The sequence below is a fragment of the Microtus pennsylvanicus genome, chromosome 4 (genome assembly GCF_037038515.1).
Source record: "Microtus pennsylvanicus isolate mMicPen1 chromosome 4, mMicPen1.hap1, whole genome shotgun sequence".
NCBI lineage: Eukaryota > Metazoa > Chordata > Mammalia > Rodentia > Cricetidae > Microtus > Microtus pennsylvanicus.
Genome location: NC_134582.1, coordinates 71,278,317 through 71,416,052, shown reverse-complemented (window position 1 = coordinate 71,416,052; position 137,736 = coordinate 71,278,317). Strand labels below are relative to the sequence as shown.

The window sequence follows — 137,736 nt, the reverse complement described above, 5'->3', positions numbered from 1 at the left end:
AAAGACATCCACAGGCCCGCCTGGCACCAAAGGCTCTGGGTGGACAGACACCATTATGATGAGCAAATATAAGGTGGAGAAATGGGAGAGAAAAGCAGACCGGTTGATGTTCTGTGGAAAGAGGTGGAATTGAAGAAGCAAAGGGGGTGAGGAACAGGCTCATGTGGATGGCTTGCTTGCCTCCTGGGGCCCTGGTGATGGTGTCTGGGCCAAGAGTCATGCTAAAGATAAACCAGACATTCAGGCCTAGAGAAAGCTCTCAGCTAATGTCCTCTGTGCCCAGGGACATTCTCCAGATAAGGGCAGGTAGAGAGCAGGAAATCTCTCTGGGGAAAGAGTTCTCATGTTTCTGAGCTTTGGAAAAAGCTGCCAGGCCATGATGGACTTTGACCTCTGACTAGTGAGGCCTTCCAACACGCAACTGTGTGCCCTACTGAAGAAGGGGTAATGACTTCCATCTCTTGTCTCCCTGCTCACTATGCCCTAGTCCTAGAGGTCGATGTAGATTGAAAAGACTTGAAACTACCTAGAGCACAGGTCCGACTGCTGTTGGTGTATTTGAGAACTTGGTCGTCATGCTGTGACAGAAAACACCCTACTCTGGCTCTGATGGCTTCCTGACCTTCATTTCTCAGTTGCTATGAAATCTGTTAATAGTGTTGTTGAGTTACATCCTATTTTTTAATTTTTATTGTTTGTTTGTTTGTTTTGAGACCGGTTTTTGCCACGTAACTCTGGCTGGCCTAGAAATTGTTATATAGACAAGGTTGGCCTTGAGCTCACAAGGATCTGCCTGCATCTACTTCCCCAGTGCTGGGATTAAAGGTGTACACCACCACACCCATCTAAGTCTCAGTTTTAAATCAAGAGATTAAAGACAAACTATAAGGGAAACTAGTTACATGGTGAGTTTACTAGCTCATGGTTAGAGATCTCTCCTCTTGCTTTCCCCTCCACCCTTCCAGATTTTAACTCCAACAATGGTCTAACGAAATAAATATTTGATGCAAGTATCTAAAACTATAATTTTATAAGGAAAAAGAGCATCATCAGGAATGGTTGTATGAAACTGTTTTCATTAGTGTTCATTAGTGTCTCTCACTTGAAAACATGCTAACTACTATTACTGTTGTGCCTGCTTTAACGTAAGAGAGAGAGCGTAGTTATACCTGGAGGTTCCCATTTCTTTCTTCACTTTCGTAATTACTTTTCACCTTCCTTTGAGGATGAAGATATGTTTCTTGCATATCTAGAATCTTCTAGCGTGGCATTGACTCAATCCACATCTTTATGGCTGCAGGGGTGACTCATTAGCTCCTTTGGTGAACTGAACTTTACTGAGATACATCCCTAATTGACACTTTATCACAATGTAGTTTTCATTGTTGAGACCAAGCAAGTATGGCCTAGCAGTCTTTGTAATTGCAATGCAATCCAGAAACACAAATTTTGACACTCAGAACTCATGGTCACAGAAAATAAGATTAATATATTTCAACGTATACATACCTTATGTTTTGTTTTAGGAATGTATACTGAGAGTATAACTAAAAGGTTTTCAAGTATACAGTCAACTATGTTAGCATAAAATGCCATGTAGGTAATGAAATAAAAACACAACTTGAGAAAATGACTAGAATTGGTACCCTAATTGTTAAAGAGCTTTCTCCTGCCCCCTTAATACATTAAGTTAGATATGGATTCCAACCAGTATTTATATTTTACTGAATATGTTGAAAGGATTGTATAATAGTTCTTTCTTTGTTACCAAATTCAAAGAAGAAACTCACAGAAAAGGTATAAGCTGTATAAGGTTGAGAGACATATAAGCTTAAATTGTTTATCTAAGGAAAACTAAATAGATAGTTTTAAGATAATACAAGTTATGATAAAAATGGTTCAGGCATAAAACTTTAAATTCATCAATGTAAGTTAGATAATAGAGTATTTTCTCTGTATATGCCAAATACAAATGGACTGAACATTGTGAATATGACTCTTACCTAAAAATTGTTCTTATAATTTATAGCTTTGCTATGTTAGAGTTAAACCTTTACTTTTTATTTAGACAAGAAGGGGGAATGTAGTGGAATAATCTTTTTGTACACTGTATAGATATGTCACTCTAATTGCTTTAAAGCTGAATGGCCAATAGCTAGGTGGGACTTTGGGTGCAGATAGAGCTGGGAATTAAAAGGACAGAGATACCAGGAGATTCAGAGCAAGCAGCAAGAGCTTTACAAAGTAAAGGTAACTAAGTCATGTAAAAGAATGTAGATGAAAAGATATGGGTTAAGTTATAATAGCTAGATAGAAACTAACCTAGGTTATTGGCCAAATTTTCATAATTAGTAATAAATTTCTGTGTTGTAATTTGGGAGCTGGCTGACTGAGGGGACAAAGAAAAACTTACTACATTGAACTTAGAGATAACTAAAACAAAAAATTATAGAAATACAACATATCAAAACTTAAATAATGTTGGAGGAAGCTGCTTGTTGGCTCCCAGCTATCCAGACTCCCGAAATAATCACACAGAAACTGTATTAATTAAATCACTGCTTGGCCCATTAGCTCTAGCTTCTTCTTGGCTAACTCTTACATATTAATTTAATCCATTTATATTAATCTGTGCATCACCATGAGGTCTTGGCCTACCAACAATGTTTCAGCATGTCTGTCTCCGACAGCCACTCCATGGTTTCTCCCTGATTCTGCCTCCTTCTCCCAGAATTCAGTTTAGTTTTCCTCACCTACCTAAGTTCTAACCTATCATGGACTCAAGATAGTTTCTTTATTAACTAATGATATTCCTACCATACAGAGGGGAATCTCATAACACCAGAATGTAGCAAAAGCAACTCTAAGGGGTAAATGTACAGAGATAAAATGTCTGTGTGAGAAAAAAAAGACTCAAGAATCCAAAAATTCCTTATATCTCAAAGAAATAGAACAATGTGAATTAAACCCCAAATAACCAAAAAGAAGAAAAAATTTTTAAGGTTAGATGGCTTTAATGGGGAATTCTACTGAACATTGAAGTGAGTTTTTAATTAATGATTTATTTTATTTTTATTTATGCATATTCATGTGTCTTTGTATTTGTACTAACATATATGTAGGTTTTTGAGGAGGCCAAAGAGAGTTTTAAGTACCAGGTATTTAGGAACAACCAATGTGAATGCTAGGAAGTGGAATATATTCTTCTCTGAGACCAAGTACTTTTATTTGCTAACCATTTCTCTATCCTTTTACCAAACATTTAAAGGAAACTTGAAATACTTCACAAATGTTGGATAGACCCTCTAGCTGCCTTTTCTCTCTCTCAGAACTTGAATTAACCTTGGCTTCTTAGCCTGGTAGCCTCTTTCCTTTAAAAGAGTTGATAAAATACACTGCAACTTCACAGAGTTTAAAGAATTCAGTATCTCCCTCCCACCTGCAGCTGTGAGCAAGCCCTGCTCTCTGATAATCCTAGACCAAGGATGATTCTGAGTTAAAATTTTTTTTTTGTGCTTTCCTGATTTCTTAGGACTCCTGTCACATAGGCTGGGCAGGTACAGCTAGGTCCTATAGTATGAAATTTGCCTACCTCCTTGAAAATATGTAGGAATCAAAAACTCTCCTGTTCTTCAGATTTGAAAGGAAGTTTCTTTCTCCCTGTAAGGGTGAATAATGGCTGTAAATGGACATGATGCCATGTATATTCTGACATTACAACAACAAAGTATCTGTCTTTTTTCCTTAGGACCAAGCAATACATGCTAGCTATCCTCCCTAATGGTTTCCAATTTCAAATCCCCATCATAATTTCACATGGTGTCAGATTCTCTCCCTGCTCCCCTCCTCTCTCTTATTAATGCTCACTAGAGGGTAATTTTTGTGAGCTTCTTTCTAGGAACAGACTTTCTTTTGTAATTTTGAGCAAGTGTTTCTAAAATTTGAAGACAAAAGAACACTTTCAAACTTCTCTAATGGAAGTCATCATTATTACCCTGATAAGAAACCCAAATAAGTGTGTTACAAAATAAAAGATGGTGTGGGAGGTCCTTTTGTATTTGTGTTGCTTTCATTGGTTAATAAAGAAACTGATTTGGTCCTGGTGATAGGGCAGAAATTAGGTAGGTGGGGAGACAGAACTGAATTCTGGAAGAAAGGAAGTAGAGGGAGAACCGCCATGGAGCTGTCAGAGTCAAACATGTTGAATCTTTCCCGGTAAGCCACGACCCCGTGGTGAAATACAGATTATTAGAAATGGGTTGAATCAAGATGTGAGAGTTAGCCAATAAGAGGCTAGAACTAATGGGCCAGGCAGTGTTTAAATAAATACAGTTTCTGTGTGATTATTTTGGGTGTAAACTAGCAGGGAGGGACAAAGAAAGGGCCTACGCTCCTTTCAACAAAAAGATTTTATTGACATGTATTAGTTGTACATATTAATTTAACTCAGTGTTATATTTCAATACATGTTTATAGCAGGCACAATCAAAAGCAGCCTCCTTTTTTACCACTCAGTTCTGTCTCAGCCTCTAATAGTCACTATTATACACTCTAGCAAGTGCTCTCCTCTGTCTACTCCCCTTTGAGATGGGATTATAAGAAGTGACAGAGAGGCCTAGCTTGTTATGTGGCCACTAGTATCTGAACTCAAATCTTCAAGATTGAACAAGCACTCTTAGCCTTGAGCTATCTCTCCAACCCCCAATCTAAGATACTGTAAGGATGATAATACTGATCTTAAGTGTGGTAGCGGTAAGCCTTTAATTTCAGCACTAGGGAGGCTGAGGGAGGCCGATTTTTGTGAGTTCAAGGCTAGCCTGTTCAACAGAGCTAGTTTAAGGACAGCCAAGGCTGTTACATTGTATAACCCTGTCTTGAAAAAGAAAAAAATAAAATAAAATACAAACAAAAACCCTGACTTTAAAAGACCTCAAATTAAGAACTGCAGACAAGAAAAGAAACTAGGTAATATATGAATTCCTTGGATGAGGGAGCTGATAATTGTAAATTTAAAAAAATAGAGTAGGTGGAATTGAAAGGAAGTACACAAAAGACTGAGGAGGGAGAATTCATCTATTTGCATTGCCCCTCCCCCACTCTCAGAAGCCCTTTGTGATGTGGAGTTCCCAGTTCTATGAGGAAGTGGGCGTGGGTTATCCTTCACTCCTCAGGGAGAGCCCGATCAGTTCAGATGGAGAATCTTCCCTCTCTTCTGGAAAGCATATACGCCACATGGCTGAGCCTCAGCTCCACAATGGACACAATGGATGTGATATTTGCCATTGTGTGTGGACTGGGGCTCTACCTTCTGTTACTTCCCTTCATTGATCGTCATCTGTCTCTACCGCTACCCAATATAAAGTTCACCAGGAAGGTAAGAAACTCTCAATCTATCTAACAGAGAATACCTCTCTCTCTCTCTCTCTCTCTCTCTCTCTCTCTCTCTCTCTCTCTCTTCCTCCCTCCCCCCTCCTTCCCTCCCTGTCTCCCTCTCTCTTCCTCTTTCTCTTCCTTCCCCCACTCCATCCTTCTCTGCATCTCTTTCTTGATTTTTAAATTAGCATAAAAAGTACTGGGTTTAATGATGGGATCTTCAAACAAACTTCATTTTTTGTTGATTGCTGTCTTCCATCCCCCTCTCCTCTCTCATCTCCCTCCCTACTTGTGCTCCTCCACTACCCACAAGCCCCTTTTTGGCTTTCATGTGACATGGATCCTTTTACCGGTCCCTTCTGCCCCGACGCCACATTTTACTACAAATTTCCACATAGCCAAATCAAGTAGAGAAATGGCTGGTGAGACATCTCCAGAAGGAGCAGAAATCTATTCTCCTGGGAACTGGTGGAGCAGAGTTGAGAACAGTCACCAGGGCATTTATCTGGAGCTCACAGTATGTCTGTGAGGTATGCTGGTGTGCCAGGGTGAACTTGAATGCCATGGTTTCATGGATAGGACCTGCATTCTTCATATAAATTGGGGGCCTCTGTATCAGGGATAAGACAAGCATTGAGCACCGGTTCATATGTTCTCTTCTCCTGTACAATCCTTTCCTCTGTGATGCTTTGTCTGAGGACTGTGCTGAGCCTCAAAAGGTATTAGACCAGAGGCCAGAGTGACTTCTGGCTTCAAGCAGCAGAATTCAACCTGGCAACTATGAAGCAACTACAGAGATTTGACTCTTGAGCAGAACAGTTACTGTAGACATCCAAGGTTGGCCTCACAGTGCAAATGCCTGTGCATCAATCAGGAGACTAAAGAAGAATGGAAGATGTTCTGTTCTATAACCCTCTCCTTAATTTTGTTACACAGAGACCTTGAAAACCCACTTCCATGGTAGGCAGCGACAGGAAAGGGTCTCTGGAAGTTGGTGTCTCGTAGCCTAACTCCAGGTTCAGATTCTCAACTATGTCTGCCTCCCATAACACTGGGGTTACAAGCACATGTGCAACTATGTGGCTTTTTACATGAGTGATGGGGACCTGAACTTAGGTTCTCATGCAGCAATGTTCTTACCCACTAGGCCATCTCCACATCTCCCTTCTTATATTTCTTAAAGAAAACTGGTTGACAAAAGTGTTCAGTAGGTAAGTGCTTGTTTTGCAAGCATGAAGACCTGGGTTTATATACTCAACACCCAATATTAGAAAGCTGGGCATAGTGATGTGTGCCTATAGTCTTGGTGCTAAGGAAACAAAGACAGAAGGACCCATGAAGTTTCCTGGACAACCAGTCTAACTGCATCAGTAAGTTCCAGGTTTAGTAAAGGACTCTGTCATTAAAAAATAAAGTGACAGAAAGAGTACTGACAGGGATCCCTGGTCTCCCATATTCATACACACTTGAATACATATGGGAGAGAGAAGAGAGAGAGAGAGAGAGAGAGAGAGAGAGAGAGAGAGAGAGAGAGAGAGAGAGAGAGAGATTTTTCACTCACTTCTTTAAACCCAGTACTTGGAAGACAGAGGTAAGTAGATGTCTGTGAGTTCAAGACTAACCTGATTTATATAGTTAATTCCAGGCCAGCCAGGGCTGGAGAGATGTCTTAGCATTTAAGAACACTTGCTATTCTTCCAGAGGAACCAAGTTTGCTTCCCAGACAGAACACATAGTTCACAACCACCTATACTCTAGTTCTAAGAGATCCAATATACTAATACACTATTCTGGTCTATGCTAGTGGCTAGGCACACAGCACAACACACACACACACACACACACATCCCATACAACCACAAACACATACCACACCACACAACCACACACACACATACCACACACAGAAATGGCATTAATTCCATATCAAATTAAAAAAATTCATGAGTATCTGCAGCTTCTCTAGAGGATAATGAGAACATTTATCATCTATCTATCTATCATCTATCTATCTATCTATCTATCTATCTATCTATCTATCTATCTATCTATCTATCTATCCCTACCAATCATCTCTTTCTCTCTTAGCCTCAAAGGCAGATGACTTGGCAGAGTCGGTACAGGAAAAAGTTTGGGACTCATTCTAGGAAAGATCTCAAAGGTAAGTCAGTCTCTGCCATTAGCTTGCCTGTGAGGAGCTAGCACCATGTTTCCCAGGTGAGTTGCAGAGGCCTAAGAGGGAGGTTCCTGGGAAGGAAACAAGAATACTCTACTCAGGCTCTTGTGTTAGAAGAAAGCTGTGATGAGCCACCTAACAGGTGTTCCTAACAGGGAGGGCTCTGGACTATTTGGAGCAATGTTACCAGGATTTGGAGGTGGGACCTGGAGTAAAGCTGATTCTTTTCTGAGGTGACCCCATCCTTTCTCCCAGAGGTCAGTTAGAAGGATCATGGGGGGAGGGTGACAGCTATGGGATCTGCTTATGAATGATTAAATGCTGTCCATCCATCTATCTTGAGAACACTATTGAACATGGATTACATGACTTTGGATGTTAATGAGCAGGCTCTATAGTCTAATCTCATAATCTTTTCTAATGTGACACCCACCCATTTAGCTTACTATAAAAACCTTATGCCTTACCTTACACCATCATAACCCAGTCTCCTGATTTCCAGCTTGGAGAGAAAGCCTGAAAAAGCTGAAAGAAAAAGAAAAAGATGAATCATTTCTAGAAGAAATTAGCCCAGGATACCATTTGAATTATTTAGGGAACATGTTTAAGTCACCAAGTACTAAGCAAGACAGAACTATCCTGCCACCCTTCTGGAACCTGAAAGAAAAATCAGAACAGCAAATGACCACTCAGAAACTATCAAGTCCCACCATCTTGGGGGACAATTTTCAAGAGAAATACAACCAGCTCTTTTGGGGTCTCCCTTCTCTGCACAGTGAATCTCTAATGGCCACTGCCTGGATCCCTCAGGCTTCTTCTACTCTCCCTTCTCCCTTTTTCTTATTCAATGTCATCTCAAGAGCTTATCCAGTTCAAATGCGGGAGAAGATGTCTCCAGAGCATTCCTGTACACGTCCTCTGTCCTACCTGGACCTCCAATCTCCACCCTTAATTCTGTCTCCACCCCAATTCCAGGCCCCAGCTCCGAATCAAGTCCATCCTCAGTCCCCTCTCCCAGCCCAACTACCCTCTTCTCTACCCTGCACAAGTGATTATGGAGATTATGGACCATCTTGTTCTCAGTCACAAAGTCAGTCACAGTGTCTCCCTACTGAAATACAACACACAGAAGGGCACTCGCTGACAAAACTAGAAAGTAGGCTGCCTTTACCTTTGATGGTCCAGAGACCTCAAGAAGTCTATGATGTCTTGGCCCCCAACCTTTCCCAAGACTGGGCAGTCTCTATCCTTCCTGACAATTTTCCTATCAGCTGTGAGCTCCGAGAGAAACTGGAGCAACACATTCAAAAGTGGCTCATTCAACACCGATGGGACCTTCCTTGTAAGATCCAAGAGTCTCTGGAAGTGATGCAGCTTCAGAACACAGTAACAGGACCTTGTCAAATCAGAGACAAACCAGGCCCCTCACGATCCTCTGTGTCTATGGGCAACCATAGCAAGGATGACCACAAGGTGAGATTCCAAATAAAAAAGGAATCTGGAAAAAATTTGGGACCAATTCTTGGAAACATCTCAAAAGATCCAAACAGGTACTTGGAAAAAGCTCCAGTAACATTACAAGGGGCAAATCTTTTGAAGTCAGAAAGAAATCCAGTGAAGAACTTGAAGAGAAACTCCAAAACTGACTCAACGGAACAATTTAATTTAAACAAATTAAAAAGCACCCTGAAAGCTCATGTGGGCACAAAGTCAGAGCAAATCAATCAAGGTCTGATCCCTCTGAGTGTGCGTCGATCCTGGCTTGCTATGAAAGATGGTTTTTTCATGTCTGATATCCAAATGGAAACTAAGAAATTAGCATCCTCTAAGACATCAGAAAAATCCGTGAACTCTTCACAGAAGCTTGCCTTTCTTGATCCAGGCACTCACCAGGCCCTGGAGGAACATATTGTAAGGTTTTGGGTGAAGCACAGGTGGGGTCTACCCCTCAAGATGCTCAAACCCATAAATCTTCTTAAGTTTAAAAAAGTTAAGTCCTTGCCTGTTGCACTGTGTGACTTGCCCTCCTCAACCACCTCTGTATCTGGGACCAGTTCAGCAGTTGAGATAGTCGGGTTCCTAGGAAAACCATGCCAGACATATTTGAGAGAGGTTGTAATTGAGGATTCTTCTCCATCACTAGGGAGTCTTCTCCTTGTTGCCTCTCCTTCCTGTAAGGGCATCAAGAGAACCCTGAGAGCATTTCCATCTGGTGCTGACCATGAGCCTTCACAGGTCCTGCCAAACAAATCAGAGAGCAAGCATCATTCTGAAACTCTCAAACATAAAGTCATGGATACACCATCTCAGAGTGGGACTGTCTTAGAGAAAGAGAGAGAGACCCAAGTAGTCCTTTTACTGCCTACAAGAACCAGTGTCCAAAACCCAGGGGCACACAGTCACCAGGCAAAAACAGTTAGCGAGTTTCCACAAAGTGTGGAGACAGAATCAGCCAGCCAGCCACAGGTCTATACCAGTGCTGTGCTCCTTCCTGAATATCCCAGGAGCGCACTGCTTCCTGCAGACACTTTGGCTTCCCTTGGGTTAGGTGACATTGTGATGGTAGGAGGGGGCAATAGCCTGGTGCAGCAGAAGTACAGTACTCCAAACCATCAAGTCTCACCGAAGAGCCAAATAAAAGTGTTGGCATCTACTTACCAAGGTGAGGAAACTAAAAGACCAAGTAAAGGAAATCATGAAGGGCCCAAGCTCACCAGAGTCGAGGAGAAGGAAGATAAATTTATAGGAAAGCATCAGCCCCTTCCAAAACCCACACAGGTGTCTGTAGAAAGTCCCTTCCAAAAACTTGTGAGCCGCTTTCTTCGGTGGATTCACCCCAAGAAAGCAATAAAAGGGCAGGAATCTCCTAAGAAAGGTAAGCCTACAGCAGCTACTGCCCAGAGTCTACGAAACCAAGTAAAGAAACCACGCGTGGACAGCAATGTTGCTGAGGCCCAGGAACTTACAACAGCCATTGGACAGATGCTAGAAAAAAAAATGATACAGCAACGTAAACAATGTGCTTCCAAGTTAAAACAGCACCAGGAAACGCCTCCACCCCCTGCCTCTCAGTCTTCCTATGGCCATAAGCCAGTCTCTGGCTCAGAGCAAAGAAGAGCACCCAGCCACCTAGCCAATTCCTCCTACCAAAGGTATTCTACAGAGGAGAGGCACATCAAAAGCCAACCATCTCAGAAAAATGTACCATTTAGAAATGAACCACAGACCCTTCAGAATCCCAGCCCCTTGCCGTGTAACACAACTTTGAACCTAGTAAGTTCCTGTCCGAATGGAACAATAATGCCAACTGTTTCAAGTTACCATCTCTGCTGTCCTAGGCACTGTGCTGTCCGGAGAAGTATCTATAGCCAACTAGAAAATTCCTCTCTAGTTTTCACTAGTAGAAAAGCATAATCAAAAGAAAAAAAAACTTGGTCCATGTAAAAATTATTTATCTCGTGTTAATACATTCAAGATATTTAATGTAGCCCAAAACACATATTTTCCTCTTAATAAAGAGTGATGGTTTCTCTCTGTTCCATGTTTTCTATGGGCTTTGGTTTCTACCAGAGATAAATGAGGATGGGTGATTGGCAGAGATAGTGAAAACCCACTTCCACAAAAACTCTTGACATCAAAACACTGTTTCCAGTGTTCAGGGAGATGGTTCTCTTGGTAAAATGCTTGATGCAAAAGAATAAAGACCTGAGTTTTGATCTTTAGCATACATGTAAAAACCAAGCACAATGGTATTTTTAATCCCAATGTTGGGGAGAGGAAGACAAGAGGAAGCCTTTTCTCCTGGGGAAAGGTAGAAACAGTACAGCCTTAAGAAAAATTCAGTCATATGCTAGCCACCTCTTTACATTCCTCATGCTCTACAACAGCAGAGGAAAGCACCTTCCAGGTCAGGGCAATGGTATCATTCAGGGATGCCATTGAAGGTCATGTCTACTCCAGAGGAATGACTCCTACAGTTCACTTACCTTAATTTGTCTCACAGCTAACTCCAGTCCAGGGAAGCATTCTGGATTAATGAAGAGGGATATGATTGAGAGTTGGGGATTGTAGACTCAGGGTTGTATAAAAAGAAATTAAAACCTTGGAATCAAAGACAGAAACATGAAGGTGCTATAAACATGTTATCAGTGAGGAACCCTTACTGTTCCCCTGCCATCTGGAAGCCAAGAGGGGGAGGATGTTAGGGGCCAAGTGAATCATCTTGTTCACACTTGTATCCCATCTATGATCCTTGGTCTCAGACCTAGAGAAGCCAACAAACAAACAAACAGCCCAGCACAGACTGGATTGGAATATAAAAAAATTAGGAAAGATAAATTTTTTAATGTTGAATATAATCAAATCTCTAATCCTAGAAAGGATGATTTCACAATAGATCTCAAGACGAAGGATCTTGAGATCTTGTCTGTTGTGTGTATACTACTACCAGTACAGAAATGGAAAATTTAGAAAGGGTGGAGGGGATGATTTGGAATCACATACAAATTTTCCTCAGCTCTTTGTCCTTGTTTAGTTCAGAGACCAATAGGAAAGACACAATCAGAAAGGGTGTGCATTGCCAGTACCTCGTCAAAATGTATCCCCTCCCCTGTGTCGAAGGGTATAGGAGAGGTCTATGCACTACCCTCTGCTTCTAGCATTCCTTCATACTGGGATCTGTTCATACAGAAAATTAGAAGGAGGAGGAACTATTTATGTGGAGAGCATGTTCCAAGCTGTGCTACACACAGAACAGAATAGGCACAGCTTAGAGACCTCATAACCTATGGAGGAGAACCTTGTACCAGACTGATCCTGATGCCAACAGAAATGAGCTCTGACCTCCACAAATGGGATAGTAATCACAGTAATGTAGGGATAGTAATCACAGGCCTCTGGAGTCTAGGTGCTGATGCAACTAGCCTTCTCTTAAAGATGGACAACTAAGTTAGCCTCCAGAGTGGGACCAACAGTGAAAATGGAGCTGGGGCTGACAGAAGGGCCTCAAACTGGAAGCATAGTTGTTATCCAGACTACAAAAACTAAGAAGAGGGTAATATAGACTGGACCTTGACCTCAGAAGAGGTCATATCTGACTGGTCCTGGCTTCTCTCAGGACACCAAGAGGTGAGTTTTCTGAAGTGTGGAGGAGCTGGACCAAGGTCCCATGGTTCTTATCAGGAAAAGGGCAATACATTAGCTACACTGTTGAACCAGACAGGAGACGTCGATTCTCCATCCTCCATAGGATTCAGGAAGGTAATCAAAGAGATCTACAGAAGCCTCCCAGAGAGACCAGACAGCATGGACACCTCTCAGTGCCTCACATTGCTTTGTAATCTGAAAGTTCTCACAGTGACTTTCCATGGGAACCTCACATAGCTGAGTCCTCATGTCAACCTATACATGCCCCATGGAGATTTCTATGAAAGCTCTCATACACAAATCTCACAGACCCCCTTTAGAGGCCTCTACAAAGACCACACACAGACCTTTCAGTCACACAGAGGCCTCAATTTCATAGTTGCACCTCTTCTCACACAGACACATTCCCAGACCCCACACTTAAACTTCCATATAAACCTTATATAGACCTGTCTCAGCCAGCAAATAGGGACCCACAGATACTGCTCACATATACCTTATCTAGAGACCTGTCTCAGCCAGCAAATAGGGACCCACAGATACTGCTCACAAAACACCTAAAGCAACACAACGACCACCCCACAAGACCCAGTGTTCTCCCAAAGACACCCCTAGTCAGCATGCAGAGATTCCAAATCCCAAATTCCCCCAGAAAACCCCAAAGACTACCTCACAGATATAGTCAGAAAAGAGAGACTCCCCAAGTCTCAAAAATCTCTCACAGTGAGTACCCTCCCTCATCTCTACAGATATTTCTTAGATTCCAATCACCACCCTGAGAAAACCAGGTGATGTTTCCCATCTCTCACAGGTCTAATTCAGAGAGCACATTAGAGACTGCCATAGAGACTTCCCATGGAGCTGTTAACAAGAAATTCTTTCTGATACCGTACACAGAGAGAGAGCACCTTATAAACTTCCCACACAACACAGATCTCCCATTGCCTGGGATGTGTCAAAGAACTCACAGAGCAACCTTTCACAGAAGTTTAACTAAAACCTCTTATGGAGACTCCACAGAAACCTCATCCAGGGTTCTCAGTAGAGAACTGGATCAAGGGTCTCATATGGAAAGCTCACACATTCTGGAGTCTGAGCAGCTGATGATGAAACTGCTTAACAAAATGGTACCCTAGATAGGACTGTGTTGTGAGTCATTGAGAAACACAGCCACATTGTCAGCATCATACCAAATGGGATTCTCTTATTGAAGAAACACATTTTTATTATTTTAGTAATATTTCTTTTATCTCTGAAGAAAATCTACATTAAGACCTGCAAAAATATTTTCTTTCACAAGATTTCATTAGTTTAAACTTCGTTTTTACCTGGGGATGGGGTGCTGAGGGAATGAAGAAAGGACCAACAGACAAAGGTATAGTAAAGCTGGGATTAGGTGGAATCTGCTATCACCTCAAATAGGAACCTCAGTGTGTTCATTATGTTCAGCACAAACAAAGGGGCTACCTAGTCTTAATAGAAGGGCTCTGTAGGTGAGGTGTAGCTCAGGCTGTAAACTTCTGGAAAAGGAAGCTGTGGTTGCTAGTTTTGTGCACAATTATCAATTGTTTATAAACACTAATACTTAGACTGCTGAGCAAAATATTGCCATTCTTCTAGAGCCTGGCCAATATAGGTAATGGCTTTGGCAACTTCTCATGGGTCCTAGGGCCACTGAGTCCTCAACATGGCTGGGTGCATGTCAACAACACATATTCACTTGTTGTAGGAGGCTGCTTGCTCCCGGCTACTCAGCCCCGAAATAACCACACAAAACTGCATTAGTTAAATCACTGCTTGACCTATTAGCTCTAACTTCTTATTGGCTAGCTCTTTCATCATAATTTAACCCATTTCCATTAATCTGTATCGCCATGTGGATGTGGCTTACCGGCAAGGTTCTGTCTGGTATCTGTCTCTGGCAGGGCTACAGGGCTTCTCCTTGATTCTACCTTCTTTCTCCCAGAACTCAGTTTAGTTTTTCCTGCCTAGCTCTATTCTGCTAAGCCACTGATCAAAACAACTTCTTTATTCAATAACCAATAAAAGCAACACATATACAGGAGGACCTCCCACACTATTCACTCAGGACTTAACTCACTGGAGGGATTTGCTCTACTCCTTACAGAACTCTAATCCACAATTTAGAGAATCATACATTTTTAAGCAGGGTAAACTATTGTCAACTTCCAGTGAAAGTGTTTTTTCAGTTTGTTACCATTTGCCCAAATTATATCAATGCCACATTTTTTTGTGTCTCATTGGGGGTAGGTTTTGAACTTAGTTTTTTTTTTTGAAAGACCTGAAGCAAAGGAACCAAAAACAACTTAAGGAATGAAAGGGTTTATTTGTCTTACAATTTCAGTTATAGTATGTCCTTAAAGGAAACCGTGGTAAGAACTCAAGCAGGAATTTGAAGCAGAAACCACAGGAGAATGCTTCTTGCTGGCTTCATCAGCTTCATGCTCAGCAGGCTCGCACAAGGTTGCTGCCTTCAGCATTCACCCATCTGCCCACCTCATTCCTTCCTGCATTCCAGGAAAAAGTGACCAGGAACATTACCAGGGTTCTGGAGAGACTGTGTATAACAGCCTGACCTTGCAACATAAGGGGCCAGCCTGTGTATGGGGAGGCACTTTAGCATGTCATCTGTGGAAGTGGAAGGTGGTTTAGTGGGAACATCTCACTGTCTCCAAGAAAGACTATTGTTTCTATGGGATCTAACTGCAGGATTTCAACACAAAGAACATCACAGTACACCAATGCAACAAACTTCAGAAATCAGACATGTAGAAAAAAACACTAGTTTGTTCTCCCTTCTCTGAGAGTTGTGGAATAAGCCCAAGTTCCATCAAGGTATTAAGGAGACAGAGCTATTTATTCCTTTAACTGGCTGGCTTTCTCCTGGTAGGTGTAATGACCCAAGAATGTCCAGCTGTGTCAGTTTTCTCAATATAATGGCATAATTATCCACTGTTAGACCCTTATTTCTGGTTTCCCTACCTGACAATTACAGTTTGAATATGAAGTGTTCCTGTAAAAAGGCTTATCTACTGAAAACTTGGTTTGCAGTTAGAAGGACTATGTAGAAGTGACTGGATCCTGAGAGCACGGCTCTCACTACTCGCAGCTGGCAGGACCTGATAACTGGAGGAGTAGACGTGCCTTTGAGGGCTATTCCTTGTCCTTCCCACTGCTCCACAGTTCAGCTGTGGTGAGATAACCAACTCTTTTCCACCACATGCTCCCTACCATGATGCTCTGCCTCATTACAGCCTGAAAGTAATGAAATTAGCCAAGCATGAAACAACTCCCTAAGTTGTTTATCTTAGGGACAAATACACAGAAAAGTATTCTCCAACGAGGCCTGAAGGCATACTATCATTCTCCCTCATACTATCCCTTCATGCATTCTTTTAAAAAGCGACAGAGGCAGGAAATAAAAATATTAAAAGGGAATTGGAACCTGAAACATTTTTCCAGTCAACTTATTTATTGTCCTTGCTCTAAGTATTAGATTAAACTTTAAGAAAGCAGCACAGCATGTCCAGGATTAAGAGATATTTTATGTGAGCGATTAAAAACCGATTTCATTTTGTTATCCATGTTGAACAAACTTTTGGGCTGAAATGATAACAGATTAACAAAATGTGCTCTTGGCCAAGTCTACACTGCAACATATTTTTCCCTAAATGTGAGTGCTTGGCTTTGAAAAGATGAAGAAGCACTTCTCGTGCCGGTTTCAAAACATGCTGTTTTAGCTGGTTCAGAGAAGAAAGCTGCTGGAATACAGACCAGGCACTGTGACTGAAACTTTAAAACTAGATGAGACAGGCTGTTCAGAAGTCAAAGATATGTCTTGTTTTACATGGGGGGGTGGTGAATGAGGGAGATAGAGATAGAATGATAGATGATAGATACATAGATAATGGTAGATAGACAGATAAATAGATAGGTATACATACGAGAATGCTTGAGATTCTTAGTAATTCTTCAAGGTCTAGGATAAAAAAAGTAAAATTAACATTTAAATAGAGCAAACAGACTAGAATATAAGCATCAAATTAAAAAATACCAAGTAGATAGCAGAACTCACTGGTAATAATGAATCATCAGTTCACAACAGACTCTGACAGTCACCAGATACTATTAACATTTATTGGCATTGTCTACAGAATTCAAGGTACACCTTCATTGTCAATATTTCACATTTTATGGTGAGTTAATTTAGAGATAATTATTTTCTTACTATTTTCTTTAAAATTTTACATAAAAGCATGAGCTTTGGCATATTAGTTCTAGGTGAAGATTTTATTTCACTCTGAAACTCATATATTTCCCCAGGAAAACGTATGTGGATAAACTTAAAATATTTATTGAAAATGTCACCTCCTAAAATACAAAAAAGTTAATAAAATAATAAAATGAGTTTTCATCTTACAATTCTAGGTTACAATTCATGACACAGAAAAGTCAGAGCAGGAACTTAAGTCAGAACTTAAATGGGCATCCTGGGGAAATGTTGCTTACTGGCTTGTTTTAATTTCTCTTTCTTCCATCACTCCTTTTAACACTGTTATTTCTTTCTTGTCCTGCTGATTTAAGGGTATCAGAAGGCCAGTGTAAGTCTTAGCTTCTAGTTCAATAGGATTGAACTGAATTTCCTGACAGACACAGTCTGCATCCTGGCCCTAAAACTTTTAGCAGAACTTAAGATCAGGGGAACAGGAAACAAAAATGTTTCTAGTGGTTTTGGTAGGGATAATATTGAGTAGACCCAGTCCTGTTTCCATCTCTTGACTTCTGGATCCATGAATCCTGGGTATGGCAGAAATATATTGAATGCTCACTCAAAGTAAATATTGCCTTCTGGAGAACTCTGCTCCAGTCCTCCATATTACTGTCACTTAATTGACACTGTATTTGTGACATTGAAAGGTTATTCCACCTTTTTTGAGAACCACTGCCTTCAGAATAATATGAAATGTGGTAAGAAGAGTAAATTCTATGAGTATGGGCCTGCTGTCAAATGAGTTCTTTGGTCTGAAGAGCTTCTGTGTGGAATACTGTGACACTGAATATGGCATCCTTTAAGTTTATGGGTGGTAGTTATGGCAGATGTCTTATGTGAAAGAAAGGAATATCGATATCCAAAAAAAGTATCTTACTATCAGGTTGCTAGAAATATTCTTTCAAAAATTGTGTGTGTGTGTGTGTGTGTGTGCGCGCGCGCGTGTGTGCGCTGATATATGTGCTATTATGTATATGTGGAGGTCAGAGGACAACTTGGTTCTCTCTTTCCTGCTGTGCGATAATGCTCTTATATACTGTAAAAATTTGTCATTCATATTGGCTTAATAAAATGCTGTTTGGCCAGTAAATGAAGTGTTGGGTTGGAACAGTCCAGCAGTTACTGTGTGATGTTTCAGAAAACTTATTTTATCCTTTGATGGCTACGAAAGTTCTAGGAAATTTTGTGTAAAGATGACTATGAAGTGATGAAGTAGAATACAGTAAAAAAAAGACCAACTATTAAACACTGATTTATCAGTTTTTAGATGATTTTGCTACTTGAAACAAAATTACCCAGAGAAATAGTTAAAATGACAAGTCATTACCCTTAACACCTGCTGACAGTCACATAGGCTTGTATAAGGTCTTGCTTTCTCACTCCATTTTATGGTTTTAGAATACAAAACGAGAATACAAACAGGACCCAGCAATAAAGGTTCTCAGGAGCTACTGTGAGTTTGGTCCACTCCCTCCCACTCTCATTGGTACTGTGTCACCGCTTCAGAGGTGGCAGGATATGAACGAATGGAGTTAATAAATGATGCAGATTAAAGTCTCATGCAATAACCAATTTTATTCAGAGTGTCAGACAATTTATACTCTGAGGTTTAAAAAGAGTCACATGAGTAAAATGTTCAATCACCAGGGTAAGCTGCACATGGCAAACAAGTCCCACACGGTGGGCAAGACATGAGAGACAAAACCATGTTTTTCCATGGAGACATAAACAAACAGCAATATCCATTTGTAAAGAATAATAGAAAATAAGCATGCATATATATTACACCTGGGAGGGGCATGAAAGCATAATCCAACAACAATTCCATGTTTTTTGGAGAAACTTGTGTCTTGATTCCTTGGAGCGTTCTCATAAGCACTCAGAAATCTCCTTATATGACTATATTTTGGGGTCATATTCTGACATTTCCCCCTTTTTATTTTTTAAATGTAGGATATCCAGAGTGGTTTTGACTTGATATATTGTAGATAAATATTACTGTCATTTGATGTATGAATGCCCTATAAACAAGAACATTATAAACATAATAAATAACATTAGAATAGTTAAAGCATTATGTGTTATACTCTGTTACCAAGAACACAGGTCAAAATTGTGACCATTACTATTGGTTACATTATTATATTGATCCAAAAAAAATCTAGAGAATAGATTGAAAAGAGACCCAAATGATTAATCCCATGATAGGAGCAGAAATGTTGTGATGTTCGATGCAAATGGGAAGTGACGCAAAACACAATGAAAACTGAAACACAGCCCTTCTTCATAGGAATGAATGAGTCTATTATGGCTCCAAGGTCTAGGAATAAACACAGATTCATTACTAAAGATAACTAGAGGTAGATCCACCCAATATACAGCTTGGGGCAAAGGAAGATGAGGAACAAAAAGCCAAGTAATACCTGTGCTCAGAGGTACTCACCACATATGCACAGGTCAGAGCAGCAAACATCACCAGAAAGAGATTTTCAGGTTGACATAGGGTTCTGTGTGTTGCATAGAATAACTTCTCCCTTGGTGCACAGGGCCTTAACTTTTCCCCAGGTGAGCAGATCTGACTTCTGATGGTATGGTTGCTATCTCCTTTTGTCCTTTGCCTGGAGGTTTACCATCTTTCTAATGAGTTCCACTGTCTCTCTGCCCTACACCATCATCCTTGATCACCTTGGTCCGGAAGAGCTCCATAATATTTCTACAATGACAGATACATATCCCTTCCCACTTTTTCTAGTCAATCAGACTTCTGGGTCTCAATTTGTTTAAACCACACAGGCTTATCTAAAAGCAGTTCAGAATTTTCTGTAGAGAAATGTTTCTGAGTTCTTGAACATAAATCACCTTGAAAATTTGTATAAATAATAAATAAAGTGCAAAAATATTCATTGGTGCTCCCCCTTTTAAAAAATAATTGTTGTTTTAATGATCTTTGTGCTCTTTCAGTTGTTTCCTAACCTTTAAGACTATAATGAATACCAGTAATATAATTAATATTCCATTCTTAACATAAATTCTTAAATTTTATACTATAAGCTTGCCCATTGTCAGTTTTTATAGAAGTAGGCACTCACTCCAATAACAGCAAAAGTTTATTTAAGAGAGGATCAGACTCCAGAAGTGTTCCCTGAGGACTGAGGTACAGGCCAAAGAAATTTAAGCTATGTATTAATACAAAAGTGTAGGTACAGTATCTGAGGTACATGAACAAAGTGAGCATCATCTGTTTGCTATAATTCCTTAGTATTTTTTTTTTTGCTTTGGGGGTTAACTCCAGCTCTGTGGCTATGATACTTTAGGGAGAACAAATAGGGCATTCCTATACCACTTGTCTCACTGTGTAAGACTTTTACATGAAGTCTATCAGCAATAGTATAGCTGTTGATGTTCTTATTTTTGGAAATAAAAATATGGCAGGATAATGCTTCAGATAACTTATTTCCTTCTGCATAAAACCAGGGAAGTTAGAGTATGATTAATAAGAAAGGATGTGTGTGTGTGTGTGTGTTTTAGCCAGATATTGTAGTTCCTTTAGTAATGGAAGCATAATAGAAAGTGAAGATGAAATTAAGCAGTTTCTATTGTTGGAAATAATTCTATAATATAAACAGACTCTGGTATAGTATTCAAGGGTTTATGAATTATTGGTAATAGGTGAATCAAAATAGCCACTTCAGATGAGGAAAAAGAAGTATGACTATACTGATCAGCATCCAGACCATGAATTCCTCCTAGACTCTTAGATGAACCATGAATAAAATAATTATCTACTTGTGGAATGGGAGAATGTTAAACAATTTTTGTAACCATAAATTTGTATGAAAAAAGTTCCATAGCTTGTCATTTGGCCAACGATTTCCTATCCTTCCACAGTAATCCGCAAATGAAATTTGAAAATCCATACAGTTCAGCAACTGTTAGTTGTTAGTTAAGGGTAATATAATACAGCAAGGATCAAATCCATATAAGCTTTGAAATTGGTTCCTCCCCTGATTTACTAATTGAGCAAGAAGGGTAAGATAAGTAGTTAGTATTTTATGACCCTTATGGCATAAATAATTCCATTCTAAAGGTTTACCCTCTTGTGACATAATACCTTTAGGGGACAACTTAGTGAAGAAAATAAATAAGCTTAATAGAACCAAAGGATCCTCATGATATATGAAAGCTTCTTTTAGTCTGGATTAAGACAGCTATAGTTTTCCCTTACCTCTTGGGATAATATTTGAGGACTGTCCAACACCTTCTCTCCGTCTAGAGTTTTAATAGATTGGTTAATGCATAACTAAGTATTCCTAAAGTAGATTGTAGCCAATTAATGTCTTCTAATAGTTTTTGAAAGTTGTTAAGTGTTTTTAAATTGTCTTGTCTAATGGACTTTGTGTGTGTGTGGTTTAACGATTGTTTTGGTAACTAGTTGTCCCAAATATCACAGTGTCTGATCTTTGTACCTTTTCAGGAGCAATAATAATCCCATTTTTATGTAGCATATCCTGACTCACATTATATACGTATTGTAACTTTTCCTCTTTGTAGGTGGCTAACAGGAGATCATCCATATGACAAATATAAGCCTGAGGAAAACCCTGCCTCATAGCTCTAAATACTTTCCTATATAGTATTGACACATAGTAGGGAAGTTTGTCATGTCTTAAGGTAACACATTCCAATGATACCAAAGCTAAGGTTCTTTATGACTGAGGGAACAGAAAAGGTGAAGTGCACCTTATCATCAAGATGAATATGTATACTATAAAAGCAGTCTGTTTTATTTTTCCAAATGTACAGCTGATTGAACCTGTTCATGCATCTTCACCAGCAGCTGGGGCATCTCCACCCTTTGTGTTTCTGGTGTAAATTACTTGGGCTCTGTGCTTTGAAACCAGCTTGATAAGCCCTTTACTAAGGAGCTCCTGAAGAGCTGCCCTGGCCAAGGAACCGCGAATCTTCAGTCTCTCAGAGACCACGGCTGGAGTAATAAGTTTATAGTTGAGAACTTCCTTACAGAGTTTGTCGTATGTAGCCTTGTCAAACAGGACTAGATTGTTGAGCTTGTCCTGAACTTTGCCTTTGGACCACTTCTGAGTGGTCGTCGCCACTCCCCGAACTTCATCTTGCTGCCCAAGGATGACAAGAAGAAAGATGCGGGAAAGTCGGCCAAAAGAGACAAAGACCCAGTAAATAAGTCCGGTGGCAAGGCTAAATCCAAAACTCTTAAAGGCCAATCTTTAGGCAGAGGTAAACTGGGCTGTAAAGCTCCCCTTGGCCACATGGTGGCATTAACATTCCATTAGTCAATCAACAAATTCCAGTTACAAGATTATTTTTAACAAAAGCAGGAGAATTCCAGAGAGAAAAAGAGGGTTCTATGCAAAAATTCTCAAACTGCTCTCTGACTAACTGGTGAAGAGCTTGCAACTTTTCTTTAGAAAGGGGCCGTTTACAGACTTCAGGCCACTGGCAGTGAGACCAGGATTTATCCCTATTGTGTGTACTGGCTTTTCAGAACCCATTCTGTTTGGATGGATACCTTGCTCAGCTTAGATATAGTAGGGAGAGCCTTAGTCCTTCCTTGAAGTAATGTGTCCTACCCTCTCTGAGGAGTGGATGGGGGAGGGGAGGGGGAGAGGGGAGGGAGTGGGAACTGGGATTGATATGTAAAAATTTTAAAATGGATAGTTTGTTTTCTTTTTAAAAAGATGAGAGAGAGAGGAGAGAGAGAAAAAGAGGAGAGAGAGAGGAGAGAGAGAAAAAGAGGAGAGAGAGAGGAGAGAGAGAGAAGAGAGAGAGTGGAGGGAGAGAGAGAGTGGGGGGGGGAGAGAGAGAGAGAGAGAGAGAGAGAGAGAGAGAGAGAGAGAGAGAGAGAGAGAGAGAGAGAGAGAGGCCATTTACGTGTCCATACAGGCTCATTAGTTTTTCGTGTAATTTTTCAGCGTCCCCTATAAAAAACCTGATCCATGTTCATGATTTTGTCTCTGTGGGACTGTAAATTCAATAATTCCTTGCAACTCTTCCTAATCCTTTTTTCCTTTTGATATCCCATTCTTTTCATTAGCCATTGAGCCTGTGAAGAATAGGTAGCATTAGAGGTGAGGATATAGACTTTTGTTTTAGTTTGCTGTAAAAACGTCTCTTCCCCAAAGATTAATGGGAACACGAGTAACTGAAGGCCGTAGAACTGCTCTTATCCCTTTCGGACACGTGCAGTGTAGTTTTGTAACATTTTTGTTTAATCTCCTTAGAGCTCATATGTAGTGAAATTTCATTTGTATTTTAATAAATAAAGCTTGCCTGAAGATCAGAGAGTAAGACAGTCATGCTGTGTGATTTTCTTTGGGGTCAAACAGCTGTGGGAACTGGGCAGGACACAAACCCCAACAAGCCGGCCCCAATCATATTACAGACAGGTCTCTGAGCTTTTTCGATTCATAAATACTTCCCTTCTTGTTCATCCTTTGTGTTTAACACCTTTCTTTCTAGTTTCTAAGACATAAGCATAAATTATCAAGTTGTGACTTTTGTTGTTTTTCCCCAGAGGCTTGCTATTCATTACCCTTCCTCATTAGTTTTTAGCTACACTTCTTAATTTGTTTTTCAACTTTAGTTCACACTACTTAAGAGTATTTTTGTTTGTTTCTTCTTGTGTCCATTTTTAGAAGAAAGTATTAATTTTTGTACCCGAGGAACCGAGAAAGAGCTTTTAATTAGCGCTTTTGAATCTTTTTAAACTGGTGGGATTCTAGATTGAGTCTAGGCTTTCTTGCATAGTAGATAAGCACTCTAGCCCTGAGTAACTGGACTGCATAGTCTAATGTGCTTATTTCCTGCATGTAGTCTGTTCCTGTAGTAGTGCCCCACCCCACATGTTACCAGCTGCCTCCAGTATGTATGTTGACTTTTGCTCTGTCTTATTTAAATCAAGTGTCAGACTATCTTGGGGGCAAAACCACTACTGTGGAAGTTAGTGATTTGCTGGGAGCAAATGAAAACTGATCCTCAAAGAGTAAGTCTGTTTAGAAATGAATGGGGCCTGGGAAAGGAAGAAGTGCTGTCATAAATTCTGTAGACAGAAGGCAGTGTGATGGAGGAGGCAGGTCTGAACAGGCACATCCCTGGAAACAAAGCATAGAGCATTAGGAGGCTCAATCTCTTAACTGTTCTCTCAGGATCTCCACCAGTAGTTCCTCTGTATCCACAGGAACAAGTCACATGATTTCAACTTGACCAATCAGAAGAGCCAAGCCCACTTGGCCAGTGTGATTGGTTAATGCATGTGACCAATGAGGGCTCATGAATCTGGATTCACAGTTGGAAGTGGGGAGGATTGCTGAGACAGTTAACTGCAGTTTTATATGAGATTTCGCCACAAGTACACTAGTGCAGAGAGTAGTAAGCAGCACCCCAGATTCATGAAGATGTTTCCTGGTCTCTGGCTAGCAGTCAGGTACAGCGCTGCCCAATGCCATCAGCCACTGCACTTCTCTCTTTCATGAGTCCTTCAATCAGCTTTGTTTTGTGGGTTGTCCAAGTCACTTTGGAATGGGTTTCATACAATTGCCCTCTGGTCATACTAGCAGGTTCAATGGAGAACCCCAATGCCGTGAAAGCCCAGAATTTTTTTTTAATATTTATTTATTTATTATGTATACAATATTCTGTCTGTATGCCTGAAGGCCAGAAGAGGGCGCCAGACCTCTTTACAGATGGTTGTGAGCCACCATGTGGTTGCTGGGAATTGAACTCAGGACCTTTGGAAGAGCAGGCAATGCTCTTAACCACTGAGCCATCTCTCCAGCCCCGAAAGCCCAGAATTTTGAACTAATCCCAGGTCCTATGTAGCATTCTGTGGCTATCCCTGACCTCTTTCATATTTCTGATGGTTTCCCTTTTGTATTCAGATCCCCTGCCTTATCCACTGATACCAAATATTATAGAAAACATTGATATTTGTGGAGCTGGATCGTCCCATTTGAAGCATCTCTGGTTCTGTCTAATTTTATGGCAAAATGCTGTATTTCTTTAGGACTGATTATGTTGCCCTAAATTCTTTTTATATGCTGTATTGTTTGTGCATGAGGAACTAATTTTACATTCCTGGATGAATCCACCTGATCCTGGGGTATGGTCTGTAGTGGCATTACATTTGCATTTTAATAAAAGCTTACCTGATGAACAAAGAGTAAAACAGCCACACTTATCAGGCTTACAGACCAGGCAGTGGTAACACACACTTTAACCTCAGTAGCCATACTAGTTGCCATAGAAACTGTGAGGTGCATGTCTTTAATCCCAGTGATGCATGCCTTTAATCCCAGCCCTAGAGAGGATTATAAAATGGAAGGAGACAGTTCTCATTCACAGTCTCATTCTGAGATGCCTGGAGGCAGGATTGCCATTTTGGACTGAGGTTGCGGTAAGAGCCAGTGGCTGGCTGCTCTGCTTTTTGGAACTTTATGTTGAACCCCAATTTCTGTCTCTGAGATTTTATTAATTCTGCTTCAATGGCCTTTTAGATACATTGTTGAATTGTGATGTTCATTAAGGAAATTATAATATTTTCTGCTTATAATGTTTTTATTTGGTTTTAGTATCAGTAATATTGACTTTGTAGAATGAATTTGGAGTGTTCCTTCCCTTTCTGTTTTATGGAATAAAACAGAAGCATTGATGTTAATTCTTTTTTTAATGTTCTGGTATAATTTATCTGCTGGTCTGAATGGTCCTGGACTTTTCTTTATGACAGTTTTTTCCATTAGTATTTCAATGTTGTCCCTAGTTATTGATCTATTTACATGATTTTGTTTTTCTTATCTAAATTTGGGTAGGTTGTATGATTCTAGGAATTGGTCTATTTCTTCCAGATATTATAATTGACTAAGTTTTTTTTCAAACTACTCCATAATGATCTTTTTTAGGATAATTGTATTTTAATCTCAACATTTCTCCCTTCCCTTTCAAGGTCTCCCATATATCCCATCCCACACTTCTTCAAATTTATAACTTCTTCTTTTCTATCAGTTGTTATTGCATGCACATATGTATTTGCATATAATATATCCCCAAATATCTGTTGAATCCATATAATATGTTACATGTATGTGTATTTGCATGCATGACCATTTGGCACTGGATAACAAGTGAGCTACCTCTTTCACTCCCAGATTTACTCAGTTATTGTTGTAGGGTTGAGGCCTCATGGGCTTTTCTCCTTGCAGTTTGCATGTTCATTGGCATTCTTGTTCAGCTCACGTTTGTACTCTTATGTTGATGAGACTTTATGGGTATAGCTTTCTGAGCTCCTGCTGTTACTACAAGACACAATTTGACAGCAAACTCCCTGATCCTCTGGCTCTAACAAACTTTCCACCTCCCACCCTCTGCCCCTTCCACAATGTTCCCTGAATTTTTGTGGATGTATCCATTGAGACTGGGCTCTACAACTCTGAATATTGATTGGTTGAACTGGTTTTCTATGGTGGTCTCCATCTGTTTCAAAGAGAAGGGTTTTTTTTTTATGAGGGGTGAAGACTAAACTTATCTGTTGGTAAAAGGACACATTTGTAATTTGTTGTTAGAGATTGTGTTTGTTTAGTAACTTAGTGTTTGTAGATTTCCTCCAATAACCATGATTTTGCTAGTACTGATTAGTTAGCTAGGTTTTCCAGACATGGTATCCTTCTTGTTGTGCAGGGTTTAAGACCAATTAAGAAACCATTGACTATTACCAAGGTGTGTGTGTGTGTCACTACTGCACCCATAGGGTTATCATGTCATGATGGTCACTGATACAGTTCCTAGGTATCATAGCTAGGTAGGACTATTGGTTGCCTTTACATTTGGAAGTTTTCTTGGTACCTTCTGGTACCATGAAAGCTAGTTCTTTGGGAGAGGAATTAAGGTTAATCTGAGCTCAAAGATCTCTGAGTCCTGTTTCTGAAGTGCATAGTATCTTCAGCAACATGGCCTTGCCTTCCACCCCTGGGTGGTAACCAAGGACAACAGCAATAGACTATATATTTTGCGGTATTTTAGAATTCTTTTAGACAGTACTAGCCAACAACTCAAAAGAGGGCTTTTCATGTCTGTTGTTAGGGGTTTTGTTAGGTGGTCTTTGGTTCTTGGAAGGAACGCCATCAGCACAGATGAGAAAAGTTTATTACAACTAACCATGCATATTTATATACTGAATTATATATATTGTAGGGTTTTTAAGGTAAATAGTTAATAGTATGATTAATTGTGGCTTTTTTCAGTGATCTTTATTGTTATCTCCCTCCCTCCTTTTTCTACATTTACCTCCCTTCTGTAAACAGAGACTGCCCTTATGCTTCCCAGTCACCCAGACCCAAATAATCACACAAAAATGATATTAATTATAACACTGCTTGGCCAAAAGCTCTGTCATATTTATAGCTAGCTCTTCTATCTTAAATTAACCCATATTTTGTGTATATGTTAACCACATGGCTTAGCACCTTTTGTCAGTGAGGCATTCTCATCTTGCTTCTTCTGCATTGGGCTGGTGACTACGGACTGAGCCTTTTCTCTTCCCAGAATTCTCCTAGCCTGGTTGCCCCATCTATACTTCTTGCTTTGTTACTGGCCAATCAGTGTTTTATTAAACCAATATGAGTGACAAATTTTTACAGGGTATAAGAGCATTATCCCACAGCATTTCCCCTTTTTTCTTTTCAAAACAAGAACCCTCTCCCTAATGAGCCTCCCCCTTTTCCCATTTTCCCTAATGAGCTTCTTTTTTGCATTTTAAATGTTTAACTTTACATAACTTTTTTAAAAAATTATTTTTAAAAACAATCTTTTTTAGTTTTAATATAAATCCTGGTTTCCCCTCCCTCCTCTCCTCACACTCCCCTCACCGTCCCCCACTCCACTTTGCATCCATTCCTCAGAGAGAATAAGGCCTCCCATGGGGAGTCAACAAAGTCCCTCCCCACTGTATCTAGGCTGAACAAGGTAACCCTTCATAGGGAATGGGCTCCCAGTAGCCAGTTCATATGTTAGGAATAAATCCTGGCCCCACTGTTATTGGCTCCACAAACTGCCCAAGCCATGCAGCTGTCAACCACATTCAGAGAGCCTAGTTCGGTCCTATGTAGGATCCCCAACTATTAGTCTAGAGTCAGTGAGATCCCACTAGCTTGGGTCGTGGGTTTTCCCATCATGGTCTTGACCCCTTTGCTCATATCACTCCTGTCTCTCTTTGACTGGACTTCAGGAGCTCAGCCAGTCATTAGCTGTGGATCTCTGCATCTGCTTCCATCAGCTACTGTATGAAGGTTCAATGATGACATTTAAGGTTCAGGCACCCTCTCCATTATTGCTTAGCATCTGGGGTCATCCTAGTATAGTCCTGGGAATTTCCCTAGTGCCACATTTCTTGCTAACCCCATAATGGCTCCCTCTTTCAAGATATCTCTTTCCTTGCTCTCCCTGTCTGTCCTTCCCCCAACTTGACTGTCCTGTTCCCTCATGTTCTCTTCTCCACTTTCCTTTCCCTTCTCTTCTCCCTTTCCACACTCTCTCTTCTTCCAATTTACTCAGGAGATTTTGTCTATTTCCCTTTCCCAGGGGGATATATGTATGTTCCTCTTAGGGTTCTTGATTTTAGTGTTAGCTGCTGTAACATCACCTTTATTCATGTCTAATTTTTAATAATTTATATCTTCTCTCATTTGGTTAGTTTGAGTAAGGGTTTGTCAATTTTACTTATTTTTGTAATAACCAACTCTTTGTTTCTTTGATCCTTTGTGATGTTCTTTTGGTTTCTATTTTATTAATTTCATCTCTGAAAGTTACTATGTATTGCCATTCACTGTTTTAGATTTAGTTTATTCTTTTGTTTCTATGACTTTGGAGTACATCATTAGGTGAATTTTTGCTTTTATTTACATAGGAATTTGATGATTATGAACTTCTCTCATAGACTTACTTATAATTTTTTTAAATCTAGTATTGTGATTTTATACTGAGACAGACAATATGTAACAGGAGGAGCGAGGAGGTAACAATGCACCAGGACCTGAAGGAAAGTTCCTCTGGGGAGGAGGTTCCCACAGATCATTACATGATCCTCGATACCCTTGGTATAGGCAGCTTTGCTGAAGTGAAACTTGCCTGTCACCTCCATACAGACGTACAGGTTGCTCTGAAGATTATGGAAAAGGACAAAAAGAAAGCTACCTTGATCACAAATGAGGTAGATATCATGAAATTATTGAATCATCCTAATATAATTAAGCTGTTCCATGTCATGGAAACTACTCAGCATATCTATATGGTTATGGAACTGGCCTCTGGGGGTGACCTGGCAGGTCGTATAGTGGAGGTAGGCTCCATGCAGGAAGAGGAGGCCCAACACATCTTCACACAGATCGTATGTGCAGTTAAGTACTGCCACGAGAATAACATTGCACACAGGGACATCAAACCAGATAACATACTGTTAGATAGCAAAGGAAGTATCAAGCTGTGTGACTTTGGTCTGGCTACAAAAGTAACTGTGGGGCAGAAATTAAAGGTTTTCTGTGGTACCCTTCCATACTGTGCTCCAGAGCTTTTCAATGGCCAAGAATATGATCCCAAGACCCCTGACATCTGGAGCATGGGAGTAGTTCTATATATCATGGTGACGGGCTACCTCCCATTCAAAGCAACAACATATAAAGACATGAAGGTGGAGATGAAAGATCCACATTACTACATCCCATCAAAGCTTCCAGAATACATTGTCAACCTCATTGTGAAGTTATTCACTATTGACTCTGAGCAGAGACCCAAGATACATGACATTATGAGACATCTGTGGCTCAAGAACAGTGAAGTACTTTTAAAATTATCATCTTCTTTGGAGATGCTCCCTAGAAAACCAAACCTCAATATTGTGTCAGCCATGCAGGTCATGGGCTACAGTCCCAAAGACATTAGAGACTCTTTACATAAAAAAAAATTTAATAACATCATGGCAACTTATTTAATATTAAAGCACCAGTCATTCTTGAGAAGCAATATACATCATCAAATTAAGCCTATGCAGTTTGATGTTGCCAGTACACCTTTATGTCTTCCCATGGCTCGCTTCTCCCTAAATGGCCCAGGGAGTGATCCTGCTTTTCCAACTAACACCTTTCTGGCAAAACACAAGTTTCATGGCAATGACAAGATTGCAATGAAGGAGGGGAGCAGAAGGCTCAGCATGCCTGACATTCTGTGTTGTCAACAGAAGAGAACCATCTTTCCTAAAGTAGCTTCTGAATGCGGTCATGTAGCTGTTCATCTCATGAGAAGCATTATTCAGAAGAGATGTACGACCTCAAAGGTGGTGGCCTTAGGCAGCACATCCTCAAAAAATATTCTTTCTAGAAATGAGATTGCCCAGATAACACCACAGAGTAAAACCAACCCAAAAAACAGCTCATCTCCCCAGAACACATCGTCTATAATGAGCTCCATGGAGGCACCTCAAAGTGTCACAACCACAGGCACTCATCACAAGGAACTATACTCCACCAGTGCCCAGCCCCAGAGTGTGATCACAGCCTCTTCCCACAACATAAGGGGATGCTGGAAGAGGGTGAAGAGGAGAACGGTGAATTGTTTTCAAAGCCTGTGTTGCTGCCTCTTTCCCCAAAGGAGAAGCCATGCTTCCCAGAAGAAAGTGGCTCCAGTGGAATGGGAGAATGGAGTAACATAAAATGAGGTAGGTGGCGGACCAAAATATACTTCTATATTTTAATTAATGATTTTTCTAATGTTCTTTGCAACTGACTTAGAATAGTTAAACATATTTATGGAATATGTAACTTGCACCTCAGATGGACAAAGCAACAGTTTCCTTATTATCTGGAACTTGAGAAAGTTGACCTGGACATAGACAACAGAAATGGTTACCAGTGGCTGTGGAGGCATTGAAGAAGTGTTGACTAAAGGAAACAGATGTTCAGAAGGGAGGAATCAGGTAGGAAACTATGACACAGCAGGGTTGTAAATTAATAAGTACCATATAGTTCAGTTGCCAAAAGTTACTTTCATATGTCTTTCTATTTTTAAGTGATGAAACATCATGGACACTGACTCATGGAGTGGGAAATCAGCCTGTGTGGATTGAGACATCTGTAGCATGAACCAGGCAGAAAAGTCCAGGAGACAATGTGCCTGCATGCCCAGCAAAGAGGCTCTGTCTAGCACAGAGAGGAGGTATACAAACAGATAGTTTTCTCCACCAGAAATCCAAGTCACCAGGAAATTTAACCAAGGGCTGGTCTTCCATTTTATCTTCCGCATATTGGGAACATGCGTAAAAGGATGCCCAAAGCTGCCTTGGAGTTAGAATCCCTCCCAGCCCTGTCTTAGTTACTTTCTATTGCTTTGATAAGACAGCATTACCAATTGATTTTCTAGAAGAGGTTATAATGGAGGTTATAATTTCAGAGGGCTAGAGTCCATAATGATCATGACAGGGAGCTTGGAAGTGAACAGGCAGGCAGGGCTTTGAAGCAGTAGCTGAAAGTTTATATCTTGATAGACAAACGCAAGGCATAAAGGGCTAGCTGGGATGGAGTGGACTTTTAAAAACTCAAAGCCTACCCCCAGTGACACAACTCCTCCAACAAAACCATATTTCCTAACCTTTGCCAGACAGTTCCACCAACTGGGGAACCAAGTACTAAAATATATCAGTCATTAGTCCCATATAGGGGGTAACCTCAAATGCTTGATAGGACAATTGCCCTATCTTGCTTTATTATATTTCCCTTCATATCTCTGGGCCAGGGCTTGAAGAAAGAAAAGAGGGCTTCTCACATGAGGAAAGATTTCTTCTACCAGAGTGACTATCACAATCTTCCCAGGGCAGGTTAACCAGATTGAGAATGTAGTCCCCAAATAGCCCATGCTCCAAGCTGGTGCTCACTTGGTGCCCATCTCTACAGTGATTATATTTGAATTCACATGGTGTATGTTGTGAGTCCTCTTCACTATCTTTAGAAAAACCTTTTTCCCTTTAGAGCTTCAGTTTCTTCCATGAAGGCAGTCTGGCAGCATCTTTGCTCACAGCTGTGCTAAGCTAGAAGTGCAATCTTAGGCGAGGCCTTGGTCCCACACCAGACACTCACTGTGAGATGCTACAGTTGTCGGTGATGACTGTGGAACCTAGGCTCTCAGTGTGACCAGGTTGGTAGATGACCTCCATGGAGTAAGCATAAGAAGCAAGATAATATATAATTAGCAGACGGTGAGATTTTTGTGTTGGGCAGCCTCCTGACATCCTTTTCAAGATGAGTAAATCCCAGGGCCCAACAGTATCTCCAGAGAGAGCTACATCCTCTTGTCCTTCAGTCTCCCCTGGCTACTGTTGGTTTAGCCTCCTATATCCCTCATCCTCCTTCCTTAATCTCAGCCTTAGAGACACATCCCCAATGCATGCTGGTTCAGTGAGTCAGAAGAGGAAGGGACACTTTTGTGTAGGGAGGGTTGGCTGGGAATATGAGTAAAGACTGTGCAGCCATGAACACTTTAGCCTGAGATGTTGGCATTGAGAAAGAAAACCTGCGTCTCAGGTGCAAAGCCACTGCTCATCTCTAAGGACAGCTTTTGACCCCTGGATAAAAGCATCCCTATAGTCTCTAGAGGAGAGAGTACCATGGATCTAGTCTCTCCCACCCAAATCCTACAGTAGTCAGCATGGCCTAAATGATAGTAGTGTATTTGGGATGACAAGTGGAAAGGACAAATAATGTGTTCAAAATGGCTTGATACCTAGAATTTTTTATGGGGTGTTTAGGAGAGCTCCTGTTAAACCTGCTAGATAGCAGTACATGTAAAGCTACATAGAAGGATAAATATCTAGTAGAGCCTGGGACTTCAATGGTGTAAGTGGCTAGCCATCAAATCTCAGGGACTAGAGGTGTGAAGTGTCTATTAGTTCTTAGTGTGTAGAATATGTAGGATGGTATCAGTAATATCCAACATGGCCTGATAAATATTAGTGTATGTTGGGCAACAATGGGAGTATGTTTGAAACAGCCAACAGTACTATATGTGGGATAGGAGCATGGGTCCAGCTGGCTTTGACATATAGGGCTTTATGGGCAATTGCAGCAGGTGGAGACATTACCAATGAAGGCTGACACCTAGACTTTTGTATCTGGAAAAAACAGGAAGGTGTTCAACAGGGTTTGAAAACTAGCAGCATAAGTTGGGTAGCAGATCACTACTTCCTAGCAGTATGTGTGAAGCATTGCTGGTGGTAGGGATGCCCATCTGGATCTCATATCTTGCAGTGTCTATGATATGTCAGATGGGGATTTGTCTACAGAGGTCTGAACCTAGCCGTGTGTGTGTGGGGGGGGTCTTTGCTAGGGTACAGAGCCCCCAACAGGTTGTTGACAACAGGTGTGGCCACAAACAAGATATCCTGGCCTAGAGTATAGTTGGTGTTTTCAACATTAAGGTGGATCCGCTCCACTTTGACCAAAGGTCAGAGAATTCAAGTGTATTCCTGCTCCTTCGTTTTAAAATAGAGGAGGTTTGACTTAGGGAGTGGCTGCCTACAGGATACTTGGACTAAGGTGTATTCGCTGCATATCCTGCCCAAAACATCAGAATGCTTAACTCAGGAAACAGTGACTCGATGATTCAAGTATTGAAGCAAGTAACTGTTCTGGTTGTCCTTTGTGTCATGTTAAAGCAGTCTTTTGCTTTCTTTACCCCCATTGGATTGGGGGTATATAAGCATATGGAAAATAAACGCAGGTGGATTCGTTATTTAGTATTCCCTGAGTTGCCCTCTTGGTACTATTCTATGTCTTTGTATTACTTTTGTGTCTCTGTCTATTTTGTCCAACATTTCTAATCCACATGACCCTACTCTGGAACATACAAACTTGTTGGGGCTGGACCCCGACAATACCTTCATTGTCACACCACATATACTGCTAGTTTTCAAACTATGTCAGACACACACCTGCTTCCCAAAATAAATTTCTACGTATTAGACATTCCAGCCAAGTCCCTGAGTCAATATCTCACATACAACACTAGATATAAAACCCTATAAGATACCCTCCAACTCTCACAGCCAACCCACATATAGTTCGTTATTAAACCTTAGTCTAATCCCCCACTTATACTGCTATATATTAGTTCCAGCTGGACACTTCCCTTCTTCCCATGCAAAATGATAAATACCAGATCATACTGGATTCCCCTACTCCCCTAAAGCTGCCATCCCACATATACAGCTAGGTTTCCAGACTTTCTAGACAAACCTTTGCACCATCATCAAAACCCCATATACACTTGATCCCTAGCCACTGCTGGGTGACTCCACTTGGTGCAGCAGTAGTTGGGTGATATTCAAAAGGGCCTGACACTTAACAGTATATGTGATACGGAAGATGACGAGGGTGCCCAATAAAGACAGCAGGTGCTGGGGATATCATGTAGGGTCTGGAAACTAACATTATTTATAGGGCACTGGCCTGGAGATATTGCTCAGTAAATCTGACACCTAAAGCTTATATAAAGTATGTACAACATGGGCCAAAACTATTAATATAAATTAGTCAGCAACAGTGGATAGTTGATGTCTGGGAGGGTCTGACACCAAGTAATATGTATATGGAACAATGGCAAGTTTGTTCTGTAGGTCCTGATACCTTGAGTTGGTTCTGGTTGAGATAGAGGACAAGTTGTTCAGTAGTACCTCATACTTAGTTATAGTTATGGGATGGGGAATGCCATCGGGTAAGAGTGTCCAGAAGGACACTGAGCAGTGTGTATATGTTGGCAGTGAAGGGTGGAAGGGATACCTAGTAATCTATGTATATCAGGAAGGGAAGGCAGTGTGTAAATGGTTCTGATATCTAATAGTGCACCTGGAGTATGAAGGCTGTGCAATAGAACCTGGTCTTCAGCAGTTTAGTGGAATATTAGCAGAGAATGAGGGTATCCAGCAAGTCCGATCTATGCAGAATGTGTGGGGTGAGGTTCGGAGTCCAATAGTATGTGATAAATAACAGTGTATGGGGGCTTCAGGAGTGTGTGGCCTAATAACTAGTTATGTATGTAGGGTTTTGGTGTCAGGGGTTTGGGGTTGATTAACAAGGCCAGATATATAGCTATGTATGTAACATGGAAGATTGGCCTGGTACCTTACACTGTCTGTGTGGCATCAGGTAGAGATATTGTGCAGTTAGGTCTGATACTTAGAAGTTTATATGTGATGACAAGGAGTACATTGTATTGCCTGAAAACTTGTAGTGCATTTGGGGCCGTAATAGGGTGGGAGAGCATACCCAACAGGGCTTGATTAATACTTATATGGGTGAAGAAGGAAAGGGTTCCAGGAAGACTTAGCGCAAAGCTTATGTGGTGGTGAGAAGGTGAGGGAAGGCACTGTTTTTCAAGGCCTTATATATAGCACTTTATGTGTAGGGAAGTGAGATTGTCCAGAGGGCCCTATAACATAGCAGCGTATGAGAGATATCGGGGGATTAATTATACCCTGGGGCCCAATTCCTAGCAGTGTATATGGAGATTTGCGGTGGACCCAGGCTTGCTGAGGGCTTATACCTCATGGTACATGTGATGTGGTGGATCAGGGGATATTCTGCAGGATCTGAACCTGGCAGTGTATGTGGGGTTTTGCCTGGGGTCAGAGTGTGCATCGAGGCATGACAGTTAGTAGTGTATTTCTATTGGAAGCAGAGACATGAGGTTTTTCAGTAAAGTCTGATAACTAGTGTTGTAAGTTTTACAGCAAATTTGGTGGGGTGCTCAATGGGGCCTGACACATTAAAGTTTATGTGGGACACCAGAAGACAGGTCATAAGCATGGCATAAACCCAGCAAAGCAATTTGGGTCAGCAACAGATAAAATCATGTCCAGCACATATAAACTTATAAGCTTTACTCCTTGTAGCTCCCACCCCACATACACTGGTAGGTATCAGGTCCCCTTACAGCCCTGTTGCGAATACTGTTACGAATCAGATCCCACTGGATTCCTGTCCACCGCTTCACATATTATGGTAGGTATCAGGCCTTGCTGGGCATATCCCCTTGCTCATTTCAGCATTCATAAATACAATGATTCGTGTCATGTCAGAACCCTCAATCCAACCTGGCCTTTGCTTCGGTCCTATATGCAATACTCTGTATCACACCCTGCTGAGCATCACTCATTTCCACTGTATATACATTATTAAATTTAGACTTTACTAGATACCTAACTGACATCCATATACACAGCTAGAGTTTAGGGCTTAAGACACCAGACTACTTCTCAGCTTATACTCCTAGGCAATACCAGCCACAACTGCAAAAACAATGTTAAGTAAGTATGTGGATCTTTCCTTTGTCCATAAATAAGGTGATAGAAGTCAGGACCTGTGGGGCACTTCTTCCCCTCATTGCTACCCTACATACATTGCTAGTTTTCAGTTCATGGTGGCCACCCCTTTGTTGTTACCACATATAAATATCTAGGTTCCAACTTTTCAGCCGTGGGTATCAGACCCTCCAGTCACCCTCACATCCCACTGTCAGTCCATGTATATTGTAAAGTGATGCTAGAAAGATTGTCCTACCCTGTTTGGGCAAGGTTTGGCAGAGTTTTTGCTTGTATCCTGCTTGTCCAGTTTAGACAGTGTGCATACTGTTAGTAGTTGAGGCAAGGGAAGTTCTTTGTCCAAAGGTCAGTTTTGCAAAGAAGAAAACAAGCTCTAAGTGGAGTGTCTTCAGTGCCCAACATTCTCTTAAGAATAGATCAATGCTGCCAGAAGCAATTGTGTCTCACATCAACAGAACCCTGAGTTATTTAAATGTCATATTCTATAGTTCTTTGAAGTGCTTGAAGATTATGTATCTATGTGGAGTACAATATCTGTGCATCTAGAGAATCTGGCTAGCCTAACTATAAGTATGGCAAACATGGGTGACTATTTTTTTTCCACTTCCTGACCTCCATAAACCTTTAATGATATCATAGCAAAATGCACATACCTCAACAATGTTTAAAAGTTCAAAGTACCTTCTGAGATTCATGTAATCTCTCAACTATAATCCCCTGTAAAGTCAAATCAAAAATCAGATCACAGCCGGGCGGTGGTGGCGCACGCCTTTAATCCCAGCACTCGGGAGGCAGAGGCAGGCGGATCTCTGTGAGTTCGAGACCAGCCTGGTCTACAGAGCTAGTTCCAGGACAGGCTCTAAAACCACAGAGAAACCCTGTCTCAAAAAACCAAAAAAAAAAAAAATCAGATCACATACGTCTAACGTATAATATACACTATATACACAGGATATACATTACCATTTCAAAACATAGGAAAGGGAGCATAGTGGGAAATACTCCACCAAAGCAAGACCAAAACCAGCTGGGCAAACTCCAAACTCTGCATCTCCATGTCTCCTGTCGAAATGTTATCCATATCTCCAATTCCATTCAGCTTTGTTGACTGGAACCCATATCTTTCTCTAACCAGGGAGTGGCTGGTGTTTGCACTCTCCTCGACAGGTATCCCACGACTCTGGCATTTCTTGGATAGTTTTTAATTACAAAATTCCAACTGTCCAATGGCTGGAATCCTCTCGCGATTTTCTCTAAAGGGTCATTTTCTGGCTCTGTCCTCTGCAGTACATATAGCTCATCTTCTGGCTGGCTCCACCCCACTACTACTTCTGTTCCTGGTGGTCCTCCCATGGTACTGACATCTCCAAAACTCTGGAATCTTCTGCTGCAACAGGGCTGCATTTCCACCAACAGCCTCTCATAGGATCTCATGGTGCCAAGCCTGAACTTCGCATGATTGCTTCAGTCCTGGTCCTTTAACTGCTGCTGGGGCTGGGTGAAGACCAATGGCCTCTCCTGTCTTAGTGTCAAGCCTCAGCTGCTCTCCATGACCCCTTCATGCCTTCAAAACCAGTACCACCTGGGCGATGCTTGCACATTACCAAGTCCGGCTGCTAGCACGAGGTACAACCTTGGCTGTCCCTGGAACACAGCTTCTCTATGCTCTCAGGAAACTCTTCCCAGAAGATTTCATCTCAGTGAGGCTAGTCTCTTCTTTTTTTTATTTTTTATTTTTTTTAAGTTTTGTAATTATATTTATGTACAGAAAACTCAGCAGTACATTTAACCCAGTTTAGTGGCGAGTTCTTTGGCCTTTGCCTTTTCCAGCTTGGCAATTCGAGCCACAGATTTAGGACCCAGGACGTTGCCTCCCCAGTGGCGGCGGATCTCATCATATCTGTCGTTGTAATTGGTCCTAATAGCTTCCACTAGCTTGGCCAGAGCACCCTTGTCTTCCGAGTTAACCTGTGTGAAGGCAACAGTGGTGCACGTCTTCCTATGGACCAGTCGCCCCAGCCTGGCCGTTCCCTTGATGATGCAGTAGGGGACCCCCATCTTGCGACACAGAGCAGGCAGGAAGACTACCAGCTCAATGGGGTCTATGTCATGGGCAATCACCACCAGCTGAGCCTTCTTGTTCTCTACCAAAGTGGTGACTGTAATGATGCCCGCTCGAAGGACAGGTGGTCTCTTAGTTGGAACATCCCCTTTGCCAGCAGCTTTCTTCTCAGCAGGAGCCAGCAGCCTCTGCTTCTTTTCCTACTTGGTCTCTGGCCTGTACTTGTGGGCAAGTTTAAGCAACTGGGTAGCTGTTTACCGGTCCAGGGCCTGGGTGAACTGGTTAATGGCAGGAGGAACTTTGAGCCGCTTGTAAAGGATGGCCCTCTGCCGCTACAGCCTGATGTAGAGGGGCCATTTAACGAAGCGTGTGAGATCTCTCTTGGGCTGGATGTCCTGCCCAATGCCGAAGTTCTTAGGCCTCTTCTCAAACAAAGGATTCACCACCTTCTTCGCCTCCTGCTTCTTCACTATGGCAGGGGCCTGGGCCACCTTCTTCCCCTTGGCCTTCTTTCCCTTGGGCACCTTGCCGGGCTGGAGGAGAGAGCGGCTAGTCTCTTCTTAATCACTACTAATTTCTCAGCTCCAGCCGACAGCATCAAGAATCCCGGCAAAGCAAAATTTTGCTTTAGTAGTTCTGGTGTTTTGTTAATCACAGCTGATTTTTCAGTTCCAGCTAACCAGAACCACAAGATCTTAACTCCTTTCTTCTCCTTAACACTAAAGCCAGAACCACACGGCCAATGTTGGGGCTGGGATATGGTCCCCTTGTTTAATTACATCCTCACCAGCTTTCAGTCTTTCACTCACTAAGCTTGACTGTCCTTAACCTTGGGCTGCAGACCAGGCTGGCCTTGAATTCGAGGATGTCTGCCAGCCTCTGCCTCCAGGTTAAAGGTGTTACCAACATTGCCTGAGGCTACCACTTCTTTTATTACATTTCTTAATTTGTTTATCTCCTTGAACAGAGGATTTAGCTCCGACCCACTTTCTGGTGCCATTTTTCTCCTCAAATATTTTATCTTGCTCAGCTTGCTCCTTTCATTATAAATCTTCATTAGAGTTACCACTAATATCCATATGACAGAGCCTATACTAGACTGTTTTGAGATTTCTTCTGCCAATGGAATTAATCCAAAACTCTTCACTTTGACCTCAGGCAGACTCTTCAGACAAGGGCAAAAAATAGTCACATCCTTCACCAAAATATCACAAAAACGATTGCTCAGCAGCATACTAAAATTATTGTCTGAAACCTCTTGAGCCAGCTCCTGACAGTTCAAATCATTGTCGGCACCATTGTCATCCAGCTCCTACTAGTATTCCACTGCTTTCCAAAGCCAAAGTCCAATCCAAACAAAAGCAAGGTCGGGTAGGCCTATCACAGCAACACCTCAGTAGCTTCGATCCACTTCTGTCTTAGGTCTTTCTATTCTTGTGAAGAGACACCATGACCACAGCAACTCTTGTAAAGAAAACATTTAACTGAGGGGCTTGATTACAAATCAGATGTTCAGTCCATCTTGGCGGGGAGCATGGCGACATGCAGGCAGACGTGGTGCTGAAGCTGAGAGTCCTTACATCTCACAGGCAGGCAACAGGAAATCAACTGAATCCATGGGTGACGATTGATGTGTAATTCTTAATGCCTGATTAGCTTAAAGACTAAAGTTTCACATTATAAAATTAAACAACCTTTAAATAGATGTGCAGCAAATGAAGACAATGACCCCAAAATGTAAACAATATATATAATTTTCTTGATCAGAAGTAGAAGTGTATAGTGCAATATAATAAATATATCCTAAATCACATCAATTTACAAAACACCTTTTTTTTTTTAGCTTTTTTAAAATTTACTTTTTTGGTCTTTTTTAGACAAGGTTTCTCTGTAGCTTTTGTGCTTATCCTAAAACTAGCTTCTATAGATCAGGCTGGCCTTGAACTCACAGAGATCCACCTGCCTCTGCCTCCCAAGTGCTGGGATTAAAGGTGTGTACTACCACTGTCTGATTTAAATTTATTTATTTTTTTAAAAGAAAGCAAACTATTGTTTTTCATGCTACATGTTTTTCTTTTCTTTTCTTTCTTTCTTTTTTTTTTTTTGGTTTTTCGAGATAGGGTTTCTCTGTGGCTTTGGAGCCTGTCCTGGAACTAGGTCTGTAGACCAGGCTGGTCTCGAACTCACAGTTCCGGGGTCTGGGTCTATACAATGGAGATGGAACTGGGGTGAGACGACCTTGTAACCGCCACAACAAGCAAGATAAAAGGCCTAGCCGTGAGTTAAGTAAGATCTTGGCCACAACGGTACGCAGTGTAGAGCAACCTAAGAAGTGCCAGGACAAGGATAGGGGAGACAAAAGGCAGCCACGAGTGGACCGAGATCAGTGTGCCTATTGCAAGGGGAGAGGACATTGGATTAAGGATTGCCCAAAACGTCCAGCTGAACCCAAGAAAAAGGCCTGACCTTGGAAGACAGTGATTAGGATGGTCAGGGATCAGAGTCCCCCCCCCCCAGCCCCGGGTAACCCTTCTAGTGGGGAGGCACCTTACAACCTTTTTGGTAGATACTGGAGCCCAGCATTCGGTCCTCACACAAGCAAATGGACCTTTGAGTTCAAAAACCTCTTGGGTTCAGGGGGCCACCGGGGGAAAGATATACCGATGGACCACAGAAAGAAAAGTTAATTTAAACACTGGTCAAGTGACTCATTCCTTCCTCATGGTGCTGGAATGCCCCTACCCACTGCTGGGCAGAGACCTCCTGTCCAAAGTTGGGGCACAAATTCACTTCTCAGAAAATGGGGTCTCAGTCACTGACAATACTGGCCAGACTCTTCAAATTCTAACTTTAAGATTAGAGGACGAACATAGACTGTTTGAACTGCCTCCTCCCCCGGAGCTGCCCATTGATGACGAATGGCTCCGTGATTTCCCCCAGGCCTGGGCGGAAACCGCAGGTATGGGGCTGGCAAGCAATCAATCTCCTTTGATAATAGAGCTAAAACCATCAGTCACTCCAGTTTCCATAAGACAATACCCCATGAGCCGCGAGGCCCGAGAAGGAATCAGGCCCCACATTCAGAGACTTTTAAAACTGGGCATCTTAAAGGCCTGCCATTCCCCCTGGAACACACCTCTTCTCCCAGTAAAGAAGCCAGGCACAGGGGACTACAGACCAGTCCAAGAAGTTACCGCCACACTCTAGACATTCATCCTACGGTGCCTAATCCTTATAATCTCTTAAGTACCCTGTCTCCGACCCATGTATGGTACTCAGTACTTGATTTAAAAGATGCTTTTTTCTAAGACTTAGCCCTCAGAGCCAGCCATTGTTTGCTTTTGAATGGAAAGATCCCAATTCAGGAGTTTCTGGGCAGCTCACCTGGACGAGACTACCCCAGGGATTCAAAAATTCTCCAACTCTATTCGATGAGGCCCTACACCAGGATCTGGCCAGTTTTTGCACCACCAATTCAGAGGTAATCTTACTCCAATATGTAGATGACCTCCTGCTGGCTGCAGAGACTGAGCAGGAATGCCTCAAAGGGACTCTAGCCCTACTCACCAGGTTAGGTGAACTGGGCTACAGGGCATCTGCTAAAAAGGCACAGATCTGCAAGAAACAATTAGCCTACCTGGGGTACCTCTTGGAGGGTGGACAGAGATGGCTAACAGACAGTCGGAAGCAGGCCGTGGCACAAATTCCCCCTCCCAAAGGGGCACGAGAGGTCCGAGAGTTTCTGGGAACTGCCGGTTTCTGTAGGTTATGGATACCGGGTTTCGCTGAAATGACCGCCCCACTGTATCCGCTTACCAAAGCCAACGCCCCTTTCTCCTGGGGAAAGGACCAACAACGGGCTTTTGATAAAATAAAAAGGGCCCTCCTTTCGGCCCCTGCTTTGAGTCTCCCTGATGTCACCAAACCATTCACCTTATACGTAGATGAGAACAAGGGGGTAGCAAAAGGGGTGCTGACTCAGAACCTGGGACCCAGGAAAAAGCCAGTGGCCTACATCTCCAAAAAGATGGACAACGTGGTGACAGGATGGCCCCTTGCCTCCGTATGGTAGCAGCTGTAGCTACCCTGGTCAAAGATGCAGATAAATCGACTCTGGGCCAACCGCTGACTATAATAGCACCTCATGCTTTAGAGACTGTAATTCGTCAACCTCCTGATAGATGGCTCTCGAATGCCCACATAACCCACTACCAGTCGCTGTTGCTCAACCCTGAACACATCACATTTGGAAATGCGACGTTGCTGAACCCCGCCACCTTGCTCCGCAATTCGGAACCCACTGTTTGGGCACCTCATGACTGTCACCAGATATTGGCAGAATACCACGGAACCAGGGAGGATTTGACTGATTGCCGGCTTCCTGATGCAGATTATACCTGGTTCACAGATGGCAGCAGCTTCTTCAAAGAAGGTGAGCGAAAGGCAGGGGCGGTGGTGGTGGATGGACAAAGTACCATATGGGCACAGGCATTGCCCCCAGGAACCTCTGCCCAAAAGGCAGAATTAATAGCCCTTACTAAGGCTTTAGAGCTAGCAAAAGGACAAAAAGTAAACATATATACAGACAGCCGTTATGCATTTGCAACGGCCCACGTCCATGGGGAAATTTATCGAAGAAGAGGACTGCTAACCTCTGCTGGAAAAGAAATTAAAAATAAGACTGAAATCCTGGGACTATTAAAGGCTCTCTTCCTACCCAAGAAGGTGAGCATTATCCATTGCCCAGGACATCAGAAGGGCGATGATCCATTTGCCAAAGGAAACCAGATGGCAGATGAGATGGCTAAAAAGGCCGCGTTTAACTCAGAAATATTATCCTTGGCAGAGGCACCCTCCTCCATAGAAGATCATTTCCAATATTTAACCCAGGATCTAGAGACTATTCAGAAACTTAATGCAGACTTTGATGAACAACAAGAAGTTTGGAAATATCAGGGCAAAACTGTGTTGCCCAAGAAAGATGCTTTTGAGCTGGTCACTCAAATGCATCGATGGACTCATTTAGGACATAAAAAGATTAAATCTCTTATGGAAAAGACAGATTTTTATATTCCAGGTCTTAACTCACTCATACAGCAAGTGACATCAACTTGTGTCCCCTGTGCCAAGGTAAATGCAAAACGGCAAAGTGCCCCGGAGGGCATAAGAATAAGGGGAGACCGACCTGGTACTCATTGGGAAGTGGACTTTACTGAAATAAGACCAGGAAAATATGGTAATAAATATCTCCTAGTTTTTATAGACACCTTCTCCGGTTGGACTGAAGCTTTTCCCACCAAACGAGTAACGGCTCAAATGGTGGTGAAGAAGATACTAGAAGATATTTTTCCTCGGTTTGGCCTGCCCAAGGTAATCGGGTCTAACAATGGCCCAGCCTTTGTCTCCCAGGTAAGTCAGGGTGTGTCCAAGACACTGGGGATTAATTGGAAATTACATTGTGCATACAGACCCCAGAGTTCAGGACAGGTAGAAAGGATGAATAGAACCATAAAGGAGACTTTATCCAAATTAGCTTTGGAATCTGGCATTAGAGACTGGGTACAGCTCCTTCCCCTAGCCCTGTTCCGGGTGCGGAACACCCCTTCTCGGCTTGGACTTACTCCCTATGAGATCCTATATGGGGGGCCTCCCCCATTGGCCTCCTTTAGGGCCCCTCCTGACCCCGCTACTCACAAACCTGATTTGCAGGCGCGGCTAAAAGCACTTCAGATCGTCCAGGCCCAAGTGTGGAGACCCCTAGCTGCTGCCTACCAGCCTGGGCATCCGGAGATCTCGCATCCGTTCCAGGTTGGCGATTCTGTGTACGTGCGGAGACATCGGTCCCAGAACCTTGAACCTCGCTGGAAGGGACCCTACACCGTGCTTCTTACGACACCTACTGCCCTCAAAGTGGACGGTATTGCAGCCTGGATCCACGCGTCTCACGTCAAGCCGGCACCTCCACAGGACGACCCAGAACTTTCCAAATGGAAGCTTCAGCGTACCCAAAATCCTCTAAAACTGAGACTAGTCAAGGAAGCCTGATCCTACCAGGCTTGCTGTTCTTTGCCCTGGTGTTTCCCTCCACACATAGTGCTAAGAACCCTCATACACCTCAGGACTTAACTTGGACTCTGACTAACTTTGAAACTGGGCAAGTCTTAAGGCTAGCCACTGGAGTTCACCCCCTGGGTACCTGGTTCCCCCAGCTAGAATTTGACCTATGTGTTTTAGCAAAAGACTCTTGGGGGGATACTGAATGAACTCCCGGGAATTCTTATCCTGCATGCAGACATTCTGAATGGTATGTTTGCCCTGGGGGAAGACGAACTTGGAGTGCAGGGGGGGGGCGAAGTGTATTATTGTGCTACCTGGGGATGTGAAACCAGTGTCAGTACCTCCTGGTTGGGGGCTAGCAAAGAAGACTTAGTCTCTTTCACTCGTACCACACCAGGGGAATCTGAAATCACAATCACCTTCACGGAGAAGGGAAAAAAGGCTAATTGGTTAACAGGCAATATTTGGGGTTTACGGTTGTATAACCCAGGAGGGGAAGACATAGGGATTCTGTTCACCCTACGAATTATTATAACACCTCCCAGGACCATAGCACTAGGGCCCAACCCGGTATTGCCTGACCAGGGACAGCTAGCCCTGGCTGAGGTGGCCACCCCCTTTGCCAGGGTCCTAGGTCCCCCTTCGAGTCCTAAAAATTCTTCTGCTACCCCTGCTTCACTGCTGGCACTTTCTAATACAGGCCAGCGACTGTTTAATCTAATACTGGGAGCTTTTTCTTTGCTGAATAGTACAGACCCCAATATGACACAATCTTGCTGGCTATGCCTGTCAGCAGGACCCCCATATTATGAAGGGATTGCAATATCTGGGGGTTTCAATAACACAACTAGCCAGGATGGCTGTGCTTGGGGAGTTAGTCACAGACTAACTCTTACAGAAGTTACTGGTGCAGGGACATGCTTGGGAAATCCACCGGCTGCTCACAAACATTTATGTAATGAGACCCTTAAGAGCCCTAAAACTTCTAAAACCGGATACCTGATCCCTGATTCAGACAAATGGTGGGCTTGTAATACAGGCCTGATGCCTTGCGTGGCGACATGGGTTTTTGATGGTACCAAAGATTATTGTGTGCTTGTTCGACTAGTTCCAAGGGTCTTTTATTATCCTGCTAAAACATTTGAAGATGAATTTGACAGGCACCTGAGCCGTTATCGGCGAGAGCCCATCTCCATGACTCTAGCAGTGATCTTGGGCCTTGGGGTGGCAGCCGGTGTTGGCACCGGTACTACTGCTCTAGTGCAGAGTTCCAAAATTCCCCAACATTTTGAGGAATTAAGAGCAGCTATTGACCAGGACTTAAGGGCCCTAGAACAATCTATAACCAAGCTTGCAGATTCAATAATTTCTCTTTCTGAGGTAGTGTTACAAAATAGGCACGGATTAGACTTGATATTTCTTCAAGAAGGAGGACTTTGTACTGCCCTAAAGAAACAATGTTGTTTCTATGTAGACCACTCTGGGGTAATTAAAGATTCGATGGCTAAGCTCAGAGACAGGTTAGACAAAAGATAGAGAGACAGGGAGGCACAACAAGGTTGGTTTGAAGGCTGGTTTAACCGCTCCCCCTGGTTCACGACACTCATTTCCACCATCACTGGTCCCTTGATCATCTTATTGCTTATCCTGACCTTTGGGCCCTGTATCCTTCATCGACTCCTGATGTTCATTCGCGAGCGACTTAGCATTACTCAAGCTATGGTGTTGACCCAGCAATATCATGTCCTTAGGGATAATCCCTGAGAATCTCAAGATTGAGATTCGACCAAAACAAAGGGGAGAAATTCTGAAAGACTTAGAGGCACCTTAGCACTACTGCACCCCCCTTCCTGGGAACCAGGGCCCTGGTAACCAACAACACGTGCACGAGAGCTTTGAGTACTTTCCATCTCCATTGTATAGACCCGCACCCTGGAACTGGGGTGAGACGACCTTGTAACCGCCATAATATTGATCAAGGTTCCTCCTTGTAACCATAACATTGATCAAGGCTCTTCCTTGTAACCATAACATTGATCAAGGTTCCTCCTTGTAACCATGACATTGATCAAGGCTCCTCCATGTAACTGTTACAACATTGATTAAGTAGAGTTAGCTGACAGTTAAACAAACTAGTCAAAATAGTAGACAAATGATTTTTGGGCTTTCCCTTTGATTTTGTACTCCCCCCTCCCTGATTTTGTGGTTTTTTTCCTTTAAAAGAGCTTGTAATAGACAAAGCGGTCTTCCTTCTCCTCTCGAGGCTGGGGGACCTCTGCCGCGGCAGAATAAAAATTCCTCTTGCTATTGCATCAACCGAGTTGTGGGTGTCTCTTGGGGCGACCACCTCCTTGGAGGGGCTTTAGGGCCCAACAGGACCAAGTCCCTCCTCACTATACTTAGGCTGAGCAAGGTATCCCTACAAAGAGAATGGGTTCTATAAACCAGTACAAGCAGTAGGGATAAATCCTGGTGCCACTGCCAGTGGCCTCACAGTCTGCCCCAGACATACAAATGTCACCCACATTCAGAAGGACTAGTTTGGTCCTGTGCTGTTTCCTTCCTTGTCCAGCTGGAGTTGGTAAGCTCCCATTAGCTCAGGTAAACTATTTTAGTGCATGTCCCCATCATGATCTTGACCTGTTTGCTCATATTCTCATTCCTCCCACTCTTCAACTGGACTTTGGGAGCTCAGCCCAGTGCTCTGCTGGGGGTCTATGCCTCTGGCTCCATCAGTGCTGATGAAGGTTCTATGGTGACATCTAAGATATTCATCAATCTGACTACAGGGCAAGGTCAGTTCAGGTACCCTCTTCTTCATTGCTTAGGGTCTTAAGCTGCGGTCATCCTTGTGGATTCCTGGCTATTGGCCAATCAGCGTCTTATTAAAATACAAATGATAAATCTTTACAAAGTACAAGACTATTGTCCCACAGCACAATCAGGATTTTTTTTCTAGTTCCATCATTTGCATGCAAATTTCAAGATGTCATATTTTTTTTTTTTACCACTGAGTAATACTCTAATGTGTAAAGGAATAGTCAAGATAGAGGAAGGACAGAGATGAGAGCAAGGAAGACATATTTTGATTGAGGGAGCCATTATGGGGCTAGCAAGAAAATTGGCACTGGAGAAATTTCCAGGAAGTGGGTGACAGTTGTATGTCTGGGGCAGACTCTGGGGCAGCCACTGGTAATGGCACCAGGATTTATCCCTACTGCTTGTACTGGCATTTTTGGAACCCATTCTCTTTGGATGGATACCTTGCTCATCCTAGATATAGTAGAGAGGGCCTTGGTCCTTTCTCAAAGCAATGTGCCTTACTTCTCTGAGGAGTGGATGGGGGTGGGGTGGGAGAAAGGTGGAGGGAACAGGAGGAGGGAAGGGAGTGGGAACTGGGATTGGTATGTAAAATGAAAAAAGATAGTTTGTTTTCTTTCTTAAAAAATGTAAGAAAGAGAGGGAGAGAGAGAGAGAGAGAGAGAGAGAGAGAGAGAGAGAGAGAGAGAGAAGAGGAGAGTATTAAGACCTCACTTTCTCCTGGTAATACGTTGGAAACTTATATGTAAATTTAGGATTAGATTCTGTCAAAAATATTCAGGGGTTGTTGTTCATATCTTAATTTTTTAGAAAAATAAATTCAAAGACATTAAGTGATTTGATCAGAGCATCTAATTGTGGAGTCAGTATTCAAATTGATTCTGTATTTTACTGCACTCTGTTTCAAATTAATAAAATTTTCTGAGCTTAGAAAATACTAATTTTTTAACTTAAAAATGGAAAATAGCCAATTTAATCTCATCAAATAACTCTTTCTTTAAGCAACAGGGCAGTAAAGACCCACACAACATTGTATTGAACAAACCTGAAAGCTTCCCAGCAAGACAATTGGGGAGAAACTGTTAAAGGCAAAGGGACATAGCCTAGAGACTGTTCAAAAACACCAACTATGGAGCAACAGCAAGGACACTCCAGATAATGGCCTGCAGTCTGACTGTTAGACAGTCCTACAACACCACCCAGGCAGTCTGTCAGGTAAACCTTCATGGACCTCACGGGTGAGCCAATGTCAGGAAAAATTTGAAACTGCGCTGCAAAAGCCTTTGGTCAGTCATCTCAATGAAACCAATAAGGGTCAGAGAGCTGCACAGCGTCCAGAACAGGGCACTGTCCTCTCCCTTTTACCTCACATGTGGATAATGAAGAACATGAGGCTCAGAGACAGTCACGTTCTGATAACAAGGACAGACATGCCAAGAGCACATATACAATGACAAAGCCTGTTCTGCACCAGGCATCTATGGTCTTAGACAACACTATCATGAAAGAGTCAGAGAGCAGTAAACACAGCCCAGATGTGCCCAGAATATCCTCCGAGGCTGCCCCTGCAGCATTGGGGAAGCACCTGGATTCAGGAAAAACAGTCTTGGGGCTTCAAGGAGCAAAGGTGAATGGCAAAAGCATATTTGTATCTGACAAGATCAGTAACATAGTCAAGGGAGGGCAGCTCAGTGTTCTTCAACCACAACCTACCAACATCTTGAACACCAACCAGGGCAAGAGTACTCAAGGGGCAGATGGGAACACAACAAAAGCACAAAATACTCTGGTAGCTGGAAGGGCCCTGGAAGAAATAACAGGTCCCCAGGAAAGCCAGACATCTGACTGTAATAGTCAGGTATCCAGGGAAGGGAAATTTAAACCAGAAAGCAGGCTGCCCATCCAAGCTCTAGGGCCCCCACGTGACAAGCTCCCTGCCTCAGATGAATTTGCTTACAGATTTTAACTTATGCCTGATCAGAGCCCTTCCAGTGGACCATGAATGCTTCTCAGGTGCAGCAGGTCCACTGGTCCACAACAGGGCTTACTTGTGGCGAACGAAAGAACAACCACCACACCAGGATTCTACTCAGAACACGCTTTACTGGAGTGTCCTTGATTGATGGGAGCAGGAAGCGAGAGGGGCAGGAAACGAGGGGCAGAAAGGGAAGGGCAGGGAGCGAAGGGAGGGAGAGAGCATGAAGCGAAGGGGGTGAGGGCACTGAGGCAGCTGCTTAAACAGGGAATTGGCACACGGGTCGCCCTGTGATTGGCTGCCACCAACAGCTGACACCAGACCGCATCGGGATAGGCTCAAGGATCCTCATCCACCGTGCAAGCGGGAAGCGGGGGGACACACAGCTCTCAAAGGCATAGCCAAATATGGAGTTGTTTATTTCTAACAAGACAGGATGTCGGCGCCATCTTGTAATGGCGATCCTGTCTGGCTCACTACACTTACTTAGTGTGAAACAGCAACAGGAACCATGGATGCATTCATTCATATGTCTTAGACAAGTGCCAGAACAAGGACTTCCCTCTATCTGCCAAGAAGGCACATTTTGGCCTGCAAAACAGGAGAGCTTGGTGCAGGTGATGCTTTCACTGACAAAAAAAGGGGGGCGGGGATACAGTAGCAGACAGGTCCATAAATTACAGAAATGTGTGGCTATGTGGCTTTACAGAAGAAGCTACTGTGTCAGAAGCAGTACCCAGTACCCATCCATGCCGCACAGTAGCCAGAGCCTCACTGATACATCTATAGGTATCATTTGGGTCAGGTACCTTCAGTTGCTCCCTTTGGTTGTAAGCTCTGGGTCAGGAAGCTCATCTCAATTTTACAAGCAGAAAACGCTTTTCCTGAATTCCTATCAGAAAAAAAAAATTTCTCTACTCCTCAGTATTCCATCCTTTATTTACAATACTGATTGCCCCAATAAATGTTGTGAAAAGGTGTGTTTGTGCTTTCCCCATGGGGCTTGTCTTTCAGGCAACAGGACCTGTGCTCAGGAGAAAGGACAAGTCAGTTTTGCTCTCACTTTGGGCTACTGAAATGGGACTTGATTCTCTGAGGTTCTTTTTGAACAACGAGTCAGATATGTCCCTAATGGAACTTTCATTCTCTGATGATTTGGGGAGGAGCTCTGATTCCCATCTCTTATCTTAGCCTTATTGCCAATATATGGCAGCCACACCTTCTCCCTCATTGACTTCCATATCCTTGAGAGCAGAGGTCTCCTGAACTAGGTTGTGTCACCTATAAAGAACAAGTATGCTTGTGAGATTTTTAGGATGATTTTGTCATTTTTATTGTTTACAATTTCATCTCGTGTACTTTGATCATTTTCACCCCCACCCCTCTCCCTAATTCCTCCCATACATCTCTTGCAGTTTTGAGGGGAAGAGGTTGTGAAGCCTTACACAGCATGGCTTCTTAACTCTGGCCCAGAAGGAGACAGTTAAAGGGGAAAGTGGCCTTATTTTTCCAGGCTTGGGACTTGGGATATGATCTTTTTTTTTTTTTAGCATGATTAGCATCTTAAAGGGGCAGGCCCTTTATATAACAGCTTTTAAAACGCCTGTCCTATGAGCCAACAAAAAGTCCAATAATAAAGCTGAAACAGTAATGAATCTTTTTAACTTACTGTCCTACTTAGCTTGTTTATATAACTTAAATCTTATTTTGAAAGTTCTTTTGTTATAACCAAAAGCTGAAAATCACATTCAATGAAATTGTATAAAATATCACAAAGAGTGTCTATCTTTTCCTTATTTTTCTAGCTGGTCTGTTTGTTTAATTGTTTTGACTGTGTTTCAAAGGAACATTACCTATCTTTTAGGCTACATAAAGTGCAAATATCAACTTATTTTATTCATGATACAATTACCTATGTATATATCTCCTCAAGTTACAGTGTTAGACTGCCCCACATGATCCTAAGGCCTATCTTGCCCTCAACTTCAAGAGTTTCAGTCCCTAACTAGAAAGGTAAAGCACTCCAGTCCTTCAGGAAATATATGTCCTTTATCCTGATCTCATAAAGTCAGTGAAATGTCTCAAGGATGAATTTATAAGTGACTATGCCAGGTAGGCATTCTTGGGAGTAAACTCATATTAATGTAGCTTCAAAATATCTTATTTTTGGCTAAAATGTTATGGTACAGACTGAACATACCCAGAGAAATTTCTGTTTACCACTTTGATCATGTATGTGTTCTGAGACTTTGAGATAAATACGGTCCCCAAAATGTGTCTACAATAGTCATATATATGACTGAAGCTCATCATGCTTAAGAATTGGCCTGTTCACATGTACATATAGCCCCCCCACAATAAAATCCCATGCTAACCAGGCAGTGGTGGCGCACGCCTTTATTCCCAGCCTGAGGAAGCAGAGGCAGGTGGATCTCTGTGAGTCTGAGGCCAAACTGGTCTACAAGAGCTAGTTCTAGGTCAGGCTTCAAAGCTACGGAGAAAGCCTGTCTCGAAAAATGAAAATAAAAAATCCCCATGCTTCCTTTGTTTAGTGGAAACATTATTTTGGCGATTACGCTGGTGCTGTGCTCACTTGCTGCAGATAACCCTGTTCTACTCTGTATCACAGAGTAGATATCACAGCTGTACCTATTTGACTTTGACTTTATCAAGTTGGAAACTCAGTTGCATTTGGTTACAGTCTCAGCACCATCTGTTCCAGACTGGAACGCAAAGCCTTTCTCTGCAGTCCAAAGCAAGACCGAGCTTTTCTTTGGTAGTATGATCAGTAACTATAGCATCATCATGGAGTTCAGGGCAAATTGTAGATCTTTCCTGTCCTTCCGTCTGGTGAAACCCTTGTGTCTGGCAAGCCCAACCTCAGGCTTCCTGATCTTATACCATAATATCTCCCTAAGTGGATGTCTGGTGCTCGTTCTTAGTACAGGTCAGACTAAGGCTTTACTAGAAATCTGAGGCTTAGGCAGTAGTCATATAGGTACTGTCTATGACAAGCCTACATGTGTTCAAGCCCTCTCAAGAAGTCTCTGGGATTTGATTTCTGTTCCACTACTTACTACTGATACCCTTCCCTGTGTAGTTAGAGCTGAGTTTTGGTTGTATTCTTCAGTGGCTACTTCTAGGTTGAGATCAGTAGTTGAGACTGTAAGGACATTGTGGTGGTTTGAGTAAAAATGGCTCCCATAGGCTCATATTTTAGAACGCTTAGTCATCAGGAAGTGGAACTCTGAAAGGATTAGAATGATTAGGACATGCAGCTTTGTTGAAAAAAGTGTGTCATTGGGGTTTGTTTTTGAGGTTTTAAAAGCCCATGCCAGGCCCAATGACACCCATTTTTCTTGAGTCCGGCTAGTCTGGGGGGCATCATGGTAACTGTAGGGCCAGTGAAGAAACTCATAATCCACACTGAGTCACCTGAGCTTCCCTTACCACACCACTGTCAGGCTAACTCTTCCCCAGACTTTAGAGCCCTCAATGAAAAGGAGAACTTGTTAACTGACATCTCAGTGTCCTAACGAACTTTGATGCAAGACCCCATAACCAAGCTTGTTATTAAGTGAAGTGTTTGAGTTCTTAATTCCATAGACCTTGAAGCAGCAAGGTCTAATATGAATATAGAAGTACAACCAGTTGTAGCAGTACCTCAGAAGTGGAGCTGTGGTCAGATGTAGGATCTTCCAAAAAAAAAAAAGTCTCCAGAAAGAATAAACTAAGAAGATACTCTCATGTGTGTGTGCTGAGGGGAGGTGTTAAGGTATGCTTTTATGCATCTCAGGCTCATTTGGAACTTACTATACAGCTGAGAATGGTCTTGAACATCTGATCCTCCTGATTCTACCTCTTAACTCCTGGGATAACAGGTGTTTGTCATGATACCTTGTTTATGCAGCACTAGGGATCAAACGGGCTTTTTGTGATAGACAAGTACTCTATAGACCATCTCCTGTGGCTGAGACTGTATGTAGTATACTTTCTTGAGTTTCCACAAGATCCTTTTGTGATGGACGCTCTATTGCACAGGCAGCAAAAGATTGAAAACAGGGACACTGCTGCTAGGGAACGCAAATCCATCAGACAACACCATGATTGGAACCTCGTAAGTGCTGTCTGGTTCCTATAGACCTGGGGTAAGCAGGAGCTCTCCTCTTTATGGAGTATTCTAAAGACTGGAGTGAGCAGCATTGTGAGGCCTCTTAACTCCTGCTGGCCATATAAGTATTCTGTGCCTGGTACAACTGCACAAAGAATGGGCCCAGAAGACCATTTTTGCTGTTTTAATTTTTCCTTGATTACTAAGCCCTGGGTCAACCAAACTGACAAGGTTATATCAAGTGTGGACAGAGGCAGGTGTGGTCTGGGCTTCAAACATTAGGGACCAGGTTCATAGGAAGAATGGGGCCCCTGGGAGTAGGTGAGGATGATGCTCAGTATTAACCTAGAGTAGAAACTTGAGCATGGTTGACTTAATGTTTAGTTTTCATCCAGCTACTAGAACAGATTTTATCTGCTTTAGACTAATGCTCTAGTCCCCCACATCCATTGAGACTTCTAGCCACAAATCACATTTCTATCCCTTTGACCTGATCCTAGCCCCCCAAACCCACAAATTCACTTCAATCTTTCAGGTTCTCTGTGCATTTGTTCTTCCTCCTTGAAATCCCAGGAGGGCTGCTGCCCCACCTCCAGAAAGGCCCTTACTCCCTTGTACTTGAAGGCCAGGTATAAAATTCTACTTCCCCTGAAGGATTTGACATTCCTCAGCAGAGTCAAGGCCATAGCAATGTCACTCTCTTTCGGGGATGCATCCTTACTCTCCAGCATCCCTGTAGTGGGCGTGCCCCCATTTTCCTACCCAATTAGGCACACCCCCATTTCCTTGCCTTTTCCTCAAGGAGAATTTCCTTGTGATGTTTCATCTCCTCCCTTTCAAAGGTCTGATGGCTAACTCCAGGGTAAGTCTGGCCACCGAGGGATATGGGAACCCTACAAAGGTATGCAATCAGAGTTGAGGGAGGATGAGGCTTTATTGCTTGGCTTTTATAGGCTTGTTTTAGTAGTGGCAGTGAATGGGCAGATACGCTATGGAAAAGATTCAGATGGTAAACTAAAGAATGGAGGCATAGCTTAGGGAAGTCTGAGCAAAGAATGCCCAAAGGCCTGGTGCTCACCCTGGGGCCTGGTCTTGAGCCTCAGGGATAAATACCAATAGGAACCAGATTTGTGCAACTATGAAGATGTTGCAGGTTTGTGGGGAGCCAGCAGCTCTCGGAGGCCTAGGTTGTAGTTCTGTGTGAGGAGACACAGATCCAGATTCTGGAAGTGGAGTGAGTCCCTTGACTTGGCTGATCCAGTCAGTGAAGTAGGTGACCCTGGTAAAGACGCTGGGGTAAATGGGATGTCGGCAGTCCAGGCCCCAACTAGCCAGTCCCACCAGGACCCATAAACTGGTTTGGTAGCAGATGAGGGGACCCCCAGAATCACCCTGAGGAGAGAGAGAGTAATTAGTGTGCGATCTGCTTAGGGCCACAAATACCAACTGCATGTTAGGATCCTACAGAGCCCAGACAGATGAGGACAAGCTGAAAATTTATGGACTTTTCTTTTTGCTTACCATGCCTCATGTCTAGAAGGGAAAGTTTAGGGACTTGTAAGAAAGCTAGTTCTGCTAACCTATGTGTAGGTCCTGGCTCTGTAAATCTTGAGCTGATGCAATATATTCAGTCAACTCCTCTGCCTTTGGTAACCTTGGTTAGGTCTATTTTCTCAATTTGTGAATTGGAACTCTTGAAAAAATATGCCCATCCCTTGGCTGGGTAAAGACAGCTCATATCAGAACACTTTCAAAAGTAACTTCATTTGTGAAATCCCTTTAGGAAAATCCCATGGGAAATCCAGTCTATAATGGGGACTATGTCAGCTCAGGAGTCGGAAGCCTGCAGAGATGGGGAAGGCATCAGAATCCAGACATCTGGGCCCTGGTTGTGCCAATTCACTTCAGACCAACTATTTTCCTTCTCTGGGACAGTTTCCCCAGAAAATCCACTATATCCAATTGTGAGTTTACTTCTATACCATATAAAGAGTTCCCATAAGAAACTGACAACCCAACAACAAAGTGAGAAACTTAAATGAAACATCACAGAAGACAGCATTTAACAATGAGCATACAAAATGCACTTAGTTGCAAGATGGGTACCAGAAGCGTACTAAGTCAGCACTGAAAACATTACCAAACGGGTTACTTACAAATTACATATTTGTGTATATGTTATGCCTCAATAAAAAGTATAAGATATGCAACAAAAATTGATGTTAGGATTTGCTAAAGCTATCCTCAAGGAGACTATTGAGGCATGAACCCAAGGAAAACAAGTAGAGGTAATGAAACAAGAAGTGTGGGGGTCTCCACAAAGACTAGAGGACAATACAGCCATCTTGGAGGAACTGAAATAGAATAGGCATGGGGAAGATACATGACTGCCTTGCTCACCCGGCAGATGGACTTTCCTGTGGAGAGGCCTCCGGCACATAGCATTTCCTCATGCACATAGTCCTTGTTTTGGCCTGGTCTTCGCCCATATAAGGCATTACAGAACTCATTCTCAATGATGCCCACTTCACCCTCTTGCAGTGAGAAGGGTGGTAACAGTTTTGCTGTGAAAATAAGGAGGAAGTCAGTGATGGACACTGTGACTAAGCTGGGAAGTCCAGGCTACTCTGACTGGTGCTCACCATAGGACATCTGAGTGTCAAATCCTGTTTCCATCTTCTACCTACTTCTTATGAACTTCTCTCACAGTCGGAAACTCTCACTTACCTTCCTCATCTCTCTCACAGCAGCAGATCACAAATCTACTATATAAGGAGGCAAGTCCTACTAACACATTGTGTCCAATGTTGTTAAGCAACCTTTATCACTAATCTTTATCCTATATCTTTATCCACCCATTCACCCATAAACCCACTTATTTTTCATTACCTTTATCAATCTATCTGTTTTCCACACACAACCTTCCATCCATCTATTCTTTTATTAGTGTTTCCATCTATCCTGATGTCTCATACCTGCTAACACTTCTTATCCACAACACCTATGCACCCATCTTCCTTCCTTCCTTCCTTCCTTCCTTCCTTCCTTCCTTCCTTCCTTCCTTCCTTCCTTCCTTCCTCCCTTCCCCCTCCCTTCCCCGTCCCTCCCTCCCTCCCTTCCTTCCTTCCTTCCTTCCTCCCTTCCCCCTCCCTTCCCCCTCCCTTCCTTTCCTCCCTCCCTCCCTCCCTCCCTCCCTCCCTCCCTCCCTCCCTCCCTCCTTCCTTCCTCTCCCTTCCTCCTTCCTTCCTTCCTTCCTTCCTTCCTTCCTTCCTTCCTTCCTCTCCCTTCTTCCTTCCTTCCTTCCTTCCTTCCTTCCTCTCCCTTCTTCCTTCCTTCCTTCCTTCCTTCCTTCCCTCCCTCCCTCCTTCTTTCCTTCCTCCCTTCCCTCCCTCCCTTCCTCCCTCCTTCCCTTCTTCCCTCCTTCCTTCCTCTCTTCCTCCCTCCTTCCCTCCTTCCTTCCCTCCTTCCTTCCTTCCCTCCTTTCCTTCCCTCCCTCCCTTCCTCCCTCCCTTCCTTCCTTCCTTCCTTCCTTCCTTCCTTCCTTCCTTCCTTCCTTTTTTCTTCTTCTCCCTTACTTACTTGACTCCATCTCACTCACCTATTCACTGACTATGTCACCAATAGCCTTGCACTAGTTAAAGTGATACAAAGAACATTTTTAGTTGGGAAAACCAGAAAAACTAAATTGATCTACTCATTTGTGTCAAAAAAATAACACAAGGAGAGGTAACAGTACAAATTGTCTACTTTAGTACACATAATTAAGTAAAATGCAGATGGGAGACTGTAAAAATAAATCTAAACCAATCATACCAAGACTAAAGGGGAGAGAAAATTGCAGAGAAAAAAGAGGTGCTGGGGTGGAAATGACCTCAAACTTATTCAAGGAGAATTAAGGAAGCTGGGGTGGGGTTAATGAGGGAAGAAGTAGGTGATGAAGCAGACATGGATCAGGGTGCTATCATCACATAAGACCTTGACAGGGATTTTTTAAATTTTGATTGAAAGCACAGGTGAGAAGGAGTGGAGGGTTCTGCAAAGGAAAATGAAATTGCTATGTTCTAAAGCAATGCTGACGGCCACATAGAGACTCACGTAGAAGCAATAAGAATAAAAGTGGAGGACCATTTTAGAAACTACACTCAAGAAATGGGAGTTAATTATGCTAGGCTATGTAACAGCAGCACTGTGCAGTATCCATCAGGTATTAGACTGGTATTGTAAAACAAAATGTGGGCCCTGCTTTCAAGAATGTGTGCATGGGTGAGGGGAGCAAAGCTCCTCAGGAAGACATCTTCTTCCCAAAACACCTAAAATACATATTTTGAGAAGAAATGTGCCAAATTATGATCTTACAAATAAGTAAAAATCTGTATTCTTTTTTATTTACATTATTCCATATTTCTAAGTCATAATCCTTTAATAAATGCATACATTTCTCTACTTTCAATCTAAAGTAATAAAAGCTAGGGGATCTTGGTGGCTCACTGGTAGAGCCTTTTCCAATATGTGCAAGGCACTGGGACCAATCCTCAATACCAGAAACAAACAAACAAGCAAATAAAACCAAAACGATTTCTCCATTATGTAGTTCATCTGACAAGGCTGATAAAGCCAGTTGAGATTAAGTGAGATTAAGCACTTAGGAGCTGCACTATTTCTCACTTAATCATGCATTCTCAATGGTCTCAAATCACATGTGACTTTCTGCTTTACTCAAGTACTCCCAAGATATTTGGTAATTACATGTATTATACTTGGATACTAAGTATTCAGGCCAGTGTGCTTGAGGCCTTGTCCTCAGCCTGTGACACTATTAGCTGAATATCCTATTAGGAAGAGGTAGAGCCTAGTGGTAGGAAGTTAGGTCTCTGGATATGTGTGTCTGTTAAGAAGATACTAGTACACTGGCCTCTGATCTTCCTCTTTATTTGCTTCCTGACCACCATAAGGTATGCATCATTATTCTACCACACATTTCCTCACCACAATGTGCTGCTTCACCACAAGTCCAAAAAAAAAAGGGGGCCAAATTATCATGGTCTGGAAGCTCTGAGCTAAATCTGTGAGCTAAAATCAACCTTACCTTTTAAAACTGATTACATCAGGTATTTTGTTACAAGGTTGGAAACTTGATTAACATGGAATGTGCTAGCCTCTACACATGACCTTTGAGTTTAATCAAATCACTTCAGATCCATGATTGATTGAAATCTTAGAAGAAAAAACAATTAATATTCAAAGAGCCTAGATTCTAAAAGGCAAATGTCAACAGTTCCCCACCTTCCGAACCTGGACTACAGGGAAGTTTGTGGCTATGGACTCTTCACACTTTCAGGGTTAGAAGACTCTATAATGGCTTTCTCATGTCATAGGCTATGGAGGTGAGGTACCAGCCTGGGTCTCTTGCCAGCTGAGACCTTTTCCTTCCTCCTCTCCCTGCCCTCACTCCCTCTCCAACTTCCCTTTCCCTTACTGTCTTCAGAAAGCATTCCCCATCCAGTTATCCAACAGGATGTGTGGTTGTGGAGCTGTGCATCTTTAGGTGGGAGGCAGGCAGGCAAAACATAGGATGTGAAGTTCACGGGCAGTCGCAGCTGCAGCATTGCAATGTCACTCCCAAAGGAATGAAACTTCTCAAAGTCTGGGTGTTTGATGATACGATTCACAGACATCTTCTGAGTGTGCTGTGTTTTCTGGTATAGCTGAGTATTCCCCAGCAGAACCTGATAGTCCCCTGGGGCCTGGGATTTGCTGAAAGATAAAGGAGTCCATCATCACCATCATCTCTGAGTGGGAGGATAGCCCCGTGTTCCTGAACCCTCACTTATCACTGGCCACTCTGCCCTGATTCCATGCAGAATGGTCTCTCCCTTTCTGACAGTCAAGTGTTGTGGTGGGTGGAATGAGAATGACCTCCATAGGTTCATATATCTGAATGCTTGGTACCTAATTGGTAGAACTGTTTGGGAAGCACTAGAAGATGTGCCCTTGTTGGAGGAGGTGTGCCACTGGGATGGCTTTGAGGTTTTAAAAGCCCAAGTAATTCCTAATTACATCCCATTTTCTGCCGTGTGCCTGAAGATAAGATGTAAAGCTCTCAGGCACTGCTTTAGTGCCATGTCTGCCTACCTGCGGCTATGCTCCCTGCCATGATGATCCTAAAATAGGGAGTCTCAATAAACATTTTTAAACTGCTCTGAACATAGTATCTCATCATGGCAATAGAAATATAACTAAGACAGAATTTGATACCAGGGAATGGGCTGTCACAGACCTGGTCAAGTTGGTTTTATTGAAAAAAGATCAAGTAGGGAAAAACACAAGATGTAAGTTTGAAGAGAAAAGGAACACCTCACATAGCTATTCCTGCAACGTGTAAAAAGAAAAGCTCGGAGGAATTATTTGTTCCTAAAGAGCAACAAGTCAAGGCTTATGCAAATGTAATTTGAGGGAGTCAAGTTTTATCCTAAACAGCAAGCAGAATTTGGTGGCATCAGCTATGTAGTTCTGACTTTAGAGTCATGGAGGATACAGAGTAAAAGGTTTGTGGAATCTTTGCTAAGAAAAGCTTCCCTGCAAGGAAGCCCAGTGAGGCCATTGTGTGAAGGTGCGAAGGGGAAGCCTGGGTTGTGCTGGAGACCTCAGAATATGGGAGGTGCTAGAACTGCAACTGTAGGAGACCTGTCAAGGGGAGTTGAACCAATCCCGGAAAGAAAAGCTGGAAGGATAGAACCATGTAAGTCCTTTGACACTGGACATAGAGCTCCATGATTTGGAGTTTAGCTTGCTGGGTTTCCATCTTGCATTGGTCCATTACTTCCTCACTGTAGTTCTGTTTCTTCCTTTTTGAATGGTAATGTATATTGTGATACCTACCATTGTATGTTGGAAGAATGTAATTTGCTTTTTTATCTTATAGGGGTAACAATTAATAGATTGTTCTGAATCTCATAAGAGACTTTGTACTTTGAAATGGTGTCGAGACTGAAAGACTTAGAAATTTCTAAAGTTGTGCTAAATGCATTTTTGTATTATAATATGGCCACAGCCTAAGGGGGTCAGGGAGTAGAATGTGGTACTTTAAATGAGAATGAGCTCCATAGGCTCATATGCTTGAATGTTGGGTTCTTAGTTGGTAGACATTAGGAGATGAGGCCTTGATAGAGGACCTGTGTCACTTGGGGGTGTGTGAGTTTTTAGGTTTCAAAAGTCCTAATCCATTCTCAGTTATATCTATTTATCCAATTTGTACATGTGGATTAATATTTAAGCTAACAGCTACATGGTACTGCTCCAGCACCATGCCTGCCTGCTGCCATACTCCTTGTCATAATGGTCATGAACTCAAACCCTCTGAAACTGTGAGCCCCAATAAATATTTTCTTTTATAGGTTGCCTTGGTCATGATGTCTCATCATGGCAATAGAAAAGTAACTAAGATAGGAATCTTCTTTCTCCAGGCTGATGGATATTCTACTCAAACCTCATGGCAAAGTGTTCCCCATTATATCTTAGAAATGGAGGAACAAAGAATTTCAGCACTGGAAGGGTCTCTAATAGAATCTTCAAATCAAACCTTTAAAATTTTTACTTAAGAAAAACTATGGCTGAATCCTAGTTTTGTGATTTAAATCTTAAATGTTATTGGCTTAGGAGTAAGCCAATAACTAAAGGCATAGTCATCAACCTGTGGTACTATCCAGAAAGAGTGGAACATTTAGGAGGTGAGACCTAGTGAAAAAAAGCTATGTCATTGGGAGAATTTCCTTGAAGGGCCCTCACTTCTTTTTATTATTTTTGTTTCCTAGCTACCATGAGGTGGTCAGGCCTCCTCTGCAAATGTTCTTGCTGTGATGAACTGTGTTATTATATAATCAAAGAAACATGCCAACTAACTTTGGACTGAAACCATGAGTCAAGATAATCTTTTTCTTTTTCTTCATTTTCTGGATTGTTTGGTCACAGTGATGGAAACCTAGCATATTTTCCTGCCCCCTTAACAAGGACTGCTTCTCCACTTGATATAAAGCATTCACAAATGAATTGTGCGTCAAAGGGAGCTTTCCTTCTTGTTCCTGATAGGACTGATTAAACAGCTTAAGTATCAGCTTTTTCCCCCACAGCTCCCACACTAGGAGGATCCTCACCAGCTCCACATACCCAATTCCTCCCTTCTGGTAGCCCCAGTAGCTCCTTTCATTCCTCTAAGATTGCAGCATCTTTGTAGATTTATGTTCCTTGGGGCTACCCTCTTCATATTGTTTGGCATGTCTCACGCGTATCATACTGATTGAAGCTTGTTTCTTCTGAGAGAAAAGAAACCTTGACCTTGGATCTCCTACATTCTGTTCCCTAAAAGGTCTCGGGTGAGGTGCCAACAGGATTAAGCTGGAGCCTCAAAGCCAAAAAGCTGTTTCAGTTCCCCGGTCTGGACTGTATAGCACCCATTCCCTCTGGGTTCCTCCATGTCTTATCAGAAGCTAGGCCCTCTTGTCAGACTCCAGAGAGCCAGAGGAGATTGGCTCCTGGCTGTCCATAGCAGTTGTTCAGGTTTGGGCTACGGCACTTTCCATCCATATATCCTAATATGGCATAGGCATGACCACAGTTTTTCCCAGGGCTTAGTTTTATTAAAGTAAGAAATCACCTGGCTGTTGGTCATATGTGGTCCTTTCCTAGAATCTGACTCACAGGAGAGAAAGGAACCATGAAATAAGATGAAGTCTACAGGTAGACAACAAAGCATGGCCAATCCTATTGAAAAACATCTGTGTGAGTTGGCAGGCACAGGGTGGGAGTATAGGGATCCCTACAGAAGCTGAGAATTAAATATAATGAGAACCAGGACAGATCAAGGAAGTTTTGATGTCATATGGGGCTAATCCAGGCAGAGAGGACGACAGGTAGAAGTAGACTGCCCCAGAGAAAAGCCCAGAGGAGAAAGGCAAGCTATCTCTAACTTCCTCCTCTCATCCTGTATCTTTATCACCACCCAGTCCCTCTCTGGGGGCTCCAGACAAGGCAAACTCACTTTTGAAAGCAGTGGGCTGTGGAAACAAGCCAGTGGGAATCAATGAGGACAGCTCCACAGAGATGCAAGCCCCGGTACAGCAGGCTGGCCTGCCACGGCCACTGGCCAGCCAATGTATCTCGGCCACCAAACACTTTCCCAACCATCTTCGGCTTCCCACAAACTGTGGAGACACCCCCGTGCAATTTGTTAGAGACACAATTCCTGAGAGGCAGAATAACTCCCTAAGGAAGACCTTCCTCCACTTCACAGATTAGAAGATCATGGCAAAAACCAAATAACCTGTGTAAGTAAGTGATTTGGGGCCACCCTGGTCTCTGCTTCCACTGGCTACCACCTGGGACATGAAAAACTCCACTGCCAGTTCTGTGGGAGCAAGAGCTCAGGAGTCTGGAAAGATGGGATGAAGCAAACAAAAGGCTGGCCACAGCAGCCTATCCTTAAGTGGGCCTCACAGGCACGTGGACAGAAGGGAGGTTTTATGACTTCGTTTCCTCAAATAACACAGCTCTGTGCTTACTTTTTAGATCACAAGACTAGAAGTCTCATAGGTGACTGATATTAATTATTCAAGGTAATGACTTCTCAGTGACTGTCCCAAATTCAATCTGCCCAATACCCAAGGGAGAGAGAATTGCTGGCAGGACTTTGTGGTGTTGATGAGTGACCCGGAACAAGTTGCTTTACATTTCTAAACAGAGACCGAGTGAGGCCAATAATGATAATTTTGTTTCTATGATTCATCTGGGAGGGGATTACTGAGCCCCGATCTTTACAAGATTATCTTCTCCCAGGAATCAGCATCCGAAATCTCAGGGAGCTTTGTTCCCTTTGCCCTCACTCTTAGTAATCCCATGCTTTCTGCCACTACCACTGGGTGAGCCCTGGACACCACCTTGGTCCCACAGCACCACACCAGGCCCTAGGGAGGAAAGAGTCAGTATCGGAAGAGAACCTAAGCCCCCATGGCAAAAGGGGTTCACTACTTCCGGTGCCTTGCGTGGCCTTTATGGCCTCCACCCGTCACCTGCCCACTGGCTTTCAAACGAACCTTCTGCTCCGCTCATAGAATCCTGATGCTCGCTGGTCAACGGTTCCCAGCCTTGCTGTGGCCCGGGTCTCCATGGTGCTACCCCAGAAAACTTTGAGGGGCTGGGGACACCAGACTTCAGAACAGAGCCAGCCTTGGGGCTCAGGGGCAGCAGAAACATCAGGGGCAAGAGTAGAGGACTGGGCCCATAGGCGATCCTCACCACCCTAGTGCCCATCCCAGATTCCAGGACCTATAGGGAAGTTGGCCCTGACCTGAGCTTGACCCCCGCTCCGACCTGGTCCTGACCCCTGCTGGGACAGTTCTTGACCTTGCCTTGAGATAGGACTCCAAGCCCTGCCCCCCATTAGGCTTTCCTTCCCGCTGTCACCCAATCAGAACTCCTCCAAGACCACAGTGCTCCTTGCTCTAATTCCTGCAATTACCAGCCTCTAACCCATGTGCAGTGTAGTCAGCAACAGCTGAAAGTTCCTATACAGCAATGAACAAAAGACATGGAGTACAACCACAGAAAATAGGAAATGATATGAAAGGGAAATTCAGGCTGGGGTGTAGCTCAATAGTTTAAGTAGAGTGATGGGGGAAGCTCAGGGGTTCACTAGGACATCCCCATACACCCCATACACATAGAGAAAGTTAATTTGTGGAAGAAGGAGGAATTAAAAGATCCACACAGAGGGAAAATGTAATTAATTCTCAGGAAAATAAAACATGAAATGTATCATTTCTAGTCATCAAATTATATATAATAGCTTCCCAGTATTTTATTAATCAGCAATTTATCTTTATAGTGGTGGTAGGCATCTGAATCTCAAAGACATATCCCCTCTTACCCCACATGTGATCTGAACTTATGTGAGAGCACACCATTTCACATTTACCAGATCAGTCTTCATCACTCAGACACAAACCGGACTATAGGAACTTCTTCTATCACTGCCTTGGGGAGAGGAGGATATAATGTAAATAAATTGAGACCCTTCAATGTGGGATTCCCCTCTGTATGCTGTAAATATGTTTTATTGCCATCGGTTAATAAAGAAGCTGTTTTCAGTCAAAGGCTTAAGGGAATATAGCCAGGTTGAAATATATATATATATATATGTATATATATATATATTTATATGGAGAGAGAGAGAGAGAGAAAGAGAGAGAGAGAGAGAGAGAGAGAGAGAGAGAGAGAGAGAGAGAGAGAGGAGAGAGAGAGAGAGAGAATAGGCAGAGTCAGGGAGAAGCCAAGTAGCCCCTGCAGGAAACAAATGCTGGATGGTGTACAGAACCTTACAGGTAGGCCACAACCACGTGGCAATAAACAGATTAATTGAAATGGGTTAATTTAAGATATAAGAGCTAGCTAGAAATATGCTAGTATGCCAAGCAGTGTTTAATTGATACAGTTTCTGTGTGCTTATTTTGGGTCTGGGAATAAACAAGCAGCCTATGCCTTCACCTTAATGTAGATCTGGCCACTGTCAGTCTGATCCTAAAGACTTCCTAGCTATATCTCTATATTGAGATGTAGACATTCTCCCGACCATGTGCTGACCTTTGGCCTGGGCCAAGTAGGCAGTTTCCTGCAACATTCAGGCAGTAGAACATGGAGGTAGGTATCCAGCAGAGCCTGATACCTACAAGTCTATGTAAGATGGCAGTCGGGGACAAGTGTGTCCAGTTAGGTTTGAGTCTTAACATTGTATGTAGAAAGCAGGTCACATGATTTTGAGCAAGGCCTGAACAACTGTAGTATATTTTGGGGGTGTGAGGAATAGGTATCCTGCATGGCCTCATGCCTAAGTTCAAGTTTGGTGGCAGATATCCACCAGTGCCTGAACCCAAACAACCGTGGTTTGGGTGTGCTGACTGGGTATCGAGGATGGCCTGATGTAGTGTACATGTATGTGACCCTCTACTACATGTCATCCTAAATATACTTCTCATCGTCATGTCTGCTGTAGCTCCCCTTGATCATTCTAATATACACTAAAGGTAGTTAGGCCGCTGACACTGGATTCCCCTGAATGTCCCACATGCCTTGGTAGGTACTGGTCTAGGATGGATAGTCTTGATTGTCAATTTGACTACATCTGGAACCAACTAAACACAAGCTGCTGGCAACTCCTGTGAGTTCTTTTTTCTTTTCTCTTCTTTCTTTCATTTTTTGTTGGTTGGTTGGTTGGTTTTATTGAGACAGGGTTTCTCCATGTACCCCTAGCCATCCTAAAAGTTGCTCTGTAGACCAGGCTGACTTTGAACTCGGAGATCTGTATACCTCTGCCACCCTAGTGCTGATATGCACCACCACCGACTAGCATTTAAGGGCTCTTCTTAGAGTATTAGAAGCAGGACAACAACCCTAAATTTGGGCCCACCTTCTGGTGGTAGTTCATATGGATGTGGAAGAAGGAATTTTTACCTTATTTTCCCTCACTCTAGCCAGCAAGTCCATCTATCCTATTACTGCACCAGTATTAGAGACAGCATCTTTAGGATTCCAACATAGACTGAGGATCAGCAACTCTCTAAGAAGACTTCGGGGCTTCAGATTGGACTGCTGAGAAATTCAGCCTCAATAACTGAACAGCCAGATTTTTGGCCTCTCCATGGCAAGGCAGTCATTGTTGGAGCACTCAGACCACATTCTGTAAGCCAGTCTAATCCCCTTTTCCTTATGCACATACACACAGTAATACAGACTCCAGCCAGGAAAGAAGATCAGTGCTCTGTTCAGTCATCATCAGAGAAGCTTCCTCCTTAGCAGACGGGAACAAACACAGAGACCCAAAGCCAGACATTATTCAATGAGTGAGAAACCGTGGGATGCTCAGCCCAGAGTTGGCGGTCTCCATTACATCCCTCCCCTCAGAGCTCAAGGAACCCCGAAGAAGAGGAGTAAATAGTGTAAGATCTGGAGGGGTTAGAGTACACCAAGAATACAAGGAGCTCTCTGTCAACATGATTGATGCACATATGAACTTACAGAGACTAAGAGAACATGCAAAAGACATGCATAGGTCTGCACCAGTTGGGGTCTTAGAGCTGAAAGAAATAGATGCATGTCCCCATCCCTAACCCAGAAGCTATCCCCAGGTGATGACCACTTCAAAATGAAAATTTAGTTTCTTCCAAGGAAGTCTTACTGGGAAAACAAACTACTTTTAAGGGTAGATTGCATGGCAAGCAGTATATGGCCAAAAGAAAATGAACTCAATGGAATCTTTGGGGGCTCCTTGTCTCATAATGTTATGTTAGGGCTTTTCCTTTAATTTTTAAAATTTTAGTTTTGCTTTATTCTATTTATGCTTTTTCCTTGTTTTGCCCTACAGGTCCTTTGCCTATGTATTGTCCCAGTTTAGTACTTTTGTAGGATTCCTGAGTGGGCCTGTTTCTTATGCCTTCTCTTGAACTCTTTTCCTTCTGCTTGTTTGTTTTGTTCAATTCTGATGTATTGGTTTTGTTTTGTCTTAATATGTTTTATTTTGTTTTACTGCTGCCCCATAGAAGCCTGTTTGTTTTCTGATGAGAGACAGAAAAAAATTTGAATCTGGATGGGAGGGGAGGAAAGGGAGGGACTGGGACGAGTGGAGGGAGGGAAAACCCTGATCAGGATATATTATGTGAGAAGGGAATCTATTTTCAATAAAAGAAAAAAATGTAAAAACATTTTATAACACTTATACCTATATATGTATTTATTCATTCTATTACTTTAGAGAACACCAACTAACTAACATGTGCCTTCTGGTGTTTACTTACTTGCCTCCCCAGAGTACACTGCTAGGTATCCAGTTGGATACCCCACGCCATGTCAACACCCCACCCCATGTCAACACCCCTTACACTACTGTGGAGGGGCCCAAATACATTGCTAAATATCAGTTACAGCTGATATCCTAGTATCAGGGTGTGTTGAATATTTTTATGTCAACTTAACACAAGCTTAAGTCATCTGAGAGGGAATCTTAGTTGAGAAAATATCTTCATAAAATTGGGTTGTAGCCAATCCTGTAGTGCATTTTCTTAATTAGTGATTGACAGAGGAGGGTCCAGGCCCCTGGAGGTAGGGTGAGGGTGGGGATAATGGTCTCGGGTTCTATAAGAAAGCAGACTGAGCTGGGTGGTGGTGGTGCATGCCTTTAATCCCAGCACTCGGGAGGCTGAGGCAGGTGGCTCTCTGTGAGTTTGAGGACAGCCTGGTTTACAGAGTGAGTTCCAGACTGACTTCATAGCTACTAAGAAACGCTGTCTCAATAAGCAAACAAACAAACAAACAAACAAAAAAACGGAAAGAAAGAAGGCTGAGGAAGCCGTGAAGAGCAAGTCAGTGAGCAGCACCCATAGCTTTTGCATCAGTCTTTGCCTCCAGGTCCCTGTCCTGTTTAAGTTCATATCCTGACTTCCGTCAGTGATGAACAATGATGTATAACTGTAAGCCAAATAAACCTATTCCTTCCCAACTTGCTTCTGATCATGGTTTTTTCATCACAGCAATAGTAAACCTAACTAAGACAACAGGGCCTGCTAACAAGTGGCTAGCCATTCCAGGGCAACTGAACATACACTACTACATTAATGATGCATTGATTGCTGGGTACCCTCCTGTCATTATCACATATAAACTTCCAAGCACTATGGCTTGCTAGGCACCCTACACTCAATACGACACCTATTCTGTTGGATGTTAGGATTTACTAGATAATTGTCTCCCATTACCGAATCTCTAGCAGTGATTGTGTGGTATCCAGCAGGGGCTGATATCTAACAGTATATGTGATGTGGCATTTATAGAGGTATGTAGCATGGCCTGAATAACGCAGCATATGCTTAGGATGTCATTGGGGGAAAGGGAAAGGATCCAGTACAACCTAATTCCTAGCAGTGTGTGTGTGTGGGGGGGGGGGGCTTCTGGTGAGCTGGTCAGTGAGGTCTGATAACCTACCAATGTGTCTATGATAACAGGAATGGTTGACCTGTTGGTCCTGATATTTTACAGTTAGCGTTGGGTAAAGAGTGGAAGGAGGTCCAGCGGACTGTGCTAGGAGGTGCCAGGGAGCCCACAGTGTTTGAGACAGTCACAAGATGGCAGTGTTATCTAGCAGTGTATGCCTGTTGGCAGTGAGTGTAGAGGAGATTCAAGCCAAATCTGCTACTTACCCCAGTATACAGGGTTGTGAGGGGTATCCAGCATGGTTTGAAATCCAGCAGTCTATGCTGGGCAGTGGTTGTTTGGTGTGTGTGTGTGTTCCAACAAAGTCTGTTACCTTGAAAATATGGAAGATGGAGAAAGGTCCAGTTGAACCTGATATCTAAGTCTAATTAGGACTGTAGGACACTGTTCAACAAGATGTAGATTCCTGTTGTTGTGGGAGGGCAAGGTGAGATGTGGTACCACAGGACCTGGTACTTTCCATTGTATATGGGTTCTGTATATGTATGAGGGTTCTCAGCAGAGACTGATGATACTGGGCAGCCACAAGAGTTGTATATCCAGTTTAGAACTTTATATGGGATGGGGGCAGGTGTCCATTTGGACCTGGTATTTAGTGCTTTATGTGTTCCTATAGAAGTGATAGCGTCCAGCAAGTTTATACCTAGAAGTTTATATGTGTTATTCAGTAGGACTTGATAAATACAGTATATGTGAAAGAGGCTGCAGATGGGTCTGTCCAGCAAGCTCTGCTATAAAGAAGGGTGCTTAAAAGAAATCCCACACTAGCTCAGAATTGAGTATAATAGAGGGTTATTCATTTAGGGATAGACTCACAGATCACAATCCTCTGCTGGCACAGAGAACAGCAACCGAATACCACAGCTAGAAAAGAGTCCGGATGCACACTTTACATTGGCATATATAGTATAAGAGGCCATGCCCAAGTTGGCGGGTAACTTAAAGGCTACTGGTGGTAGGAATTCCTACAGCAACTCTCCTTTTGTTTAAATAAGAAAGTTCTAAGCCTAATACAAATATATTTACAATAAGAACAAATATCAGGTATAAAAATTAGAATTACAACCAGCATAAACAATATCAAGCAAGAAACATGTAATGAATTCAATAATTATCCTATCCTAATGAGTTTAAGTTTTGTATAATAAATAACTTGGCCAAGTCATGAGAGGAAAGTAACTATAACTATCTAGTCTTCAACCCCAATGAAGACCTGGGAAGGGAAATAATATTACTTGAATAAGCAGGAAGGGCAGTCAAGCAACTTCCAAAATGTGCAATTAATGATAGAGACAACTGGTTACCTGGATAATCACTCAAAGTCTCATTTGCAACATTGGAGCAACCAACTTTGGCTAAGGCCTAGAGTAACTGATAGACCATTTTCAGAAACTGGAAAATTTTCAAAACCGTCTTAACCTGTCTTGCCAAGATTTGACAGAATGTTTTCTTGTATCCTGTATGTCCTGTCCGGATATCATGCATTTTGTCAGTGCTCGATGCATGGGCAGTTCCTTGCCCAAAGGCCAGTTTTGTCAAGACGTAAACAAGCTCCAAGTGGAGTGTCTTTGGTGCTCAACATTCTCTCAAGAATAGATTGGTGCTGGCAGGAGCAATCGTGTCTCACATCAACAGAACCCAAAGTTATTTAAATGCCATATTCTACAGCTCTTATAAAAGTAGTTGAGGGCTGGCGAGATGGCTCAGAGGTTAAGAGCACTGACTGCTCTTCCAGAGATCCTGAGTTCAATTCCCAGCAACCACATGGTGGCTCACAACCATCTATAATGAGATCTGATGCCCTCTTCTGGCATACAAACATACATGGAAGGAATATTATATACATAATAAATAAATAAATAAATCTTTTAAAAAAAGTAGTTGAAGACTACCTATCTATGCAGAATACAATCTCTATGTATCTGTATGTAATCTGATTAATCTAACCATAAGTATGACAAACATGGATGACTATTAATCTATGAATCTTAAAATTCTTAAAGACTAAGACTTCATATTAGAATATTAAGCAATCTTTAAACAACTGAGCAACAAATGAGGACAATGATGTCAGAATGTAAACAATGTAGAAGTATCTTGATCAGAGGTAGAAATATATATTTCAATATGATAAATATATCCTAAAATTATATCAATATACAAAATGTCTTAAGCAGAGGTAGAAACATACATGAATACAATATGATAAAATAACTTTGCCTGGATATACAAATATTGTAGATGAAAATAAAAACATATTCAATATAATTTAAATTTGTATCAGTATACAAGAATCTATACCAATGTAAATTGCCTATAAATAATAGCTTACAAGTATTCACTTCATTACTATTATTATTAGTGTGAGAAAGCTCACACTAATCTATTATCCCACCCAATTTTCTTTTTTTTCAAAGAGATCCCTGATCCTACATAATTTTCCCCCTAACCCCCAACCATATACCAATTATAATAAACCCCTAAATGGTGTCCCTAACCCTGAGGACAGACTTTGTTTGGAAAGGGATGTCATCTTCTAGAATTACTTCCAGCTCTCATGAGGGTGATGTTCTTTCTATGGGATCCTGTGAAAGTAAAATGATGGTTAAGTTCCAAGATTACTGTCTGGTATAATTGCAAATAGTCTCTGAGTATTTGGTAGGGTTTTTCTGAGGTGCCTATTTGGAATTCTGGTCAGAACCTTGTAAAAAAAAAAGTACACCATTTCAGCTAATCAAGTTGGAACCATTTTGAGCAGCTGGCACCCAAACAGGTCTTATGGTAGCGCTATCAGCAACATGATGTCATATCAACCAGGTGGAGTTGTTGCTGTGGGATCCCATCCTCTTCTTGGAAATTCCAAAGATTACTGCAGGAAAATTCATTATTCATTGTTGAAAACTTAATCATTATTTATACAGACATATATATTCAATGAAAGATATGAAAGAAACAAAAATAGGCATAAAGAAAAGTAAAATTTTTTCTAAATTCTTTCTTCTTTCTCTCCCATACCAGACAGCTCTTGACATGAGACAGAAACTCTGAATTTTTATTTTAACAACATGTTTGGATTTAGAGGACAGAACTGTTGTCCAACTCCAAAGCCAGCTCTATATATTCACACATACACACACACATATATATATATACACATATATATATGTGTGTATATATATATATATATGTGTGTGTGTGTGTGTGTGTGTGTGTTTTGATCACCTGTCCTTACAAGTCATGTTCCTTTTTCTTGATGATCCCTATTGGATAGTTATTTTTCCTTATGTCAACATCCAAACATCCAGGATCTCTTGAATTTTTGAAGATGTATATTTTCCTGTAAAAACAAGAGCAGAACCCTGCCCTAACCCTATATGGTTTCCTTACCACCTGTATGGTTGTCACCATTGTGGATGAGCTGTCATTTCTCTTTTTCAAGAGATTTCTCTTTTTCAAAGGGAATCTTTATTAATTTTGATGGTATCCATAGATTTTCTTCTCCTGTGGAAAAGGAGCAAAAACGTAGTACAGTTTCTCATTGTGAAGCCACAATGTGACTTCATTGTGAGGTCAACACATCCTTGAAATACACCAGCTGATTTAATTCAGAAGACTTTTCTATTATCCAGTGTCTCTCTGCTGCTATTGTCCCTTTCTCATCAGAGTTAAGAAAATTCAAGGTTAATAAAGCATTATGTAATCTATGTCTGGCGGTATTTTCCATCCCTTTCTGTTTAACATATCCTTAATAGTTTGATTTGATCTTTCTACAACTGCCTGACATGTAGGATTGTGTGGCATACCCGTAATATGCTTTATATTTTAATAAGCAAAAAAAGTTTCATTTTCTTAGACTTATGCTGGCCCATTATCTGTCTTTATTTGTGCAGGTATACTCATGATGACCATAACTTCTAATAAATGTGTGATTACTGAATCAACCTTTTCTAAGCTTAAAGCAGTTGCCCACTGAAAACCTGAGTGTCAATGGTATGGTGTACATATTTTAATTTTCCAAATTCTGCAACATGGAACACATTCATCTGCCAGATTTTATTCCTTTGAGTACCCTTTGGGTTAGTTCATGCAGGTAGTGGTGTTTGGTTATAGAAGGAGCAAGTAGGACACCTCTTTATAATCTCCATAATTTGTTGCCATGTAATAGAAAACTCTTTCTTTAAACCTTTGGTATTGGCATGATGTTTCTTATGGAATTCTAAAGCCTTTAACACATTTCCAATCAGTAATCAATCAATTTCTGCATTACCTTATGCTAGAGGATCTGGCAGATCCGTATAGGATCAGATGTATGTTATGTATATGGGACAAAGCCTATTCTTGATTATATCTTGCACCTGTATGAATAATGAAGTCAATTCTGTATCATCTGGTATAAATTCAGCAGTTTCAATATGTAAAACAACTTCTTCTGCATATTGTGAATCAGTAACTATATTAAGAGGTTCATTAAAAATCCTTAGCACATTTTGGTGAGGATTTTGGTGTGTGTGTGTGGAGTGTCATTTAGCAGTGTAGGTGATGAGTTGGAGAGAATGTCCCACAAGCTCTGATGAATAGTAGATGTTTAAGAATGGGGTGAGGTTGTCTAGAAAAGCCTGATATTTAGCATGTTATGTTAAGAAGGTGTTGGGGGGGGGTCCTTTTGAACTTGAAACAGCACTGTATGTGGGGCTTCAGAGGGTTTCTGGGTATCCAGCAGAGCCTGATTCCTAGCAATATATTTGAGCTGCAATGGTAGAATAATGTCCAAGAGTATCTTGCCTTGCCACATACGTGATGACATGGTAGGTAGGAAGGTAGGTAGGTAGGAAGGTTCTGAATCTAGTATATGTGAGGTTTTGGCAAAGAACAGTGTCCAGCAAGGGCCTGATAAACTACCAATGTATTTTAGTAGGCAGAGGTAGGGGTGTAAGATTGTCCAGTAGGGTCTAATATCCAGAGTGTATGTGGTACAGCTACAGTGATGAGTTTACTCAGTAAGACTTAATACTTAAATGTTTATATGGGGTCCCAGAAGAGGAGTAGCCACATAGAATGAAAACCACCAGTGTATATGATGCAGCAATGGTAAAAGGTGTGTCCAAAACATACAGACTTCTAGTTATCAGCTTTTGTAGGATACCTTCCACTCCATATATACTTGAGGTATTAACCTCTGCTGGATACCATCTCTGGTACATAAAAGTTTCTAGGTTATTGGGCTCTGTTGCCCCCTAGCTCATACCCCACATATACTGCCAGCTCACAGACCCGGATGGACTGCTGCTGCCCAATTGCAGCAGAAAACACCGTTCATTATTTTGGAGATGGATGACTACCAAGGACAGCTGCAGCTTAGAAGACCAGCTGTGTGTGCTGCAGAGGGTGGAAGTACAGAAATTACTCAAGACACTTGGAGGTCCCAGATCGCGCATGAACCCCAGACATCGAACACTGTACTATTTACACTTTTGGAGTTTGGCTTTGATAGTGACTGTGCCCTGGTTCTTTCCTCTTGAAGAAAGTAATTTTTATTTTACAGGAGCCTACAGTTGAAAGACTCTGAATTTTATAAGACTTTGGGTTTTAAAAAGATTGGCTATTTTAAAGATACTGAACTATTAATGTGTTGGAATTTGTAAAGACTTAGATTTTTAAAGTTACTTAAAATTTTAATGTGAGATCTTGGAGATGAATGTGAAAGTAAAAGTGGCTTAGCGGTTATGGTGATGTGTTTGTGTGTCAAGCTGATAAGAGGTCAATTGTGCTTGGTGGTTTTAAGTCACTTCCATACAGGCTCAAGTCATCTGAGAGGAGGAAACCTCAACTGGGAAAATGCCTCTATAAGATGGGGCTCTGGGCAAGCCTGTAGTGAATTGTCTTAACGAGTGACTGATGGGGAGGGCCCGGTCCATTGTGGGTAGTTGCCATTCCTGGCTTGGAGGTCCTGGGTTCTGTAAGAAGACAAGAGGGACAAGGCAGTAAGCAGCATCCCTCCATGGCCTCTGCATCAGATTCTACATCTAGGTTCCTGCCCTGTGTCCTGCGCTGACTTCTTTCAATGAACAGTGATGTGGAAGTAAAAGCCAAATAAACCCTTACCTCTCCAACTTGTTTTTTGGTCACTGCAGCAATAGAAACCCTGACTAGGACAGCAGGACCTGACACCTAGCAGTGTATTTGGTATAGAGGCCTTGGGTAGAAGTCTGCAGAAGGTCTTGCTATCTAAGAAGTTTATATATGGTAGTGACAGAAGGGTGTCCAGCAGGCAATGAAAAATGTATATTACACAACAGTAGGAAGTGTCCAAGAGTGGATTTGTGGAAATGAATGCAGAACCCACAAAGACTAGAAGGCCATCAGATTTCCTGGAGCTGGAGTTGCTATGGTTGTGAACCTCCCAATGTGAGTGCTGGAGGCTAGGAAACAAACTCTTTCCTCAGCAAGACCAGCAAGCATTCTTTTCAGCCTCTATTTTTGCTTTATGTACCTTTTACCTATTAGGAACAGGAGAGGTATTTCTATGCCCATAGCAGCATTGTTCGTGTATTGTTGCGGGAGGTCCTTCCGCTCCTCCAGCCTATAGCCGTTGAGATACCAGCCCACTGGGGTGTGGTCTCTCTCCCTTTAAAAAAGCGGCTACTTCCCTTCTCGCTCTCTTCGCTTCCTGCTCCGTTTCTGGCGACTAGACTCCTTCCTGATTGCACAGAGGGCTGTTGTCTGGGACGGTTATCTGTAAGTTTTTTCCCCTTTAAATAAATACCACCCTATTAATCATAATTCCAAACTGGTGTGGCATTGTTTGTGACTTACGCCTTCAATGTATGACTTAACATTTGATGTGATGGGAGGTTCACAAGGAACTGTTAAAACCATTTTTCAAAAAACCTTTAATTACTCCAGTGTGGGTCTCTGTCTCTATCTCCATCCATCGCCAGATGAAGGTTCTATGGTGATATGCAAAATATTCATCAGTATAGGATAGGATCATTTCAGGTTCCCTATCTTCAGCTGCCCCAGGAACTAACTGGAGACCTCGCCTTGGGCACCTGGAAGCCCCTCTAGGCCCAAGTCTCTTGCCAACCCTAAGATGGCTCCCTTAATTAAGATATGTGCTTCCCTGCTCCCCTATCCAACCTTCCTTTATCCCAATCATCCCATTGCCCCAAGTTCTCCCCATCCTACCCTTCTCACTTTTCTTTCCCCATCTCCCCTTACCCTCCTCCCACCCCACCCTTAAGATCCCGATTTTTTGCCTGGCAATCTTGTCTACTTCCCCTACCCAGGAGGATAGCTATATGTTTTTCTTTGGGTTCACCTTCTTATTTAGCTTCTTTAGGATATCCAATTATAGACTCACTGACCTTTATTTAAGGCTAGAAACCAATTATGAGTGAGTACATCCCATGTTCATCTTTTTGGGTCTGGGATACCTCACTCAGGATAGTATTTTCTATTTCCATCCATTTGCATGCAAAATTTGAGAAGTCATTGTTTTTTACCGCTGAGTAGTACTCTAATGTGTATATATTCCACACTTTCTTCATCCATTCTTCCACTGAAGGGCATCTAGGTTGTTTCCAGGTTCTGGCTATTACAAATAATGCTGCTATGAACACAGTTGAACAAATGCCCTTGTCATATGATCGGGCATCACTTGGGTATATTCCCAAGAGTGGTATTGCTGGGTCCAGGGGTAGGTTGATCCCGAATTTCCTGAGAAACTGAAACACTGCTTTCCAAAGTGGTTGCACAAGTTTGCATTCCCACCAGCAATGGATGAGGGAACCCCTTCCTCCACAACCTCTCCAGCAGAGGCTATCATTGGTGTTTTTGATTTTAGCCATTCTGACAGGTGTAAGATGATATCTCAAAGTTGTTTTGATTTGCATTTCCCTGATCGCTAAGGAGGTTGAGCATGACCTTAAGTGTCTTTTGGCCATTTGAACTTCCTCTGCTGAGAATTCTCTGTTCAGATCAGTGCCCCATTTTTTAATTGGGTTAATTAGCATTTTAAAGTCTAGTTTCTTGAGTTCTTTATATATTTTGGAGATCAGACCTTTGTCTGTTGAGGGGTTGGTGAAGACCCACACTGGAGTACTGGACTGAGTTCCCAAAGTCCCAATGAGGAACAGAAGGAGGGAGAAGATGAGCAAGGAAGTCAGAACCAAAAGGGGTGCACCCACCCACGGAGACAGTGGGGCTGATCTATTGGGAGCTCACCAAGGCCAGCTGGACTGTGACTGAAAAAGCAGGGGATAAAACCGGACTCTCTGAATATGGTAGACAATGAGGGCTGCTGAGAAGCCAAGGACAATGGCACTGGGTTTTGATCCTACTTCATGTTCTGGCTTCGTGGGAGCCTAGGCAGTTTGGATGTTCACCTTCCTAGACCAGGATGGAGGGGGAGGACTTTGGACTTTCCACAGGGCAGGGAACCCTGACTGCTCTTCAGACTTGAGAGGGAGGGGGAGAGGAGTAGGGGGAGAGGGAGAAGAGTGGGGGGACGGGGAGAGGAGTGGGGGGGGAGGAGTGGGAGGCTGGGAGGAGGCGGAAATTGTTTTTTTCTCAATAAAAAAAAGAAAAAAATAGGAACTAAAAATAAAAAAAAAAAACTTTTAATTAAAAAACTTAATTAGCTGAAGGATTACTAACTCAGTTATATTGACAGCTACCCAAAAAAGAACCCAAAAAAGCAATGACAGAACTTGTTTTTTAAGACATTTAAGTATCCATTGAAAATTTATTATGCATTAGGAAGCTTAACCTAAAAACCAACAGCATAGTAAAAAGATATGTTATATCTGTTCATGGCAGAACAGGCTTCAAAATATATTTTCCTTTAAATGTATTCAGTCAGTACACAATCCTTTATAAAAGTTGTATATATTTTTTTCTGTCAATACCTTCATTATTTATAAATACAAGATTTACACAGCACCCCATCAAAAAATTAAAATCCTTACAAATATCTACATGTTTTCATACCTATAAAACTTTCAAAGGAGTGCTTTGTTAAAGATAGACCCTAGTTAGTGGTCCATTTACTGTGCAGCAAAATATAAAATCTGTAAAGTTTTCTTTGTCCATAAAACATCTCAAAAATAAGCAAGATACTTATCATGAAACTGAGCTTCACTAACCTTCATAATTTTTAAAGGAATTTGATGTGTGCATTCCCATGAGATTCTAAATTCAGAAAAACAGACTGAGATACAGATTGGTTGAAAACAAACATATTCTACATTAACAGTTAAGGCAGGAGTATGATGAGGAAATGGAAGTAGGACACAGGAGATACAGGAAGGAGCATTCTCTGCTGTTACTCTCATCACCTTGTAGGAATGTTCAAATTGTTAAAACAACAAAAACTAGAATGCTTCATGGTTGGTTGTTTAGCTTTGAAATAGAATCTTAGTATGTTGCCAAGGCTAGCCTCAAATTTCAATCCTCCTGTTAAAATCTGTAAGTAGCTGGGCTACAGGCTTGATTTTTTTTCTTCTTCTTCTGTAAAATTATTTTGTATACCAAGAATCTGTTCTGCTTGTTCAACATTATTTGAATTTTCTAAGAAAGATTTTCTTTATCTAATAAAGGTAATCATTGGCCCACACACTATTAAGGTTTGTTTTCAAGAAGCTTAAGAAATAAAAAAAATGAAAGGGAAAGCAAAACTAGGTTTTTACTTAACCTTTGGACAAAGTCAGTAGATCCCTGATACCAAGTGACTCTTTAGAATGGCCACTCATCAACACCTATAGACTAAGAGGAATAATTCACAGAAAGAATGAAAGAAGGCAATTAACACTCTTGTCTCATACCTTCTACCAAAAAGGGAACAGAAAAACTTCTGTCACTCTCCTTCTAGTTACTGAAGAAAAGGTAACCTTTCCTGCCAGACATGATTTTCTTATTAAAGATTTAAAGTCTTGATTCCATATGACCTTGAGAGTTTCATATTTCTGTGAAACATTTTCAATCTTTCTTGGAATATATAAACAGGAAGAAAAAGAATGGGAGTAAAGGAACAGAAAGAGGCAGAAGAGTGAAGGGTAAAGGCATGAAAGAGTAACTTATTAAAATTGGCCCAAAGGATGCTGTTAGCATTGCCCCTCCAGCACCATGAAGTCTCCAGGTGGTACAGCTTCCTCCACGGCTCCCAGACGGTGTCTGCAGAACCTCCCTTACTGCTGGGTACTGCTGGGTTATAGTTCAGTGCACTGATTTCCAGGCTCTTCAAAGGAGAGCTCCCAGATGCTGCTGTCTTGCAGTAATGGCTCAATGTCCTCATCACAGCCCCGTTCAGGGGGAGTGCTTGGGCTGCTACTGATGTTATGTTTTTGAACTCCACCGGTTTTACGGTATTCAGGGATGAATAAGGCAACCAGAAAAGACATAAGAACTATACATGCTCCAAATAAAAATGGTGGGCCTGGGATAAAAGCTCCCTGATGGATATAAAAAAACAAATGAAGACAGAAGTTAGTTAAGTATTTATTTATTTATTTTTCTATTTGTTTTTTTTTTTTAAAGACAGAGTCTTGTGCTATTTAGTTCAGAGTAGCCTTGACATCACAACCCTTCTGCTAATATCTCCCAAATGTTAGGATCATAAGACATGCATTAACATACCCAGCATGGTTAGGATCTTTTTTAAAATTACAAGCTAGTTTTAAATGATTTTTTGAAAAGTCTAGCTAATTGTTTTAATAGGCCTGTATTTCATTAATCAAGGCAAATTCTAATAGAGATTAATGTTTGGAAAATAACTCAGGGCAACAAATCACTGCTTTTTATATTATTTCTAATTAATAGAACCTACCCTATATACTTACAAAAGCAGTAATTTTCTTTCTGTAATCTCGTTACCTCAGATCATACATTTCTACATATGAATATTAATAATTTCAGATTTGTACAGAACTCTGTATAAATGTTTATCTTTTAAAAAACAGAAGCACAGTAGCTTTTTAGTAAGTTTTTTTTTGTAAAGACAGAGTCTGTTGTATCCCAGGCTGGCCTCATACTTATGTAGCTAAGAATGACCCTGAACTTAAGATCTTCTGCCTTTACCTTCTGATTGCTAGAGTTACAATCATGTACTATCACACTTCTTTTAAGTTTTGTACATTTTAGGCAAGCACCTACCAACTAAGCTATATACTAAGTCCCTTAAGCTAAATTTTTAGGTAATTTTATATTTTATTTAGATTAAATTTAGCCAGATAATAGCATACTATTCATAGTGACTAGGTGAAAAGAGGATCTAAATAAGGTACAGACACTTTTTCATATAAGACGTTTAATCTGTTATGAGCCCTTTCTGATCCCAAGCAATGAGCTGCTGCTGTCAAATGCAATGATAAAGAATAAATAGGAATCTAAAGCCACAAGATTATGCTATAATCAAAGATAACCATTATTATAACACAGATCACCAAATTACCTGTAAGGGATCATCATCAGAATTCAAGTCTGGGCCCAATTCGTTCAGTTCAACATGGAACAGGTAGAATATGAAGCCATACAGTGCTGGCCCTAGGCCATTACAAAGTCCTCGTATTCCTGTTATGATCCCCTGGGCAACCCCTAGATCACAATGAGAAGGGAGTCAGTCTCTCAGAAAAGTGCCTCACATATAGAGCTTATCTAGGACACTCCATCATTAAGACAGACTTGGCTGGACTGAGCCATCATAGTTTAGGCTAATTATCTATAGCATCTGTTACAGTCATTAGAGTTCATCATGATATTGTCATTCATTATACAAATGTTTTCTTGGTCGCATTATGTCTATTTAGTAGTCAGTATTCTCTGTGTGAAGGTCTACAAGGAAAAAATTGAATTCAGTTTCTGAAAACCTTTTGAACTAGATCTACCATTTAATGAGAAATAAGAAAATATTAAATAATTATTTCCTTATCATGTAATTTCAATTTTTCTATGGGCTAAGACTTCCTTCTTAGCTCATTTAGTTGTTCATGTACAATAAAAGTATGTTCTCCATTCAGACCTCCTTGGCCACATGTGAGTACAAAGAGGCTCCGCCTGGCCCAGGGTTGTCATCTGCAACCTTCCATCTCGTGCAGACGTCCACTCAAAAATTCTGGAAGCATCAACTTTCTAATATGGTAAGCAAAACATGGGTTTGAATCATATGAAATGTATATTTTTGTAAATCAAAAATAGGCAAGTATAATAGTATTCATACCCAGCTAAGTTACTGCAGTTAATGGTGATAACACAAAGGATGTCACTTAAGTCCATAAATCTAAGGATGGATACAACTTACTCATACAGCAAACTCATTATGTGGGAAAACAGGTGTAATGATAATAAATAAACTATCTTTTAAAATTTAATTTTTGTTGAAAATTTTAAAAGTCCTCTTACAAATTTAAAAACATTTTCCTTTAGGGATAGAGGTGTAGCCTAGTATATTCAAGGTATTGGGTTTATACTGGCATCAAATCAAACCAAATCACTATGTACATTTGTGTTGTTTCATACACATACACAAATTTTCCATTTTCCTGTAACACAAATGAATATTATAATGAATATTTACAACTAAATGAAAATAAAAAACAATAAATGAGATAAAATCTTCTACTTCCTGACTATGGTAGGGTAGGCCATTAGAAGATGGAGGAAAAAAGGGTTAATTCTGGTATCAGAACTGGCTGAAAAGGAAACACACAGAGGAAGAATAAAGTCTGCTTTCTGCACAGCAATTCTAAGTCATGTCATCGCTCCCTATCTCCAATTACTAACCAGAATTTTCTTCATCTCTTCAAAGATCCCTTTCTTAAATTAAGCCCCTGAGACTGAATTATTTCAAGTTAACTTTTAGTGACTAAGGGGATATTACATTGTTAATTTGCTATTATTATTTAATAGAAATCTATTGAAATAAGATTATAAACCGGTTAATTCTGATGACAATGTAATCAGAAATGAAACTAGAAATGGATGTTTTCTATTTCTAACTATTACTAATAACCTGAATGGTTGAGTCTGGATTGTTAAAAGTCTGAGCGTGAGCAAGGAGGAAAACAGAATTTCTGTATTTGACAAAATAAGCAGATAAGCTCCTATGACAGGGGCCCACTGCTGTCAACTGTTATTGTTATGGAGGATGCAGGATTTCATACTTCAGGAAAGAGAAGTTCCAGCTGAAGGAACAAGGGTACAAATCTCACCTTGTTGATCTGACTCTGCATTCCTAGAGATGAGGGCACTGACTGCTGGGAATGTAATGCTGGACATGGCAGCCACAGTTCCTGCTGCCCACATCATCCTGAAAAGATTAAAGAAGGCTGTAAGAAGGTTTTAAGGTACTTTTAATCAGTGGCAACAGTGCAAATGTTTTGTATTACCTCATGTTCCACTTTATTTATTTTTCACTCTTTAAAAATGGATTTCCTGGACAAGGTATAGTTTTTTAAGTAATTTTAGCAATTTCAGCATCCAAAAGGCTCAGGCAAAAGCAGCATGAATTCAAGGCCAGTCTGGGCTACAAAGTAAGTCTCTCTGTAAAAAGAATCCATACTAATACTGACCCACAGACTGGGATGCAGATCAAAAAATATTTTATTTCCTCTTTCAAAAGTCTCTTCTCCCAGGTTGCCCCACTGTCATTTCCAAGTGTAGGCACAAGTTCTTAAAAGGATGTCTATTCTTTTATTGTTTTAAATAAACACCACATCTCCATCTGCACCTGTCACTAACTTTCTACATTTCTTGAAAATTCATCTTTCACAATGTCCTTGGGCTGTGTGGTCTGTCAGGCTTGATAGCACTGTCTGTTGTAAAATGAATAAACAAAGACTGCTTCAGACCTTTGTCCTTTTCTCAGTGGAAAAAAAAGTCATGATAATGTACTTCCTTTGGGGTGGTCTTTATTGATATTTAAAAAATCTTATTATCATAAAGTCTTTTTAACACTTTATAAAGTGGTTTGACTAGACTAGCCAGATACTGAACCAGAGTTCACAAACCCCCCCACCAAAAAAAACTGAATCATCAACTTAATCTTAGGCAAAATGTAACATAAAACAAATGATTCATATGAAATGAAATTCAGAATTTCATATCTGCTTCCCAACTAATCTCTAATCAACAAAGCATTTCTAATAGCTCCATTTATGAATGCAAATGAGCAAATGAGGACTAATTCATGTCTACAATGGAAACTGAGACTCTGCAGTATCTGGCAATAAGGTACACAAGGACACTTGCCATACAGGAGAATGGAACTCAAGACTTCCTGTTCTTTTTTTTAATCAGTAGGTCTTAATTTGACCTTTCTTCCCATTTATAGGAAGCTAAAATATGAATACTTAAAGAAAATTGATGCAGGATACTCACATGACCTTGAAGAACATATTAGTGTTCATCAAATGATTTATTTTATGATAGTTAAATTACTGCCTAAGTGTACCAGCAAAGCATGCTGTAATCTGTTGTTATTTAGTGTCTTTTTGTTTTGACTATATGTCATATCCTGAAAGTGGGTAAATGTACTTAAGAAGCAGAAGTATAGGGATTAAGAGACCACAGAGTTCAGCTCTAAATGGAACATCTATATCAAACCTCCTTCCCACAAGGCTCAGGGACCATTCAAAGAGTTAAGTTGGAAGATTTTAACAGCCAGAAGTAGTGGACATATTCAGAGAAGCAGTATTTGCTAGATTTGACAGCACAGTTGCACACACGAACTTGCAGCAGCCAAAATACCAGTATGAGTGGAGAGGTGCTTATGAAGTCCCACCTCAGGCAGAGGAGCTGTGGACAACTGGTGGCTTCTGGGGAAATGGGAGGGGGATTTTTCAGTTTTCTTCAGGAATGCAGACCCTAAGAAATTACTCATGATCCAGTAGATGTCTATATCTCTACATATACAAATAGTACCAAGTGGACACAGTGGGTTTAAAAACAAAGGATCACATTAAGTTAGGGGAAAGTGATCAAAACATATATACATGTATGATATTATCCAACAATTAAAAGAGAATGTGTACACAAAGTCAGCCATGGTGGCTCAAACCTGTAATACCAGCATTCAGGTGGCCTTGGCAGGAGAACTGAAGCAAGTCTAAGGCCAGTCTGGGCTACAATATTTGATTGTTTCAAAAATACACAAATCTACCCACCCTCAAAAAAGGGAACGGAGAGAGTGTGAGTGGGGAGATCACGAGTGAACGAGGACTGTATTGGAGGGCTGGGAGATGACAACACACATTCAATTAAGCAATGACTCCAGAACTAGTGAAATCTTTACAAGACATCTCAAATCTTCTAGCTCCACTCCTGCCCAAGCATGAAGTGCTAAATACAAACGAGTGAGACAACCCCCTTTTTAAAAAAAAATAGTCAAATAGCCTTAGCTCCTTTAAGACTCATTATATCTGTTAATATTCACTGCTTTTTGCTTGTTTGTTTTGATAATATGTGAATCAAGGGAAGCTTACCAGGCCTGAGATCCAAAACCATACCAGGCAAGTTGGAGCATCTGGAAACCCAAGCCAAGGAGGACAGTATTCTTATTCCCTAGTGATCTCATCAATTTGCTAAGGAAGACTGTCTGTAAGGCAAAGAGGATAACTCTCAGAAGCCATATGAGCACACATGAATTTGATCACAAACTCAAATTCAGAGCATAAGCTCTTTTGGTGAAATCCACTCATTGATGGCCAAAGTCTTTTAAGGGTACATATGTCTGGTTATAAGCCCCAAGAGCAGGCAGTTGTTGGGAGCAGTGAGACCCCAGATCCTGAATTTCTTGTAATCCCCTGATCTGAGTGCCTACAGCTGCTCTGAGCACGAGACCTTCAGGAGTTCCAGATGGCAGGAGAGTGGTTTCTGGTGGGTTTGGCTGGGGCACGGCTATCTCTATATAATCTGCCCCTGAACACAATAAAGGGGGCATTCTTGGGGAATTCAGGGATGACCCATGTTGCTGTCTCTCTGTCTGTGTGTGTCTGTGTATTTTAACCTCCAGCCCCTTGCCCGAAGCTCGCGAACTGGGTGCCAGCCCGGGTGTGTATGTGTGTGTATGTGTGAGTGGCAGGCAGTTGTGATAACTCTTCAGGGGTGGAGTTCAAGGACTCTAGTGCTGATCTGGGGCTTAGGGCCTTTGATTTCCTTCCAGAAAAGCCTGTCTAACTGGTGTTCCTCTAGTCCCTCCCAAAAGGTTAATACAGCTGCACTGCAGTTATCATGACTGAGAGGATCACACCTTAGCCTTCTTTGGAGAAATGTCAACAAGCACTTAATGTTCAGCAGAATTCCACACCTGTAAATGTTCATCAAGGTTTACTATTCTCTTGTAGTTAACAATTTCACAAAATCAAGAATGATAAGAGCTTCATTTTTAATAAATATATATTATGTTAAATATAACTTGTAGGGACAGTACAAAAAGGAAGATAAAGACACCTATGGGCAAACAATTAAGGTTAATATAAAAAAACAAAAGAACATCATAATCGACTTAGAAGTTTAACATAATTTGCTAACATGTTCCAACAGTTAAAACAAAAACAGCAAAGAAATAGTTTGCTTCTATGTATTCATTCTCTCATTTGGTAGGACTAGTTAGTTTCCCAGACTTCTCATTTCCTCTGCAGAGAGTTAATCACAGAAGAACAAGTAGCCTGGCCATTTCGAGGGAACAGTCTCTGGGCAATCCACATAAGCTATAGTGACTGTCCCTGAAGCATAGGAGGACAATATTCTTGCCTTTCTAGATTGAAATTATAATAGGTTGGAAAGAATGCACTGCTATTTACTCTCTAATATGCTGATCCTTGTTTGTTTAGTCCTGGAGACAGCAGTATCTAGAAGACACTTATTTCTAATTAATTTTCACATTCCACTGGTTAATTTTGCTGTATCTGGTTACTTTATTTTCCTTTAAAATAGTTTTTATACCTATTTATTACATGTGTATACACATGTCCCAGCATGTATGCGGAAGTCAGAGGACAATTTGCAGGAGTCAGTTTTCTCCTTCTACCATGGCTCAGGTCATTGCTTGGCAATAAGCTTCTCTGACCAAGTCATTTCGCCATCCTGTTAACCCAGTTGTTTTGGCAGTGAGTAAGAAGAATGGATCCAGCACAAATTACAAATAACATCCTAATGAAATCTGTATGAAGTTCTACTGAATCCTAAGGACTTCAGTATTATATGTACAACCAGTTCCGTGAGTTGTGTCCCTATCAGCTTCCTGAATTCAGTGGTTCTCTACATGAGCAAGGTGTGTTACAGCAGGAGTTAAGCGGCTGAGGCAACAGTGTGGAGGAACTCTTTGAAACTTGTATCCTTGGCTTCTTATAGAACTGAGGTTATCAGGATTGGGGGGGGGCGGGGTGGGAAGCTTTGCCTTTTTAATCCACATGTTGTAAAAAACACTCACCTGAGCCACAATTGACAGAATTCCTACCATAGCTATGAATGCCACAATTTTCACAGATCCAAAACCTATGACCTGTAGAAATGAGAAAAAACAAATAAAAAATCACTTTTGTAATAAGAGCTATTAGAGATATAATTAATAAGAAATTGTTTTTTCCCTATTAAAACTAACAGGAGAAAATAGCTGAGGGAAGTTCATAAAAGCAGTAGGTAGAAGCTGAAAAAATTAACCCAAAATTTATAGTTAAACGTGACATAAAATAGTTATAAGTAAGCACAAACTGAATTTTTTGAAAATTTTATTATGCCTACTGTTTAGTATTCCCTCTCTTAATTAGTCTGCCCCAGTGTGGAGACAATGAGAGCACAATAAAGAGAGTGTAAAAGAAAGCAACTTGACTTTTACTGTTGCCAAGGTAGAACTGGACCATCAGCGAAGTCAGTGGCTCTTGAGTCCGGTTGTATTTTAAAATTATGTGAGCAACAGAGAAAAGGAAAGAAGGGGAGAAAAGAGAACAAGAGGATGCCAGACCCCACTGAAGATGAATTATATTAGACTTCGAGGTATGCTCCAGCAGTAGGTGTGCTGTGAAAGCTCCTATATACTTCTATTAAGTAAACAGCCAAGTCTGACTGGCAATGGCCTCTAAACCTCCAACTGCAACAGTAACTATAAAAGGATTAATAATTTTTAAAAGGATACATTACTTTGTCTTCTACTGAAATTCTATAATACAGGAAAATACTAAAAATAACTTTAAATAGTCTTCTTACTTCATAAATGAGCATCTCCCACCCAATCACAATTAAATAATAAATTACTAGTGTTAGAACCTCTGGGTCTTCTGTTACAACCTAATCATATTCAATTACAAAATCTGGACCAGGTGGTATAGCTCATGCCTATAATTTCAGCATTAAAGGAGGTGAAGGCAGCCTATTATCAGCTTTATGCATAACTGCTAAAACATGTAAGCAATGCCAAGAGTGAACTTATCACAAAGTACAAATTGAGTGGTGCTCCTTTATAAAAATATATAGGCTCATAAACCGTACCAAATGAATCCCTTTGGTACCAGCGTGCAACTGTTGGTAAGAGATATGACAGCTCTGTATCTTCTCTTAATTTGGTTCAATGTAAATGGAGACTGCACTTTAGTTTCCCAGCTGCCCAGACCCAAATAATCACATAAAACTATATTAATTACAACATTGTTTTATTAACCAATGATAATAAAACATATTCTCACCATACAGAGAGAAATCCCACATTGTTCACTATAAATGCTATTTTAGACAAGGGTCTCAGATTTGGTGGTGGATGACTTTAATCCCAGCACTCAGGAGACAAAGGTAGGTAGATTTCTGTAAGTTAGCCTGGTCTGCTCAGCAAATTCTAGGCCAATTAACCAGGTTTTCAGAATAAAAAGGCTCAGAGTTTTGTTTCTGATAATTCTCTATTTTAAAGGAAATTTTCCAAAGTAGATATCTTACTGTGTTCTTAAATCCTAGATATAAGCAACACCCTTGCCTCACAGCAAGAAGGTAGGCATGGCCACCCACACCTGTCGCTCCAGTTACTCATGAGGCCATTATATGCCCTGCTTTGTGACGTCTCTAGAAATAAATTCACATTTCCTTTTCTACAATGGTTTCTCCAACCTATCTTAGACAACTCTCAGTCTTTGATATCTATATGTTAGAAGGCTACTAGGGACTACTCACCTGCCTGAGATAGAGAAAAAAGCTGGAATATTGTCCAGCTTCAGGAAGGTATGAGAGAAACACTGTGATGCAGATGAGTAAGACTGTAGAATCTTTTCCAACTTTCTTTAAGGACTGGGAATAAGTAGAGAGCAAAAACACAAATGTCAGTGTTCTTGTGACACTGGCTTCACTATTTATATATATATCTGTCAAGATATCTTGAACAACCTATAAACAGGCCCTGAAAAAATGTTTCTACCAAACCTTCTTAGAAAAATCAATTATCTCTCTGGATTTGTAAAGTAACTTCTTTTATATGATTTTAATTACAAGGTTTTCTTTCTTTTTTTAACACAAAGTCTCATGTAGCTAAGGCTGGGCTCAAACGTGTATGCAGCTGAGGATAAACTTGATATTCTGATCTTCCTTTTCACCTCTTCCATAGTTTTCACTATACATAAAATCACTCTATTCTTCAAGTTATTGATAGTCAAGTTGCCTGAAACCAGGAAGACACTTGGTACATCCTAAAACTTTTATTTGAAGAGAGTGACAAGTGTCACACAACTTTTAGGTCATCATCTATAAACTTTATATAATCAATACCAAAACAACTAATGTCTACTAAAACCTTGCTACACAAGACATTAGATCAGTTAACTTACACATGTTAATTGGAGACCTTATAGCTGCCCTGAAAAATAAGCCACAGTAGTTCTGTTTTACAGAGAAGTTTCTACATGTAACTTGATCACTACAAGGGATAAATACATATACAAACATACTTATCACATACATATATAGATAAGTAGCTTGCAGGCTCTCTAGCCCATTCCTGTTTCCTCCCTCAAACTCCTTGCTCACCATCTGACAATATAACTAACACATAAGAGGAACAGGCAAGATCTCCAGGAAGTACTCTGAGTGATCATTTTAGAAAATAATTTTAAGGAACTGGGGAGATGGCTCAGTTGGTAAAGTGCCTGCTGTACAAGCATGAAGAGTCAAGTTTGATTTGCAGCACATAAAAAAGCAAGGCACTGTGGTGCATGCCTGGGGAGGCAAAGACAGGAAGATCCTTGGAACTTTCTGGTCAGGTAGTCTTACGAGATTGATGAGTTCCAGGTTCAGGAGAAACCCTGACTCAAAAAATGTGGTTTACAACTATTCTATAAAAGTCGGTATGACAGGGAGAGAGAGAGAGAGAGAGAGAGAGAGAGAGGTACAAAACTTTCCTAGCACTATTTCTTGTTAGTGTGATATACTCCCTACTACATCCCTCTCCTACTATCTTCATTCATTTTATTAAGTGATAAAAACAACCATGTCTTTGAGGGCAATATTTTGTCTCACAACTTAGTTCTGTATTTCTCAGTCTCTCAGCCCTTTACTTGTAAGGAAAGTTTTTTTTTTTTTTTTTTTACTTTTACTGTAAAAGAAATGAATCAACAACTGTTGGTATATATATTTGAGACTGTATATATAGTCTTATTTTTCTCAGTAAAAAGAAATATATAGTAAGTAAATATTTTCATGTCTTATTTACCGCAAAAGGGTCTGCTTGTTTCCAAGAAATCTGAGCTCCCCAGGAAGCAGGTCTAATTTTCTCTGGTAGAGATTCTGGAACTGCTACCAAAATGAAGCAGATGTCTAGGAGAGCCACCACTGTGGCTACCAGCACAACAAGGCTGTCTCCATAATTTGCAGAGAGGTATGTTCCAATGGCTGGGCTGCTAACCAGACTAGCTGCAAAGGTAGCTGAGACCTATGGGAAAAAAATACAGTCATTTAGGATCCTAAATATGAACATCAGTGGAGAGAGCATGCTCTCCCCCAGAGGCCCACCTACTGCAGGTATATAGCTACAGATATCCCCCTCCCTCAGTGAATGCCTGGTACCCACAGGGATCAGAAGAGGAACTGGAGGAATGGATAGTTATGAGCAGTCCTCTACAAGAACAACTGCTCTTAACTGCTAAGCCATCTCTGAAGACGCCTCTCCTGGATTCAGCAAGACAAATGTGTTGCACACAAATTTTAAGAATAAAAGAGAAGGAAAGCAATTTTGCTTAAAAATATGTTCACCCACTAAATGGAGATATTCTGGGGAGCTATAATTAAAGTACAATATAAATGAACAGTGTAGGAGTTTTCCTCATAAAACACCAACTGGTTTTGCCTGTTTAACTGGAAAACAGAGATGTACAGAGAAGAGTATTAAAACAATTCCTTCAGGGCTGGGGTTTTATCTCAGTGGCATGCACCTGCTTCGCATGAGGCATGGTAGTTCATTCCTGTTATCACAGTACTTAGGTTGGTAAAGGACTTCTGAGTTCAAGGCCAGGTCTAAGCTACATAATAAAACTGTCTCAAAAAAACAAAAAAACAAAACAAAAAAAAAACCAAACCCCTAAATCTCTGAAGAACTGATGATGAAATCTATAAATTTCTCAGGTACTGTATCTGATTCATCCAAAACCAGTATATTTCCCCACATACCCATCTATCTCTTTATAACTATTTCATTAACACAGTGGGGGGAAAAGGTAGCTGGTTTTAAGAGAAAAAGCTATAACCAAAATAACTGCATTAATAAAAATAAAAGAATGAAGGCTGGGGATATACAGCTAAGTGATAGACTATTTAGCTAGCATACTCAGGACACTGGGTGTGATCATTAGTACCACTCATACCAACACACACACAAAAGAAAATTAAAGATTTGTGGAGGGGTTAAAGCTTTCTGGTTAGGGCAGTAGCTAGTAAGCCTTATTACACTGCAGCTCTATGTTCTACATTTACAAATATAATGTAAATATTCATTCTCTAAATTATAAGCAGATTAGAGTACCAAAAACATGCTGATAAGTTATTAAAACTAGAAGATGCTATTAGAAACAAAAAAAAAATCACATAAGGAGTTAGTGAGTTAAGGAAAAAAACACTATAAAGAGTGAAATGAAATTAGAAGATATCATGGGGGTTCTAGGAGTGTGTGAGATGGATATGATCAAGATATATTATATACATGTATGAAATTTTAAAAGATTAAGTAAAAATGCTATTTAAAAAGAAGCACTAGAAATCACTATATCTGATTATGACTCCTGGTAAGCAATGACATTTTTGTATCACCTATTATCCCACAACTAAATATAAAAACATAATACATATAAAACTAATGCTACATTAAAAAGCTTTCAAAGCTAAAAATGATAGAAAAAAGACTTTTGCAGTGGAGAATAAAGATATGAAAAATTTTAGTTTGGGAAATAAAAATTCCTGAAACTTAGTTATTTAGTATGTGAAAATGACAGAGATCTTACCATTTTATTTGAAAAAGTCCAGGCAGCCACATAACTGCCACAAATTGCAAAAACAAGCAAACAGCTATGGAAACTGTGCTGTACTGTCTTCAGTTGTTACTTGAGCACTAGGGTACCATCCTCAAGTGTTATGGATACAATGTTAAGTTTTTGTGCGGTCACATCTCATAACACCTGAGCATACTGCCAAGTAGGCTATTTTATGTCTTAAGAAGGACAATACTTTTGCAGATTTTGTTTAAAATTATTGAAACCCACAACAACATTCATTAAGACTCTGTTGTCATGAAATCATCTTATAGATTCATTTACAGATGCAGTGAGGAGTAACTTACCAGTAGTATTACTGATTGCTATGACCCTTAAAGAACCTCCTTCTTGGTTTCCTGAAGGAGTTCCAGAAAGGAAAGCACATTTTAATCTAAACTGGATATCAAAGTACCTTCTAGAATTTAATTAACACATCCTGGAAATAATCGTCAGAAAATTCTCTGCAAGCTAGATAGGCTGTAAGGGAATTACTGGCAAAGACCTAGGCCTGAGACAAACCCAGTAGCCTACTGCTGAGCTGCAGCAGCTGATGGGCTAGTACTTCAGAATGATACTGTATGAGCTAGGATGTTCACTCACTGGCTTCTTGCCATGCCTCATGAGTAAGCACTAATCCTAATTGTCATCTACAATGAGAAACTGAGCTAGAGATTAAGTAATTAAGTGACAGTCACTACTAGTGACTATCAAAACCCTTTCTGTAATTAGCACAGAAGCACTATAAATTGTGTTTCCACTGAAAGCAAAAAATAAACAGCTATGAAAATTCCACCATAAGGAAAAAATAAATGGGGCTGACAACATGGCTCAGCATGCCTGTTGCACAGGCCTGGTAACCAGAGTGATTCCCAGAACATGATAGAAGAGTAGCATGTTATGGTAGTTGCTCACACAAACACACACACACACACACACACACACACACACACACACACACACACACACACACACACTAAAAGACAAAAAAAGGGAAAAATGTTTAACCTGAAGGAAACAAAATGTCTAACCAGTCAGACATTATATGATGTATATATATCAAATATGTACAAGTTTTATGTTTCCATGTATCCATTCACATTTTTATAGTCTAATAACATTGTGAGGAAATTAATGTCCATAGACATTTTCCATGCATGATAAGACAAGGTGGAGAAGAAAGCTGCACTTCTATGAGGTATAGGATTTTGGTGCTCTTCATGACACTTACAGCCCACTTTGAATGTTTCCTTCTTCGAAGCCTTCCTATTCACTTTTTCCTCTATCCTGAACAGTAATGCACAGTGCTTTCAATTTAGGATGATGCATGAATAATGTTCACAGGAGGTGGGAAGGGAGAGAGTGGGCAGATAGTAGTCATAAGGGAAAGAGACGCTAACTGTGGGTGTCTGAAGTCAATAAAATAATGTGTTTTGTGGAATGGAAGTAACTTACCTGTAGGTTGGAAACTGATCAGTGAATTTACTCATTTAATCAGTTAACAGGAATGAGCACTTTATTTTAAGAAGCAGTATTTTAAAGAAAAGGGTACAAGATAGAGAGTAATTATCTGGGTTTCTGGCTCTTATCCTCCTTGAACCTACTACTTTCCAATATCTAGCCAGATCACTTTTTTTTTTTACAACATACATATATATCCCAGATACTGAACATGTGTCTATAATTGCTCATCAATATGAGTATATGCTATCTTATCTCTAAACCATTTAAAAGTACTTTGCAGAAGGTGGATCTCTGAGTTAGAGTCCAGCCTGGCAGTCAAGGCTACATGGCAAAATCCTCTCTCAAACCCTGTCTTTTTTTTTTTTTTAAGTGACGGGGGGAGTTAACTTGCAAAGATGTGATCTACTGCCCTTCTGGCCCAAAATGCTTCTGCTGTCATCTTTTAATAGTTCTTTCTTCTCATACATAACTATAATATCATTATCATGACTAAGAAAATGCGACTGTCTAATGTCAAAATATCAAAAAATAAATTCCTCATAACTTTTGATATTTATTCAACACCATCTTCCAAATTAACAACCTTTTGTTTTCTATAGGTTATGTCTCAAATGAGTACCTGAGACACATTGTTGAGATTCTCACATTTCTAAAATCTATTTCTGATGTTATCTCAAACACCAATTTCTTGTCAATTTTTAACAGAATGCTATTAATTACTCTAATTTTTAAGTCTACAAGCTGGACATAATGGTGTATGCCTGTAATCCTAGCACTCTGGAAATGAAGGGAGGAGGAACTGAAGTTCAAGGTGATCCTAAGATACTCACTGAGTTTGAGTCTAGTCTGCCCTAAGACCTCAAAATAACAAAAATTCCTATGACAGGTAAATTGCTACACAATATAATAAATTACTAGCCAATATAAAAATATAACCCTAGCCCTCAAGAAATTATGAAAGGAAAATTCCAAGTTTGAAGTAAACTTGGCCTACTTAAGTTTTTGTTTCAAAACAAACAATCAAACAAAAAGTTCACCATCTTACCCATCCATAAGCAGTACTTCTTTCGTGCTCTTGAGTGAAGTCAGCTACATAGGCAAATATTACAGAGAAAGTAACTGAGAAGACTCCAGATACAGAAATCATGCCAAAATACCACCTATAAAAAGATAGTTTTAAAAAGAATATGATTAAGAACATCATCTTCTGTTAGCTGAAAGATTATTTTAATTACTCAAATTTTATAATCAAAGGCAAAGATATCATGTGACTATTATAAACTAATGAAAATAAACTCCCGTATCTGCATATATGTTTAAAGATAAATATAAAATTAACTGGAGGTTTTTTGTTTGTTTGTTTGTTTTTGTTTGAGACAGGGTTTCTCTGTGGCTTTGGAGCCTGTCCTGGAATTTGCTCTGTAGACCAGGCTGGTCTCAAACTCACAGAGATCCGCCTGCCTCTGCCTCCCAAGTGCTGGGATTAAAGGTGTGCGCCACCACTGCCCGGCTTAAAATTTTCTTTTTAAAATTTTATATGGGGCTGAAGAGATGGCTCAGCAGTTAAGAGGAGTGGCTGGTCTTTCAGATGACCCAGGTAAAATTCCCAGCACCCACATGGCAGCTCTCAACTGTAACTCCAGTTGTAAGGGGTCCAACCCCTCACATAGATATACACAAAAAAACAACCTATACAAAAACAGTACAACAAAAAATGTTAACATAATTCAAACCAAAAATTTCTACAATATGCATAAATACATTGAAAAAAGTTAAAATAGCAAAAGCCAGAATATTACAGAATACAAAGTAGAGTTTATTTTATAACATAAAGATATTTTAATATTAAAAAATTACTAATTAACAGTCAGTAACATAATTAATCTATAAATAGTTCTTTAAAATATTTAAATTTTGTTGTTACTATTATTGCAGCTCTCTCTATATACATGATGTATGAAAGAGTAGCCATGCGTGTGGCATCATGTCTTGGGCAGGTCAGACAAGAGTTGGTTCTCTCCTTCAACTATGGATACCAGGGACTGAACACAGGTCCTCATGCTTACTTATCAAGTATTTTTACTCACTGAGCCATCTCATGGGCACCATAACAGTTTTTAAGGAATCAAAAACCAAACAAAACAAAAGCAGCAAAAAATAAAATAAAAAATAAACCCCTCCCTCCATTTATGCTAAAAGCTATCTAATAACATCTAATATCTAATTCTTGATATAAATAAATTCTGAATCTAATCAATAAGTCTTTATTTTAAAAGTGAAAACCCTTGAATAAAATAGAAACAAAATGCAAAAGACATAGCTCAATGGTTAAGAGCACTGGCTGCTTTTCCAGGACTCAGGCTCAATTCCCAGTACCCATATGGCTGCTCATAATTGTGTCTAACTCCAAATCCAGGGAATCCAACACCCTCTTCTGATTCTGTAGGCACCACATACATACATGGTGCATAGACATACATAAAGGCAAAATACTCATACACATTAGATTTTAGAAAAAAAAAGGAAAAAAGAAAATGCTAATGAAAAAAATTATAACAGTCTTTACAAAATAGAAGAAAACACCACAATCATCACTTTAATTAAATACCATTCATTAGCTATTAAGGTTTCAAAGGGCAGTAAAGAGCATAAAGCTAGAAGGAATGAGGTAAAATTATTTACAGATGACATTAATATACTCAGAAAATCAAGCAACTATGATAAAAGGCTATTTTGTATTACAACAAACGAATAGGATATATAAGAGTAGAACCATCAAATGTTAAGGATTTAAATAAATATTACACTAGCAAAGGGAATTTTTATAAAAAAGAAAGGCATGGTGCATTAGTATTCTACAAAAAAAAGATTACTTGGTAGAAGATAAAATTATTATGGTATCCAAAATTTTACTTAACAAGAATGCCTGATAATCAAATAAAAGTATTTTCACACAGCAAGAGCATCTCAACACCAGAAATACTGGTTAAGGTACTATCCCAAGGTCTAGAACTAAAAAAACTAAAATTAAAAAAAGGAAAAAAATAAAAACAGCAAAAACAAAACAAAAAACCTGGATTCATCATACTGAAGAGCAAAAATTAATTCAAATTCATATCATATATTCTAATAAGCTAAGGGTCTTTATGGAGTATGCAAAATATGAATCCTGTTTATTCTTATATACACAATTTTTATTCAGTGCCACAGTGCAATGAAATGACAAAAAAAAATACATTGGCAAAGTCAACCACAGCACAGTGGTGAGGACAGGAACTGTGAGGGCACTTTCAGCACTGACTTCCTATGACATCATAGCATCAATATCTTCTCTTAGAGCCACCTTGAATTTCTTCAACTAAGTAGAGTTTACTTTGAAATGGTTAAAGAGTGTTCTGCAGATCAAAGTAATGGTTGAGTTCATAAATGATTGGGATTGAAGTGTTTTGGATTTTTTCCTTTTTGAATTGTGCATATATATGATGAGTTATCTTAAGCATAGGACCCAAGCGTAAAGTAGAATTTATTCATATTCTGTATACTCCTTATGTACAGTCTAAAAGTCATTTTATTCAATATTTGAAATACTTTTTCATTATTTTATTCTATACTTGATCATTATGAGGTAAAGTTTGTATATACTTGAACCAATTAGATTTGTGTTATGTCAGTCCTTAAAAAGTTTGGAATGTTTATAGATCATTTCACATTTTGGATATTTGGATTAGGAGTGGTAGCCAACCTGTTTTTATTTACATAAGACTCAAAGCAGACCAGTATGACAGTGAAGAGTTCAGCTACTCACCAAGGGCTGATCCTCATCAGTGGGATAGGAAAGCAGGTAAAGAAGACTGTGCCAAGGAGAAAGGGCTTCCTGCCCCACACATCAGAGAGAGCTCCTATGAGTGGAGCACTCAGAAAAGAGAGCAGGCCCTAAGAACAAACAGAAGCAAAGGTTACATTTAAAGTATGATCCCTTTATTACTTATAATTCTTCCTTTCTATATGTATTCATCAATATTGCTAAAATTACTAAAGCATAATTACAATTTGAATTATATTGTTTAAGACATAAGCATAATGCATAGACAAATATTATATAAGCATGAAGGGTTAAATAAAACTGTTGCCTGGCAGAGCAATTAAAGGTTTATATAAGAATTTATAGATTTGCCATGTATATATAGATAAAAATGACCTAAGTCATTTAGAGTATTCACTTGGCTTTTTAATGTTAAATTATTTTATACATTATAAGTATTTGTGTTTTATATATTTTTTTCTGACTTAATAGGGATTCCTGGTTTTGATTCACTATGATTTCACACATTTTTTTCTTACCTTTACACCTTGAATGAGACCATTCATGAGGAATGTGTGTTGAGGAAATGTTTCATGTAAAACCTATAAAAACAAATAAACATCAAGACATATTCAAATATAAATTAAAAGTAAAGATTCCTGCCCTTATTACTGGAAGGCTAAACAGGATGAACTCTAAAAATTATAAAATGTTTATGAAATCTTAAACAACAAGAATAAACCACTTCAGTTAGAGCTACAGAGGAAAACCTTGTCTCAAAACCAAAATAAAACAAAACACTTTGAAGCCATGAAAAGACAGTAACATAATAAAACACTAACAATAAGAACTAGACAAGATAAGCCCTAGCACTGATAGGTGCTTTTGTCATAAAATGTTTAGAGCATGGTGTCCACAAAGCCAAGCCGAAGGTATCTGATAACCCAGGACTGGAGTTACAGACGGTTCTAAGCTCCAGTGTGGGTGCTGGAAGTCAAACCTAGGTCTTTTGAAAGAGCAACAAGTGCCCATAACTGCTGAGCTATCTCTCCAGCTCCTTGAATTAGTCTTAGGAAGGAATATACATCTATACATCAATCAATCTCTCCCCCCCACACACAGAGCACTATATTTCATTTTTACAAATAACAGTTGAAGTAAATTAATAGATGATGTTAAAAGAGAACTTTCAATAAATTACTTTTCCAGATTCCCAAAACTCCTATATGAAAAGATACACACATACACACATACAAAAACAGAGAGCTATAAGAGAATGCATTACTAAAATATGTCACAAAGAAAAACTCTTGACAATATATTATTGTCAATGCTGCTAACCTTTGTAGTTGGTCACAAGGTAACAATCACAAGCACAGTCTTCAAAGTGGACCATTTACAGAATTAAGTGGGGTGTAATTCAAACCAACAGTGCTTCAGATTACTTAGTGCTGTTAAAAGCAGCATAATGCCCTTTATCTACATTGTACAATCCTTCTGTATTCTAGAGGAAATGGAAGAGTGCTTATCTCTAAACCAGATTAAGAGTTCCTGTTTCTATTAGGGGAGATTCCTATGCAAATACACATTCAAAATATCCTTTAGTTTCAGCTAAAACTGTATGCTGCAGATTGGGCATGTGCAAGAATATACCCTCCCCAAATGCCTCACCCATATGAATAAGTAAGTATATGCCTCCTTAATAAATGTGTCTATGTCCCATGTGGTTCTCCAGCTTCTTACAGCAACCCATAGACTTTAAAACATGGAGCTTGAAAGACTATCTATGGCTAATTGGCTAGTAAAAGATCATGATGACTGGTTGTCAAGGAAGCAGGCATTGGAACTATAACACCAGCACACTCTCAGCCAAATTCATGCATTTATATTATTTGCCTAGTGCCAGAAAACATCTCTTTCAATTCCTCATCTACTGCATCTACTCTCACTTATAAATATAAACTGATACATCAAATTCATCAGAAAGACTGAGAAAAGCTGTTGATGGAGGAGGGTCATCTTTCTATCTGTTGATTTCATTGGTTAAGCAATAAAGAAACTGCTTGGCCCTCATAGGTTAAAACATAGGTGGGTGGAGAAAACAGAACAGAATGTTGGGAGAAAGAAGCTGAGTGAAGGGGTCGCCATGATTCTCCCATTCCAGGCAGACGCAGGTTAAGATCATTCCTGGTAAGCCAGCTCGTGGGCTACATAGATTATAAGAAATGAGCTAGTCCAGGTGCGAGAGTTAGCCGAGAAAAGGCTAGATATAATGGGCCAAGCGGTGTTTAAAAGAATAGAGTTTCCGTGTAATTATTTCGGGTAAAGCTAGCAGTGCAGGCGGCCGGGTGCCGGGGACACAGCCCCGCTGGTCTTATTACAACAGTACCAGAAAGACTGACAAAAAGGAAAAGATTTACCTCACTTCTAAAATGGCTTAAAGTAAAAATGTTTCTTCTCCACCAAACTGAATATTTCCATCAGTGTGTATTACAAACAATACTCTACATGGGAAAACTGAACCAAAGACACACAAAACAAAAAGGTCTTTATAAATCAAATACAGAAGAAAATAAAGAGATCCAAAAAGAAAAAAAAGAGCATCAGAACAGAGAATCAGAGGAAATCCAACTAAACATCAATTAAATTAAAATACTAACAATATACTGTTTAAAAATCATAACATTTAGCTGCTTTATACCAACTAATCACAGCTATAAAAGTCATTCTAAGCATACAAAACATCATGCTAGTATGGGGAATGATAATTTGAATTAACGGCTTTGTTTCAGATGTAACTGATGCCAGAGGCAGTATAATGATGCATATATCCCAATCTTTAAGACAAGATGACTCACTAATAGTTATTTTACACTGTCTTGTCACTTCTTTTTATAATTTTATTATAGATTAGCAAAGTTGGAAATCTGTTGTTGCCTTTGCTAAAGTATTAACCTTGTTTACATATCTAAAAATACATGACAGACAGAGTTGGAGAGCTGGCTCAGCAGTTAAGAATGCTCACTGTTCTTATGGCCAATCAGGGTTCACTTCTTAGTACTCACATCATAGGGTTCACAACTGCCTGTAACTGCAGATCCAGGGTATCCTACACCCTCTTATGTTCTCCACTGATACTGTACACACATGTGCAGCATTCATTTAAATAAACTATTAGTAAGAGAAACAAATGCCAAGAAAAGCTCACTGTATCTGTTTGATTTAGATTAGTGCTTTGAACACTGTCAGCTACACAACAGTAAACAAAGATTTAACTAGTAATATTTATTAGATACTGAGTGGTACTTACTGACTTTAATAATTAATCACTTACATAAAAGGGCCTGTAGGAAGCATAGCTTAGAGTAAGCATTGGAGAAACCAGGATTGTCAGTCATGGGGGCCTATTTTCTTCAATGGAAGGAAATGAACGTATCCTGGTCACCTGGAATGCTGGGGTGAAGTCAACCTGGTGATCCTTTGTTGTTCCATTAGGAGCCAGCCTCCATCTGAATTTCCTCCAAATCCGAGAATTGCTTAGGCCCTAATCCTGAGCTTTGTCCCTTAGTGCATAGAAACCCATGATAGAGGTCCCATGTACTTTGCATTCTTCATCAACAGAATCTATCTTTATGCTTATTACAAATCCTTCCTCTCTAGGTCCTAGCCTTAAGTTCTGCTAATTAACCAATAAGAACACATTTTTATTTTAAAGGTCGCAGGTGCTTTGCTACTTTGTTAGGGAGCTTTTTGTAGTTATGCCTAAAGCTTTGTTACAATAACTGTCATGTAGAAACCTTTTTCCAAATCTTTACTATGCTTAAATGGGTAAGAAAAATAAACCACAAAGTCAGGCTGGAAATTTTGAGTCAGCCCTGCAAAGCTGGTACTGACTGGAGTTTCATTCTTCACCTTTCTTGGATAATCTCCCCACTGGCTCTGAGGCTTGCAGGATCCTCGGCACAGGCCCATTCTATAAATTTTATTTTAAAATCAAGAACAACAACAACAAATATATATATATATATATATATATATATATATATATATATATATATATAACAAAATCCAAAAAGAACATCTACTAAAGCCAGCAAGTCAATCTGTAGCATCTCATGATTCTAGAAATCAAGATGGTATACACGTGACTCTCTAGTTACAATGCTTACTATTTTTTTCCTTATAAAGAGTAAATTATCCAGCAATGTGACTATGTAATGTGACCAAAACATCTAGTAGACAGTCGTACCTCATTCCAGCCATTGTAACTCCTGGAAAGACACACTTATTAAAGAGACAAGACAGCTAGTCAAAAGATCAAGTGGCAGATAAGAGAAAAATGTATGTTAGTCAAATGAAGGAATGAATGGGCACATTATCTTGAGAGTCAGTTCAGAATAAAGGATGAGAGAATTGAATGTCACAAGAAAGTGGTCAAAGAACAGTCTGGATTTTTCAAACCACCACATGAAAAAGATAAATGAGTAGGGAATACTCTATTCTTAAGTGTCCACTGAGATTTCAAAGTCAGCTTGAAAAAAAATTTTCTATAAATTATAAGAAATGAAATTCTTGTTTCTGTGACTATTTAGTTTATTCAACTAAGCAGTTGATTTAAATGTACCCTAGGGCATTAGTTTAATCAGATTAATCAAACTGAATCAAGATTAGGCCCTCAAAGAGCATGGAAATAAGGGACAGGTCATTTTAATGTGCTAATAACTACTACTAGTACTACAAGGTAGGCCCAACCTGTATGAAGGCAATTTCATAAAACTGCTATAGCTACAAGACATCAGTGATGCAAACTTTAGTTATATTATCAAATAAATTAATTAAAACTGTAAGTTAAGCCATGACTACATAAGTAACATTTTTCAAAGACTGTGAACTAAGAAATAAAATGCTTTTCTCCACTCCATGAAATTATTCTCAGATAAAAAATGAGTTAAATGGACAAAATATTAATATGTATATGGTATTCTAAGTTTCCAAATCATGATTCCAACACTGCTTTTGTTTGGATTTTTTGTTTTTGCCTTATTAAAAATAAAAGTATTGTCTACTTGTTACATTAAGGTTAAAAATGAAAGCAAACATATGCTATCATCTTAATAGTTAAATCACTGTAGGTGATGGGTTCAAGATGCCAAGGAATAAATAGAATGATGACATACACAAACATAAAAGATGATACATGAGTACTGGCTGTGACTAAATAAACCCTAATTTTGAGCTGGGCAGCGATTGTGCACGCCTTTAATCCCAGCACGTGGGAGGCAGAGGCAGCGGATCTCTGTGAGTATGAGGCCAGCCTGGTCTACAGAGTGAGTTCTAGGTGAGCCAGGGATGTTATACAGAGAAAAAAAAGAAAAAGAGAAAACAAACAACAACAACAACAACAAAACTAATTTAGCTCCTTATCAAAGAACCCCAAATTAGCATCTAAAAAAATAAAAAAAAGATAGAAGTGAACAACATATTTGCCAAACGGAACATTTGCCAAAAGCAAAATGTTTTTCTTAAAGAGGAATCAATCTCCTTAATCAAAAAATAGAATAGGGTTAGAATAGGGAAAACACACTGTGGGATGAACAGTAGGAATCAGGAAACAAGAGAACATATTAAGGCAATTTTATCAACAATGAAGAACACAAGAAAAATTAGCACAACTACTCAACTACATTTCTTAAATAACAATAAACTATATTAGCAACTCAGTACCTCTAACATTTAAACATTCATTCTAAGCAAATTTATTTAAGCAGCATAACTGCTCAAAAACTCAAGAGGCTACAGAGCGGCTTCTCAGCTGGCTGGTTCAGTGTCTGCCAGAACACCCCCCCCCCCAAATTATCAGCTTTGAACATTAGAGGGAAGATACAGTGGAAATTAGAAAGACTAGATAAGATATATGAGGGAGGCAGTAGTACACAGCCAACTGGAGAGAGTAATGTAAGTGTGGTATAGGTGTCTGCAAGCTAAAAGAAGTCTGTCTACCTCTCCCCAAGTCCCTCATTCACATAGAGAAGCTACACAGGATTATGGAAAGTGTCCCATTAAACTTGGGTGTGATAGAGGGAAAAGGGTAAGAAGTAGGAGGTAAAAGGTAAACACAGGCAGCTGGAGAAAAAAAATCCATAAATCCTTTCCCAGAGCCTTAGTCACAGAAAGCCCTGCACATGTACTAATACCCAAAACACTAGAGAGAAGGTTATAATTTGCAGATGGGGGTTGTGAGGAGTGAGCACATACTGGTGAATTCTGTCAGAAAGTAGACTTGTAATAGAAACTCTACTGATTTAACTTGTTTGAATTATAGAGACCAAAGTCATTTCCCCAGAGACAAACAGTATCTTCCAAAATGGGAAGAAATACTGAGAGGTCATAATACTATTTTATTGTTTATTTTTATTAAATTAATTTCTTCCCTTATTTCAATGTATCCACACATTTATACTTTGTTCATTGTTGTGTTTTAACTTTTATCTTGCTAGGAAAAGATTTTACATCTGTTCTTCCTATACAATATTCTGTATACTACTTCTTATACCTCTAGCCCCATAAATTTTTCCACTCAGTCTTAGTCTGTCTTTCCCAGTAGCTATGGAAAAATGCCAAAAACAAACAAAAAGAAACATAAACTATGGTTTCATCAACCAATACCCAAGTGCAGCTGCCTCTCTAACTTTAAAGGAACACAAAAGAAGCACACAGATGTTTCCTACTACAAGTTAACACCAGAGCTGTTGTCAAGTCATGTGTAAGTTATTGCAGTCAGTTTCTCCAGAAATAGCAATAGGAAACAAATACCCAAATGAAAAGACGACACCAGAAAGATTAATGTAAAAAAAACAAAACAAACAACAAGAGTGGAGAAAGGGGAGGGAGAGATAAATCTGAAAAACCTGAAGAATACTTCCTTCCCAACAGATCTGCAAATTACACAAAGAAACCAACCCTCTACAGGCTCACAACTCATACTGGAAACAAAAGATAAGAAGATAGCTAAAAATGCCATAAAAAAACCAAAAATTCTTCCTTTTCAAATGATCAGTGACCATACAGAAAACTCTAATAAGCAGATGAATGAAAGAAGAGAATCAATTCAGAATGATCTACCCGAGAATATTAATGTAATTCAGCAGGGAAGTTCAGATTCTGAAATGGAATTAAACACAAATTCTGAAAATGAGAAAAAAAATCAATTGCTTAAGTAAAACAAAAACAAAACAAAGCAAAAGAGAATGGAAAGCATCATAAACAGACAAGACCAAGAAGAAAAACAAATTTCAAGGATGGAAAACAAGGCTGAGACAAGAATATATTTAGACATATGCACAAATAAAAAAGTCAAAAAGTATGATCAAAACTTTGAAGTTTGAGACATATTCAAGAGACCAAAGGTGAAAAATCAATGGGGATGAAGAGGAAACTATGTCCCAAACCTAGAGAAAGAAATGGAAGCCTAAATTGATAAGACATATCATAGTCAAGATGTTCAAAATACAAAAGAAATAAATAACATTAAAAATTAAGGGTTGTTGATGAGTGATGTAAGTTTTGTTTTTCTTTACAAACTCAGGAAAGTACAGAATGATGTGTTTCAAGCCTTGGATGTAACTATCAACCAAGATTTTTATACCCAACAAGGTATAAAGTCTTCTATAAGGATAACTGGCTAAAGGCCACCCTGCAAACCTCTGTATTTTCAAGATTTAACTGAGACATAAATTGCACATATGAAAAGGAGCTTTTTGGTATGGCAAATAATGACTGAGAAGAGACAACTACTAGTGATTTGTTGTTGCTCCTTTTTTAAATTTTTTTTTTAAAGACAGTATTTCTCTGTGCAGCCCTGGGTATCCTAGAACTCATTCTGTAGACCAGGCTAGCTCAAACTTAAGAGCCAACCTATCTCTACCTCCCCAATGCTGGAAATAAAGGCATGTGCCATTGCACTTGTCTATTAGTGATTTTTAAAAACAAGTAAAGACAACTGAAACTTAATTTCAAAGACATTCAAAACTTACCTAAGTGTTAAATAATTCTTAAAATATGTACCATTACCACCCCCATCTTTTTTTTTTGGTACATGTTTAAGTACACGCATACATCAAACATCTTAGTTCTTGTTAAGAATATATGGGACTGGAGAGATGGTTCAGCAGTTAAGAGCACTGGCTGCACGCCATAGAACACAGGTTTAATTCTGAGTACTCACCTGGTAGCTCACAACCATCTGTAACACAACTTTCAGGGGATGTGATGTCTCTCACACCAGGTATATCTCCAAAAGCAAGCAAGCAAGCAAGCAAGAAGTATATAGATACTGTCCTAGTTAGAGTTTCTATTTCTGTGAAGAGACACCATGACCACAGCAACTCTTATTAAGGAAAATATTTAATTAGGGTGGCTCACTTACAGTTCAGAAGTTCAGTCCATTATCATCATGGTGGGACATGGTGACATACAGGTAGATATGGTGTTAGAGAAGTAGCTAAGAGTCCTATATCTTGTAGGCAACAGGAAGTGGTCTAAGACACTGGGAGGTACCTTGAACATGTATGAGACCTCAAAGTCTGCCTCCACAATGATATACTTCTTCTAACGAGACCACATCTTTTCCAACAAGGCCACAGTTCCTAATAATGCCACTCCCTTTGGGTGCCATTTTCTTTTCAACCACCAGAGATATACATGCAGGCAAAAGAGTCATGTACATAAAATTTTAAAAAAGAAATTTGAAAGAAATTGCTACAGAGAAGTTATTAAAACCTGGCACATGATCATTCTTACATTCATCATTAAAAAGTATATTAAAAAGTACTTACCAATCTTCTATTTATTGGGTCCTTAATTCAAAGGCCACTAACATCTGAATAAAGACAATTTTAAAAATGCCTCATATTTCGTATACAACATGTCTAAAGATGAAAGACACGGTCCAGTGATACTTACAGTCAACATTGGAGTTGTCAACAGGCCCCATGCAAAGAATTCAAAGAAGATGACAATAGCAGCATGGTAAACACTTGGCTGGCCAAAGCCTTGTAGCTGAAAGCGGGGAAAAAAAGTCTGTTAAAAACAATAGTAAACAGAATTAAGATATTATCATGAAATGGCATGGGGAAATATACAAATTTTGGACTACCTATATCATTCAAGATAAAATCATACTTTAGGAAGTAGGGATACAGCTATGTATTAATTATTTTTAATCACTGTAATAAAAACCACCACCAAAAGCAACTTATGAAAGAATTTACTTTGGCTTATAGTTGCAGAAAGAGAGTCTATAATGGCAGAAGGGTAAGGCAGCTGGGGCAGATGGCTGACAGACTGCAGAGAGACTACCTAGACACTTTGCATTCAAAACTATTCCACGCTCTGGCAGTCCCACAGGTTGGTTCATAGCCATTATCATAATGTAAAACATACTTCGTTCAATTGCAAAAGTCTGGTGCTCTTTAAAAGTTTCAACACCATGTAAAAGTCTAAAGTCAAAGCCAAATATAGAGAATACAACTGTAATCCCACCTCTGAGAGGGCAGAGGCAGATAGATCTGTCTGACAGGAGAGTTCTAAGACAGCCAGGGCAACACAGAGAAACCCAGAGTTGAAAAAAAAAAACAACAACAAGAATAAAAAAATTTAAAGTCCCTTTTAATACCCAAGACAATTTCTTAACTATGACCTCTGCAAAAACAAAAGGCAAATTATATACTTCTAACATACAATGGCACAGAATACACAATTCCTCCCAAAAGAGAGAAAAAAAAGCGAGATCCAAATCTAGCAGAGCAAATACCACATCCTGTAGCTCCATGTCCTTTATCTCATGCTTTAGTTTCAAAGAGTTTAGATGGCTCAGTCCCTCCAACCTTTCTACCTGCAATCTTTTATCTACGGCTGGCTCCACTCCAGCTACGTGACTCCTCTTGGCAGATGTCTTAAGGCTCTAGCATTTCCAACATCTCTGTCTCCACTGCAGCCCAGGTCTATTGCGGGAGGTCCTCCCGCTCCTCCAACCTATAGCTGCTGAGATACCAGCCCATTGGGGCGTGGTCTCTCTCCCTTTAAAAAAGCGGCCACTTCCCTCTCCTCTCTCTTCACTTCCTGCTCTGCTGGCGACTAGACTCCCTTCCTGGTTGTGTAGAGGGCTGTTGCCTGGGACAGTGATCTGTAAGTTTTTTCCCCTTTAAATAAATACCACCCTATTAATCATAATTCCAAACTGGTGTGGAGGGGGCTGGAGAGATGGCTCAGAGGTTAAGAGCATTGCCTGCTCTTCCAAAGGTCCTGAGTTCAATTCCCAGCAACCACATGGTGGCTCACAACCATCTGTAAAGAGGTCTGGCGCCCTCTTCTGGCCTTCAGGCATACAAACAGAATATTGTATACATAATAAATAAATAAAAAACAAAACAACAAAAAAAAAACAAAACAAAAAAAACCCAAACTGGTGTGGAATTGTTTGTGACTTACGCCTTCACAGGTCTCCTATACAGTTTTACTCAGTAGCCTCTTAAGGACTTCTTGCAGCAACTGCAACACTGCCGCACACTGCCGGGCCTCAGTAGCTCTCTGACCATGGGGGAAGAACCCAGGATGACCTCACTCTGGTATCTTTCATACCTCCAAAGACAGCACAGTGCAGCTTACACTGCTAAATTCCTGCTAATTCTACAGACAGTTTGGAATGAATCCTTTTCTCTTTTGACTACATTAGCTGCAGGTTTTATGAATAGAAACAATAGCTTTCTGGGAGCAAAAACAAAAACAAACGAACAAACAAGCAAAAACAACAATAAAAAAACTCCTTAGGGCAGCAGCAGTTCTCAACACAGTATGTCACAAATGACCTTTATACAGGAGTTGCCTAAAACCATCAGAAAACACAGATACTTACATTACGATTCAGAACAGTAGTAAAATTAGTTATGAAGCAATAAAAGTAATTTATGGTTGGAAATAACCACAACATGAGGAACTGTGGCAGCATTAGGAAGGTTTAAGAACCACTGCCTATGGTTTTTTTTTTCCTTTCAAGAATTGGAAGCTTAGCTGAGAAAATACTGCAGATATTGGGGGCGGGAGTGGGTGGGGTTGCTCACAGGGCACCCTTCCCATAGATCCGAACACAGCAGGAGGCCTTTCCTTAAGGATACTAATTTTTCACTTTTACTCTTTGAGCACATTAGGCTTCCTAGTGCTTCCTTTTCAACTTCTTATCCCTGGTCTCTCTTTACACTGTTGTTTTCTAAAGGGTTTCTGGTAAATTTATGACTTGTTTCTCTTTATCATCTAACTCTGTGGAATGGAAATACCCTCAAAAAGTAAAGTATTCTCTCTGTTATGTTCTCTGATCCAGCCCAAGCAGCTACTCTGTAAAGGTCAGTATTGTATAAACTGGAGCCATGACTAGTTCATGATATAGTTTAGGGGAAGGGTTTTTAATTATAGATGAGAGAGAATAGCCAGAGGCATCTGAAGAGTCCAGAGCAGAAATAGAAGGAGACTGAACAAGGCTAAAAGACTGAACCTAGCCATGAAAGAAGCAGAAACAGAGCAGGAGGGAAAGGGGAAGAGGGAGACCCAGAGAGAAGGTTATAGAGAGAGATCAAAATGAAGACAAAGAGTGAGAGACCAAACCTGAGAGAGGACATAGCTAAAATCACCAGGGTTATAAGGAAAAATGAGTAGTTGAGGTAGGGAAGCTCCAGAGCTGAAAGGAGTTTAGGGCTAGGGAGATGAGAAGAACTAGGAAGCTAGCATGAACTTTGAAATGCTCAACAGGTACTTGTAATACAGAGAGGACCTGGGGGCCAATGTGGTGGTTTGAATAAGGATGGCCCCCATAGACTTATATATTTAAATACTTATTCATCAGGGTGAGGCTACTGGAGAAGGATTAGGAGGTGTGGCCTTGTTGGACTACGTATGAACTTGTTAGAGGAAGTGTATCCCTGGTGATGGGCTTTGATGTTTCAAAAGCCCAAGCCATGTCCAGTGGCTCTCCCTGCTGACTGCTGATCCAGACGTAGAACTCAAAGCTACTTCTCCAGTACCATTTATGCCTGAATGCTGCCATGTTCCCTGCCATGATAATGAACTAACATTCTGAAATAAAGGTTAGTCCAACCAAATGCTCTCTTTCATAAGAGTTGCTGTGGTCACAGTTTCTCTTCACAGCAATAAACACTAAGATGGCAGCATGTGCTTTGGTCTGCTAACAGGCACTAAAGATAGCCATCTGCCCCTTCTGCCAATGATAAGGGAATGGGGGAACCGGACCCGCTGCACAAGTTTCTGAGGAATGGTATCTTTTGCTAACCACCAGAATATGGGGAAATGGAGTTTCCTTTGGATATGACAACTATTCAACAAATATTAGTGTTATGAACGGGAATGTAGAGCATGTACCCTAGTTCTGAAACAACCATCTTGGTATTCAAATTTAACCATATCTTGGGCAATGAAGTTCAATCCTAGTTGGAGATAATTCTTAGTAAAACTATCTGTATATGCACACATTGACTGTAATTTTAGTACTACTCGGTCTTTGGATAATATGAGTATTCAGATAAGAATCTGTACAGGAATAAAAAAAATTCTTTTCCTCTAAAAAACAATAAGCACCAAAGTATCCTGAGGCCTTTGGTTTGTACCTCTGTGTCCGAGAGTGGAACAACTGGCCTTTTCTATGGAATGGATAGATAAATCAGCTTTAGAAGCAGCATTTAATAAGGGACCTGTGAAGTTATAGTGTATATTAATGTCAGCCACTTAGCTGGATGATCATCGTACAACTGATATATAAAAAATTCTAAATATGTAGTTATTTTAACTCCAGATTTACAGAAAGACACTGTCATAGCAACTCAGTTATAAATTTGCCTAAAGTCGTGTGAATAACTTGACACTTCCTATAACCCTTAAGCCTGTTGCACCACTGGTTTTGGATGGAGACCAGGTCAAGATATTAACTAACGGGGCTGGAGAAAAGGATGAGTGGTTAAGAGCACTTGTTGCTCTTCCAGAAGACCCAGGTTCAATTCCCAGTACCCTTATATCTGTCTCTAACTCCAGTTCCAGAATATCTGACTCCTTCACACAGACATACTAGGAGGTAAAATACCAATGTACATAGGATGTTCACTAACAACTAACTGTCCAGTGCCACAGAGCTCACTGAACTTCTGAGAGACCTGTGTTACTGTTTGAAAATGTTTGGCTTAAAAATCCTTGAAAGGATCCTGAACAAGAAGATGAGGGGTGGGAGCTGGAGAGATGGCTCAGAGGTTAAGAGCATTGCCTGCTTTTCCAAAGCTCCTGAATTCAATTCCCAGCAACCACATGGTGGCTCACAACCATCTGTAATGAGGTCTGGTGCCCTCTTCTGGCCTGCAGGCATATACACACAGAATATTGTATACATAATAAATAAATAAAATATTTAAAAAAAAAAAGAAGAAGAGGGGTGTGTGTTGGGGTGCTACTATCCTACCCAGCTCTCATATACAGCTTCAGTGGAATATTTTCCTCTCAACCTGGGATTCTACTTAATGAAGACTGTTAGAATACAGGTATGTTGATGCAATGCTGACTGAATATAAAAACAGACACACTGTAGCATTGAATACCTATAATCTAAGCAACTGGGAAGCTAAGACAGTAGGATTGTTGAGTATAGGCCAGCCTAGGCTACACAACTGTGTCTCAAACAACAAAAACAAAATCCCAAACTTGCAGATACATAATAAAGTCTATATCCATCATGCTATTTTTAATACTTTGAAAAATAAAAAAACCTACCCTATTCTTTACTACCATTGTACATTAAAATATTAATTAGAAATTATTTAAATTAACAAACATTTCCCCTAAAAGCATGTATTTTTCTTTTTTTTTTAGCATTTTTTGTTTTCCATTCTTAAAATAATATCTGTTAATTTTGAGAATTTTATTCATGCTTACATTGTATTTTGATCATATTCACTCCCTCTTTCCAGATCCACCCCAAACTCCTATACCCTTTCCAACTCTGTTCATCATCAGAGAAAGTCAGTGCAGGAACTCAATCAGGTCAAGAACTTGGAGGCAGGAGACAATGCAAAGGCCATGGAGGGGTGCTGGTTACTGGCTTGCCCTTCATCGCTTGCTTAGCCTGCTTTCTTACAGAACCTAGAACCACTAGCCGGGGAATGGCACCACTCCCAATGCACTGGGCCGTCCCCAGTCAATCCCTAATTAAGAATGTTCTACAAGCTTTCCCACAGCCTAATCTTATGGAGGCATTTTGTAATTTGAGGTTCCCTCCTCTCTAATGACTCTAGCATGTGTCAAATTGACATAAAACTAGCCAATACAACTGACCCCTTATCAACCTGACACAGAAATACAGCACTTTTCAATTAGAACTGTTCCTTTCCTATTAATCCCCAAGGTGACATATTAATATCACAATATAAATCAAATAACTAAATTCTGTTGTAATTTAGCAGAGTCACTGTAGCTGGCTAGATATTAGAATATACAACTATTTTTTTAAGAAATAACTTGACCTTGAAGAATCTTTGTGGAAAACAGTGATTGTGACCTTGATTTTGGTCACAAGATGCCCCACCCAGATACACCCCAGGTTCTTGTATTATTGTGTATTGCAAATGATATATAATAAAGGACTAGAGTCATGAGGGCAAGTGATGCTTTCCTTCAGTAAGACATGCAAATTAGATTAGGGACATTGTTATGAGAAAATATTTTGTGTAACTTTCAATAAATACATCTTTGTGTAGCTGTTCGGGGCTCAGGCCATCAGAGAAGATGGACCTTCCTGTTGTCACTTAGGCCTTAAAATTATATCTTGGAGTGCCTTCTCAGTAAAAGAAGAGAGGGGAGGAGTGAGAAAACTTAGGGCTTTGAGTATGCACAATATTTCCTTTAAAATTTAGATGGCACTGGTCCTAGGCCTGATTCTGGTGATACAGGATGGTTATTCCCTTAAGGTGGTAGGGTTGCATCATTCTTAAGGAAATATCCCCTAGCCACTATTAATGTGAAAGAGAATTACCCAGTTCAGGGTTCTCCAAATGCAGTTATTCCATTAAAAAAAAAAAGGTGGGATAATCTGAAAAAGATGTTATTGAGTGTCTAAGAGTTCTCAGCAGAACTGGGAAGCACCTGCAAGATGTGATACCAACAGTTTCAAAGAAAATTTAGTGATAATGTAAAACTAGAACACAGAGAGAAGAATGAAGGTTTATAGAAGGAATGAGAGTATTCCATTTGTACCTCCTTATTTTCATGCAGGTGTTGCTGAAAAGTCCTGTGTTTTTCAAGATCCCAGCCAATGCCATAAGTATTATTAGTACAAATTCTCCAAGTCTACAGAAGGGCAACCTAAGAAGAGGACATTTCAAGAATCTGACTTACTTTCCACCTATATTAAGCTTGAGTATAAGCAATGTTTCACTCAAAGCAGAAATTCATGTTAACATACCATCTGGTTGGAGGTGGAATGGGTAAATCAAGTACCATAACATGCTGTTTCTTTACAAACTTGACAGAAGCTAAGGTCGTCTGGGAAGAGGGAATCTTAGTAGAGAAAATGCCTCCAAAATTACAGAGCATTTTCTGATTAATGACTGACATGACAGGCCACACTACTGTACGGATGAGGCCACATAAAAGTTCAAGCTTAGAAGGCATTCCAGTAGGCAGTATTCCTCAAAGTCTGCACCTCAGTTCTTGAGAACAAATTTATGACCTGCTGAAGTTTCTGCCTTCCCAAATGATGGGCTGTGATTGAAATGTACAAATCTTGTGGTGATTTGAATGAGAATGACCCCATAGGGTCATATATTTGAACACTGGGTCCCCAGTTGGTGGAACTGTTTGGGAAGGATTAGGAGGTAATGCCCTTGTTAGAGGAGGTATGTCACTGGGGGAAGTTTTTGATATTTCAAAATTCCATGCCACTTCCAGCGTGCTCTCTTGGCCTCCTGCTTTTGGATTGAGATGTAGGCTTTTCAGCAGTTCCTGTCATCATGCCTTCATTCTACTTATTGGCCATCAGACAAATTAAAACATTTTATTTTATAAGTTGCCTTGGTCATGGTGTTCTGGTACTGCAATAGAAAACTAAGACACTTCCCAAGTTGTTTTTATTGTCGTTGTTGTGGTGGTATTTATCACAACAGCAGAAACCCTAACTGGAACACATAGCCGAGTCACTCATCGAGGAAGTTTCTCCCAGACCTGTTCTGCCCCTGTCAAAATACCTTGTAGGAATACTGGAAACTAGACAACAATGGAACAGTGAGAGGCAAGACTATACTTTAACCAGGACTGCTTGTTTGTAGATAGTGTTTGTCTTCTATTTAAACTGAAATCTCATATCAGGAAATGAAAAAAGTAAAAGAGTCTGTCACAAGACCTTTTTGTCTGCTAATGTAGCCACAATGATTTAAGTATTCTTTTGCTGTTCTGAAACAGGGCCTCATATAAGTACAGATAGGCCTCAAGCTGACCAAAAATGAGTTTGAAACCTTGTTCCTCTAGTTTTAACATCTGGAGTGGCCGATATTACATTATAGACCTGAATGTTTCCATTACCCTATTTCAACACTGAACCCACGTCTTCCGGTATGCCAGGTTGGCACTTTATAAACTGAGTCACATCCACAACACACCAACCCAGCCACAGCAAATGAATCTCCTTTCTCTATTCTGCATTAATATTTGTATCTTTAATTGACCTATTGACATACGGTCAGTCATTCTTATTTTTTATGCTATATATTTCATGTATAACAATTCAACTAACGCATATGGCCTCTGCAAAGCATACATTTCAAGCAGATTAGGTTTGGAAAACTGCTGACATCCCTTGGCTTTGTCCAAAATTGCAACATTTTGTTGGCAGTCACCAAAGTTTTGGACTTCAGGTTTCCAAATAAAAAGAAGGAAGAAAGGACATTTTGGAGATCAGAAAAAAAATCCCAGAACCGTGATATAGTACTGATATTGTACTTCTAACATTAAAAAATGTATAAGTATATTCTAACAGAAAATAGGTACTCCACAGTTTAAAAAAAACTACCATAAGAATCACAGAAACATAAGAAGGAAAAGAAATTTTACTGGCTGTCTGTCCAGATTAATTATATTTTCTACAAACATGTTCTCAGCATTTAATTAGGTTAGATGTACTTATTAAGTTGGATAGACTATGCATTTATTAAATACTTGCAATCATTCTTCACAACTTTTCAAACCAACCGTTCCTCACCAATCAAAAACTTAAGCAATTAAGAATTACTTCTGGCAATACTCCCCTCTCTACCAACTTTCATTAACAGTAAAAGTAGTCACCTGCAAGTAACTAATTCAACACCTATTTGCTGAGGTCTACTAGCATTAGCAAGATGCAGGGGGACAGTGGTGCACAAAGGAAGAAACGATTCCAGCTCTCACTTCCTGGAATGTAAAGTTACACAAGTAAACATATTCACTGAAGTACAAGAAATATAGACTAGGGGTAGTATTAGGAAGGGCACTGAACAAAATCCAAGCAAAAATTACCCTATAACAATAGTAGTAACAGACAGACCTGGCCCTAACTAAATCATGTAATATACACAATTATTTTATCCTTTTGAGATGGAAGCAATTGCCTACATTTTGCAGAAGGGAAAACCCAAATGCAAACGTGAGTGTTAAGAACATAAACTCAGGTCTGCATGCTTGGGCAGCAAATACTCTTACCTACTAAGCCATCTTAAGAGACAACAATTGTGCCCAGAATATTACTGATTTCTGAATCTCCTTATCAGTGCTCTTTACTGAAATCCAAGTATTGATTTCTTAGAGAACATTCTATGAATATCTTGAAATATTACACTTAACAGTATATTTCCTTTGCAATAAATCATTAATTGTCATCAGATGCCCATGAATAAATGACTGTAAAATGGGCTGGAGAGATGGCTCAAGCTGTTAAGAGCAATTGATGATCTTCCAGAAGATCCCAGTCTGGTCCCCATATTCACAATGGTGCACAACCATCCATATCTCCAGTTCCCAGGAACCTAATGCCTTTTTCTACCTCTGCAGGCACCAGGCATGCATTTGGTACCTACCTACCTACCTACATACATGCAGCAAAACACTCATAGATATAAAATAATTAAAAAGATTAAATGACTACAAAACAACTTCTACTTGGTGATAAAAATTATAAAATAGAAAAATCTATATTTAATAATTAAAATAGTTTTGACAAAACACCTCAAATTGTGTGTGAATTCATAGGAAGGAAGGACAGAAAGAATAATAAGATGTGAGCTTAACTGACAGGCACAATTCTCTTTTAGACAAAGGATCTCATGGAAGACAATGCCTGATTCCATGAATGCTTAAGTCACAGTACTGGAAAGCAATACTGGAAAGCAACTACAAAACTAAAAATGCATAATTTGGGGTACTGGCATATGACATATACAGCTACAGCTAAAAGTTCATTGTTTTTACATCTTTCCTTAGGCCCTGCACATGCTAGTCATCTCATTAATTATAGGAAAACAAACAAATGAACAAACAAAAAAAAAACAAGAAAAACGGTATTCTCATCGATCAATAATGACTGTACCCAGAAATGAGGAACAATTGGGAGAAATTTACCTTTGCTAAAAATAGGATAAGCATTAGGATTCAAAGAAAGGTTAAGGAATAAATACAGTCTAGGTTTCTTTGAGTAAATATCCCATAAAAGCTCCTGGCTAGCACGCATGTACACACACATAAACATACAAATACATCATGAACTTAAAAAACATTTACACATGTAAGAAATACTAAGATTACCCTGGAATATTTATTCAGGCTTTACCAGGTACTAGGTTGCAGCATCTCTTACAACCTATAAGGAACACACTATTAGGAGAGGTTATGTAACTCACCCAAAGTGACATAGGTAATAAGAACAGAAACTAGAATTCCAAGCATGGTCACCTAATTACTATACTAAGATGCCTCCACTCAGCAGTTTACTTCTTATTCTCTACGCCAAAGGGATACAGATTGCTAATAACATGAGTGTCAAGCAGTAAGAGCAAGAAATACTAGGGAACTGAACCCTAGAGATATAAAAGCAAGAACAAGAAGCTAAAATTTGCATAGACGCAATGTTGTAAATATGGGAAGAGATGAAGGAAGATACTTCTTAGGCTACTGAATTGGCCACTAGTTAGTAATTACTGTTCATCCACTGGTGGAAGGCAGAAAGGGAAACTGGTGATTTAGTTTCATTTAAAGGGTAGGAAGAAGTATTACCTACGTAATGAGAAATACCAATTTTGTAAAACTCACCCCACCAGGTAAGCTTTCTACATTAGAAAAGCCTGAGCTTTGAAAAGAAAGAAATGATCCCTCCATGCTTCTTCAATACATGATGATTTTACAAATTAGGCACTGAGTGGCAACTCTGTAGAATTAGGACTAGAAACCAGCTCTGGTCTAGGTCTAAAACATTAAAGATATGAATCACAAGATTGCAGACAGAATAAAGTTATAAAACCTGTACCTTGAAGACTTTTAAGTCATTAGTAAATACTACACAGTTGTGTTTTTCCTCAGTATTTTTGCATGTATGAATTTTGGCCTAAAATTTCATTTCACATACTGCTCCTAATTCTCCATCTTCCAAACTCTACCAAAAGAGAATTCATATAATCACATATGCACTTGTAACCACTTAGTATTCTTTAACAAAAAATAAACATGCAAGCTTAAAAACTTAAAGAACTGACAATATTGACTGCATGTATCTTTCTTAAAAACCCCATTTTTCATTGAACAAACTTTACATGATAACAAGAGTTTGTACTCAATTCGCTGCAACACTTTTTTATGTTTTAGGTCCTAAGTAGATCTTTCCCCCCAAAATCCCTTTTTATATTTAGGACTGACTGAAAAAAATGACATTTCTTTGCTCAGTTTCCCACCATAGAAAACCAAGGTGGCACTGATTAAGGCCCGTACTGTGAATGCAGGCCAATGAAAATAAGCTTTCCTATGCTGTTGTCAAAGTCATCTCAAGAATCGCTAGAGATTAGGCTGAATTTACTCCTTGGGTTGCAGAGACAGCTTCCTCTCAGCGGACCACACTCTGTTCTGCAGTCCAAAGGAGGAGGAAGGATCAGAAAGGTGCCTCCCACTTCTACCTCCAGCATCCCTGTAGGCTATTAGGAAGACTGGACCAAATAATGGTTTTAAAAACTCCCTATCCATGTGTCTAGGTTGCTTTGTACAAAATCTGCATCCAGAAGACTGCCAAGTGACACAGAATGGAGAACTCTGAGATATCAAAATTACTTATATTTACTGTCCCATGTCTAGTGGTTCTTGAATCAATAACAAAATATCCTAGAGCTTCGTCTAGGGAGGAGTTACCTAGGAAAGGCAGCTTTTCAGTGAACCTGGCTCTCCTAGAAAAGGCCAAAGTTCCAGAGCCCCGGCCCGAGCCCAGTCAAAACTTACCCAGCTGCCACTCGCGGCCTGAGCGCTCCCGCGCTTCTCAGGCATGGCTGCCGCCTTGGGTGAAGCCGTCGCCTTCCACCCCGGTTCCTCCGGCGACTCCCCGTCCGTGCTCATGCCGCCGTCATGCCCGGACAGGTTCGGGTCGCTCCAAAACACTGGCAGCGCCGCAATTGCGGCGGCGGAGCCCGCGCCTTCATGGGCTCCGCAGTCCGCGGCGGCCTGCCACTCAGGCGGCGGCGCCAGTGACGACGCCGGCTGCTGAGGCGACACCGAGGCTGGAGCCGTGCAGGAAGCGAACAGGACTCTGAACTATACGATCGTGGTCCGTGAACACAGGACACAGACACTGCCAGTGAGCGCCAGAACGGTCTGGGGCGACAAAAGCACTAAGCAAAAGCGGCTCCCGCCTGCAACACCCACCCCTCTCAACTAGCTCAACCAAGCTCCGCCCCGGTATGCGTGGCGCACCAATACTGCGTCATCTCTTGGGGACTTGGGAGCCTACCGCTTTTTACAGAGACCGAGAGGACCCAAGGCTCCCTGGTGAGGCTAGACTGGCCAGGGAGCCCCAGGGATCGCCCATTTCCTCCTACTTAGGGCTAGGATTCCAAGAGCACGTCGACACACTTTTATGTGGGTTTTAGGAATCCGACTTGGGTCCTCAGGCACCTTAGGAACTGAGTCGCCCCCCCCCTTCCCCTAGTAAATGATAATTGGTAATAGTTATAAAAATGGACAACCTGAGCCGGGCGATGGTGGCGCACGCCTTTAATCCCAGCACTCGGGAGGCAGAGGCAGGCTGATCTCTGTGAGTTCGAGACCAGCCTGGTCTACAAGAGCTAGTTCCAGGACAGGCTCCAAAGCCACAGAGAAACCCTGTCTCGAAAAAACAAAAACAAGCAAAAAAAAAAAAAAAAAAAAAAAAAAAGGACAACCTGATACACAAGCCCTGGATCTGGAATCCTAAAATGGAATCATATATATCACTTCCCCATTATATATCTATCCCAGAAACCTCCAACCTTGCACTGATTAACAGAAAATTCCACAGGTATATTGTTCAGTGATAGAGCATTTGCTGGGTATTCGCTAAACTCTAGGTTTAACCTCCAGTGAAACACGCGCATGCACACACACTCACGCAAGCACGCACGCACACACGCCAAAACAATCAAAAACCTAGGGATTTCCTCATATATAACCTAGGCTGGTCTTAAATATATGATGATGATCCTGCCTCAGTCTCCCCACGTGCTGAATGGTGTGAGCCACGACACAGGACATTCATTGTTCTCGACTGTTAAATATAACTGGAGAAGATAAATAAACAAGCCACGTACATTTCTGTAAATTATATTGTTATACGGGTACATGCTAGTTTTGTAAATGATATTGGTTTTCTTGTTTGTTTATTTTTTGGATTTTCGAGACAGGGTTTCTCTCTAGCTTTGCAACTTGTCCTGGAACTAGCTCTTGTAGACTAGGATGGCTTCGAACTCCCAGAGAACCACCTGTCTTGGCCTTGCGAGTACTGGTATTAAAAGCAGGCACCACCACTGCCTTGCTTGTAAATTATAGTTAATCTCACAGATGTAAGGAGAAAGACCACCAACGCAAATTATGGCCAAATTAAACCAAGGCACACGTCAGAGCAAAATCAGCAGCTGTCTCTCTCTAAGGTGGAATTCATGATACCAGCCCCAAAGTCAATTTCTTAAGCCCCTTATATAAGGCAAAACCATAAAGTGGGGGAATTTTTCATACAAGCATGGTTACAGATGTGAGACCAGGCTTTAAGGAAAGTAAATTATAGAACAAAGGGCATAGACAATTTCCAACAGCAGGTAGCTCTCCAGGGGGCTGGTTTACAGTACATTCTATGGTTTTGGGGGTAGGGTGCTGTCCAGCTCTGAGAAACAGAAACTTAACTTGGCTTCAGACTCAAAAAAACTATCAGGAACAAAATGGAGATAGGCTGGTTTCTCAATATCCTTTCATTTAGCCAAAGTTTTCCTGCCTGTTTCACACGTTTTGATGATTATGATTTTGCCCACCATATCTACACAAAAAACATCTAGCACCATTTGCTTAAAATGCTAGCCTGGACCTCTCATCTTTCAGATATTCTTTAATTAAATCCCAATTTGTGAAAATCCCAATGAAAATGTGATGTTTTAAAATGTAACTTTGAGGAGAAAATAGGTTCTATTCCCAACACCCACATGGAAACACACAGCCATTTGTAACTCCAGTTTCAGGAGTCCAACACACTCTCTAGGCTCAATATGTACATGATACACACACACACACACACACACACACACACACACACAAAGGCAAAACACTTATACACATAAATGTATATATAACCATGTCTGATGCCTGTAGAGAACTGGTGTATAAGACACATCAAGCACTCTAACTTTAAGCCATAATCCTCAGCTTCATTTTATTTTTTTGTCTGTCTGTCTGTCTGTCTGTCTGTCTGTCTGTCTGTCTGTCGGGTTTGAGTGTCATTATATGAATATGTGGTGCATGTGGGTGACCATGAAGTCCATAAAAAAGAGGCAGCCAGATGCTCTGGCGTTAGAGTCCCAGGAAGTTGAACCACTTAGCATGGAAGCTGAGAGCTGAACTCCAGTCTTGAGAAACAAACTCAAGTCCTCTGTAACAGTAGAATGGACTCATAATCATTGAGCTATCTCTGCAGACTTTTTATTTATTTTATTTATTTATTTATTTATGGAGACAGTGTTTATTTACTAAGTAGTTCTAGCTATTCTGGAAATCCCTATGTAGATCAGGCTGGTCTTGAATTCATGGAAATCTACCTACTTTGTCCTCTTAAGTGATGAGATTAACGGCCTATGCTACCTGTCCTCAACTCTTATTTCTTTTTTAAATAAAGTATTTTAAAATTACATTTATTGCTGGGCATAGTGTTTTATTTATGTGTGTGTGCATATATGCCACAGCTCAGATGTGACAGTAGAGAACAACTTGTGGGAGTTGCTTCATTTCTTTCACCACATAAGTCCCTAGTATTGAACTCAGGCATTCAGGCTTAGTAACAAGCACTCCTTCCCTCTGCTAGCCCCTAATTAATTTGTAAGAGATTCTTCATTGTATGAACATTCATTATATGAACAATCTCTTAAAATATAGGAATTGATGTACTAATTCAACTGGATACCATGGATTCTACATTGTTCAGAATCTTATAGACTTAAAAAAATAATGGTTCTCACTAACAAATTTTATCATGTTTGATCCAGGAGTTGTTTGTATTGACTCATAGCTTAAATACATATTATGAAAAAATACACAAGAAAAAAATCTGTTTCCTGGTGAAAAATAACTTTGGGTTAAAAATAAAATAAAAATTATTTATTTTAAAAATTATTTAATTTTTTATTTTTAGATTTCCATGATTATTGTATGATTCTCTGCATATGTATTATATTAATATATATTATATATATTAATCATTGTTTCCCAAATTTACTTTTACATACCTCTTTTATTCACAGAACACTGATTAATATCTTATAGAATGTGTAGGACATGTATGGAAAGCAATGATTACGTTTATTTTTAAAGATAGGTATGAAGCCATAGAAAGATACTTATTTAAAATTATAGCTTTTTAAAGGTCTGGGGAGAGTCCCAAAATGAGTGAATTAGCATTTTATAAGAAAAGATAGGTTGAGTTTTAATTCCAGTATTCTGGAGGCAAAGGCCGGTCAAGGCCCTCCTGGTCAATTTAGGAAGTTCCAGGACAGCTAGGGCTACATACTGAGACCCTGCCTCAAAGAAAAGAAAGATAGAAGTTTGCGTTACCCAGATAAGCAAAGAGTTAATTCTGTAATGTGTAGAAACTGTGTAAAAAGCTAGGAGTTGCTTGCTATCACTATAGTTTATCACTTTCGAAATATACACAGTTGTTAACTGCTGTCCCTGCATTATTTACAATAGGAGTGATACTATCTCTATTCCCAAGGTAGGAAGGTTGTTAATGTAGGTCAACCCTCCTTATCCCAGCCACCCCCTCATGATTACTCATCAAATCTTACACATATCTCACTCACCTCCTACCCCCTTTTCCCACTCCTACTATATACAAGCAACCACAGTGCCCTATTTATTACAAATAATTCTGAGCCTGCCCTTCACTACACCATTGCTTAATGCATAGCTTTATTACTTACCTATGTAGTGTAAGTACATTCTCTCTTAGATCTTATTTTATCTCTGTCTTTTAGATCCGTTTCCACATATGCATGCATTCTTCAGACAAAACAGGTCTTACTGAAACACAAAGGTATCTTATTGTGTCGCATCTATGCTTCCATGCAGGATAGGACTGCTCATTATTATGACCTACGTGTCTTAGGATCTGACTTCTCAATCTCAACACCATCTATACCTGTTTATATTGTTTCCTTGCCCTATGATGCCTCCTCACGTCAAATCCTCCTTTTCTTTTTCCTTTCCAGCCTGCTTACAACTCCTGTTACTTCAATGCTCAGCTCAGGTGTCTTGTCACAGACCTTTCCATGATGGCCTTCAGTATCATCTTCCCTTTGCTTGCATCTTCTGTGTACTTTGTGTAGATTTTTCTTTAACATTAAAAAGATTACATCTTGGTAGAAAAATTCACACAAAAGACTGAGCATAGGCCTGCATTAAATTTATCTATTTAATAAAGGAACCTAGACCAGGTATAGTGCTAAGACCTATAGTTCTAGCACTGCAGAAGCAGGAAGATCTCTGTGAGTTCAAGGCCAGCTTGGTCTACATAGTGAGTTCCAGGATAACCAGAATTAGATAGCGAGAGTCAGTTTCAACAACAACAAAAATATAAAAAAAATAAAAAAGAACCCATAAAATGGCTTAAAATTTGGAAAGAGAAAATATGAAAAGCTAATATTGTTAAAATTAAAGCAAACATGATAGAATAGCATACTATATAATTGAATTGAGTTAAATTTAATTGAGTCTATGATACTGTAAATTGAATACACATGTATCTGCATGTTCAGTAGGTGCTCTACCTTGTAGCTACACCTCCAGGCCAAGATTTGAATTCTAAGAAATTACTGTCCTTTTAATTAAGTATAGAGTTTATCACCTCAATTTTTACCCCAGAAAACACAATCAACTAGCACATCATTTCAGTCTAACTTCTAATTTTTTTGTGAATGTTAACTAGCAAAGTCTAATGAATAATATATTGCCAAATATAAATAGTCATAATTGTTGGAGTACAAAAGATTTCCACAATAGTCTGGAATGGAGTATAACAAAGGTTTATTTATTTGGGATTAAACTCACAGAAAGAGTAGTGATTCACAGTCCTCTGTGTACACTGGGAACTGGAACCGAATCCAGCAGCCAAGAGGGCCGCACATGCTTCTTATCTGTATTTATAGTGCATGAGACCACTCCCAAAGTGGCTGGCATCTTAAAGGCTATTGGCTGAAAGAGTTCCAACAACTCCTCCCTCTTTTGTCTAAATAAGAGAGCTTTAAACCTAATACAAAACTATATACAATAAGAAAAATTATCAAGTATTGTCCAGGAAAAAAACAAAAACATACATAAAAATTAGAATTACAACCAGCATGAACAACATCAAACAAGAAAAATAGCCTAAATATTTCAATAGTTATCATATCCTAAGGAGTTTAAATCTTATATTAAAAATGACTTGGCTAAGTCATAAGAGGAAAGTAACTATGACTATCTAGTCTTCAACTCCATCAAAGACCTGAGAAGGGAAATAATATTACTTGAGTTAATAGGGAGTATAATCAAGCAACTTCCAAAAAGTGCAAGAAATAACAAAGATAACCAGCTAACTGGGCAATCACCCAGTTCATTTGCAATGTTGGGGCAATCAACTTTGGCTAATTTGAAAAACTGTCTTACCCTGTTTTGGCAAGATTTGGCAGTCTTTTAGTTTGTATCTTGCTTGTCCAATCCAGACACCATTGTAACAGCGTAAATGAATGCAGACAGATTATAAAAATATATATATAGCTTTAATGGCGAAATAGACTTACATAACCACCGTTCCCTTGAAGACCAGGAAAGCAGAAAAGGGACGGCTGGGAGTACACTTGCCAAATTTATAGGCAAACATTAGCCCGAGGTGAACACGCCCCCTAAGGGGCGGGACTTATCCCTACATCTCCCCTTTTTGTCTAAATAAGACAGAACTAAACCAAATACAACTATATACAATAACAACAAATAATAAATATAACAAACAATATTGAGAACAAAAGCTTTGCTAAACATTCTATCTCAAGGAGTCCAAATAATGTAGAGAGTAACTACAATTATATAATCTTCGACTCCGTCAAAGATCTGAGAAGGGAATAAACACTACTCAACAAACGAGATATATCCAAAATGTGCAACAATTGACAGAGACAACTGACTACCTGGGCAATCACCCAAAGTCTCGTTTGCAATGTTGAGTCAACCAATTTTGGCTAAGGCCTAACATAACTGACATACCATTATTAAAGGCAAGGAACTTTTCAAAACTATCTTACCCTGTCTTGGCAGGATATGACAGTCCTGTTTTATCCATTGATGCACGCTCTGTATCTCTGTCAGTGGTTGAGGTATGGGCATTTCTTTGCTCAAAGGCCAGTTCTGCCAAATAGAAAGGCTCCAGATGGAGTGTCTTTGGTGCTCAACATTCTCTCGGGAATAGAGTGGTGTTGCCAGGAGCAATTGTGTCTCACTATCACGAAACTCTGAGTTAGATTAAAGGCCATTTTCTACAGCTCTTTGAAGAGGTCGAAGATTATCTATCTATACTGAGTATAATCTCTATATATCTAGAGAACCTGATTAGTCTAATTATAAATGACAAACTTAGATGACTATTTATCTATATAATTCTCAATATCTATCTAACTTAAAAACTAAGACAATAAACAACTGTGTAACAAATGAGGATAATGACCTCCAAATATAGACACTGTACATATATACATTGTAATATGGTAAATATATATCAATACACAAACATTATATAAGTATCTTAATCAGAGGTAGAAATGTACACTGCAATATGGTAAATATATACAATATATATATATATATCACTACAATATATGTCAATACATAAAAATGTTTTAAACAGACATAGAAACATGCATGCATATAATAGTCAATATAATTTTTTTGTTTTGGTTTTTTTGAGACAGGGTTTCTCTGTGGTTTTGGAGCCTGTCCTGGAACTAGCTCTTGTAGACCAGGCTGGTCTCGAACTCACAGAGATCTGCCTGCCTCTGCCTCCCAAGTGCTGGGATTAAAGGCATGCACCACCACCGCCCGGCTAATAGTCAATATAATTTAACTTTGTATCAATATACAAGAATCGATACCAATATATTTGTCTAAAAGCAGTAACTCACAATTATAAATCTATTATCCCATCATTCCCTCTTTTTTTCAAAATGATCCCTGAGCTTATAAAATTCCTCCCCCAACGTCCCAACCCCTAAATGATGTCCCTAAACCCAGGGGTAAACTTTACTGGGAGAGGGGACGTCGTCCTCTAGAATTACTTCCAGCTGTCATGGGGGCGACGTTCTTTCTGGGGGATCCTGTGAAAGTAAAATGATGGTTAAATTTCAAGATCAATGTCTTTTAAAATTGCAAATAGTCTCTGAGTATTTTGTGGAGGTCTGGCCAGAATGTTGTACAAGATGTGTACCATTTCAGCTAACCAAGTTGGGATCGTCTTGTGCAGCTGGTATCCAAAACAGGTCTTGTAGTAGAGCTATCAGTATCATGACGTCATATCAACCAGGTAGAGTTGTTGTTATGGGGCCCCATCTTCTTCCTGGAAACTTCAAATGTCACTTCAGGAAAAACTCATTGTTCATTGTGAAAAACTTAAACATTAATCATATAGACATATATAGACATACATATATATATTCAATGAAAGGCATGATAGATATAGTCAATGAAAAGTATGATAGATATGAAGAAAAGCAAAGATGTTTTCTAAACTCATATTTCTTTCTGTCCCATATCATGGCTCTTGACATGAGACAGAAACTCCAGAAACTCTGGGTTTTTCTCTTACTAACAGGCTTGGAATTGGAGAGGGACTGAGCCAGAGTCCAACTTCAAAACCAGCTCTATATATTAATAAAGAAATGTTTAATAAGACATATATATATATATAAATTAATACTTACAAAATGTGTCCATCCATCAGTAATTAAATATTCAGGGTCCCTCAATTTCTTTGAAGATGAGTATTTTCCTGTGGAGATAAGAAAAGAACCCTGCCTCCAACCTATCTGTATTTCTTACCATCAGTATGTTCGCCATCCTTATGAAAGAATTGTTATTTATCTTTTCCAAGTGGCTTCTCTTCTTCAAACCGAACCTTTATTAATTTTGATGGTATCCACAATTTTTCCTCACCTGTGGAGATAAGAGCAAAACCCCTTCCCCAACATAGCACATCTCCTGGCTTCCATTGTGAGGTCAGCACATCCTTGAAATAAACTGGTTGATTTAGTTCAGTAGACTTTTCCATTATCCAATGTCTTTCTGCAGCTGTTGTTCCCTTCTCATTAGCGTTGAGAAAATTCAAGGTTAACTAAGCATTATGTAGACTTGGGCCCCCCGCCCTCTTTTGGCACGAGGCATTGGGAGTTGGGTCCCAGTCCTCCCGGCGCCCGGGCGGGCTCCACTGCCTTTGTTTCAGTGGCCTGCCTGCACCAAGGAGGGTAGGCGCTTTGTTTGCTAGCTGCCCAACCAGCACGGAGGCCTGATCTCTCGGCCCCAGGAGAACCAGCGTTGGGGTGAGTTTCTTGCCCGCAGCGCCAGCCAAGGACTGGGATCTCGGGGGTCCCCTGGCCTCCTGTCTTTCTTGGGCTTTCTGCAGGACCTCTATTCCCTGGTTACTGCCTCTTTCTTCCTGGCCCACCCAGCTTCCGTCCAGAGCCCTCTCCACTTGGGCCCCCCGCCCTCTTTTGGCGCGAGGCATTGGGAGTTGGGTCCCAGTCCTCCCGGCACCCGGGCAGGCTCCACTGCCTTTGTTTCTGTGGCCTGCCTGCACCAAGGAGGGTAGGCGCTTTGTTTGCTAGCTGCCCAACCAGCACGGAGGCCTGGTCTCTCGGCCCCAGGAGAACCAGCGTTGGGGTGAGTTTCTGGCCCGCAGCGCCAGCCAGGGACGGGGATCTCGGGGGTCCCCTGGCCTCCTGTCTTTCTTGGGCTCTCTGCAGGACCTCTATTCCCTGGTTACTGCCTCTTTCTTCCTGGCCCACCCAGCTTCCGTCCAGAGCCCTCCCCACTTGGGCCCCCCGCCCTCTTTTGGCGCGAGGCATTGGGAGTTGGGTCCCAGTCCTCCCAGCGCCCGGGCGGGCTCCACTGCCTTTGTTTCAGTGGCCTGCCTGCACCAAGGAGGGTAGGCGCTTTGTTTGCGAACTGCCCAACCAGCACGGAGGCCTGATCTCTCGGCCCCAGGAGAACCAGCGTTGGGGTGAGTTTCTGGCCCGCAGCGCCAGCCAGGGACGGGGATCTCGGGGGTCCCCTGGCCTCCTGTCTTTCTTGGGCTCTCTGCAGGACCTCTATTCCCTGGTTACTGCCTCTTTCTTCCTGGCCCACCCAGCTTCCGTCCAGAGCCCTCCCCACTTGGGCCCCCCGCCCTCTTTTGGCGCGAGGCATTGGGAGTTGGGTCCCAGTCCTCCCGGCGCCCGGGCAGGCTCCACGGCCTTTGTTTCTGTGGCCTGCCTGCACCAAGGAGAGTAGGCGCTTTGTTTGCGAGCTGCCCAACCAGCACGGAGGCCTGATCTCTCGGCCCAGGAGAACCAGCGTTGGGGAGAACCAGCATTGGGGAGAACCAGCGTTGGGACGAGCCAGGGTTGGGCACGGAGACCTGATCCCTTGGTGCCAGGAGAGCCAACATTGGTGAGGCCGCGTTGGGTAGGCAAGGAGACCTGATCTGGTAAAAGAAGACCCATAAGGGAGTATTTGGAAGAAGAGATGGGCAGACGCCAAGGCAAGAATTCGCCCAACAAACTGAAAAGCAACATGAAGCCACCAGAATCCAGCGACCTCACAACGGAAGGTCATGAACACCTTAATCAAGAAGGAGAAAAGTTTGACTTCATGAAAGTGATTGACGCCCTTAAACAGCATGTAAAAAACGCCCTTATAGAAATGGATGAGAAATATAACAGAAAGTTTGAAGAATTGAATAAATCAGTGAATGATACCCTAGAAAACCAAGGAAAAACAATCAAACAGATAATGGAAACAGTTCAAGACTTGAAAACTGAAATAGAGGCAAAGAAGAAAACACAAACAGAGGGCCGGCTGGACATGGAAAATCTAGGTAAACGAATAGAGAATACAGAAACAAGTATAACCAGCAGAATACAAGAGATAGAAGAAAGACTCTCAGATTCTGAAGATACCATAGAGAAAATAAACACACTGATCAAAGAAAACAGCAAGTCCAACAAACTCTCATCACAAAACATTCAGGAAATATGGGACACAATAAAAAGACCAAACCTAAGAATAATTGGAGTAGAAGAAGGAGAAGAAGTGCAGCTCAATGGTCCAGAAAATATATTTAATAAAATTATAGAAGAAAACTTTCCCAACCTAAAGAAAGATATACCTATGAAGGTGCAGGAAGCATACAGAACACCGAATAGGCTGGATCAAAAAAAAACATCCCCTCGCCATATAATTATCAAAACACAAAGCATTCAGAATAAGGAAAAAATATTAAGAGCGGCAAAGGAAAAAGGCCAAATTACTTACAAAGGTAAACCTATCAGACTTAGGAGATAGAGACAGAGACCGAGACCCACACTGGAGCACTGGACTGAGCTCCCAAGGTCCCAATGAGGAGCAGAAGGAGGGAGAACATGAGCAAAGAAGTCGGGACCGCGAGGGGTGCACCCACCCACTGAGACAGTGGAGCTGATCTACTGGGAGCTCACCAAGGCCAGCTGGACTATTACCAAAAAAAGCATGGGATAAAACTGAACTCTCTGATCATGACGAACAATGAGGGCTGATGAGACGCCAAGGACAATGGCACGCAGTTTTGACCCTACGCAATCTGCTGGCTTGGTGGGAGCCTAGCCAGTTTGGATGTTCACCTTCCTAGATATGGACGGAGGGGGGAGGACCTAGGACTTACCACAGGGCAGGGAACCCTGACTGCTCTTTGGACTGGAGAGGGAGGGGGAGAGGAGTGGGGAGAAGGGGAGAGGGGTGGGAGGAGGGGGAGAAGAGTGGGAGGAGGGGGAGGGAAAGGGGAGGCTGGGAGGAGGTGGAAATTTGTTTTTTTTTCCTTTATTCTTTTATCAATAAAAAAAATAATCAAAAAAAAAAAAAACAAAAAAAAAAAACCTAAGCATTATGTAACCTATTTCTGGGGTTGTTTCCCACCCCTTTCTGTTTGTTCAACATATCCTTTATAGTTCAATTTGATCTTTCTATGACTGCTTGACCTGTAGGATTGTATGGTATACCTGTAACATGCTTGATATTGTAATAATCAAAAAACCGTTTCATTTTCCTAGAAACATAAGGAGGACCATTATCCATCTTTATTTGTGTAGGTATACCCATGATAGCCATGACTTCTAATAAATGAGTGATTACTGAATCAGCTTTTTCTGAACTTAAAGCAGTTGCCCACTGAAAGCCTGAATAAGTGTCAATGGTGTGATGAACATATTTTAATTTGCCAAATTCTGCAAAGTGGAACACATCCATCTGCCAGATTTCATTCCTTTGGGTGCCCTTTGGATTAGCCCCTGCAGGCAGTGGCATTTGGTTATAGAAAGAGCAAATAGGGCATTTCTTTACAATCTCCTTAGCTTGTTGCCATGTAATTGAAAATTCTTTCTTCAAACCTTTGCTATTAACATGATGTTTTTTTATGAAATTCAGAGGCTTGTAGCACACTACCAATCAATAATTGATCAATTTCTGCATTACCTTGTGCTAGAGGACCTGGCAGACCTGTATGGGATCGGATGTGTGTTATGTACATAGGGCAAAGTCTGTTCCTGATCAAATCTTGAACCTGGAGAAACAATGAGGTTAGTTCTGTATCATCAGGTATAAATTCAGCAGTTTCAATATGTAAAATAACTCTTTCTGCATATTGTGAATCAGTGACTATATTAATAGGTTCTTTAAAATCCCTTAGCACCATAAGAATAGCATATAATTCCACCTTCTGGACAGAATTATACGGACTTTGTTCCACCTTACCCAAGTCTTCTGATTTGTAACCTGCCTTCCCTGATTTATTGGCATCAGTATAGAATGTACGGGCTCCAGTTATTTGAGCATCACGGACGATTCGAGGAAGAATCCAAGTAGTTCTCTTTATGAAGTTAAGCCTCTTGCTTTTGAGATAGTTGTTATTAATGTCTCCCAAAAAATTAGCACAAGCTCTTTGCCATGGTTCATTATCTTCCCATAATTCCTTTAGTTCATCAGCAGTGAAAGGCACTATAATTTCTGCTGCGTCTATGCCTGCTAGTTGACGAAGTCTCAGCTTGCCTTTTATAATTAACTCAGAGACTTTTTCCACATAAGTTTTCAGTTTCTTACTTGGTTTATGTGGTGAAAAGATCCATTCCAAAATAATATCATCTCTCTGCATTAAAATTCCTGTAGGAGAAATTTTTGATGGTAGTATGACGAGAATACAATCGAGCTCTGGATTTACCCTGTCCACATGTGCCTGTTGTAATTTTTCCTCAATCATTGTCAGTTCCTTTTCTGCTTCAGCTGTTAATTTTCTGGGACTGTTTAAATCTTTATCACCATCCAAGGTTTTGTTCAAATGAATTATTAGATCAGGTGTTATTCCAATAGCTGTTCGTAGACTGGAAATGTCTCCTAACAGTCTTTGAAAGTCATTAAGAGTCTGTAGGCGATCTCTCCTAATTTGTGCTTTTTGTGTCTTAATTTTTTGCAAACCTATTTTATAACCTAAATAATCAACAGAATCTCCCTTCTGAATCTTTTCAGGAGCGATTTGCAATCCCCATTTAGGTAAAAGTATCTTTATTTCTTCAGTCTGTTCAAGGTATCCATGTTTGAATTGGATAACAAAATGTCGTCCATGTAATGGTATACTATAGATTTGGGAAATTTCTTGCGTATTATTTGCAGTGGTTGGTTCACAAAATATTGACAGAGGGAGGGGCTATTTAACATACCCTGGGGAGGATAGTCCAGTGGTACCTCCTCGAAGGTTGAGAATTGCACTGTGAAGGCAAATTTTTCTCTATCTTCTTTTTGCAAAGGTATAGTGAAAAAACAATCCTTTAAATCAATAACTCTGAGAGACCATCCTTTTGGTAATAAAGAGGGCAAAGGAATTCCAGATTGCAGAGGGACCATAGGTTGAATAACCTTGTTGATGGCCCTGAGATCTGTCACCATTCTCCATTTACCTGATTTTTTCTGAACCACAAATACAGGAGAATTCCAAGGGCTGGTAGATTCTTCTATATGTGCAGAATCTAATTGTTCTTGTACCAGCTGTTCTAAAGCCTGTAACTTAACCTCAGCTAAAGGCCATTGCTTTGTCCATATTGGTTTCTCAGTCAACCATTTTAGAGGCAAGGCTGTTGGTATCTCTGAAGGGACATCAATTGCTTGTTCTTGTACAGCCCAAATGGCCAGTTTTCTCCGTTTGTAATATCTTTTAATATTATTCTCAGAAATATAGGCTCAAGAATTAGCAGGAATGTTAATTTCGGTATTCCATTGTTGTAATAGGTCACGACCCCATAAATTCATTGCAATATTGGCTACATATGGCTTTAATTTTCCTACTTGTCCCTCTGGCCCTATACATTCAACCCATCTCGTGCTCTGCCTTACTCGAGATAGGGTTCCAATTCCCAGGAGCTGAACATTTACATTCTGAAGAGGGCAATATGGATGCCAAGATTCTGGGGTAATGATACTTACATCAGCACCTGTGTCCAGCAGGCCAGTAATAAAAATGCCATTTACACACACTCTCATCTTAGGTCTTTGATCATTTATAGAAGTTTGCCAAAACACACATAACTTATCTTTCTGATCATTATTGCTTGTAACAGTAGGCATGGGGCTTCCTAATTGTCCTGATGAGGCACGTTCTCTGCAGAAACTGGAAATGACTGAACCATGTATGCCATGGGGGCCTATGAGGCTCCCCCTTTCACGTTTCCCAACTGTATCCGGTTGCCTTGTCTATCTCTTGTAGACCTGCATTCATTCGTCCAATGTCTGCCTTTTCCACATCTTCTATATAAACCTGAAGGCTGAGTCCTCCTATTTCTGTTATTTCTAGAAGATGCATTATTATTATTGTTTCTGAAAGATGCATTATTATTATTATTAGTAGTAGTAGTATTATTTCTGAAAATCCGTTGTCTACAATTCCTTTTTATATGACCCTTTTTGCCACAATTAAAACATTTGGCATTCTGGTGTCTCCTTGTACCATTGGAAATTGCTTCTTCTACCCATGCTTCAGTGCCATAATCAAATGTATCAACATTGAGTGTATGCAAGACCCATTCTTCCAAGGGTGCTGATCTGAGCCTTAAAGGCCTCGAAATCCTTTTGCATTCCACATTTGCATTTTCATAAGCCAAAGACTCAATCATTATACATCTTGCTTCTGGGTCAGATATCCCTATTTGTACAGCCTTAGTTAATCTTTGTAAAAAGTCACTAAAGGGTTCTCTCTGACCCTGTTTAACTCTGACAAATGATTCCATTCTCTGTCCTGGGTCTTGTACCCTATCCCAAGCCCTTAAGGCTGCTGTAGTACACATGGATAGTGTGTTTTCATCCAAATTAGCTTGTTCCTGAGTGTCAGAAAAGAGCCCTTCACCTAGAATTTTATCTAGGGAAATGTCAATTCCCTTCGATTTTTCCTGCTGTTCTAAGAGTCTAGCCTCTTGCCTGAATAAGCATTTCCATTTCAATTGCGGTCCACTCTCAAGTACTGCAGAGCTCAGCTGGAGCCAGTCCAAGGGGTTGCTCTGCTTGTCGTGGCCCAAGATCTTAGCATCTCTTTAACAATAGAGGCTTGCATCCCAAAATTCATGACAGCCTGTTTAATTTCCTTGAGGTCATTCATACGGACAGGCTCCCATGTATCCTCCTTGATGACCCTAGGGTTTCTGGAACCAATCACCGTCTCTGTTGTTATTACTGGAAAGGCATGTAGAGCTGTAGGTAGAGCTTTGTGGAAATTGTCCCGGAGAGATTTACCCACAGATGTAGTTAAAATTTGCCTTTCTACCCTTTGCTCTTCTTCATCAGAATTTAGAAATTCCTCAATCTTTTCAATTCTATTCACCATCGCCTTCTGCAATGTCTGAATCTCCTGCCCAGAATTATGTTCCAAAGCCTTCATTGAGGATTCTAAAGTATGAAGTTTGTCCGTTAGAGATAACATCTCATCTTTGGACATAATTTTTATGGCATAAACCGTGCCTTCTTGTATTGACAATCTTTCCGTCAATCTGTCATAAGCTTTAGACAAAATCTGATTGTCACTCAGCAGTTTTGATTCTCTCAGTTAATGTTTCATTTCCTACAGAAAGGGACTGAAGCTTTCAATCCAAATCAGCTGTTCCCTCTTCCATAGTAATGAATTTCTCCTTAATATCAGCCACTAATGTTTCAGTTCCTACACAAAGGGACTGAAGCTTACGATTCAAATCAGCTGTTCCCTCTTCCATAGTAATGAATTTCTCCTTAATGCCAGCCACTAACGTTTCGGTTCCTACAGAAAGGGACTGAAGCTTACCATCCAGATCAGCTGTTCCCTCTTCCATAGTAATGAATTTCTCCTTAACATCAGCCTGGAGAACTTCAAACTGATTCTCAATTGTTTTTAAGCATTCAATCTCTGCCTTAAGAATCCTGGATTCATCTCGTAAAGACTTTATCATATTTCTATTATCAAACCATTTAGTAGCTATAAAAACTACGAATCCCAGAAGGATCCATAATGTGGGGTGATAGACACCTCTTGTAAAATCTCCCACATGGTACAATTAAAAAAACTGTTAAATTCTTGAATACTAACGTGTTCAGACATTTTATTTATAAAAAAAATTTTTTTTTACCTGCAATGATCGGTTCCTGCCAGTGATGGTCTCTGTGTTTTTGGAGCCTGTCCTGGAACTAGCTCTTATAGACCAGGCTGGCCTCGAACTCACAGAGATCCGCCTGTCTCTGCCTCCCAAGTGCTGGGATTAAAGGCGTGCACTACCACTGCCTGGCCAGCCTCAAACTCACAGAGATCCGCCTGCTTTTGCCTCCCAAGTGCTGGTATCAAAGGCGTGCGCCACCACTGCCCGGCCAAGTCACTTTGTATCAGACCAAATTTGCCGCTGTGGAAGCTTTTGTTGCAAAACCGCAGGTACTTGAGCTTCTGCTAATTCAGGCAGTGGGGTTCTGCTGCAAACTTAGCCAAGGCAGGCAGAATGGGCCTGTTTGGCCGAGTATGTCTTGGACTCGGCACTGGGGCCAGAGTCACGAACTAAAAAACCGCATCCGGGAGGGTGCTGAGTTAGCTAGCAGGCTACCCGCTTGAGTCGGGGGCAAAATAGCCCATGTTGGATGCCAAAATGTAACGGCGTAAACGAATGCAGACAGATTGTAAATATATATATATAGCTTTAATGGCGAAATAGACTTACAGAACCACCGTTCCTGTGGAGACCAGGAAAGCAGAAAAGGGACGGCTGGGAGTACACTTGCCAAATTTATAGGCAAACATTAGCCCGAGGCAAACCCGCCCCCTAATGGGCGGGACTTATCCCTACACACCATGCATTTTGTCAGTGGTCAAGGCAGGGGCAGTTCTTTGCCCAAAGGCTACTTTTGCCAAGAAGAAAAGAAGCTCCAAGTGGAGTGTCTTTGGTACCCAACATTGTCTCAGGAATTGATTGGTGCTGCCAGGAACAATTATGTTTCATATCAACAGAATCCTAAGTTATTTAAATGTCATATTCCATGGTTCCTTGAAGTGGTTGAAGATTACCTATCTATGTGGAATATAATCTCTGTGCATCTAAAGAACCTGATTAGTCTAACTATAAATATGACTAGCATGGATGACTATTGACTTGCAATTCTCAATACCTATATAGCTTAAAGACTAAGTCTTCATATTAGAATATTAAACAATCTCTAAACAACTGTGCAGCAAATGAGGGCTATGACCTATTACCTCAAGATGTAAATAATGTATAAGTATCTTGATTGGAGGTAGAAATTTGATAAATATAAGATAAACATATCCTAAAATTGCATCAATATAAAAAATATCTTAAGCAGAGGTAGAAGCATGCATGCATACAATATGACAAAATAGCTATTCATAGGTACACAAATGTTGTAAGCAGAAATAGGAGTATGTTCAATATAGCAAATATAATTTGAATTTGTATCCATATACAAGAATCTATATCAGTGTAAATTGTCTATAAATAATAGACAAGTATTCTCACTATCACTCACTATTATTATTAGTGTGAGTAAGCTTACACATCCCATCCATTCTTTTTTTTCCATATGCTAAGCAGGCATGGCTCGGACTCCATACTGCCTATTGGCTCTACCCCATCCAACATTACAGAGGTATGTTCACCACCTCTGCAAGTCATCCTCACTGTCCCAGCTCCAGGGACACAGGGGGTCTATGTCACCATTAATCAACTTCTAGCACTCTGTTTACAAACCCCATTTAAGTGCAGGACCTCCCCCAAAGAGCCAGAGCTGCAGTCTCTTAAAGAAGCCATGCAGTTTTGCTGCTAATGCTGAGTCAGGAAGCCTTCTCTTAAATGAATCATGTCTTTGCTTGTCTCTAGCAAACAGAGCCCACCCAAGAAAATCCTGCTACCAAGAAGCTGTGCTTGACTCTGTTCTTTGGTGTCTAGGATTCCTTCCCAAGCTCTCTCAGGTTTTATGATGATATAGTTGGCCCACGTTGGCACCATTATGTCAACGGAGACTGCTCGTTTGTTTCCTGGTCACCCATAGCTGAATAATCAGAAAGAAACTACATCAATTCCAACACTGTTTGTCCGATGGCTCAGATGTATTCCTAGCTACCTCTTACATCTTAAATTAACCCATTTCTATTAATCTGTGTATCACCACGAGGCTGTGGCCTACTTGTAAGATTCTGGTGTCCTTCTCCTTTGGCAGCTACATGGTGCCTCTTTGACTCAGCCTACTCTCTATCTCTCTGTTTGAATTTCTCACCTGGTTTTATTCTGCCCTGCCATAAGCTGAAGCAGCTTCTTTATTAACCAATGGTAATAAAACATATTTACAGTATACAGAGGGGGAATCCCACTTTTCAAAAGATATTTAGATGGCTTACTGCAAAATTACCTTCCAATGTGGCACTAACTGAAATGACATCTTTCCTAAATTTGTAATTTATCTTAGCACTGTGCTTTTTCTTTTAGTTCCTGTTTTCTTTTTGAAATAGACTTCACTATATATCACAGTTTTACCTGAACTTCATGCCAATTCTCTTTCTTCATCCTTCCAAGTGCTGGGTTTACAGGTATGTGCCACAACAGCCAACTGTTATGTAATATTTTGATCACATTCTGACAATAAGGCTTGCTTTGAATCAGAGATTATAGCTAGCCACTAGCTGGCCAAAATTAACAACAGATGTTTTTGAGGACTGAGGATATATGAGAGATAGGAAATAGTAAGGCAAGGCTTAAAGAGGATCTCAGCTTTTTGAACGGAGGAACAGAAGAGATGGGAAATCATTGGTCACTTTTGCACCATGTCTCTGATTATTCAGGTTCTTAGCCTGATATTTGACTCCCAAATTATTATTGTTAAAGAATAATTAGATAAACACATCAGCCAACAACAGGATCATAACTCACTTAAACCTAGTCCACACTATGAACTGATGGAATTTATGGTTTGGTGTTCAGTCTAAAGTATGTATTTTCCTGGTGATATGTGGATAGTTTCTCAGAGTTCACATGGGCCCAACTATCCTGCACGTGACCAATTGCTAAGCCTTTTCCCTAGAGCAGTGTGGTTCTCAACCCTCCTAATGCTGAGGCCTTTAATAATATAGTTTTTTAATAATATAGATTATTTTGTTGTTACTTTATAACTATAATTCTGCTACTGTTATGAATTGTAATGTAAATATCTGATATGCAGGATATTTGATATGTGACTGAAAAGGATGGTGACCCACAGGTTGAGAAACACTGCCCTAGAATGTACCCAAGAGGTGTCCTTTTTCTAAAAGTTATTCTTTTCCACCTCCAATGACTTTTTTTTTGCCACTCCAGCAATGCCTCCTACCATTTCTTATCTTAATCATGGGGTACATATTGGTATCTCAGCATCTAAAGTACCAGACAAGAAGAACAACATTGAAGAACACAGAAGGGAAAGCATTACCCCAATGGCATCCTTTTAATGGGAGACAGACCCTTTCCAAATCTCCTGTCAGAAATTCTGAGTGACATGTTTATTTTAATTAGGCCATAGAATAAGAACTTTTACAGGGTATGGTGATAAATATCTGTTATCTCAGCATTTAGAAGGTAGAGGCAGGAGGGTCAGAAGGTTAAGACCAATCTGGGTGACTTTGAGACCCTGTCTCAAACAAAACGAAACTAAACAAACAAACAAAACCCCAAGAACTCTCTTTAAGATTATGATTTATTTTTGATTAAACAGTTGATAATGAGTATTCAGTAAATAGGCCACAGGTTAGTAATATTTCATAATGTAAACAAGTTAAATAAACTGAAGAGTTTAACAAAAATATTTTAACTGTCTGCAATATCCTAGGAAGTATATTTTTTGGATCAAAAACAAATTACAAGGAAATTTAATGTTTTCACTTAAAACTCTGTGGTGTGTGTGTGTGTGTGTGTGTGTGTGTGTGTGTGCATGCATGTGTGTGTGTGAGTAAAAGAGAGAGAGGCAGAGGTGGTGGTGGATAGAGACAAAGACTGAAATAGAATCAGAAGCAGGAAGATTGAATAGTGTTGTTGAATATTATTTTAGCTAGACAAAGGTGTGTTACATTAGTTTATGCTGCAGAATACTACTTTAATTGTGTAAAAGTGTGTTGCTTTTGTTTATTTTGCATTTGTTTAACTATGTAAGGATGTTTGTTTAATAAAGATTGTTGGAGGAGACCGTTTGTTGGTTCCCAGCTGCTCACTAGCTCACATCCGAAATAACCACACAGAAACCATATTACTTAAAGCACTGCTTGGCCTATTAGCTCTAGCTTCTTATTGGCTAGCTCTTACATATTAATATGACCCATTTATGTTAATCTGTGTATTGCGCTGGGCGGTGGTGGCGCACGCCTTTAATCCCAGCACTTGGGAGGCAGAGGCAGGCGGATCTCTGTGAGTTCAAGACCAGCCTGGTCTACAAGAGCTAGTTCCAGGACAGGCTCCAAAACCACAGAGAAACCCTGTTTCGAAAAAGCAAAAAAAAAAAAAAATCTGTGTATCGCCACGTGGCAGTGGCTTACCGGGTAAAGTTCAGGCTTCTGTCTCTGGCAGGTCTACATGGCTTCTCTCTGCCTCTGCCTCCTACTTCCAAGCATTTTAGTTTTCCCTGCCTACCTAAGTTCTGCTCTGTTATAGGTCCAAAGCAGTTTCTTTAATCATTAATGGTAATCACAGCATACAGAGGGGTATCCCACATCACTCCCTCTTTTCTGCTTAAATAAAAAGAAAGGTTTTAACTTTAACATAGTTACAGTTACAATATTTATATCTACTCTATCTTTTATCATATCTAAGAAAAACTATAATAATAATAATAATATATTCTTCAACTCCATCAAATACTCCAGAAGGATATAATATTGCCTAAGTAAATAGGAAGTGCATTGTAAGCAACTTCCAGAACTCTAGAATTGACAGAGACATCTTCCTGCCTGTACAGTCACCC

The 137,736-nt window shown here is 40.4% G+C and overlaps 4 protein-coding genes and 1 pseudogene across 4 annotated transcripts; 2 read left to right on the top strand and 3 right to left on the bottom strand.

Annotated features, from left to right (window-relative positions):
* Nucleotides 1-5,191: 5,191 nt before the first annotated feature.
* LOC142849007 (spermatogenesis-associated protein 31-like) lies at nt 5,192-10,963 on the top strand. Its single transcript, XM_075971141.1, has 3 exons — nt 5,192-5,374; nt 7,462-7,534; nt 8,052-10,963. The coding sequence occupies exons 1-3, from the start codon at nt 5,192-5,194 to the stop codon at nt 10,961-10,963; spliced, it is 3,168 nt and encodes a 1,055-aa protein (XP_075827256.1).
* Nucleotides 10,964-29,028: 18,065 nt separating this feature from the next.
* On the top strand, nt 29,029-30,711 carry LOC142849006 (sperm motility kinase X-like). Its single transcript, XM_075971140.1, has one exon. It carries the CDS (start codon nt 29,029-29,031, stop codon nt 30,709-30,711), a length of 1,683 nt encoding a protein of 560 aa, XP_075827255.1.
* Nucleotides 30,712-38,124: 7,413 nt separating this feature from the next.
* Nucleotides 38,125-39,431, bottom strand: LOC142849005 (large ribosomal subunit protein eL8 pseudogene; annotated as a pseudogene).
* A 15,037-nt stretch (nt 39,432-54,468) lies between these two features.
* LOC142849004 (putative serine protease 47) lies at nt 54,469-62,574 on the bottom strand. Its single transcript, XM_075971138.1, has 4 exons — nt 62,429-62,574; nt 58,871-59,148; nt 55,795-55,958; nt 54,469-54,786 (listed from the first exon to the last, which is right to left on the bottom strand). The coding sequence occupies exons 1-4, from the start codon at nt 62,572-62,574 to the stop codon at nt 54,469-54,471; spliced, it is 906 nt and encodes a 301-aa protein (XP_075827253.1).
* A 14,455-nt stretch (nt 62,575-77,029) lies between these two features.
* Nucleotides 77,030-117,172, bottom strand: Slc71a2 (solute carrier family 71 member 2). The gene is made up of 12 exons (XM_075969344.1): nt 116,716-117,172; nt 105,133-105,228; nt 96,711-96,773; nt 96,175-96,302; nt 93,415-93,529; nt 89,099-89,317; nt 87,571-87,684; nt 85,847-85,918; nt 83,898-84,010; nt 81,627-81,724; nt 79,871-80,013; nt 77,030-78,872 (listed from the first exon to the last, which is right to left on the bottom strand). The coding sequence occupies exons 1-12, from the start codon at nt 116,827-116,829 to the stop codon at nt 78,630-78,632; spliced, it is 1,518 nt and encodes a 505-aa protein (XP_075825459.1). The 5' UTR covers nt 116,830-117,172; the 3' UTR covers nt 77,030-78,629.
* Between the last annotated feature and the right edge of the window lie 20,564 nt (nt 117,173-137,736).

Excerpts from the sequence above, each read along its gene's own strand:
- LOC142849007 (XM_075971141.1), top strand. The coding sequence starts at position 5,192 with ATGGAGAATCTTCCCTCTCTTCTGGAAAGCATATACGCCACATGGCTG. Across the intron at positions 5,375-7,461 it reads ATATAAAGTTCACCAGGAAG|CCTCAAAGGCAGATGACTTG; the intron begins GTAAGAAACTCT and ends TTTCTCTCTTAG. Across the intron at positions 7,535-8,051 it reads TTCTAGGAAAGATCTCAAAG|CTTGGAGAGAAAGCCTGAAA; the intron begins GTAAGTCAGTCT and ends CCTGATTTCCAG.
- LOC142849006 (XM_075971140.1), top strand. The coding sequence starts at position 29,029 with ATGCACCAGGACCTGAAGGAAAGTTCCTCTGGGGAGGAGGTTCCCACA.
- Slc71a2 (XM_075969344.1), bottom strand. The coding sequence starts at position 116,829 with ATGAGCACGGACGGGGAGTCGCCGGAGGAACCGGGGTGGAAGGCGACG. Across the intron at positions 96,303-96,710 it reads GTCTCATTCAAGGTGTAAAG|GGCCTGCTCTCTTTTCTGAG; the intron begins GTAAGAAAAAAA and ends GTTTGTTCTTAG. Across the intron at positions 80,014-81,626 it reads TGCAGAGTCAGATCAACAAG|GGGTTGCCCAGGGGATCATA; the intron begins GTGAGATTTGTA and ends ATTGTGATCTAG.
- LOC142849004 (XM_075971138.1), bottom strand. The coding sequence starts at position 62,574 with ATGGTTGGGAAAGTGTTTGGTGGCCGAGATACATTGGCTGGCCAGTGG. Across the intron at positions 55,959-58,870 it reads GGGAATGCTTTCTGAAGACA|CAAAACTGTTACCACCCTTC; the intron begins GTAAGGGAAAGG and ends TTATTTTCACAG. Across the intron at positions 54,787-55,794 it reads CAGGAAAGTCCATCTGCCGG|GGTGATTCTGGGGGTCCCCT; the intron begins GTGAGCAAGGCA and ends CTCTCTCCTCAG.